The following is a 130,185-nucleotide window of genomic DNA, read 5'->3' on the forward strand; positions in this document are numbered from 1 at the left end:
TTGAAAAGCATACATATTCCTATGGGAAAAAATGTTTTAAATCCCTTGTAATAAGCAAAAGGAAGAAAAAATGTATTTATAACTCTGTTCTCTAATGTGTTAAATAAGTGATTTTTGGCTTAAGCAATAAATAGAATAAAGGTATATATTTTCAAAGATGGAAAAAAATGAATTAGAAATAACTAATTAATAGTGGGTTAACATATTTTTCAGTTCAAGATAAAGAACAAGGCGTAGGGGAAGAAATCCAGAAAATAACAAGATATATTTAAACCCAAATATATCAACTATTGCATTAAATGGTTTGAGATAAACATTCAAAGTAGCTGTCAATACTTTTGGATGGCCCTAAACAACCTTAGCAAGGGATTTAATTTTCATCAAGTGAAGTTTGAGGCCAAATTTTGACTTTCTATTCAAAGAATAAAGTTCTCTAGCAGCCTCAAACACCTACTGTTACTATGTCCAAGCTCACTCTGCTAGCTGCATGACAGGCCAATAAATTGGAGACAAGGTGTTGAGGCAAGGAATATGACTTTATTCAGAATGCAGGCAGACAGAGAAGATGGCAGACTAAAGTCTCAAAATAACCATCTCATTAGGGTTTGGATGCCAGTTACATTTACAGCACAAAGATGGGGAGGAGATGAGGAAGTAAAGTAAAAAGGCCATAACTTTTGCAAATACCCATTGCAATGGCCAGCACTGGGGAGAGGATGTGTTAACTTCTTCTTTCTTGCAGCCATCCACATGTGGAACAGGGTCTGGATGTTTCCCTGAATAAAAGCACTTTGGTTTAGCATTCAGGCAGAGGGGCAGTGTTCCCCAAGGCAGGCAATTATGTATAGGCAATATGCTTTTAGTGAACAAAAGCAGTGGGAAGCAAAGGTTAAAGTAAAAGAAAGAGACTTTTTCTTTTGGCTCTTCCCTGTCACAATTCCCCACTGTCAATGTCCATTCCACAATCTTGTGGAAAAAGGAGTGACAACCGTTGTAATTGTTTCATCATATGGATCTTTCTAGGAGTGCCCACCATCGATGCCAGTGTTCCAAGTGTTGTTTCTTTTGTTCCTCTCTGGAAAGTGTCTCTTTTACACCTATAAACCTAAAAAAATACTCACAACCTAAAAGTTGAGAGTTATGATCTATTCAGCAGGAATTTTGAGGGCTTCAAGCCCAGGAGGAATTTAGTGCTCTTCCATGTGTGGGAAAATGCAAGAGTCTGGGCTCACTGAAATAACTCTCTTGATATGCACCTCAGCTATCTGGCACCTGTACTTTGTGTTCTCATATCCTGAGTCTCTTCAGGGTTCACCAGCTCATGTTAGAGGGCTGTAATCACTGATGACTGATGTGGCAGGGAATCTTCCATGTCTCAGATCCTCTCCTCTTGGTCAGAATTTTGGCCAATATTTGGGAGATATTTAATGATCAAATTTTGTCCCACACACTTAGAGGCTCATCCCAAATCAGGCAAAAATTCTTGATATTCCATTCCTGATGATAGTTTTTTGATTAGACTCTATCGATAATTAAAGAGTCTCTGGGTCCTCTACCTATGATCCAGGAGACATTTTCCCTTGTTGCTGCTTCCCATGCCTAGAATCACACTATTGCAATTATTTTATGTTATAAATGTAATCTGTTTCCTCAAGATGTTTAACCATAGATATTTTGTTGGAAGCCTGGTTACACACTGGGTACTGTAAGAGACAATAATCTTATAAAAGACTGGATGTAATGTAGCTAGTAACATTGACAAAGACATAGCGCAGCAAGGAGACATAGAATATAATTTGGCTTACAAAGATATATCATTCACCAAATTACCATAAGTTGTAATTAGTTTAAGGGGAAGATTTTCCATACACCTGGAAAACACAGATTTAAACAAGTCATTTTTCAGATGGAAACCATAAAAATTATAACCATATTCACCAGTTTACTCAGTGTTATGTAACTAATCCTTCTTGTTAATAGCTTTATGAAGTCATCAGGTTTCCCATTAGGATTCTTCAATTTTTTTACCCAGCTCAGCATGATGGTCTGAAAGTCAGAAACTTGTATTTAGCCAAAGCTCCTTTCTATAAATCTTCTTGAAGAGGAAGTATATTTGCAAAGCCATCAGAGTGAAACCATAACTGTCTATAATCACGAAAGACTTAAGAAGGCATGTTAAAATCTGACTACAATGCAACTGACAAAGTAATGTGGCTACTGCAGTGACATGCAATACTTTCAGATAATAACTAGAATTATGACTGATAGGACATATCAAATTTTAAGAACTCCATATACACTCTAGAATACCTGTATCATTTACCATACAATATAATCTAAGAAGATTTATTACTTATTTGACAACATCTTCCATGTAATTTAACATACCAAGTGAACGTAATTAGTTAATATCTCTCTTTGATGTGTTTCAGGGGCCCTTTGAAGTTAGCTAGAGGTCAAAGAAACTTCGTTATAATTTGATTTGGGATGTTTTGTCAAAAAAATATCAAAAGCGTTTAAAACAGTCAGATAGGATCACAGGTCATTGTAAAGCAACAGTATTCACTTAGCTGAAATAACAATAAAAGATTTCAAAGGCAAATACAGAAGAGAGCACTTAAAACGTACAGAAACTTAAAATTTGCTATCAAAGGCAGTTCAAAATCATAAGAAACCCCGTCTTAACAAAGAGAAAAGCCAAATCAAGTTTTGCACCAGCTTACTTTTAAAATTTACTTACTCAATTAAACTTATCTTAAACTTAGTCAATCCTGACCACGTGCAAAACTCTTTTCCACAAACCTTCAATCACTAAGTTTATTTTAGCACAATTCTTTCAAGTTGTCAAATGTATGGAAAGATTAATTTTAGATAGACATCCCTAAAAATAATTATTTTTAAAATTCACCTAAAGGTCTTATCTCATTTGCATTTTCTTTCCTTAAAATTTCTTCACATCAAGTTATTTTGCTTGCTGACAAATTTGCAACAGATATAACAAGATTTTATTTAGCTTGTATTAAAACTAGGCACAATAGAAGTATTATACATAATGTTGATGACTGACATCAACAAACATTAATACTGAATGTGTCTCAGTTCATGAGAACCTGAAACTCATTTAGCTTAATTTTTCTTATATTTACAATTGTTTGGTTTGTAAGTGCTTGTTTTTCTTTAAGTCAATTAAACATAGCTCATCCACAAATCAATCTCAGCAATGTTATCCAAAGACAAAGAGACATACAAGGACAGAGAGACATCATAGTTTTCATTTCAATATTTCAGCCCTGAGTCAAGTTCAGCAACGTAAAACTCATCAGTTTACAAAAAGAGGTTGAATTAAAATTAAATTTCTGGCAGATGGCACAAATCAAGCCCACTTGTCAGGATGGCTGAATTTTTATAGAAAAGACATTTAGATTTTTTATTTATCCTTGACAAGTCAATTTCTAAATTACTTTACCCTCTTTTCAAAGTTTGCATTTTAAAAAGATGGCAGAGATGAGGGTACCTGAGAAGATCAGATAGGACATTTGCACTGAAAAGGTACAGGCAAGTTTTCCATAGGGTGACTTTGTTTCCCCTTTTTTAATCTCCCCCCCCTTTTCCTTAATATTTACAAGCCTCTTAAGATAAATAGGGAAAGTAATCAATCAACTTGTTCACCACTGTCAAAACTACCTGGGGCTCCTGTGGGGAAATTAGAATCTGATGCCTCAAGTCTAAGGGAGTCCCCTGGCCTCTTTCAAGATGTCAGTGCAAGGGAAATTACCTTGCTACAGAAGTGGCTCCCAGTCCAAACTGGGTGCCCTGTTGGGTCTTAGATGATGATACAAAATAAGCCTCCTGTGCTCCAGAGGTTAACATAGAAATTTCTATTTAATCCCCATGGGTAGGGAAAACAGGAGACAGTGAATACAATGGCAGTGGCAGGGGGGTGGGGGGGTGTGTGTGGGAAGTTGGAGATACTGCCAGTGCAGCCTGCTCTTTTGCAAAACACTTCTAACTGTGAAAGCATATAAGAATTCAGTGAGCCATTCAGGGGACATCACTCTTCTGATCTTAAATATTGGGTCCACACCCTATTATAATAGTACATCATGTCTTTCTCAGTCATAGGCTCACAGCTATTTTTCACCAACTTATCTAATATATACCCCAAAGGGCTCTCATTCGGGATAGATGGAGTATTTCCAATTTTTATAAGTTCCATAACACCAAAATACAAAAGATACAAACAAATTCCAACACAAAATGCCCAAGTTCTAGCATCAATGCACACAAAACAAAGACCAAAACCAACAAGCCAGTTCCTGAAGAGGGTAGACTTACCCTACAAACCACCTAACTAGTTCCCAAATTGGATAGACTTACCCTATGAAACAAATGAACTAGTTCTGAACAAACCAGCTCCAAATCAGGTAGAGTCCAAACAAGAATTCCCCCTCCAACAGTGTACCTCAATCAAACAAATTGGCTTCTCCCATCAAGGAAAAGCCCAAACTGAGAGGGGAATATGTTCCTGGTGTGCACGTCAGAGTGACTCTACAAAATTGAGTCCGTCAGCTTGCAACAGAAAGATAAAAAAAACCAAAATAAGGCCAAGACCAAAACAAATAAATTGGGTAGACTTAGCCTACAAAATGGAGTTTGAGGACTCGCAGAAGTTGGTTGGTTCCTTGCTTCAACTGCCAAGTGCTGGGGTAGCCAGTGCCACTTCAGGGAATTTTGAAGGGAAGATCTTCAGGACAAATGGTCCTGGCAGCTGCAAGGGCCTTGCCCCAATGTTCCCTGAGGGCACACTGCTAGCCAAGAGCAGCAAGGCTCCTGGATGGCTCACCAAATTTGTTACTGAGTCCAAGTTCACTCTGCTTGCAGCATGACAGGCCAATAAAACAGAGATGAAATGTTGAGGCACTGAATATGACTTTATTCAGAAAGCCAGCAGACTGAGAAGAAGGCAGACTAAAGTCTCAAAATAACCATCTTATTGGACTTCAGATGCCAATTTCTCTTATAGCACACAGAGGGGAAGGAGATGAGAAAGTAAAGTAAATTGGCCGTAACTTTTGAAAATATCCCCTGGAATGGCCAGCATTGGGGAGGGGACGTTTGAATTTCATCTTTCTTGCAGCCAACCACAGGTGGAACAAGGTCGGCATGCTTCCCTGAACAATGGCACTTTGGTTTAACATTCAGGCAGAGGGGCAGGGTTCCCTGAGGCAGGCCATTATGTATAGACAGTATCCTTCTACTGAACAAAAGCAGTGGGAAGCAAAGGTTAGAGTAAAAGAAACAGATCCAACATGTAGTCAGATTTGGCTCTGCCTTGTTACACTGTAGATGCAGATACTACAGATATACACCACTGCCGCACAAGGCTTCCTATCCAGTCTCATCTAACCTTGGCAGGCCCAAAGAAAGCAAGGTAATGTAAAATCATCTACCCAAATAACCATCATGGGGTCAGGGAGCACTCCTGCCTATTCTGTGTCCCAGACATTGGAAACTTTGGCTTAAATTACTCAACATAGCTCACAGCTGATCCAGAAACCAAACACAGCAGGCTAAGACCCTCAGGCCCACAGATGCAAGGGCCTGCGCTTGAGGAGTGAAGGGGAAAAAAAATCATTCTTGGGGGCTCACCCCACATGTCAATTATGCACACATCCTGCCAGCTCTGCCTCCTAATGTGTCCCAGGTCATCCTCTCCTCACCATCTCCAAGGACATCATCCTAGGCCAGGCTATCATCATAAGACTCCCAACTACACAGAGAATTGTTCTCTCTCCTACATCAATTCTTCCTCCTAAGTCCCCTCTCCACCCAGAAACCAGAGAGAGATTTAGAAACAGATGATCACACTGTCTTGCTACACCCCTTCCTCAGCATCCCAGAGTAGTAAGAACGAAATCCAAAGGAGATCACCATAAAGAAGTAATCAACAGAAACATCACCAATACTGGGAAAACAGACATCTTGTGTTTCCTGATATGGTACACTGAAAAGGACAAGACAGCACTTCTGTATTATCTTGGACAGAAGCAAAACAGCAACAATAAAAACAAAAATACCACATAATCTCAATCTATTTATATGGATATCTTACTGTATTCAAAGTGAGGGAACTTTCACAAAATAGTTGGCATGCATTCCTTAAAAAACAGCAAGGGAAAACAACTTGAAGGAAATCAGAGCAACTGTCTCACAATAATGGACATTAAAGAGAGATAAGAAATGAATGTATTCTGTGATATTGTGTGTAGTTCTGGACTGGGAAGATTAGGTATAAAGGACCTAAATAGGACACTTCACATCAGTAGGAAGGAAGTTCTCTGCATTGCACTGGTATTCACTAATATACTACAGGTTCTCTATTGCAATAAAGCAAGAAAATGAATATATAACAATTCAAAAAGTGGGAAGAAAGCTGTCCTTATCTCAATTCAATCTTTTCACAACTGTCTATCTTCACCAAAATCCTATTCTGGATACCCTTTTTTGCTCTTTCAACCCATCCCAAACCCCTGTTTTTCCTCCACTGTATCTTGCTCTTTTTCTCCTCTTTCTTTCATAGGAGCATCTCATTCTAATATTCCATAAAATCTAATTACTTAGGTGCAGTTTCCATCATATACAATGTTACTTCCACTAGGAATGACTTCTTTTTATGTCTTGGGCATGAATATATCCCATGTAGTAGAATGTGCCTTACTCACAAGATTGCTGCTCTAAGTATCTGTTGAGACACTGAACAAATATGACAATAGAGATGAGCTCTTCATTTGTATCCCATTAGATACTTTTTCTAACTCAACTCATTCATTATGTCTTCATTCCATTTCACAATTGCTTTGCATAGTATGGTCATTATAACAATATTAATTCTTCCAATCCAAGAGCGTAGAATAACTTTCCATTCCTTTGTATTATCTACAACTTCCTTCTTCAATGTTCTGTAGTTTTCTTTCACCCCTCAGTTAATTTGTTACTAGGTATTTTATTTTTTCTGATGAGACTTGAAATGTTTTGTTTTTTTACTTTCTCTTTGTGACAGTTCATTACTAGTATATAGAAATGCAACAGATGTCTGGATATTTGTACTATATCCTATAGCTTTGATTAATTACTTAATTAGTTCCAAGAGTTTTGAGGTGGACACCTTAGGGTTTTCTAGGTAAACTATCTTGTTATCTGCAAACTGAGTTTTACCTCTTCCTTGCAATTTAGGTGCCTTTTATTTCTTTTTCTTGTCTGATTGCTGTGGCTAGGACTTCCAATACTATGTGAAATAGTGGTGGGAGTGAGCATCCTACTCTTGTTCCTGAATTTAGGAGAATGGCTTTCAGCTTTCCACCACTTAGTATGTTTGCTGCGGGTTTCTCATAAATGGCCTTTATTGAGATATGTTCCCTCTATACCCACCTGGATGACTTTCATCCTGATTGAATGCTAAATTTTTTCAAATGCTTTTTCTGTGTCTATTGAGATGATCATGTGATCTTTATCCTTCCGTTAATGTGGAGTATGTCATTGATTACTTTGCTCTGTCCTGGGACTGGGTCACATCTGCATCCGAAATTCGAGTCTTTCCCTCAATTTTGGCTGTCCCAGATTCACTACCAACCTGTGGCATGGAGTTAGTAGAACCAGAGCATTATCAAGTACATACATGGGATCCTTCATAGGAAAGCCATCAACATTTGTTCGTAATGAAACAATAGTCCTGTCCAGTCCCATGTGATGGGGGGCAGGGTGGTTATAAGCAGGCCTCTTGGGGGTGGGGGGTGGTAACAGGGTATCAAAATGGACAAAGTGTTCTTTGATTCCCCAAAGCTGGATACAGAGTGAAAGAGTATCACTGAGACCAGACTTTTCATGCCTGGAACCAGTCAACCTAGCACTGTTTCCCAAATCCCTGTCAGTTGCTGGGAGTTCAGAAGCAGATGAAACCCATTCTCTCACTCCAAGTTTCCTCTGTGCAAATAGTCCATTTGTTGCACAATGACCACACCAGTTCCTCCCATTCTGTTACCACTGCAAACTCCTCCAAGCCCAGTGGCATCCTCATTGGCTGCATTCATAAGGCTTTTTCTCCACTGTGAACTCTCTGATGATTAAGGAAGCTGCACCTTTGGATAAAAGATTTACCACATTCTTTGCACTCAAAAGGCCTTTCTCCTGTGTGAACTCTCTGATGTTGAATCAAGTGGCACCTCTGGACAAAAGATTTATCACAATTGTTGCACTCATAAAGCATTCCTCCAGTGTGGATTTTCATAAAGGCATTGAGGTGGTGCCTTTGGGTAAATGATTTACCATACTGACTGCAATTATAAGCCGTTTCTGCACTATGAACTCTCTGATGACAATGGAGGCCACACCTAGCTGTAAAAGATTTCCCACATTCCCTGCACTCATAAGGGCTTTTTCCAGCATTAACAGTCTCATGATAATGGAGGCCAGACCTACCAGTAAAAGATTTCCCACATTCACTGCACTCGTAAGGCCTTTCTCCTGTGTGAAGTCTCTGATGTTGAATGAAGTTACACCTTTGGATAAAAGATTTACCACATTCCTTGCATTCATAAGGCCTTTCTCCAGTATGAAATCGCTGATGATTTCGAAGGCCAGACCGAGCAGTAAAAGACTTCCCACATTCTTTACACTCATAAGGCCTTTCGCCAGTGTGAACTCTCTGGTGTATAAGAAGGTGACATCTATGGATAAAGGATTTCCCACAGTCATTGCACGCATAAGGCCTTTCTCCAGTGTGAACTCTCTGATGATATTGGAGGCCAGACCTACCAGTAAAAGATTTCCCACACTCACTGCACTCATAAGGCCTTTCTCCTGTGTGAACTCTTTGATGTTGAATGAAGTTCCACCTTTGGATAAAAGATTTACCGCATTCCTTGCATTCATAAGGCCTTTCTCCAGTATGAACTCTCTTATGCTTAAGGCAATTGGACTTGTTGCTAAAAAATTTTCCACATTCACTGCATTCATAAGTCTTTTCTCCGGTGTGAACTTTCTGGTGCTGAATAAGATTACTTCTCTGGTTGCAGGCTTTCCCATATTTGCTGAACTCACAAATCCCTTCAGTAGTGACGACTTCCTCATCCTGAACAAGTATGTTTACATGGCTGAAGGCTTTCTTGCCTTTTTCCCAGCTCTGATGAATATTTCCGTTGTGAAAAACAGCTTCACACTCATTACTTTTGTTTAATTGCATCCTGGTATTAGCGGTCTGTTGCTGAAGTCCCATGTTGGCCACGAATTCCTTCCCAATCTCACTGTACATAGAGAGAATCCCTGATGCATTGACTGTGAAGCTCTTCAAAAATGTGGGTCTCCACACATCACACTGGAGGGGTTTCTCCCTAATGTGCTGCTTCTGGTGCAGTTGAAGTTTTGCAGTGAAATACAATTGTTTCCTGCATGCCCCACATGTGTATGCTTTCTGTGTCCTATTTGCTCCTTGCTCTTCAGCCAAGTGCAAAATGTCTCTCAAGACTGGGACACACATCTTACAGGGCTGGGCCTTCTCAGGAGATGAACCTGCCCTGGGGTTCCTAATCTGTGAAACTCCCTCCACACATATGTTCTGTTCAGAAGGTGTCTCTTCATCCTTGACTGTGTGCCAAGAATCTGAAAACAAAGAAGTGATGGTGAAATTCATGTTGACATTGTTGGGTGGGAGTCACACCATCACAACTGTATGTCTGACATATGAAAGAACCAATCCACAGGACTGTGCTCAGGAAATGGAGTTGGGGTCAAATTGAGGAAGAAGCTGCTCTGCATTACTGGAACTTAAGTTCACAAAATTGAGGAGGCCTCACCAAGTACAGGACACAAGGAATGGATGTGGCCCAAGGGTGAAAGGCGTGTTCTATAATTCACTCCTCTATCAATGGCTTTCACCAGGACCACATCTGCTGGTGACCTGTGATACTGTGCACAAGTGTATGTCCAGGCCCCAGAAAGTCTGAATGAAACAGGCAGTTGGTATTCATGGAATATTAAAGTACACCCGCCTAATGCCATTAAAACATACCAGCACAATGTCAGAAAGTATGATAGAAAAAACATTCTTAAGACTACATGAAAGAAGTGGCTTCGAGAGGTGGTAAGGAATAAATCCCAGGTTAGAGTCAGAATAAAAATAAGTAGTACTAGAAATGACAAGTTGGCAGAGTGCCAAGAACAGAGAAAAGACAAAAGAAGTGATTTGTGGCCACTGGCATTGGCACTAAAACACTAGTTACAGAAGATATGTTCCTGATATGACTTGAACACAGACCTTATTTCAAGCCCTCTCCCAGCTGCCATTCATCTTGGCCAGACTACCCCTGAGGTTTTTTTGCTGAAACCAGAGTCATGTCCCTCCCATGAATCCCCAATGACTCTCCACTCCAGTTGAATGACTTCATGGGACACAAATGATACAAGTCCTAATGTAAAGTCAGGATGGGTGAATGACCAATACTAAAAGAACTAAACACAAAACAAACAAAAGAATGATAAACAATACAAAAAGAAACTTCAGGGACTTCTCTGGTGGTGCAGTGGTTAAGAATCTCCCTGGCAATGCAGGGGACACAGGTTCAATTCCTGGTCCAGGAAGATTCCATACACCATGGAGCAACTAAGCCTGTGCACAACAACCACTGAGCCTGCACTCTAGAGCCCGAGAGCCATAACTACTGAGCCCATGTGCTGCAACCATGCTCCACAACAGAAGTCACCACACTGAGAAGCCCTCACACAGCAATGAAGAGTAACCCCTGCTCTCCACAACTAGAGAAAGCCCACACACAGCAACAAAGACCCAACACACCAAAAAACAGTAAACAAATAAAGTTCTTTAAAAAGAAAAATCAGTGGAGCCAGAGGGAAGGATGTACAGTGGATGGAGTACAAAGTGTTAGGAATCATCTCCCCACCTGATTTTAAGGGTCAGGGTCTCTTTTCCCACTCTTCATTTTTCTGGTTTTCCCTTTTGGGGAGTGAGATATTTAAGGACTAAAACATTCAAAAGCAGCCATTTATATGGGGAAATTTCAAAAGTCAAAGCACATCCCTGTGAAAGGCAAGTGAAAAGCACTTAAGTTTATACCTCATGTTGATATCTAGGAAAGAGTCACCTAAAAACATCAAAAACAAAGAGAACCCCCCTGCAGCAAACCCTGGATAAAGTAAATACAGGAGGTCCACAGTTACAATATCATAAAATACAAATATTTAATTTTCAGTGACAAAAATTCACTAGGCATACAAAGAAACAGGAATGTATGATACAGTCAAAGGAAAATAACAAATCAACTACAACTGTAACTTATAAACAGATACACAAAGAATAGATGATGAACTAACTATAAAAACTTTAAAAAAAAACTGTGTAAAAGATGTTCAAATACTTTTTAAAAATGGAGGGAAAAAAAGCCTGAACAAAGTGGGAATAACAATAAAGAGATAGAAAATATAAGTAATTTAAAAAAGGAAACTTGGGAGCTGAAAAGTACAACTGCTGAAGTGGAAAAAAAAAAGAAAAGAAAACACTAGAGGGATTCAAAACAGTAAAACATATCATATTTGTGGATTGACATGAATATAAACATCCAAAAAAACTCCAACCAGGATAAACTGTGAGGCCCATACTGTGGCCAATTATACTAAAACTGTTGAAATGCACACACAAAGAATCTTTAAATCAGTGAGAGAAGTGACTCATTCTAGACAAGGGAACCCAATGAGCACATTTCTCATCAGAAATCTGGCCAGAGTCCCTCCCATGAGGAAGTACACAGGAGGCTCCTAGATAGCTTCCTCCACAAGAGGGCAGACAGCAGTATCAAGCAGTATCAGCAGTATTTCGTCTTGCAAAACTGAAAACCACAGCCACAGAAAGATAGAGAAAATGAAAAAGCAGAGGACTTTGTACCAGATGAAGGGACAGGATAAAGCCCCAGAAAAACAACTAAATGAAGAGGAGATAGGCACCCTTACAGAAAAAGAATTCAGAATAATGATAGTGAAGATGATCCAGCACTTTGAAAAAAGACTGGATGCAAAGATCGAAAAGTTTACCAAAGACCTAGAAGAATTAAAGAGCAAACAAACAGAGATATTGAACACAATAACTGAAATGAACAATACACTAGAAGGAACCAATAGCAGATTAACTGAGGCAGAAGGGCAAATAAGTGATCTGGAAGACAGGATGGTGATCATCACTGATGCAGAAAAGAATAAAGAAAAAGGGATGAAAAGAACTGAAGATAGCCTAAGAGACCTTTGGGACAATGTTAAACGCACCAGCATTTGCATTATAGGGATCCCAGAAGGAGACGAGAGAGAGAAAGGACCTGAGAAAATATTGGAAGAGATTATAGTTGAAAACTTCCCTAACATGGGACAGGAAATAGCTACCCAAGTCCAGGAAGCACAGAGAGTCCCAGGCAGGATAAATCCAAGGAGAAACACACCAAGACATATATTAGTCAAGCTGACAAAAATTAAAGACAGAGAAATGCTATTAAAAGCAATAAGGGAAAAACGACAAATAACATACAAGGGAACTCCCATAAGGTTAACAGCTGATTTCTCAGCAGAAACTCTGCAAGCCAGAAGGGAGTGGCATGATATATTTCAAGTGATGAAAGGGAATAACCTAGATACTCTACTCAGCAAGGATCTCATCCAGATTCGATGGAGAAATCAAAAGCTTTACAGACAAGCAACAGCTAAGAGCATTCAGTGCCACCAAACCAGCCCTACAACAAATGCTAAAGGAACTTCTCTAAGCGGGAAACATAAGAGAAGAAAAGGACCTACAAAAACAACAACAAAACAATTAAGAAAATGGTAATAGGAACATACATATTAATAATTACCTTGAATGTAAATGGACTAAATGCACCAACCAGAAGACACGGACTGGCTGAATGGATACAAAAACAAGACCCATATATATGCTGTCTCGAAGAGACCCACTTCAGACCTAGGCACACATACAGACTGAAAGTGAGGGGACAGAAAAAGATATTCCATGCAAATGAAAATCAAAAGAAAGCTGGAGTAGCCATACTCATATCAGATAAAATAGACTTTAAAATAAAAAATGTTACAAGAGACAAGAAACGATATTACATAAAGATCAAGGGATCAATCCAAGAAGAGGAGATAATTATAAATATATAAGAACCCAATATAGGAGCACCTCAATACATAAGGCAAATGCTAACAACTATGAAAGAGGAAATGCAAGGCAGAAATAGAGACACAGGTGTAGAGAACAAACACATGGACACCAAGTGGGGAAAGCAGGGAGGGTTGGGGGGAAATGAATTGGGAGATTGGGATACCAAATTGTACACTCTAAATATATGCTGTTTATTGTCTGTTAACTGTATCTCAATAAAAGTTCTTAAAAAAAAAAAAAAAGAAATCTGGCCAGAAGGCAGCGGGCTGATACATTCAAATAGTTGAAGGAAAAAAAATCTGCCAAACAAGAGTCCTACATCAGGGAAATTTATCCTTCAAACATTAAGGAGAAAAAAAAGGACAAACAAACAAACAAAAACCCCCCAAAACAAAAAACAAACAAACAAAAAACAAAGGAGAAATTAACATATTCCACTGTAAACAAAAGCTAAAAAAGTTTTTTAACACTAGGCCTGCCTTTATCAACTGCTAAAGGGGGTTAAAAAAGTAAACAATAATTGAAAATTATTTGAAGAAATTATGGTCTCTGATAAAGGTAAATCCATAGAAAATTATAAAAGCTAGTGTTATTGCAACTTTATAACAGCACTTTTTTGTTTTTCTACATGAATGCAGAGTAGAATGCATTTTTAAAAAGTCTTAAGTTAAACACATGTAAGTATGTAAATTTGTAAGATGAATACTTGAAAATGGTGGGGATAGAACTGTACAGAAGCAGAGATTTTTTTTGTAATTTTATTGATGGTAAGCTGGTATAAATTGGAATTAGTATGCTGGTAGCTTTAGAATATAAAATGTTATCTCCATGGTAACTACAAATAGTCATATAATATACACAAAGGAAATCAGAAGACAAAACATTTCACTAAAAAATTTTAAATACAAAAGTAGAAAATAAAAAATAAGGGACAACAAGCTCTAAGGCATATAGAAAACAAAGAGCAAAATGACAAAAGTATCTCGTAGCAGTAACTGCTCTAAATGTAAATGGATTAAACTCTCAAAGCAAAAGACAGACTGACAAAATAGATTCTTAAAAATGATCCAACTGTATGCTATTGACAAAAGTCAATTAAGTTGAAAATGAAAGGTTAGAAAAAGATATTTCATGGAAATGGTAACCAAAAGAACACAGCAGTGGATATTATTCATATCAAACAATAAAGATTTTAAGTCTAAAAAGAGTACAAAGAAGGACATTATATTTGAACAAGAGATTCAATATTACAAAATAAGTATATCTATTTACACACTTCATAATAAGTCATCAAAAGATATAAAGAAAAACCTGACAGAATCGAAAGGAGAAACAGACACTTTTACTATAACATAGGGACAGTTCAATGCTCCACTCTCAATAATAGTTAGGAAACAATAGTTTAAATTAGATAAAGATCATACAAACTACCCTCTCTAACTGCAAGAGAATGAAGACAGAGATTGAACACATACGGAAAAGTGAAATATTCACAAATTTGTGGAAATTAAACAACATGCTCTGAAACAACCAATACATCCATGAGAAAAAAAAATGACAAGGGAAATTTGAAAATACTTACAGACTAATGAAAACAAAAATATAGCATACTGAAACTTACAGGATGCATAAAAAGTAGTACTAAGGAGGAAATTTATATCTATAAATGCTTACATTAAAAAAGAAGAAATATCATCAATCAACAACTTACCTTTACAACTTGAGAAACTACAAAAAGAACAAACTAAACAAAGTCTTCTGACAAAGAAAATGATGAAGATTAGGGAAACAAAATAGGCAGAACATTCTGTTCTTAACAAGGCCTGACCTCAGTAGAAACTACTTAATCAGAGCCTAATGTACTGTTGTTATATCAGAGCCTAACAGACCTGGGAAAAAGTAAATACCCAACTCCAATCCCCTTTACCCATTCTGTCTCAACTAAGGGAGGGAAAATTAAATTGAGAAGAATTTGTGAAGTTCAGACACACAAACTCATTAAAGACACACAGACTCATTAAAAGATTGAAAACTATATATAATATTAATGCTAACATCAATAAGCATGCTTCCACTTGGCACATCTTACCAACACATCAATAAAGACCTATTTACAATGGCTCCTTTTAGGTAATACATCATGCCAGTTATCAAGGAAAAATTTAAGGCAAACTAAAAGGCCAAAAAACAAATTTTGAAGGGTCAAAGGAAGCTTCAAAATTAGAATCAGATACCACAAGGAGGGACTTCTTTCCTAGGGGTCCAGTGGTTAAGTCTCCATGCTTCTACTGCAGGGGGCAATGGTTCAATCCCTGGTCAGAGAACTATGATACCAAATGCTGTGCAGTGTGGCCAAAAAAGAAACAAAGAAAAAAAGAAAGAAAAAGATACCACAGGGATGTTGGAATGATCACACTGATACTGTAAAACAATTATGACTAATATCCTAATTAATGCCTAATAAGGGGTACACCAGACAGCAGAGAAGATCAGAAAGGTAATGTAGGCAGAGAGATGAAATTCCTGATAAAGAACCAAAACGAGGGCTTCCTAGGTGGCACAGTGGTTAAGAATCCTCCTGCCAATGCAGGGGACATGGATTTGATCCCTGCTCCAGGAAGATCCCACATGCCACGGAGCAACTAAGCCCATGTGCCACAACTATTGAGCCCATGTGCCACAACTACTGAAGCCCATGCATCTAGAGTCTGTGCTCTGCAACAAGAGAAGCCACAGCAATGAGGAGCCCACGCACTGCAACAAAGAGTAGCCCCACTCGCCACAACTAGAGAAAGCCTGTGTGCAGCAATGAAGACCCCACACAACCAATAAAAAAATTTATTAAAGAAAAAAGGAACTGAAAGAACATGGTAGAGATCAAAAAAGAACAGAAGAGAAATGAAGAATGACTGTGATGGGCTTATTGAGACTGGTCACAGCTCAGGAACGAATCTCTCAGCTTAATGTTCTCTTAGTAGAAACTTCCAAAACTGAAAAGCAAAGAGAAAAAGGAAGGAAGGAAGGAAGGAAGGAAAGAAAGGGAGAGAAAAGAAAGAAAAAAGAATATCTAAAAACAGGGAAACAACTACAAAAGACTTAACATACAGATATGGAAACATCAAAAGGAGAAAAAGAATAAGGAATAGATAAAATGTTTGAAGCAATAATGATGGAGAATTTCCACCAAATTAATGTCAGACACCAATGCACAGATCCAGGAATCTCAGAGAACATCAAGCAGGTTTAATGTCAAAAAATTACACCTAGGAATATCACATTCAAATGCAAGGAAAAAAAATGTTGAAAGAAACCGGAGAAATAAACACTTTAGGCATGGAAAAGCAACAAAAAGAATTACATTTGAATTTTCAGAACTAATGGAGACAAGAAGAGAATGGGGTGAAACCTAAAGTTTGGGGTGGGAGGAGGGTGTTGGCTGACATCAGCCTAGAACTCAGAATGTATTAAAATTACTTTTCTACAGTGATGGTGAAATAAAGGCTTTCTTAAACATACAAATATTGTGGGAATTCATTAAGAGAAGTTCTTCAGAGAGATGGAAAATAACATAAATCAGAAATTTAGGTTTGGGACTTCCCTGGTGGTGCAGTGGTTAGGAATTTGCCCTCCAGTGCAAGGGATGCAGGTTCGATCCCTGGTCAGGGAACTAAGATCCCACATGATGCAGAGCAACTAAGCCCACGCGCTAGAACTTCTAAGCCCGTACACCACAACTAAGATGACTTCATGCTACAACGAATGATCAGAAGCCTGCCCACCACAACAAAGAGCCTGCACACTGCAACAAATGATCCCATGTATCACAACTATGCCCTGGCACAGCAAAATAAATATTTTTTTAAAAAACAAAAACCACACATGATCCCATCAATAGATGGAAAAAAATGATCTGATAAAATCCAAAACCAATTTATGATAAAAATCTCCATCTCCTAGTAAATTCAAAATATACAAAAACTTTAACTTAATGATCCAAATAAAACCCTACAGGTGGCTTCCTAGGTGGCACAGTGGTTGAGAATCTGCCTGCCAATGCAGGAGACACGGGTTTGATCCCTGCTCCAGGAAGATCCCACATGCCGCAGAGCAACTAAGCCTGTGCACCACAACTATTGAGCCTGTGCTTTAGAGCCTGTGAGCCACAACTACTGAGCCCATGTGCTGCAACTACTGAAGCCCATGCGCCTACAGCCTGTGCTCTGCAACAAGGGAAGCCACAGCAATGAGGAGCCCGCGCACCACAATGAAGAAGAGTAGCCCCCACTCACCGCAACTAAAAAGAAAGCTCACACAGCAAAAAAGACCCAACACAGCCAATAAAATAAATAAATAATTAATTAATTAAAAAACAAAACAAAACCCTACAGTTATCATCATACTTACTAGACAAAGACTACAAGCTTTGCAACAAACATAAAGAAGGCAACAGGGACTTCCCTGGTAGTCCAGTAGTTAAGACTTTGCCTTCCAATCCAGGAAATGCAGATTTGATCCATGGTTGGGGAGCTAAGAACCCACATGCCTGGGAAGCTAAGATCCCACATGCTTTGGGGCCAAAAAACCAAAAAACATAAAACAGAAGCAATATTGTAACAAATTCAATAAAGACTGTTAAAATGGGCCACATCAAAAAAACACTTTTTTTAATTAAAAAAAAGACAACAATGAAGTACTATTGTATAGCACAGAGAACTTTATTCAATAACCTACAATAAACCACAATGGGAAAGAATATTTTTAAAATACTGAATGTATCCATGTATAACTGAATCACTCTGCTGTACAGCAGCAATTAATACAACACTGAAAATCTACTATACTTAAAATTAAAAAATAAATACTTAAATAAAATGAATAAATTAAAAAAAAAAGAGGGGCAAGTATAGGCCATCTTACCACTCCTTTTCACCTTTATACTAGAAGTCATACCTAATTCAGTGAGATGAAAAACGTCTGTGAAAGGTACATATATTTTAGAACAATTAATCAATAAATAAGACCAAAAAAAAAAAAAAAGAATTAGAAAAAGAAATCAGCATCTCTTTATTAGATTCCTGTAGACTTATATTAACAATGTAATATCTTTGAATTTCAGTACACCCTTTACTGTGATGTTTTTATAATGATATCAACTAATCTATTCTTTTTTTGATGCAGGGTTAATATACATAAGTCAAACACTTTCCTATATACCATCAATGAACAAGCGAATTTGAAATTAAAAACACAATACCATGTACCTAAGTATCACCACAAAAAAAGGGGGGAGGGGAGTAAAAGAGAGAGAAAGAGAGAGAAAATGAAATACTTAGTTATAAGTCTACCAAGACATGTACAAGACCCACGTGTGGGAAACTATAAAACTCTGATGAAGAAATCAAAGGACTAAATAAATGGAAAGATATTTCACAGACATAAATAGGAAGATCCACTATTCTCAGCTATAGATTCACTGAAATCAAAATCAAAATCCCAGCAAGCTATTATATGGATAAACATATTGACCCTAAAGTTTATATAGAGAGGCAAAGTCCCAGAATAGCTAACACAATTCTGAAAAAAATAAAACTGGCAGACTGACACTACTCAAATACAAGACTTAGTACGTATAGTAACCTAACTAGTGTGTTACTCTTGAAAGCATAGAGAAACTGGTAAATGAACAGTACTGACAGCCCAGAAATAGATACATAAAAATAAACTCTACTGACCTTTGACAAGATGAGCAAGTGCAATGCAATGGAGAAAAGGGAAGTCTTTTTAATGAATGGTACTGGAACAACTGTACATCACATGACAAAAAAATGAATCTAGACACAAACTATACACCCTTCACAAAAGAATAACTCAAAATGGGCCACTGACCTAAATGTTAAATACAAAAGATCTTAAAAATCAGTAAGAAAACAACCCAAATACAAAATGAGCAAAATAACAGACACGTCATAAAAAGAAGATATAAAAATGACAATTTACCACACACAAAGATGCAAGGAAATGCGAATTAAATTCCAAAGAAGATACCATTATACAGCTATAAGAATGGCCCAAATCCAGACACTGACAACACCAAAGGCTGGTAAGGGTGTGGAGCAACAGGATTTTCATTCCTGGCTGGCTGGAATGCTTAGCGGTATAACCCACTTTGAAAGACAGTATGGCAGTTTTCTACAAAACTAAGCATACTCTTACATCATCCAGCAATTGTACTCCTTTGTATTTATACAAAGGAACTGAAAACTTACACTGACACAAAAACCTTCACACAGGTGTTTATAGCAGCTTTAATCATAATGGGCAAAACTTGGAAGCAATTGAGAAGTCCTTCAGTAGATGAATGGCTAAAGGTGATATATCCGGAGAACAAGAACATTATTTGGAGCTCAACTGGAATGAGCTATCAGCTCATAAAAACACATGCAGAAAATTTAATGCATGTTCCAAGGTTAAGAAGCCAAGATGAAAAGACTACATACAGTAGGATGGGACTAATGACATTCAGGAAAAGGGAAAACTATGGAAACTGTAAAAAAAAAATCAGGCACAAAAATAAAAACATAGATCAATGGAACAGGATAGAAAGTCCAAAAAAACCCACACACCTATGGTCAATTAATCTACAACAAAGGAGGCAACACTATACAATGGAGGAAAGACAGTCTCTTCAATAAATGGTGCTGGGAAAACCGGACAGCTATATGTAAAAAGAAATTAGAACACTCTTTAACACCATACACAAAAATAAGCTCAAAATGGATTAAAGACCTAAATGTTAAGACTGGACATTATAAAACTCCTAGAGAAAAACTTAGAACACTCTTAAATAAATCACAGCAGTATTTTTTTCAATCCATCTCCCAGAATAATGGAAATAAAAACAAAAATAAATGGGACCTAATTAAACTAGAAAGCTATTGCACAGCAAAGGAAACCATAAACAAAACAAAAAGACAACCTACAGGATAGGAGAAAATATTTGCAAATGATGCGACCAACAGGGATTAGTTTCCAAATTTTACAAATGGCTCACATGGCTTAATGACATAAAAGCAAATAACCCTATCAAAAAATGGGCAGAAGACCTAAATAGATATTTCTCCAAAGACATACAAATGGCCAAAAGGCACATGAAAAGATATTCAACACCACTAATTATTAGAGAAATGAAAATCAAAACTACAATGAGGTATCACTTCACACCGATCAGAATGGCCATAATCAGAAAATCTACAAACAATAAGTGCTGGAGAGGGTGTGAAAAGAAGGGAACCCTCCACCCCCATTGGTGGGAGTGTAAATTGGTATAGCCACTGTGGAGAATGGTATGGAGGTTTCTTAAAAACTGAAAGTAGAGCTACCATAGATCCTGCAATCCCACTCCTGGGAATATATCCAGAGAAACACATGGTCCAAAAGGATATATGCTCTCCAATGTTCACTGCAGCACTGTTTACAATAGCTAAGACATGGAAGCAACCTAAATGTCCATCAGCAGATGAATGGATAAAGAAGATGTACTACAGGGCTTCCTAGGTGGCACAGTGGTTAAGAACCCACCTGCCAATGCAAGGGACATGGGCTTGATCCCTGCTCCAGGAAGATCTCACATGCGTGGAGCAATTAAGCCCATGTGCTACAACTATTGAGCCTGTGCTTTAGAGCCTGTGAGCCACAACTATTGAGCCCATGTGCCACAACTACTGAAGCCCATGCACCTAGAGCCTGTGCTCCACAACAAGAGAAGCCATGCCAATGAGGAGCCCACATACCACAACAAAGAGTAGCCCCCGCTTGCCGCAACTAGAGAAAGCCCGTGTGCAGCAATGAAGACCCAACACAGCCAATAAGTAAATAAATAATAAATAATTAAAAAAAAAAAAGAGGTAGTACATATATACAATGGAATATCAGCCATAAAAAGTGAATGAAATAATGTCATTTGCAACAACACTGATGGACCTAGAGATTGCCATAACTGAGTGAAGTAAGCCAGACAGAGAAAGACAAATATCATGATATCACTTATATGTGGATTCTTAAAAAAAAAAAAAAAAAAAAACAGATACAAATGAACTTATTTACAAAATAGAAACAGACTCAGAGACTTAGAAAAGAAACTATGATGACCACAGGGGAAAGGTAGTGGTGAGGAATACTTAGGAGTTTGGAATTGACATACACACACAACTATTTTTAAATGGATAACTGGAGTTCCTTGGTGGCACAGTGGTTAACAATCCACCTGCCAATGCAGGGAACACAGGTTCAACCCATGGTCCGGGAAGATCCCACATGCCGTGGACCAACTAAGCCCGTATGCCACAATTACTGAGCCTTCACTCTAGAGCCCACGAACCACAATTACTGAAGCCCAATTGCCTACAGCTGGTGCTCCACAACAAGAGAAGCCACCGCCATGAGAAGCCCACACACCACAACAGAGTAGCCACATTCAGCACAACTAGAAAAAGCCTACACTCCACAACAAACACCCAACACAGACAATCAATCAATCGAAATTCATTTATTTAAAAAACAAAAACAAGAACCTACTATATAGTACAGGGAACACTGCTCAATATTACATAACAATGTAAATGGGAAAAATAATTGAAAAAGAATAGATATATGTATATGCATAACTGACTCACTTTGCTGTATACCTGCAATTAACACATTGTTAATCAACTATACTCCAATATAAAATAAAAGGTTGGAAAAAAAAGAAAAGAAACCATGACATATTGGTGAATACATATCATTTATACATTTATCAAAGCCCATGGAAATACAAACACCACAAGTGAACCCTAACACAAAATTCAGATTTTGAGGGATAATGATGTGTCAATGTAGTCATCAATGTTAACACTTGGTTGGGGGATTGTGATAAAATGCAATTCCTCTCAAAAATCCAATGACATCTTCAAGAAACAGAAAAACTCATCCTAAATTTCATATGGATTCTTAAGAGATTCTATATAGCCAAAGCAATTGTGAAAAACAAATAAGCTGATGAAATCACACCACCTGATCTCAAACTTTACTACAAAGCTACAGCAAGTAAAACAGCATGCTATTGACATACATGCAGATATACACTCCAAAGAAATAGAACAGACACTAGAGAGTCAAAAACTACACTCTCATATATATGATCCAATGATTTTTGACAAGAGGGCCATTGCCAAGCAATAAAGACAGTCTTTACAACGAATGGTGCTGGGAAAACAGGATATCCACATGCACAAGAATGAAGTCAGAACCTTACCTAACATCATATACAAAGTCAATCAAAATACATCAAAGGCCAAAATGTAAGAGCTAAAACTACAAAATTCTTGGGAATTCCCTAGCGGTCCAGTGGTTTGGATGCCGAGCTTCCACTGCAGGGGGTGAGGGTTCGATCCCTGGTAGGGAACTAAAATCATGTAATGGGGTGGGGCCAAAAATGAAAAACAAACAAACAGAAAACTATAAAATTCTTAGAAAACACAAAGGAGAAAAGCTTCAAAATGTTGCATTCAGCCATAATTTCTTGAATATGACAACAAAGGCACAAGCAACAGAAGAAAAAAAGTAGAAAAACAAGACCCCATAACAATGAACTATTGCAGTTGCAAACTTTAACTTACACAATGTTGTGACAATTATAATTCAGCACACCCAGGGAGAAAAGGGAACATCTTCTGTACATCAAACAAAACAGTAGAAGGGCAGCCAAAGACTGGGAGAAAGTATTTCTAAATCAAATATACAACAGGGAATGAATATCCAGAATATATGGATAAAGATTAGAACTCAACAACAACCAAAATATCAACTCAATTAAAAAATGGAAAAATGATTTGAATAGATATTTTTCAAACATACCCAAATGGCCAATAAGGACACCATTAGCAAAATGCAATTAAAATGGTAAAGATATACCACTTCACACCCGTTAGGACAGCTATCATGAAAAGAACAGAAAATAACAGATAGTGGTGTGGACTTAGAGAAATGAGAAAATTGGAAAAGGGTCTTGCAAGAACAGCTCATAGTCTGCTTTAGTAGTAGGCATGTCAGTGACAACAAAAAGAAACGTCAGGTACAGAAATGGAGCAAAACTTGGGTACTATGGATCTGGACCTTCACCTGGCCAAAGAGAGGGCAAGTTAGGAGAGATCTACCAGGCTGATTGCAACACTACTGAACCTGAATCCTCACCTGCAAGACTTTGGGGCTACTGCTGTTCGGCACTAAGGAGTAGGGATGCACTCTGCCTAGCCATAGTAACCACAACACACAACCAAGCAATTGAAGAAGAAAGCACTGCCCAGGGTCCAGATGTGAGGATAGAGCTGCCCTTGGGGAAAAGGAGAAAAGCAAAGCCTAGCTCAGAGGTTGAGGGTGGGTGTGAGGGCCTTACCCAGCATGCATACAAGTGCAAAGTTCTCCAGCATGACATCAAGGTACAGGTGTATCTGAACCTCATCAAGAAGACACCATTCCTTCCAGGAGAAGTACACGGCCACATCCTCAAAGGTCACACTGCCCTGGTATAACAGAAACAAATAAAACCATGAACAGTCTCACCCCTGAACACCCACAATCCATCTTCCCACACATCTCCCCTACTGTCCAACCAGATGGAGCCTCTTCAGACCTGGGGAAAAAAACCTCCCTCCTCAGAACTGAACCTCCCATTGCCTCCAGAATAAATAGCCAGTCATTTCAAGTCTAACTCCAGTTCTTCCCTGTTTATTTTCATCACAAAAAAGGAGACCTGCACATACCTAAACAAACTCAGCCTCACCTCAAAACACTGCCACAGGGACTTCCCTGGCGGTCCAGTGGTTAAGACTCCAAGTTTCCACTGCAGGGGGGACAGGTTCCATCCCTGGTTGGGGAACTAAGGATCCCGCCCACCACGTGGGGTGGCCAAAAATCCCCAAAACTACGGCCACATCCCAATACCCATTTCAGCAGTAATCTTCTACACCTCCTTCCATCGGTGGTGGGAAACTAGAACACCCTCCATAGAACCCGGCCTGCACTCAGGACCCTGAACATGGGGTTTCCTAGGGTCCCAAAACCAAAGGGCAGGGAGAATGGCAGGTGAAGAGCCCAAAAACCCTTCCAAATAAACAGACTGTGTCCGTGAGGAGTCAGAACAAGTGAGGAGACTAGTACAACCTCCATTTACCAAATGTGCTTTTGTAGCCATCGGAATCTATGGGGAAAGGCAGGAGATGGAGGAAAGTGTCCATGGCGGTGCTCCAGGGGATCAGGCCTTCCCTAACACCCTGCCGGTACCAGAGCCAGGTAACCTCAGGCTGACTGGCTAACCTCTCCTCTGGGCCTCCGTCCCCAGTGCTACCTCTTACCAGTTGTGACTTTGGAAAAGCCACAGCTTGCCTCTGCCTCAATATCCTCACCACCACCTTACAGTCTGTGCTTCCACTGAACAGGCTTTGGAGAATTTTCAAAAGCCTAACCAACTTCATGTCCTTCCTGTGCTCAAAACTCTCCACCGCTCCCAGGGCCCCCAAAAGAAACGTAAAACCACTCATGTACCCCTCCAGGTGCAGCCTGCCCTCAAAGCTTGTTCCTCTCAAAAACAGGATGGACTCCAGGTTCCCCGAATGTTTCTGCTTCAGCTGCATCTCCAAGCCTCACTCACAGCACATTATACTGGTGGTCAGAAATAGGGACACCACCTCTGAAGGCCTCACTGTCCTGAACCAGGGGCCTCTCACTCGGAGCGTTCGTATTTGGGTGGGGAAACGGGCAGGGGAGAACTCGGGGCATGCCGCGTTTACCTGAGCTGGGTCCCTCAGCGCAGCCGCCGCCATCATTGCTCCTGGGCGGAGAAAAATGGCGACAGTCAAGGGACCGGGTAGGGCTTTGCACAGATGCACCCAGCAGGCGGCGTCGTCCTCGACCCACAGGGCGTCCCCTAAGCAGTGCCTACAAAGCCTCCGCCTGCACCTTCTTGGCCTGTCAGTTCGCAACCAACACCACACACCCAGAATTCCCGACCAGCTCCATAGACTAGAGAGCAATCAAAATGGGCGCCGGGAAAACTCCGGAAGTTCCTCTCCCGAGGTTCGCCCTCCCGGCAATAACACCTTTCTGAATTTTCATTGGATAAACGTCGCTGCCTTAGTGCAAACTCTTCTGGGTAATGTAGTGAGGAGTACTCAAGGAGTGTCGTCCGACACAAAAAAGTCAAGTAGCACTGCAGAAACACTGTGAAATGAGCCCTAAGGCGGGGAAAGGGCTCCAGTCTTCTTCAGGGAATGGGGAACTTTTGTTGCTTTTTTGTAAATCTCATAGGTAGTAGGTTAGGGGTTCCAATCTTCTTAAGTGGACAGGAAAACTTTGTTGTCTTCTTTTTCTAATTCTCAGAGATAGTAGTTAGGTTTTTTATTTGAGATGTTTCTTATTCCTTGAGGAAGGCCTGTGTTGCTATAGACTTCCCATCTAGAATTGCTGTCGCTTCATCTCACAGATTTTGGAGTGTTGTGTTTCAACTTACATTTGTCTCAAAATATTTTCTGCTTTGCCCTTTGATTTCTTCATATACCCATTGGTTTTATTTAGTACCATGTTGTTTAGACTCCACATATTTGTTCTTTTCCCATTTATCTTATTGTAGTTGATTTCTGCAGAGTTCCCTGGTGGTCTGGTGCTTAGGATTCAGTGCTTTCACTGCCATGACAGGGTTGCATCCCTATTCCAGGAACTGGGATCCCAGAAGTCATGTTGCAGGGCTCAAAATAATAATAATAATAATAATTACTGTAGTTGTGTTTTTGATGGCATATTTTACACCTTTGTGCTTATCCCCTAATTGATGCTTGTAGTACTACTTTCTTCTACATTTTTTAAGAACTTTTTTAAAGCTCTTTATTGGAATATAATTGCTTTACACTGTTGTGCCAGTTTTCGCTATACAACAAAGTGAATCAGCTATATTTATACATATATCCCCATATCCCCTCCCTCAAGAACTTTTATTGAGATATAATTGATATACAGTGAACTGCATATATTTAAAGTGCACAATTTGATATTTTTTTCTTATTAGTAACATATATATGGCAATCCCAATCTCCCAATTCATCCTACATTTTTTAAAAAATCTACTTACCAGCTTATTTAATCGATCTTCATTTGTTACCATATACTTGTTTTTCCTAATTGGATTTTCCCCTTTCCTAAAGATTCTTATTTTCCATATAGAGAAGACCCTTCAACACTTCTATTATGGTAGGATTAGTGTTCATGAATTCTTTGGGGTTTTGCTGGTTTCTCCCTTTCAGCACCTTGAATATATCCTGCCGTTCCCTTCTGGCCCTCAAAGTGTCTCCAGAGAAAACAGCTAATAGCATTATTGGGGTTCCCTAGTTTATGACTTTGTTTTTCTCTTGCTGCATTGAGCATTCTGCCTTTAACTTTTGCCATTTTATTATGATATGTCTTGGTGTGGGTCTCTTTGGCTTTAGCTTGTTTGGAATCCTATGTATCAATACTTCTTGTACCTGGATACCTGTTTTCCTTCTCCAGGTAAAGGAAGTTTTCAGCCATAACGTCTTGAAAAATATTTATGTTCTCATTCTCCCTCTCATTTCCTTCTGAAACACCTATAATTCAAATGTTGGAACACAACATTATCCTAGAGATCTTGTACATTCCTTTCATTATGTTTTTGTTTTTGTTTGTTTGTTTTAGTGCAACAAGTAAAGTGTTTATTAGGAGAAAAAAAGAGTATAGTGCCTGTGGATAGACACAAAGGCGGACTCAGAGAGAGAGTCGTGCCCTTGTGGTAGTTTAGTTCACTTATATGGGGCATTTCTTCCAGGTTTCCTTTGTCCGATCATTTTGATTTGCCTTGTTCTGAGTCCATATTTGGTATATCTCAGGATTCTCCGATATGTGAACATATATCTCTCAGCCAAGATGGATTCTGCCAAAGAGGTCTATGGTAGCCTTGACATCACTCCCCTTTTGACCTCCAAGGAGCTTTCAAGTTGGGAAGGTCTCCTTGAATTCAAGAATGAGAAATATGTGGTCTCTCATCTTCTATCTGATCAGGGCCCAGCCTCCTCTCTCAATTGTCCTGCTACTGATACTTTGGATTTCTGTCCACAGAGAATGAACTCCAGCTGTTTACCCTGGTGGGCCTATCTATCTCCTGTCTCAGTATGAGACCAAAAGCACAGCAACAAAAGCAAAAGTAGATTAATGGGATTACATCGAACCTAAAATATTTGTACATCAAAGGACACGAGTGAAAAGGCAACCTAAGGAATGGTAGAAAATATTTGCAAATCATGTATCTGATATCAGGTGACTATCCAGAATATATAAGGAGCTTTTACAAGTCATCAACAATAAAATAAAATAACCTGATTAAGAATGGGCAAAGGACTTGAATAGACATTTCTCCAAAGATATACAGATGGCCAACAAATACATAAAAAGATGCTCAATGTCTCTAATCACTAAGGAAATTCAAATTCAAACCATAATGAGATGCCACCTCACACCCATTAGGAAGGCTACTATCAAAAAAATAAAATAAAATAAAAATAAAAATAATTTAAAAAAAGAATATGGAGGAATTGGAACCCTTGTGCACTATTGCTAAGATTTTTTTTTCTTTAAGAACTTTTATTGAGATACAATTGACATACAATAAACTGCATATATTTAAAGTGTACAATTTGATTTTTTTTCTTATTAGTAATGTCTATATGGCAATCCTAATCTCCCAATTCATCCCACCCCAACCCCCCCCGCCCCCCTCCCCCCACTTTCCCCACTTGGTGTCCATGTTTATTCTCTACATCTGTGTCTCTACTTCTGCCTTGCAAACCGGTTGATTTGTACCATTTTTCTATATTCTGCATATATGTGTTAATATACGATATTTGGTTTTCTCTTTCTGACTCACTTCACTCTGTATGACAGTCTCTACGTCCATCCATGTCTCTACAAATGTCCCAATTTTGTTCCTTTTTACAGCTGAGTAATATTCCATTGTATATATGTACCACATCTTTATCCATTCATCTGTTGATGGACATTTAGGGTGCTTCCATGTCCTGGCTATTGTAAATAGTGCTGCATTGAACAATGGGGTGCATGTGTCTTTTTTTTTTTTAATATAATTTGGATGTTGGAACACAGTGTTATCTTAGAGATCTTGTACAATCCTTTCATTTTTTTTTAAAAAAAGTCATTTTTCTGTCTGCTTTCCTGATTCTGTGGTTTCCATATTCTATCTTCCAGACCACTTATGCATTTCTCTGTATCTCTTCCTCTGCTGTTCATTCATTCTAGCATGCTTTTTATTTCAGGCAATGATTTTTTTTTTTTTTTTTGGCCACTCCACGCAGCTCAATGGATCTCAGTTCTCCAACCAGGGATTGAACCTGGGCCAGAGAGTCAAAGCCTGGAATGCTAACCATTAGACGAGCAGGGAAATCCCTTAAACTCTTTATTTTTTATTGGGTCTTTTTTTGTTTTGTAGTTCATTGTTAAAATGTCCAGTGTTTAGGTCAATTATTTTTCCTAGTTCAGTTAATATTTTTATTACCAATGTTGCAAATTATTTATGTAACAATGGTTATTTCTGTTTCATTGTTTATTTTTTCAGGGGTTTTCACTTTCTCAATTGAAAGTTGTTCATTGGCAATTTTCATTTTATTTAACTTTCTCCACCTCTATAAACTTAGGTGATACAGTATCCCTTTGGGGTCTTGAAGAGGTGTCCTTCTGAGAGACTGTCACTATGCAGAGTGAGTGTACCCAATGCTTTTGGTTGGGAGAACTGGATTTGATGTGGTGCAAGTTACATCTTTCATCAGGGTGTGCTGGCAATTATCACCATAGTAAGGGCTGAGACTGGAGATTGAGGGACTACAGCCAGCACCGGGTGTGAGATCTGATTTCAAGTTGCAGGAACATAAGCCATGAGGTTCAGGCTGGGGCTGGCTCTGTTCCCATTGTGTGTTTTTCCCTCGCCCCACACTGGGACTTTAGCCACAGGAAGAGAATGCTGAAGCAAGTGGGGTTCATGTGCATACAGAGGTGTGGTATGCTGCCTGTGTAGGCCTCTGTGGCTATGCTCAGATGCAGCCTAGGGTCAAGACTTTTCCTGGGTTGTGGCTGCCCCAGATCCAGTGCTGCACTGTGGCATGGAGTGGGGTGGAGCATTTTCATGGCTTGGACGGGGGCACTGGACTTGGGACCATGCCGAGGTCATCACAGCAAACTCAACAGCCGCTAGAGACCTCTCTGCCCTGCATCGGAAACAAGACTGCTTGCTCTCATAGCTGATCAATATCCACTCTCCCTCACTCCCGCTGTGTTGCGGCACCGGAGAAGGTGGGCCCCTGTGGTTTCTGGGCATGTATGGTGGGGCAGGTGAGCTGTGTGCTGCTTCTGACATACCTGGGGAGTAAGCACCAAGAATGGCTGCCAAAGCCCCACTCCGACTCTGCCCTGGGACCAGGTTGGCTCTGCTTCCAAAGGTCGACTCTTTTCCCTGGTCTTGGCAGTCGCACATCCAGTCCCATGCTCTGGCATGGAGTTAGTGGGGCCAGAGCATTTGCTCTATGCTGGCTTGGCTGTGCTAAGATCCTGGTCACCAGAAACCTACAGCTGCTAATGCAGACCTCTCTCTGCATGGCCTCAGGGATGCGTTTTCTTGCTCACTCCTCCCAAGCAAAGTCCAGGCTCCTCCAGCCTTTCTATCTGTCCAGTAATCCTCCACCCTATCAAGCAGGCTTGTCTCCACAACAGACACGAGGACTGAAACAACCAGTCTGTAACTCGAGTCACTCACTCCCTGGAGAATGAGCTCACTGCTCGGTGATCTCCCTTCCTCTCTGAGTCCCACGTCTCCTGACCCCATTGCTTTACTTTTTTCTTTCTATTTTCTCTTTTTTTGTATCCATAATGTGTTTATTGGGTTTCCCATTCATCTTGATTCCAGGGGCTTTTAGTGCCGCTTCTGTCTGAAGAAGCATCCTTCTGTAAGCCTTGCTTTTCCTCCTGTAGACTGGCAAGAGCAGTCAACACACAAAACTGTTTGTGCATGGCTAAAGATGGTCGTGATTTTATAGCATCTTGGGCCTTTCACATCCATGAAATGGGAATTGGGGCTCTGCACCAGGTGCTTCTTCTTGTGTTTCCTCTTCGCCTCTTCTGGAGAGGGATGGAGAACATGCCTCTTGCAAGGGATCTCCCATTGCTTTTCTTCCCTTCTTGACTGATTATATGTGTGTTTCTTACTGCCTTCGTTGTACAGGAGTCCTCCTGCCAGTTTTCAGTTAGGATTGTTCCAAAGTAAATTTATTTTTGATGTGTCCATGGGGGAACGTGAGCTCCATGCCCTTTTACACTGCCAGCTGGTGATTTTTTCTCAGCTGGTCCATAATGAACAAAACCAAATGAGAAATGAACCTATATTGTTCGGAGGACAAAAGCTCTCTTCCTTGAACAACAGAGACTGACAATGGCTCTCTTTGGTTAAGCTTTAGTCAACTCCTCTGAGCATTCTTTCCCACTGGATATTGGTCTTTTTCCCACCCTGGCAGGGCCTGCTTAGCCCAGTTTTATCAAGAAATCTGCAAAGCCAGGTTAGTAAGAATAACTCCATCGATATCTAATCAAACACCCATTTGCCACCCTTGATATCTGATGTCTACAACAAGATTCTTATTAAGTTGGTTTACCAAGAGCACCCCTTACCCTGTTTTGTTAATTTTCCATCCACTGACTCCTTCACTCTACTCCTTGGCTATATATCCTAAGCAGCCTTTACTGTTATTAATGTTGAACTCAATCTTTCAGTCCTTGGGGATTCAAAGAACACCTTGCCCAACCCTCCACCCCATGCTGACAGATGAGAGTATATTTTACTGGGAGCCAACATTGATGGCTTTCCTGTGAATGACCCCATTTATCCACCAAACATACCTAGCATTCAGAATCTATTATTATTATTCCAACTTGTGAAAGGAGGAATTTGCAGCCCAGACAATTTGAGGGACTTCCACCAGGGTACATACCTCTCAGGCCTTTGATGAGAGTGGTTCCTCTACACTGCACACGTCCGCTAGTATCTCTTCGGGCACTTCGATCAGGCACTCCATCTGCTGTGTCCCAACCATGAACTACACACACCCGACATCTGCATCTCCACCAGGGCCTCCAGCTCCACCGGCCCCAGTGCACGTCTCCTTCCTGCAACCACCCTCCCTCTTGGGAAATTCTTCACAGGGACAGCAGTACCACTCAGCAACCCACAGGGATCTTCAGTTGTCACCTCAGGTGTGACAATGGCCTCCACCACCATATGTAATGATTTGTTTCCAAGATTCTGTCCATCTTCTTCATGAACTCGCTTCAGGACATGCCTGTGTCCAAACTCTCCCAGTCACTATTCCGAGCACTGTGGGGGATCCTGAAGGTCTAATAATGTCCACTGCAGCACTCTCCCAATCCCCAAGTCTCTTCCTCCTAATCCTATGACCCATTATCTAACTGCCCCTCCTACCCACCAGAAAAATATATTTTGCCAAATAATGATTGCTAATCATCAAGAATGTGCCTACATCTCCTTGGGATTCACACTTGATGAACTTAAGTGTAATTGCTAACGGCTGAATGCAGGCTGACACCTCCCATAAAGCCTGTAAAACCCCACCACAAGTCCTTCTGCTTGACAAAGCTGCTCACACTTGTGAATCTCCAGGTTGTAACGAGGTGGTGACCCAGTCCCTGAAATGGACACCATCAATGCATCATCAAACTTGCAGTGATGTGGGAGAGGTTATTCTTTCCAAGCCAGGCTCCACCTATCTCATCACATATTACCCACGAGGACTGGGAGATTGTCTGTGGCTCACACACCAGAATGTTGGGCATCCCTATCACATGCCTGTACTGAAATCTCCCTGGAGTGTTTGTGAATTTTGTAGCCACACCTGCTGCGCTGGGTCAACACCTCCCATTTTATCTCCCAAACAGTTTTTCTCTTCTGTCATCATCCTTTATGTTGTGGTACAGAAGTCTGTAGGTCTAAGTTGCATCAAAGGGTGTTAGCATTCAAACTCTGTCACACTGTGTCCCCAGTTGTGCTGATATGCAGTGATATTTAGAAAATTTTTGTGTGTAATAAAGGTACTGGAGTTATGAAAGGACTCTTTTATTTTAGAAATGCACTCTAAGAAGTTATGTATTCAAAGACCTGATACTTGGGATTATAAATTTCAAACCAGTAAGTAAATCATGATAAACAAACACAAAAAATGTGCATAAATACAACAAATGATGTGAGACAAAGGAAGGGTCCAACACAGTCATTCCATTTATATATACATATGAAAATAGTTATTTCAAAAGTAGAATATGCTCATGCATCAGTAATTTCAATGTTGAGGATAAATTATAAATGGCAGGAGGAAACTGGTTTTGGGGTGTACACAAGTATCACAGTGTTAAAATGTACATTTAAGATACACGTAATTTATTTTCAGTCAACTATACATACATTAAACAATTTTTTTAAAGAAATATACAAAACCTGTTCCTTTATAATCATTGTACTATGGTTTATTAGCAACATTCTCAAAAGTATTCGTGGCTACTGTACCTGTAAGGTAGAAAAAGAATACAATCAGGGGTTCCTGGCAATGTTACCCAACTCCATGTTCAGCGAGATTATGTTGGCAATTTGACATTGGCTACAGTGGGAGTATTTACACCAGAGAAATTGGCAAACCCTACAGACCAGGATTTCACTTACTGTGTATTGTATGTCTGGACCTAAGACTGAGTTAGGATATGGGAGCTCCCTAGTGGCCTAAAATTTAGGATTCTGGGCTTCCAGTGCTGGTGCCTAGGTTCAATCTCTGGTTGGGGAACTGAACTCTCACAAGCTGTGTGGTGTGTGGGGGACACAAAAAGAAAAAAAAGGGAAAAAAAGAGAAAAACAAATACTGTATGCTAACTCATATATACGGAATCTAAAAAAAAAAAAAAGAAAGGTACTGATGAACCCAGTGACAGGGCAAGAATAAGGATGTAGATGCCAAGAATGGACTGGAGGACATGGGGTTGGGGGGCAGGGGGGCAAAGGGGAAGCTGGGACAAAGTGAGAGAGTAGCATAGACATATATACACTACCAACTGTAAAACAGATAGCTAGTGGGATGTTGCTGTATAAAAAAGGGAGATCAACTCGATGATGGGTGATGCCTTAGAGGGCTGGGATGGGGAGGGTGAGAGGGAGTCATGGGAGGGAGGGGATATGGGGATATATGTATAAATACAGCTGATTCACTTTGGTGTACCTCAAAAGCTGGTACAAGAGTGTAAAGCAATTATTTTCCAATAAAGAGCTTGAAAAAAAAAAAAAAACACCAAAGACTGAGGTAGGATATGTTAATAACGCAGATTTATCTTTAACACATATAATGTATGTGGCCATTACATTATGTATAGTACAAAAATTGAGAAAAAACAGAGAACATATTCTTTCACTATGCCATATTACAATTCTATGCAGAAAAGATGTCACTCACATTATTGGTAAATGAGTGAAGTCTCAGATATCTTCATTGTTTCCCTGATATTCAAGTTCTCAAAGAAGGAGGAAATAGACAAAACTCACAAAATAAAAGTAGGCAAGAGACAGAAATAGAAATTTATCAAGACACGCAAGTAAAAACTAGACACATCAAAAAAATTAAAAAATCTTAAAATCAAGAATCTTGAGATAGAATCTTCTGGCAGTCCAGTGGTTAGGGCTCTGAGCTTCCACTGCAGGGGGCATGGATTCAATCCCTGGTTGAGGAACTAAAATCCCACATGCCATGAAGTGCATCCCTTCCCCCCCAAAAGGAAGAACCATGATAGAAATGCAATTAAAATCATAATGGGGGCTTCCCTGGTGGCCCAGTGGTTAGGAATCCACCTGCCAATGCAGGGAACATGCGTTCGAGCCCTGGGTTGGGAGGATCCCATATGCCACAGAGAAACTAAACCCATGGGCCACAACTACGGAGCCTGTGCTCTAAAGCCTGAGAGCCACAACTATTGAGCCCATGTGCCACCACTACTGAAGCCTAGAGTTCGTGCTCCACAAGAGAAGCCACCACAACGAGAAGCCTGTGAACCACAATGAAGAATAGCCCCCACTCTCTGCAACTACAGGAAGCCCGCACACAGCAATGAAGACCCAACACAGCCAATAAGAAATAAAAATAAATTTAAAAATTCATTAAAAAAAAGATTAAAAAAATCATATTGACTTTATACTGGGATTTTACAGTCCTAATTGGAGAGGTCAGTCTGCATTCAGTCTCAACTTTTAAGCTAGGTTGGTTAAGTTTAGCTCACAAAACGGGGCAGGAAAGTTCTTGCTGATTAACAATCATTATTTGGTAACTTACATTTTCTGGGGGGTGGGGGAGAAGTAACAGGACGGGTAAAGGGATTAGGAGGAAGAGCCTTGGGGACCAGGCCATGTGAGGGCCACAGTGCACATTCCTTGTCCTTCAGTGCTCCTCAACACTGCCCAGAACAGTGAACATGTCAACTACATAATGGGGCAACAGGGACATCCTGAAGGGGTTTATGAAAACGAAGGAAGGGACCGTGAAAACGTGTCACTGCATATGGCAGTGGAAGCAGTGTCACATCTGGGGTGACACCAATGATCCTCTCCACGGTGCCTGGTTTGGTACTGCTGTCACTGTAAGGACTTCCCAAAAGTGAGGGTGTTTGCAGGAAAGAGACGTACACTGGGAAAAATGAAGCTGGAGGTCCTGATGGAGAAGCAGATGTCAGGAGTTGGTAGTTCATTGTTGGGACAAAGCAGATGGAGTCCCTGCTCCAAGGAGCAGAAGAGAAGGCAGTGAATGGGTGCAGTGTAGAGCAACCACTCTCATCAAAGGCCTGGCAGTAGTGAGCCCTTATGGAAGTCCCTCAACCTGTCTGAGCTGCACACCCCTTCTTTTACAAACGGGAATAATAATGGACTCTGAGCACTGGTTTGGATGGGTAGATAAATGGAGTCATTCACAGGAAAGAAAGTCATCAATTTTGTTTCCCAGGGAAAAGATAATCCTATCCATCACCATGGGTCTGAGGTATGAGCAGGGATCCTGGGGTGGGGTGCCAAAGTGTCCAGACGGACAAAGTAACTGAGTCCTCAACTGAGGGAAGAGGACTAAAGTGACCAGACTCCCCATGTCCTGAACCAGGCAACCTGGCATTGAATCCAGATTCCTATCTTACTGGGAGGGGTTCACACCAGACAATACATTCTCTCTGTGCTTCAATTTCCTCCCAAGAAAGGCTCCATCTGCTGCACAGTAACTGCAGAGGTTCTTCCCATTCTGTTCCAATGTAAAACTCCTTGAACTTCAGTCCCATCTACATTTTCTACATTCATAAGGCCCTTTCACCAGTGTGAACTCTCTGATGTATAATCAAGTGGCACTTTTTGGTGAAAGATTTACCACATCCCTTGCACTCACAAGGCTTTTCTCCAGTGTGGATTTTCCTATGAATGTGGAGGAGCTGTCTTCGGCTAAAGGATTTCCCACAGTCACTGCACTCATAAGGCCTTTCGCCCGTGTGAACTCTCTGATGACGATGAAGACTTGACCTATCAGTAAAACATCTCTCACATTCACTGCACTTATAAGGCCTTTCTCCAGTGTGAAGTCTGTGATGACGATGAAGGCTTGAGCTACCAGTAAAACATTTCCCACATTCACTGCACTCATAAGGCCTTTCTCCAGTGTGAAGTCTATGATGACGACGAAGGGTCGAGCTACCAGTAAAACATTTCCCACATTCACTGCATTCATAAGGCTTTTCTCCAGTGTGAACTCTCTGATGATAATAGAGACCAGAACTAGTAGTAAAGGATTTCCCACATTCACTGCACTCATAAGGCCTTTCTCCACTGTGAACTCTCTGATGGTACTGTAGGGCAGTCCTTGCAAAAAAAGATTTCCCACATTCACTGCACTCATAAGGCATTTCTCCACTATGAACTCTCTGATGATACTGTAGGCCAGTCCTAGCAGCAAAAGATTTCCCACACTGACTACACTCATAAGGCTTTTCTCCACTGTGAACTCTCTGATGGTAACGAAGGCTCACCCTAGCAGTAAAAGATTTTCCACATTTATTGCATTCATAAGGCTTTTCTCCAGTGTGAACTTTCCTATGAACACTGAGGTGTCCATTTCGGCTAAAGAATTTCCCACATATACTGCACTCAAAAGGCTTTTCTCCACTGTGAACTCTCTGATGATTACAAAGGATCGACCTATTAGTAAAAGATTTCCCACATTCACTGCACTCATAAGGCCTTTCTCCAGTGTGAACTCTCCTATGATAATAGAGACCAGATCTAGTAGCAAAAGATTTCCCACATTCACTGCACTCATAAGGCCTTTCCCCACTGTGAACTCTCTGATGTGTAAGGAAGCTAGACTTGTGGGTAAAAATTTTTCCACATTGGCTGCATTCATAAGGCCTTTCTCCAGTGTGAACTTTCTGGTGCTGAATATGGTTACTTCTTTGGGTGCAGGCTTTCCCACAGTTGCTGCATTCACAAAACCTTTCCCTAGTGAGAACTCTTTCATCCTTAACCAGTATTTCCATGTGGCTGGAGAATTTGTTGCCTTCCCCCGAGCTGTGATTTTTTCCACTAGGAAAAACAGCTTCACAATCCTTACTGTTATTTTGTTTCTTCCTGATATTAATCAACTGTTGCTTAAGTCCCATGTTAGCCATGAAGTTGTTCCCAGTCTCCGTGTAGGTAGAGAGATTCCCTGCTGTGCAGATTGTGCAACTCGTCAAAAATGCGAGTCTCCCCACATCACAGCTGAAGGGTTTCTCTCTAATGTGCTGCTTCTGGTGATCTTGAAGGTTTGCAGTGAAATAGAAGTGTTTCCCACATGCCCCACATGTATATGCTTTCTGCCCCCTATTTGGTCCTTGCTCTTCAGCCAAGTGCAAAATGTCTCTCAAGACTGGGATGCACATCTTACAGGGCTGGGCCATCTCAGGAGACAAACCTGCTCTTGGAGTCCTAATCTGTGACACTCCTTCTCCAGCTATGCTCTGTTCAGAAAGTGTCCTTTCATCCTGGACTCCATGAAAAGAATCTGAAAACAAAGACATGATGGTGAAGTTCACATTGACTTTATTGGGTGGGAGAGACATCAACACAATTGTACATCTAACACCAGAAAGAATCAATGGAATTGTGCTCAGGAAATAGAGTAAGGGTGAAATTGAGAAAGAAGGTGCTCTCACCAAGCACAGGACACAAGGACTGGATGTGGCCCAAGGCAAAAGGCAAGTTCTACATTCACTCCTCTGTCGATGGCTTTTACCAGGACCCCTTCTGTTGGTGACCTATCATACTGCACATAAGTGTATGTCAATCCCCAGAAAATCTGACTGCAACAGGTAGCTGGCATTCAAGAAATATTAAAAGATACATGTATGTTTGAGGACATAAACAACATCAGTAAGTACTAAAGGGAAAATAGTGTGAAGATGACATGAGATAAGTCAGTTAAATAGGTAGTAGAGAATGGATTCTAAGCTAGAGACAGACTAAACATGGGAAATAGGGAATTTTCTGCCAGTCCAGTGGTTAAGACTCAATGCTTCCAATACAGGGAGTGTGGGTTTGATCCCTGCTCAGGGAACTAGGATCCCACATGCCACAGGGTGCAATCAAACAAAAAAACAAAAATGAAAATAGTAGAAACAACAAGTTAGCAGAATGTCAACAATGGAGAAAGGACAAGAGAAGTTGTTGGGGGTCACTGGCAATAGCACTAATACTCTAGTCAAACAAGATACGTTCCAGTAAAGCAATTATACTCCAATAAAAATCTGAAAAAAATTAATTAAAAAAAAGAGATACTTCCAGGTATGACTTCAACACAGACCCTATATCAAGCTCTCTCCCAGCTGCCACTCATTTTACAAGGCTAGCTCTGAGGTCTTTATACTGAGATCAGAGTCATGTCCATCCTGTGAAATCACCAAGGACTCTTCAACCCCAGTTGAACAACTACATCGGACAGAAATGATAGAAGTCCTAACAGTCAGGACAGGTAAGTGGCCAACTTGAGCCCAGAGGAACTCAGTACACAACAGACCAAGAAACAACATTTAAATACCACAAAAAGAATGTCGAGTGGAGCCAGAGGGGGAAGGACATATAGCCGATAAGTACAAACTGTTAAGAAGAATCCATCTCCCACCTAAACAGGAACAATATAACTAATGTAACTCTTTTGCAACTATAGAGACTACTGAAGATTTGCTGTGTCCCACAAAACAAAGTTTGAACAGGCAAAGCTTCAAAACCAGAATCAGATATCACAGGAATGTTGCGATGATCGCACTGGGAATATACAACAATTTTGATTAATATGCTAATTAATGTCTGCTAATGGATAAAGGAGATAGCATATGAAACCAGAAAATTAAGCACAGAGATGGAAAGTAACCAAGAATCAATAAGAAATGCTAGAGATTGAGAATACCATAACAGAAATGAAAAATGACGTGATGGGCTTATTTATAAATTGGACATAGCTGAGGAAAGAATCTCAGCTGGATGTTCTCTTAGGAAAAGCTTCCAAAACTGGAAAGAAAAAAAAGACAAGAAGAAAAAACAAAACAAAACAAAAAAACAATATTCAAGATCGGTGGGACAACTACAAAATGTTGTACAAAGGTTAATGTACACTTATGGAAACATTAAAAGAAAAAGAGATAAAGGAACAGAAACAATATTTGAGGCAATGATGAAGGAGAATTTCCAAGAAATTACTGCCAGACACCAACGAAGAAATCCAGGAAGCTCAGAGAACATCAAGCAGGTTTAATGTGAAAAAACTACACCTTGGAATTTCACATTTAAATGCACAAAAAAGCCCTGAAAGAAGCCATGCGAATAAACACATTACAGATAGAAGAGCAAAAAAAAATAATTACCTTTGAACTCATGCAGACAGGAAGAGAATGAAGTCAAACATTTAAAGTGCTGGGTGTGGGTGTGGAGGGTGACCCTCAGCAACCCAAAATTTGGTATCCAGCAAAAATTACCCTTCAACAGTGATGATGAAATACACATTTTCTTAGATATAGAAAAATTGTGGGAATATATTAAAAGAAGTTCTTTAGAGAGATGAAGGGACTTCCCTGGCGGGTCAGTGGTTACTACCCCATGCTTCCACTGCAAGGGGCACAAACGGGTTTGATCCCTAGTCCAGAAACTAAGATCCCGCATGTGGCACTGAATGGCCAAAAAAAGAGAGAGAGAGATGGAAAATGATATAGATCAGAAACTTGGATTTCATAGAGAAAGGAAGAGCATCAGGTGAAAAAATATTAACATGACTTGATATATGCATACACTGCAATGACTACAACATAACTTTAGTTGACATCAGAGTTACAATTTTCTTTCTTTAGATGAGAACTTTTAAGATTTACTTTCTTAAAAACTTCTAAATATACAATACAGTTTTCTTAACTAAAGTCACTATGCTGTGCATTACATCCCCAGGACTTAATCTTCTTATAACTAGAAATCTGTAACTCCTGACATGCTTCACCCACTTCATCTATCCAACTTTCCCTGTTCTGGCAAACACTAACCTGTTGTCTGCGTCTGAGTTTGGTGTTGTCACTGCTGCTTTTTAGATTTCATGTAATTATAATCATGTAGTACAGTTAAACCTTTAACAACATGGGTTAGAACTGTTTGGGTCCACTCATATAGGGATATTTTTCAATAAATACACAACACTACATGATCTTTAGTTGGATGAATTCAAAAATGGGAAATTTCAGAGTAACAGGACTGACTACATCACTTAAGCATCTGCAGATTTCAGTATACGCAGGGGCTCTTGGAACCAATCCTCTGTGGAAACAGAGGGACAAGTGAATTTGTCTTTCTCTGACTTATTTCACTTAGCATAATGCCCTCAAAATCCAATCATGTTGTTGTAAACAGCAAAATTTCCTCTTTTTTTTTATGGTTGAATAAAACTGAATAACATTCCATATATATTACATGTTTGTTATCCACTCATACATCAAACAACACTTAGGTTGTTTCCATGTGTTGGACATTGTAAATAACGCAGCAATAAACATGAAGTACAAATATCTTTTTGAGATGATGTCACTCCCCTGGATAAATACACAGAGATGGAATTGCTGGACCATATGGTAGTTGCTTTTTTTTTTTAATTTATTTTACTTTTTTATTTATATGGCATTTTTTATTTATATGGCATTGAGTCTTTGTTGCTGCACACGGGCTTTCTCTAGCTGTGGAGAATGGGGACTACTCTTTGTTGAGGTGCACGGGCCTGTCATTGTGGTGGCTTTTCTTGTTACAGAGCATGGGTTCTAGGTGCTCAGGCTTCAGCAGTTGTGGTGTGTGGGCTCAATACTTGTGGTGCACAGGCTTAGCTGCTCTGAGGCACATGGGATCCTCCCAGACCCAGGCTCGAACCCATGTCCCCTGAATTGGCAGGTGAATTCTTAACCACTGCACCACCAGAGAAGCCTTGCTTTTTTAATTTTGCAAGGATTCTTCATACTTTTTTCCACAGTGGTAGAAATAATGCACATCCCCACCAACAGTGCACATGGGGTCCCTCTTCTCCACATCTACACCAACACTTATTTCCTGTCTTTTTCATAACAGACATTATAACAGGTGTGAGGTGGTATCTCACTGTGGTATCAATTTGCAATTCCCTGACAATCAGTGACACTGAGCATCTTTTAATGTAGAAGGTCCCCATTTGCAGATCTTCTTCTCAAAAATGTCTACTTAGATCTAACAGATAACAGTAACTATAAAACAACAGTATAAAGCATGTACTCCACCACTTGCTTTCGAACACACCCACCCATATATGTACGCTTATGTAAAATTAAAATAAAAGACAACAATAATACAATGAAGAAGAAAAAGCAATAAGGATTTTTTTTTAATTACAAGCTATTTAAGCTACCCATGAAGTCATATAGTGTCATTTTAAAGTGGACCTGAATTAGTTGTAAGTACATATTGTAAACTCCATTGCAACTACATAAAAAAAAAAAAGGAACAAGTATAGATTATGATATGCTAACAAAGGAGATCAAAAAACAGGACTGAATTTTATGTTGTCTCTGAGAAACCCACTTTAAATACAAAGATGCATATAGAGAGAGCTCCCTGGTGGCGTAGTGGTAAAGAATCTGCCTTCCAATGCAGTGGACTCAGGTTTGATCCTGGGTCAGGGAACTAGATCCCACATGCATGCCGCAACTAAGAGTTTGCATGCCACAACTAAGGAGCCTGTCAGCCGCAACTAAACACATGCCACAACTAAAGGAGCCAGTGAGCTGCAACTAAGGAGCCTGTGAGGCACAATAAGGAGCCTGCCTGCTGCAACTGAGACTCAGAACAATCAAAATAAATAAAAATTTTAAAAATGCTTAAGAAAAGATGCATATAGATTAAAAGTAAATTGATAGAGAAAAAGAGACAAACACAAATCGGAAGAAAAAAAGAAAAGTAGTAGTAACTACATTAATATCACAGTAGATTTCACATAAGCAAAGTTATCGTGGATAAAGAGAATGACACAATGGTAAAGAGGTCAATATTCCAGGATGCACAACAATCCTTAACAAGCCTGCACCTAGCAACACAATATCAAATATGAGGTAAAACAGACCTAAAAGTAACAATAGATGAATCTGCTATAATAATTGGAGACTTCATTCAATACCCCTCTATAAGAAATGAACAGATCCAGCAAAGAAAAAAACCATGAGGACACTGGTAAACTGAGGATCACCATCATCAATCAACTGGATAAAACAGACACCTATAGATTACCAGGCAACTCCATTCAAAAACAGCAGAATATTCTTCTCAAACTGACACAGGATAGTCACAAGATATGCCACATCCTGGGCCAGAAAAAACACCTTAACAAATTTAAAAGAATAAAAAACAAGCAAGGTCAGTTCTCACAACACAGCTAAATTATACCTGCAACCATTAACAAAAAGATAGCTGGAAAATTGTACAATACTAAGAAATTAAACAATACACTTCCAAATAAAACACGAGTCAAAGAAGAAATCTCAAGATCAGTTTTTAAGTATTTTGAAAGAAATTAACACAGCACTTCTCAAAACATGCAGATGCAGGGGAAGCAGTGTTTATTTGGCAATTTATATCACTGAATGCATAAATTAATTAAAAGATCTAAAATCAGTCATCTGTACTTCTACCTTAGGAAACTAGGAAGAAATGAAATAAAAAGGAAAAAGGGAAGAAATAATTTAAAAATCAGTAGAGAAAAATCAACAAAGCCAAAAGAAAAAAAAAGCTGGTTCTTTAAAATGACCAATAAAATAAAAAAGGTTCTAGTCAGACTAATCATAAAAACAAGACAGGACACAAATTACTAACATCAAAAATAAAAGAGAGGGGCGAAGGGGAAGCTTGGACGAAGAGAGCAGCATAGACATATTTACACTACCAAATGTAAAATAGATAGCTAGTGGGAAGTTGCTGTATAACAAAAGGAGATCAGCTTGATGATGGGTGATGTCCTGGAGGGCCAGGACAGGGAGGATGAGAGGGAGTTTCAGGAGGGAGGGGATATGGGGATATATGTATAAATACAGCTGATTCACTTTGGTGTACCTCAAAAGCTGGTACAAGAGTGTAAAGCAATTATACTCCAATAAAGAGCTTAAAAAAATAAACTAAAAAAAGAGGATAGGGACTTCCCTGGTGGCACACTGATTAAGAATCCACCTGCCAAAGCAGGGAACAGTTTTGATCACTGGGCTGGGAAGATCCCACATGCCGCGGAGCAACTAAGCCCATGTGCCACAACTGTCGAGCCTGTGTTCTAGAGTCCATGAGCCACAACTATTGAGCCTGTGCTCTAGAGCCTGTGAGCCACAACTATTGAGCCCTTGTGCTGCAACTACTGAAGCCCACGCACCTAGAGCCCGTGCTCCACAACAAGAGAAGCTACCGCAATGAGAAGCCCGCACACCACAACGAAAAGTAGCCCCTGCTTGCCACAACTAGAGAAAGCCCGCACACAGCAACAAGGACTCAACACAGCCAATAAATAAATAAATAAACAAATAAACAAGTAAATGACAGTATAGACCAATATCTCTCATGAACACAGATGAAAAATCCTCACAAAATATCAGTAAATTGTTTCAAAAATGGTAGTAAAAGAATTATACACCATGACCAGTTGAGCATGATCCAAGGTATGCAATGCTAATTTAACATTCAAAAATCAATTAACATAACCCATGTCATTAGCAGGTTAAAAACCAATTCATGATCTCATCAACAAATGCAGAAAAAGAATCTGACAAAATCCAACAGCTATTCATGATAAAAATCTCCATCTGGTAGTAACCAAAAAATTGAAGAAAAAAAAAGAAACTTCAACTTGATAAACTAAATAAAACCCTATAGCTACTATCATACTTACTAGAGAAAAACTAGAACTCTCTCACTAAGGTGAAGAAGGCAAGGAGGTTCCCTTTTACAACTCCCTTTCAACTTTATACTGAAAGTCAAAACAAAGGCGATGAGAGAAGATGATATAAAAGGTATACAGATCGGGAAGGAAGGAATAAAACTGTCTTCATTCTCAGATAACCTGACCAGCTATGTTAAAAACCCAAAAAATAGATTTAAAAAAATTCCTGGAACTAATAAGAAATTATAACAAGCTTTCAGGATATAAGGTTAACATACAAAAGTCAATCATGTACTAAATACCATCAATGAACAAGTGAATTTGAAATTAAAAACACAATACCGTGTAAATTAGCAACCTTAAAAAGAGAGAGAGAATGAGAGGAAGAAATCTTAGTTACAAATCTACCAAAACATGTACAAGATCTACATGAGGGAAACTATAAAACTCTGATAGAGAAATCAAGAATTCCCTTACTGTCCAGTGGTTAGGATTTCATGCTTTCACTGCCATGGGCCTGTGTTCGATCCCTAGTTGGGTAACTAAAATCTCTCAAGCCTTGCAATGTGGCCAAAATCAAACAAACAAACAAATGCACACTCTAAGAAAGCAATCAAAGAACTAAATAAATGGCCAGATATTTCCCATTCATAAAGAGGAAGATCCAGTATTGTCAAGATGTCAGTTCTTCCCAACTTCACTTATAGATTCAATGCAATCCAAATCAAAATCCCAGCAAGTTATTTTGTGGATATAAATACACCGATCCTAAAGTTCATATAGAAAGGCAAAAGTTCCAGAATAGTCAACACAATACTGAAGAAGAACAAAGTTGGCAGACTGACACTACTCAACTTTAAGACTTAATATCTAAAGTAATCAAGCCAGTGTGGTATTGTTGAAAGGACAGAGAAATGCTCAATGAACAGTGCTGAGAGCCCAGAAACAGACCCACAGAAATGCACTCAAATGACATTCAACAGATGAGCAAGCCCAATACAATGGAGAAAAGGGAAGTCTTTTTAATCAGTGGACAACTAAACATCACATGCCAAGAAACTGATCTAGACACAAACCTTACACCCTTCATAAAAAATTAACTCAAAATTGATCATACAACTAAATGTTAAATACAAAAAACTCTTAAAACTTAGTAAGAAAACAAAAACCCAAATACTACATGAGCAAAACAATTAATAAGCATCTTATTAAAAGAAGATATATAGGACTTGCTACGTGGCACAGTGGTTAAGAATCTGCCTGCTAATGCAGGGGAAACAGGTTCGATCCTGGGAAGATACCACATGCCATGGAGCAACTAAGCCCCTGTGCCACAACTATTGAGCCCTTGTGCCACAACTACTGAAGCCCACACACCTAGAGCCCATGTTCCGTAACAAGAGAAGCCATCACAATGAGGAGCCCACGCACCACAATGAAGAGTAGCCCCCCTGCTCCACAACTAGAGAAAGACCGTGTACAGCAACAAAGACTCAACACAACCAATAAAAGAATAAATAAATTTATATATAAAAAAAGAATATACACAGATGACAATTTAGCATATACAGAGATGCAAGGAAATGAAAACTAAACTGAAAAGTACACACCATTACATACTTATAATAAGGGCCAAAATCCAAACACTGACAACACCAAATGCTACTAAGGGTGTGAAGCAACAGGAATTTCATTCATTGCTGATAGAAATGTTTAGCAGAGGGCTTCCTAGGTGGCGCAGTGGTTAAGAATCTGCCTGCCGATGCAGAGGTCACGGGTTCGATCCCAGCTCCAGGAAGATCCCACATGCTGCAGAGCAACTAAGCCCATGTGTCCCCCCCAAAAAAAAAAAAAAAAAAAAAAAGGGAAATGTTTAGCAGATGCCAGAGTGGATACCGAGAAATTGGAACCTTGGGAAAGGGTTTTGCAGAAACAGCTCACGGACTGTTTTAGTCATGACCATGTCAGTGACGACACTCTGTTGCACAGTCAGGCACAAAAAAATGTCATGAACAGGAATGAGCAAAACTTGGATACCATGGATTTTGACAGTTGCCCGGTCAGAGAGGGCAAGCAAGAAGAGATCTATCAGACTGAGGGCAGGAATAATGAACCTGAATACTCACCTGAAAACTTTGGAGCTACAGATGTCCGGGCACTAAGGAGTAGGGATACACTCTGCCTAGCCACAGTTAACAAAAGCACACAACCAAGCAATTGAAAAAGAAAGCACTGCCCAGGGTCCAGATGTGAGAAGGACACAGCTGCCCTTATGGGAAAAGGAGAAAGGCAGAGCCTAGCTCACAGGATAAAGGTGGGTGTGAGGGCCTTACCCAGCATGCATACAAGTGCAAAGTTCTCTAGCATGACATCAAGGTACAGGTGTATCTGAACCTCATCAAGAAGACACCATTCCTCCCAGGAGAAGTACACGGCCACATCCTCAAAGGTCACACTGCCCTGGTATAACAGAAACAAATAAAACCATGAACAGTCTCACTCCTAAAAACCCACAATCCATCTTCCCACATATCTCCCCTACTGTCCAACCAGATGGAGCCTCTTGAGACCTGGGGAAGAAAACCTTCCTCTTTTGATCTGCTCCCACTGCCTCCAGAATACACAGGCAGTCATTTCAAGTCTAACTCCTGCTCTTCCCTGTTTATTTCCCTCAGAAAAAAAGGAGACTTCACTTACCTAAACCAGCTCAGCCTCACCTCACAGCACTTCCACATACTGGTGTCAGAATGAGGAGTAACCTTCCACACCTCTTTCCAATGGTGGTGCGAAATGGGAACCCCCTCCATAGAACCCAGCCTCCACTCAGGACCCTGGACATGGGATTCTCCATGGTGCCCAAACCAAAGGGCAGGGAGAATGGCAGGTGAAGAGCCGAAAGACATCTCAAATACAGAGAATGTGTGAGTGGGGGTGAGAACAAGTGAGGGACTGGGACAACCTCCACTTGCCCAAGTGCTTCTGTAGCCCTGGGAACATGTAAGAAAAGGCAGGCAATGGAGGAAAGGCCTTCCCTGACGACCTGCCGGTACCAGAGGCAGGTAACCTCGGGCTGACTAGCAAACCTCTCTGGCTCCATCCTCAGCTGTGACCTTATCAGTTGTGACCTTGGAAAAGTCACAACTTCCCTCTGCCTCAACGAACCTCCCCCCCCCCCCCCCCCAAACACACATTCTGTGCTTCCACTGAACAGGCTTTGCAGTATTTTTAAAAGCCTATATCTCAGATCCTGTCCTTTCTTTCCTCAAAACTCTCCACTGCCCCCAGGGCCCTAAGAAGAAAGGTACAACTACTCATCTACCCCTCCAGGTGCAGCATGGCCTCAAACTTTCTTCTTCATAGAAACAGGATGGACTTCAGGTCCCCAGAATGTTCCTGCTTCCGTTACATCTTCAGGCCTCACCCACAGCACATTAAACTGGGGTCAGAAATAGGGACACACCCCCGAAAGCTTCTGTGTCCTAGACCAGGGGCCTGGGATAAGGCGACGTGAACAGGCGCCCCTCACTCGGGGCGTTCGTATTTCGGTGAGGAAATGGGCAGGAGTGAACCCGGAGCACGCAGCGTTTACCTGTCCCGGGTCTCTCAGCGCAGGCACCGCCATAGGAACTTCCGGGCGGAGTGGAGGGGCAACAGTCGAGCGACCGTGTCCCACTCTGCACGGATACTCCCCGCACGCGGCGATGTCCTCGACCCTCAAAACCGCTCCCCGTTCAGTGCGAACACAGCCTCCTCTTGCGCCTGTTACCCCGACGCCTCGCTCCCAATACTGCACACCACGGCTTCTGACCAGGTCTACAGACTTCACCATAATCAAAATGGCCACCACGAAGAAACCGGAAGTCCCTCCCCAGGAGGTTCGCTCTCCCGGAAATGCCCTCTTATTCAGTTTTCATTGGATGAACGTCGCTGTCCCTTAGCGCAAAATCTTCTGGGTAATGTAGTTCAAGGAAGGAAGCCCACACAGGGAAGTACCCGGGAAAAAGCCCAGCCGTACCTGGAGAAGCGCTGGGAAATGACCTCTAGGGCTGCGGAGTAGCTCCAGCCTTCTTAAGGGGGCGGGGACCCATGGGGGCAGGGATTGTTAATAACATTTAAGAGGCCTTATGCTAGTTATCACTTGTTTGGTCATGATCTCCCCAGACTCCTTGAAGCCATGCAAGTTTAAATCCACTCATAACAAGAAAAAAAAAAAAAAAAAAACCTACATATTAATTTATTGCTCCTGAAATGCATGCAGCCTGAAGAGTTAAAGTCATTTTGCAAGCTTTGGCCAGGGACCAGAAAAAAGTCAGAACCCTGACTGGAAATATGGAGAGGGGATTTTGGACAGGCCTGAAGCATCTGGGCAAGAGGGAGAACACTGCTTCTAGTCCCCCTAGAAAAGGCTCTTCTGCCCACATAGTCAGTGACTGTGTCCAACTCAGTGACAAAAACTGATGGATGATCTGGCCACCCAAGATAGATGTTCTCTTGCTCTTAGTACATTCCCTGCTCCACCAGTCTGATTCACCTATACCCTACTCACATAAATGACCTTCCCTTATTATTATTTGGCTGCACTGCATGGCTTCTGGTATCTTAGCTCCTCGACCAGGGACCAAATCCAGGCCCACAGCAGTGAAAGGGAGAAGTCCTAACCACTGGACTGCCAGGGGATTCCCTGACCTTCTCTCTTAATCGTAAGGCCTAATCAGACCTACTTATCCTGGCCTCAGCTAGTGAATATGCTAATCTTTAGATCATATTTCACTTTGTATTTCTGCATTTCTCTTACTGAAGATGGTTTCATCTGATGTGCAGATGTTATCCACAGGTCTCACTGAAAACAGCAGTTTTGTGTGCAATACAATTTTCTTAATATAGTTGTTACAAAAGTATCAATATTGGTGGATTCCTATCCCAAGATAGACTTTTCTGTTTTGGGGGAAAATATAACTATCAAAAACACAATTGAATAAATGGCTGAACTTAGAAGCACCTGTATATTAGCCAACATTTACTTTCTCCAGATTATTCAGTGCCCATTTATCTGATACAGCTGAGCAGAAGTAGGTAATACATTTATCTTTCTACCAATCCTCTCTGTCTCAAATTAAAATTGGTATCTCCTAGACATGAAAATGATGAGCATGCCAACTTGGAAATAGGGATTATGTTCCTCACTCAGACTGGAGATGGGGTCCTGGGAAACTCCTCCTGCCTTTGTCTTATAAAACTTCACCTTGCTCATTGGATACAAATAGAAATACACTGATCAGACTGTCAACCAACTGGTCTTGGCCAACAACTTGGCTCATTGTTCCAGAGGGATCCCACAATGACAGCTTTTGGATTGAAACATTTCCTTGATGATATTTGGTCTACATTTGACTTGTATTTACAGAGTGGCCAGAGGGGTTTCTCTCAGCACTACCTGCCTTCTGAGTGACTTCCTGGCCATTAAATTTTGCCCCAGAACCTCTTGGTGGATGCACTTGAGAATTGGAGCGCCCCCCCACCCCGCCCCACCCCAGCCAAATGCATTGGCTTCTGTACTTTCCTTTACTGGTTCCTTCAGCTTTTGGTAATATATTCCTATGAACGTGATTGGCCCTGGAAACAGCAAAAATGTAAGTGTGAAAAAAAACTTTAGATACCATTTCTCAGTCACTTCAGACAGAAATCTCGGCTTATTACATGCATTCATATTTTCTTCCCTGGATGTTATTGTTTGGGCTTCATGATCTGGACTAGTGGGTGCATGATATTTGTCCTGCACAGATAAAAGCAGAGAGTTCAATACATTCACAGCAACAGACTCTGCCCCAGATCTCCCCACGAGGCAAGAGTCACATGCACATTCCTTATCCTAGTGAGTTTCTTCATCTCTTTTTACTGTCTCTCCTCCATTTTGAGTCTTTTGTGTTACTGTAATTGTAAACCCAAGCCAGTGGTTGATAGACACGTCTGTGCTCTAGCTCTGTATTTCCCAGCTTTCAGCTCCTTTGTGCTCATCAGCAGTGACACTGGTGTCTCTAAGTTCTTCTATGATTTCTGCTCCAAAAAATTATTTTTCCTTACATTGTTAAACATTTATAAATCTCTCATTTCTGAAGTTGGATCAATTAAAAATTTTTAAAGGAACTTCTGCGATCTACCTTTTCCTAGTTCAGCCACTTGAGAGCGCTGGAACTCAACTTTTTTAAACATTTATTTTTTATTACTGGCTCTGTTGGGTCTTCGTTGCTGTGTGTGGGCTTTCTCTAGTTGCAGGGGCTAGTCTTCATTGCAGTGTGCGTGTTTCTCATTGTGATGGCTTCTCTTGTTGCAGAGCACCAGCTCTAGGGCGTGTGGGCTTCATTAGTTGTAGCACACAGGCTTTAGAGAGCAGGTTCAGTGCTTGTGGCGAATGGGTTTAGTTCCTCTGCAGCATGTGGGACCTTCTCGGACCAGGGATTGAACCCATGTCCCCTGCATTGGCAGGAAGATTCTTTTTTTTTTCCCTCCAATAATACTTGCTTTAATCATTACATAATCTTCTTACAAAGATTATGAAAGATGGTGGTTTTCTTATTACCAGCGAACAAAGGATACCAGGTAATGTGTGAAATTTGAAGTTCCCAACCCATATAACTGATTGCACTGGGGCTAGAATATAATATCTGGACCATGTACAATCTCCCAAAAGTAGAGAAAAGGGAGCAACTTTTTTAGGCTTGGCAAACTGGCTGGCAACCTTTATAAATAAATCTATATGAGTTAAAAGAAAAAGTGATATCTTTCAAATTGATAATACTTTATGTGTTTCTGTGGAAATGAATTGGCCAGAGACAGGAGAATGCATGATTATTTCATGAAAATTATATACTCTATATTTTTTTAGCATTAACTATGTTTTCTTTGTAGTTATCTACATAACCAATAAATACCACCAATCAGTTGGATTTATAAAACTGAGGCACCTGTTATGTGCACCCACTGTACAGTGTTTACAGTGCTCTGAATGTTATATCATTTTATCTTACTTTTTTCAACTTTTAGAACTTTTGAGATATAATTGACACACAATAAACTGCATCTATTTAAAGTGTACAATTTGATATATTTTTATTATTAATATATATATGGCAATCCCAATCTCTCAATTCATCCCATCCCAACCACCCCCCCCCCCATTTCCCCGCTTGGTGTCCATGTTTGTTCTCTACATCTGTCTCTATTTCTGCCTTGCAAACAAGTTGATCTGTACCATTTTTCTAGATTCTGCATATATGCATTACTATACGATTTTCTTTTTCTCTTTCTGACTTACTTCACTCTGTATGACAGTCTGTCTCTAGGTCCATCCCTGTCTCTACAAATATCCCAATTTCATCCCTTTTTACAGCTGAGTAATATTCCATTGTATATATATACCACATCTTCTTTATCCATTTTCCTGTTGACAGACATTTAGGTTGCTTCCATGACCCAGCTATTGTAAATAGTGCTACATTGAACATTGGGGTGCATGTGTCTTTTTGAATTATGGTGCTTTCTGGGTATATGCCCAGTAGTGGGATTGCTGGGTCATATAGTAATTCTATTTTTAGTGTTTCAAGGAACCTCCACAGTGGCTGTATCAATTTACATTCCCAACAGTTCAAGAGTGTTCCCTTTTCTCCACACCCTCTCCAGCATCTGTTGTTGTAGATTTTTCTGATGATGCCCTTTCTAACTGATGTGGGGTGATATCTCATTGTAGTTTTGACTTGCATTTCTCTGATAATTAGTGATGTTGAGCAGCTTTTCATGTGCCTCTTGGCAATCTGTATTTCTTTGGAGAAATGCCTATTTCGGTCTTCTGCCCATTTTTGGGTTGGGTTGTTTTACCGATATTGAGCTGCATGAACTGTTCATATATTTTGGAGATTAATCCTTTGTCTGTTAATTCATTTGCAAATACTTTCTCCCATTCTCAGGGTTGCATTTTCATCTAGTTTATGGTTTCCTTTGCTGTGCAAAAGCTTTTAAGTTTCATTAGATCCCACTTATTTTTGTTTTTATTTCCATTACTCTAGAAGATGTGTCTCATGATTTGTTTGCTTGTTTGTAATCTAGTCATTACTGATGACTAGATCTGAGAGTACAGGTCTTTTACCTCCATAGTTAGGTTTATTCCTAGGTATTTTGTTGTTGTTGTTGCAATGGTGAATGGGATTATTTCCTTAATTCCTTTCTGATCTTTCATTGTTAGTGTATACGAATGCAAGAAATTTCTGTGTTACTTTTTTTTTATTATTTTTTATTTTTTTATTTTTTGGGGGGTACACCAGGTTCAATCATCTGTTTTTATACACATATCCCCTGTGTGTTACTTTTTTATCCTGCAACTTTACCAAACTCATTGATTAGCTCATATAGTTTTCTGGTGGCATCTTTAGGATTTTCTAACTATAGTGTTAAGTCATCTGAAAACAGTGACAATTTTAATTCTTCTTTTCCAACTGGGTGTTGCTTTGGTGGTCAGAGCTCAGTAAAACTTCAATCCACTTGTCTGCTGATGGGTGGAGCTGAGTTCCCACCTTGTTGGTTGTTTGGCCTGAGGCCATCTGGCAGTGGAGCTTATGCACTCTTTGGCAGGGCTAATGGTGGACTCCGGGAGGGCTCACGCCAATGAGCCCTTCCCAGAACCTCCTCCACCAGCATCCCCACCCCCACAGTGAGCCACAGCCACCACCACCCCCACAGGCAGGTGAACTTCCAACACCAGCAGGTAGGTCTGGTTCAGTCTCTTATGGGGTCACTGCTCCTTCCCCTGGGTCCTGTTGCACAAACTATTTTTTGTGTGCCCTCCAAGAGTGGAGTCTTTGTTTCCCCCAGTTCTGTGCAAGTCTTGCAATCAAATCCCTCTGACCGTCAAAGTCTGATTCTCTGGGGATTCCTCCTTCCATTGCCAGACCCCCAGACTGGGAAGCCTGACATTGGGCTCAGAACCCTCACTCCAGTGGGTGGACTTCTGTGGTATAACTTTTCTCCAGTTTGTGAGTTGCCCATCCAGCAGTTCTGGGATTTGATTTTATCATGATTGCACCCTTCCTACTGTCTCATTGTGGCTTCTCCTTTGTCTCTGGATGTGAGGTGTCTTTTTTGGTGAGTTTCAGTGTCTTCCTGTCAATGATTATTCAGCAGTTAGTTGTGATTCTGGTGCTCTTGCAAGAGGGAGTGAGCACACGTCCTTCTATTCCACCATCTTGAGCTCCTCAGCAGGTGGATTCTTAACCATTGCAAAGCACCTGGGACGTCTCTAATCTTTTTTAACTTAGATGACTGTCAGGTGCAAATAATTATAAAATGAGAAGATGATTGGCCGAGGGTTTTTCAACTTTCATTCATTCATTGGGATACAATGGTGAATAAGAACAGATAAATTCCTGCATTTCTAGAGTAAATGAAAATTTTAACTAGTTATACAGAATTTACTTAATCTACTTATACTTCACTAGCTAGTAGTGACTCTTGGGAGTTTTCATTAAGTAAAGTGGAAAGAAACAGAAAATTTGGACATTAAGGTTTGTGTCTTTATGTACTTGTATCTCATATGGTTACTTGAAAAACATTAAAAATTTTTAAAGCATATTCAGATCCATGAGTTCCAGGCAGAGAAAAAAAGCAGCTGTAGAGCACTGCATATAACTTCACACAGTTATCAGGGATTGGAAAATATCCACAATGTTTGGACTGCAGAAAGAGGAGACACATAGTGGGAGGGGAAGCAATAAATATATGTAATGATTGGTGTTGACATATATTATAAAACCAGTCCAGAATTCCAACTTTTGTTCCATGAATACTGACTGGGCCATTATGATGTCTAATTAGATGTGCAACATCAGCAGTTCTACAACTTTTTTAACTGTTCAATTAAGAAACATATGTATTAAAAACATTTTTCACAACTGTTCATTTTATCTAAATGGTATTAACTGGCCCTAAACTAGAAGGCAGGAGGCATTGTAGAAATAAGCAAACCCCTACAAACTTCTACATAGGAGCAAAGACAGAACTCAGGAAGCCACATGAACAAAGTGAGATGGCACTCTACTGAACTGGGCCTGGATGTGTTGGTGCTCGAGGATCTGGAGTAGAGACCACCACTTTGAGGATTTGTGTATGAGCAGCTGGAGGTCAGGACTAGCACTCTTGAAGACTTTGATGGAGAGAAACTTCTGGCCACCTTGTGGAACCTGGGGACATTTTTTAAAACTCTGATGAATTTTTTCCATAATTGATCTTCCTTGTACTGGAGAGCATCAAGGGTTGTGCTGGATCTCATTAGACTGCCCTTCTGCCCTGAGGCTCTCCAAGACCAGTACACAGGATGTCTCCAGCATGTATACCAGGTAGGTCAAATGCCACTTTAAGAATTCTTCTGTGGGTCTCATTATGTGAGATGTTCAAATACCTACAGCTACAGATGCTACAGATACACACCACTGCCCCACAAGTCTTCCTATCCAGTCTCATCTAATCTTGGCAGGCCCAAGGAAAACAAAGCCATGAAAAATTCAACTACCCATGTAACCATCATGGGGTTAGGGAACAGGCCTACCTATTCTGTGTCCCAGAAATTGAATGTAAGAAATTGAGGTAAGACAGGGGTAGGATCCAACAGTCATTCCATTTATACATACATTGGAAAAGAGTCATTACAAAAGTAGAATATGCTCTTGCATCAGTAATTTTAATGTTGAGGATGAATTAAAAATGGCAGGAGGACACTTTTCAGGGGTTTACCCAAGTACCACAAAGGTAAAATGTAGATTTTAAATACATGCAATTTAATGTAAGTAAACCATACATCCATTAAATAACTTTTTAAAACAAATATGCAAAACCTGTCACTTTAAAAATCATTCTATTATGGTTTCTTTGCTATATTCTTAAAATTATTTGCAGCTACTGTACCTGTATGGTGAAAAAAGAATACAGTACTGGCAATGCTTCCCAACTCCATGTTCAGTGACATCATGTTGGCAATTTGATTGACTATGGTGGGAATATTTACACCAGGGAAATTAGTAAACACTACAAACCAGGGCTTCATTTATAGTGCTACTGTCTAGACTTAAGACTGAGGTAGCACATGTTAACAATGCAGATTTATCTAAAACCTGCATAATGTATGTGGTCATTATGTCATTCATAGTAAAAAAAAGGGGGGGGGAACAAGATAACATATTCTTTCAGTACTCTAAATTACAATTCCATGCAGAAGTCACTCACATTATTGGTAAATGAGTGAAATATCACGGATGTATTTCTTGTCTCCCTGATCTCCTACTTGCCAAGGAAAGAGATAATAGCCAAATCATACAAAATAAAGTAGGCAAAAGATAGGAATAGATATTTAACCAAACAAGACACACACATAAAAAATAGACACATGAAAAAGAAAAACAGAAGAATAACAAAACAACTCAACATCAAGAATCCTGAGAGAAATGCAATTTAAATTGATTTTATCATGGAGTTTTACAGTATTCATGGGAGGGGTCAGCCTGCATTCAGTCTTAGCTTATAACCTAGGTTGGTCCAGTGTGGGTCCCAAGACAGGGAGGGCAAGTTCTTGCTAATGAACAATCATCATTTTGGTGAGTTGCATTTTTCTGAAGGAGTGGGAAGAGCAGTGAGGCGATAGATACAGGGTTAGGAAGAGGAGTCTTGGGAACCAGGCCCTGTAAGGGCCACAGTGGACATTCTTAGTCCTTCAGTGTCCTTCACACTGCCCAGAACAGTGAGCAGGTCAACCACATAATGGAGCAACAAGGACATCCTGAAGTAGGTTTCTGAAACAGGTGTACAAGACCTTCTAAACCAATCACTGCATATGGCGGTGACACCAGTGATGCTTTCTGGGGTGCCTAGCTTGGTGTTGCTGTCCCTGTGAAGAACTTATCAAGCAGGAGGGTGTTTGCAGGAAGGAGATGTGTAGTGCAAGAGGTGGAGCTGGAGGCCCTGATAGAGATGCAGGCATCAGGTGTGGGTAGTCCCTGCTCTGAAGGGCAGAAGAGAAGCCAGCAGATGGATGCAGTGTAGAGGAACTACTCTCATCAAAGGCCTGGCAGTAGTGAGCCCTTGTGGAAGTCCCTCAACCTCTCTGGGTTGCACACCCCTTCGTTTACAAATGGGAATATCAACAGACTCTGAGCACTGGTTTGGTTGGGTAGGTAAACGGAGTCATTCACAGGAAAGTAGGTCATCAATGTTGGTTCCCAGAGAAAAAGATACTCCTGTCCATCAGCACAGGGCTGAGTTATGAGCAGGTCTCTTGGGGTGGGGGTGGGAGGGCTGAAGTGACAGGATGGACAAGGTGTTCTTCCAGTCCCTAAACCTAGGGTGGTGAGGAGAAGAGGACTGAAGTAACCAGACTCCCCAGGTCCTGAAGCAGGTGACCTGGCATTGAATCCCAGATCTGTGTCCAGTCCTAGGAGATCACAAACAGATAATACATCCTCTCTGTGCCTCAGTTTCCTCCCTAGAGAGGGGCCATTTGCTGCACAATAACTGCACAGGTTCTTCCCACCCTGTTACCACCTCAAACTCCTCCAACATCAGTGCCATCTATATTTGCTGTATTCATAACACTTTTTACAGTGTGAACTCTCTGATGTTTAATCAAGTGGCACCTTTGGGTGAAAGATTTATCACATTCATTGCACTCATAAGGCCTTTCTCCACTGTGAACTCTCTGATGACGACGAAGGCTCGAGCTACCAGTAAAACATTTCCCACATTCACGGCATTTATAAGGCCTTTCTCCAGTGTGAACTCTCTGATGACCATGAAGGCTCCACCAGGCAGTAAAAGATTTCCCACATTCTCTACACTCATAAGGCCTTTCTCCACTGTGAACTCTCTGATGATACCGGAGTCCACTCCTAGCAACAAAAGATTTCCCACAATCACTGCACTCATAAGGTTTTTCCCCAGTGTGAACTCTCTGATGATGACGAAGACTTGAACCAGAAGTAAAAGATTTCCTGCATTCACGGCACTCAAAAGGCCTTACTCCACTGTGAAGTTTACAGTGATTACAAAGGATTGACTTAGTAGTAAAAGATTTCCCACATTTACTGCACTCATAAGGCTTTTCTCCACTGTGAACATTCTTATGGGCACTGAGGTGTGCCTTTTGGCTAAAGACTTTCCCACATTCATGGCACTCAAAAGGCCTCACTCCACTGTGAAGTCTACGATGAGTCCCAAGGCTCGATCTAGTAGTAAAAGATTTCCTGCATTCAGTGCACTCATAGGGCCTTTCTCCAGTGTGAACTCTCTGATGTACAGAGAAATTGAATTTGGTGGCAAAAAATTTTCCACATTGGCTGCATTGATAAGGCTTTTTTCCAGTGTGTATTCTCTGATGATAACAGAGGCCAGAGCTAGTAGTAAAAGACTTCCCACATTCATTGCACTCATAAGCCTTCTCTCCAGTGTGAACTCTCTGATGTATAGACAAACTGGATTTGCTGCTAAACATTTTTCCACATTGGCTGCATTGATAAGGCTTTTCTCCACTGTGAACTCTCTGATGTTCAATTAAGATGAACTTTTGGATGAAACACTTATTATATTCCTTACGCTCGTAAGGATTTTCTCCTGTGTGGATTTTCCAGTGGGTACTGAGGTGCTTCCTTTGGCTAAAGGATTTCCCACATTCAGTGCACTCATAAATCCTTTTTCCACAGTTAACTCTCTGATGTGCAAGGAAACTAGATTTGCAGGTAAAAATTTTTCTGCAATGGCTGCATTCATAAGGCCTTTCTCTACTATGAACTTTCTGGTGCTGAATAAGGTTACTTCTTTGGATGTAGGTTTTCCCACATTTGCTGAACTCAGAAAACCCTTCCCTAGTAAAGACTCTCTCATTCTGAACAAGTATGTCTGTGTGGCTGGAGGCTTTCTTGCCTTCTCCCCAGGTGTAATGACTAATTCCACTGTGAAAAACAGATTCATACTCCTTATTGTTGTTCAGTTTCTTCCTGGTGTTAGTGGCCTGCTGCTGAACTCCAATGCTGGCCATGAATTTTTTCCCTATCTCCATGCAGGTAGAGAGATTCCCTGATGCCTGAACTATGCAGCTCTTCAAAAATAAGGGTCTCCACATATCACATAGGGAGGGTTTCTTTCTAATGATTTGTTTCTGGTGATCCTGAAGGTTTGCAGTGAAATAGAATTGCTTTCCACATGCCCCACATGTGTATGCTTTCTGTGCCCTATTTGTTCCTTGCTCTTCAGCCAAATGCAAAATGTCTCTTAACAATGGGACACACATCTTACAGGGCTGGGCCTTTTCAAGAGACAAAGCAGCCCTGGGGTTCTTAATCTGTGACATTCCTTCTGCCAATTTGCTCTGTTCAGAAGGTGTCTCTTCATTCTCACCTCGGTGCCAAGAACCTGTAAACAAAGAAGTGATGGTGAAGTTCTTGTCAACTTTGTTGGGAGGAGTGACACCATCACAACTGTACATCTGACACGTGAAAGAATCAGTCCATGACTGTGTTCAGGAAATGGAGTTGGGGTCACACTGAGGAAGCAGCTACTCTCACGAAGTACAGGACATAAGGACTGGATGTGGCCCAAGGGAAAGGCATCTTCTGCAATTCACTCCTCCATCAATGGCTTTTAAAAGAACATATCTAGTGGTGACCTGTAATACTACACAGAAGTGTATGTCCACACCCAGGAAAATCTGAGTATTAACGGGTATCTGGTGTTCAAGAAGTATTAAAGGATACCTGTGTGTTTGAGGACATAAACAATGTCAGTAGGTTTTGTGGAGAAAACGGTATGAAGACTACATGAGGTAAGTGATTTAGAAGGGTAAGGACTTAATTCAAGACTGAAAATGGGAAGTCGTAGAAATGACAAGTTGGCAGAATGTCAATAACAGAGAAATGACAAGAGAAGTAATTTGTAGCCACTGGCAATGGCACTTAAACACTAGTGAAAGAATGGAAGTCATACGTTCTTGGTATGACTTGAATGCAGACCTGATATCAAGCCCTTTCCCACTTGCTATTCATCTTGGTCAGGCTATCTCCAAGCTCTTTTGCTGAGACCGTTCCATGAAGCACCAAGGACTCTCCATCATCCCCAGCTGAATAACTACATGGAACACAAATGATAAGAGTACTAACGGACTCAGGACGGATGAGTAGCCAACACTGGAACAGACGAAATTAGTATACAAGATATTAAATACTACAAAAAAAATTTAAACGATCTTTTAAATACTATAAAAATAACATCCTGAAACTAACACACATTGTTAATCAACTATACTCCAATATAAAATAAAAAGTTAAAAAAACAAAAACAAACAAAAAAACCTCCAATGAAGCCAGAGGAATGCATGTACATGGGATGGAGTACAAAGTGTGTTAGTAATGCATCTCCCCAACTAAACAACAATTGTACTGGCAGAATCTAACTGATCTAACTCTTCTGCAACTATGGAGTCTACTAAAGATTTGTAGTGTCCCACAAAACAAAGTTTGAAGAGATGAAGTTTCAGAATCAGAATCAGATATTACATTGGAAGGATCACATTGGGAATATAAAACAATTATGATAAATATGCAAATTAATGTCTAACAATGGATAAAGCAGACAGCATATGAGACTGGAAGGGCAACATAAGCAGAGAGATGGAAAGTCCAACAAAGGACTGAAAAGAAATGATAGAGAGGGACTTACCTGGTGGTGCAGTGATTAAGAATCCACCTGCTGATGCAGGGGACATGGGTTCGAGCCCTGGGTCAGGAAGATCCCACATGCATGGAGCAACAAAGTCTGTGCGCCACAACTACTGAGCCTGTGCTCTAGAGCCTGTGAGCCACAACTACTGAGCCCACATACCACAACTACTGAAGCCCGCAGGCCTGGAGACCCTGCTCTGAAATGAGAAGCCACTGCAATGAGAAGCCCACGCACCACAACAAAGAGTAGGCCCCACTTGCCACATGCAGCAACGAAGTCCCAATGCAGCCAATAAATTAATTAAAAAAAAAAAAAGAAATGCTAGAGATAAAGTACACTGAAACAGAAATGAAAAAATACTGTGATAGGCTTATTCATCAACTAGACACAGCTGGGAAAATAAATTTTGAGCTTGATGTTCTCTTAGAAGAAACTTCCAAAACTGAAAAACAAACAGAAAAAGGACAAAAATTAAAATGAAAAAACACCAGAATATCCAACACCTGTGGGACAACTACAAAAGGTTTACCACACACATACAGGAATATCTCCATGAGAAACAAAAAAAGAAAAAGAAGAAATACTTGAGGGAATGATGATGGAGAATTTCTACCAAATTAATGTTAGACACCAACCCCACATATCGAGGAAGCTCAGAGAATACCAGATAGGTTTAATGCTAAAGAAACTACACCTGGGGACTTCCCTGGTGGTGCAGTGGTTAAGAGTCAGTCTGCCAATGCAGGGGACATGAGTTCAACCCTTAGTTCAGGAAGATCCCACATCCGATTGAACAACTAAGCCCACGAGCCACAACTACTGAGCCCATGAGCCACAACTACTGAGCTGGTGCAACACAACTACCAAAGCCCATTCACCCTAGAGCCTGTGTGCCACAACTGCTGAGCCTTCGTGCTGCAATTACTGAAGCCCATGCACCTAGAACGCATGCTCCACAACAGAAGCTACTGCACGGAGAAGCCCGCACACCACAACAAAAGAGTAGCCCCCACTCGCCAAAACAAGAGAAAGCTCACACACAGCAATGAAAACCCAACATGGCCTAAAAATAAAAAGAAACTACACCTAGGCATATCACATTCAAATGCAAGAAAAAACAAACTTGAAAGTAGCCAAAGGAATAAATATATATATATTTATATCCTTCAACTTTACCAAATTCATTGATTAGCTGCACTAGTTTTCTGATGGCATCTTTAGGATTTTCTATGTATAGTATCATGTCATCTGCAAACAGTGACAGTTTTACTACTTCTTCCCCAATTTCAATTCCTTTTATTTCCTTTTCTTCTCTGATTGCTGTGGCAGGGACTTCCAAAACTATGTTGAATAGTAGTGGTGTGAGTGGACATCCTTGTCTTGTTCCTGATTTTAGAGGGAGTGCTTTCAGATTTTCACCATTGAGAATGATCTTTGCTGTGGGTTTGTTGAATATGGCCTTTATTATGTTGAGCTAGGTTCCCTTTATGCCCACTTTCTAGACAGCTTATACCATAAATCAGTGTTGAATTTTTTCAAAAGCTTTTTCTGCATCCATTGAAATGATCATAAGGTTTTTATACTTAAATTTGTTAATATGGTATATCACACTGATTTGTATACATTGAAGATTCCTTGCATACCTGGGATAAACCCCACTTCATCATGGTGTATGATCCATTTAATGTGTTGTTGGATTCTGTTTGCTAGTGTTTTGTTGACAATTTCTGCATCTATATTTATCAGTGATATTGGCCTGTAATTTTTTTTTGTAGTATCTTTGTCTGGTTTTGGTATCAGAGTGATGGTAGCCTCGCAGAATGAGTTTGGGAGTGTTCCATCCTCTGCAATTTTTTGGAAGAGTTTGAGAAGGATGGGTGTTAGCTCTTCTCTAAATGTTTGATAGAATTCACTTGTGAAGCCATGTGGTCCTGGACTTTTGTCTGTTGGAAGATTTTTAAGCATGGATTCAATTTCATTACTTGTGATTGGTCTGTCCATTTTTCTATTTCTTCCTGATTCAGTCTCAGAAAGTTATACCTTTCTAAGAATCTGTCCATTTCTTCCAGGTTGTCCATTTTATTGGCATATAGTTCCTTGCAGTAGTCTCTTATGATGCTTTTTATTTCTGCAGTGTCTGTTGTAACTTCTCCTGTTTCATTTCTAATTTTATTGATATGAGTCCTCTCCCTCTTTTTCTTGATGAGTATCACTAAAGATTTGTCAATTTTGTTTATCTTCTCAAAGAATCAACTTTAGTTTTATTGATTTTTGCTATTGTTTTGTTTCTATTTTATTTCTGCTCTGATCTTTATGATTTCTTTCCTTCTACTAACTTTGGGTTTTGTTTATTCTTCTTTCTTTACTTCCCTTAGGTGTAAGGTTAGATTGTTTACTTGGGATTTTTCTTGTTTCTTGATGTAGGATTGTATTGCTAGAAACTTCCCTCTTAGAACTGCTTTTGCTGCATCCAAAAGGTTTTGGATTGTTGTGTTTTCATTGTCATTTGTCTCTAGATATTTTTTGACTTCCTCTGATTTCTTCAGTGATCACTTCATTATTTAGTAGCATACTGTTTAGCCTCCATGTGTTTGTGCTTTTTACAGTTGTCTTCCTGTAACTGATTTCGAATCTCATAGCATCGTGGCTGGAAAAGATGTTTGATAAGATTTCAATTTTCTTGAATTTACCAAGGCTTGATTCGTGACCCAAGATGTGATTCATCCTGGAGAATGTTCCATGTTCACTTGAAAAGAAAGTGTAATCTGCTTTTTTCAGATGGAATGGCCTATAAATAGCAATTAAATCTATCTGGATTATTGTGTCACTTAAAGCTTGTGTTTCCTTATTAATTTTCTGTCTGGATGATCTGAATAAACCTACCTAAGGAGGTAAAAGACTGGTATTCAGAAAGCTAAAAGACACTGATGAAAGAAATCAAGGATGACACAAACAGATGGAGAGAGATAACACATTCCTGAATTGGAAGAATCAATATTGTGAAAATGACTATACTACCCAAAGCAACCTACAGATTCAATGCAATCCCTATCAAATTTTCAATGTCATTTTTTACAGGACTAGAACAAAAAATCCTAAAATTTGTATGGAGACAAAAAAGACCCCAAATAGCCAAAAGAATATTGAGGAAAAAAATGGAGCTGGAGAATCAGACTCCCTGACTTCAGACTATACTACAAAGCTACAGTAATCAAAACAATATGGTACTGGCACAAAAACAGAAACATAGATCAATGGAACAGCATGGAAAGCCCAGAGATAAACCCAAACACCTATGGTCAACTAACCTATGACAAAGAAGGCAAGAATATACAGTGGAGAAAAGACAGCCTCTTCAAATAAGTGGTACTGGGAAAACTGCATAGCTACATGTAAAAGAGTGAAATCAGAACATTCTGTAACACCATACACAAAAATAAACTCAAAATGGATTAAAGACCTAAATGTAAGCCCAGACATAAAACTCACAGAGGAAAACATAGGAAGAATATTCTTTGATATAAAATACAGCAAGATCTTTTTTGACCCACCTCCTAGAGTAATGCAAATAAAAACAAAAATAAACAAGTGGGAATTAATGAAACTTTTAAAAAGCTTTTGCACAGCAAAGGAAACTATAAACATGACAAAAGGACAACCCTCAGAATGGGAGAAAATATTTGCAAACCAATCAACAAAAGATTAATCTCCAAAACATATAAACAGTTCATCCAGCTCAATATAAAAGGAAAAAAATCCAATCAAAAAATGGGCAGAAGATATAAACAGACATTTCTTCAAAGAAGACATACAGAAGGTCAAGAGGCACATGAAAAGCTGCTCAACGTCACTAATTATTAGAGAAATGCAAATCAAAACTACAATGAGGTAGTATCTCACACTGGTTAGAACGGGCACCATCAGAAAATCTACAAACAAAAGATGCCAGAGACGATGTGGAGAATGCACTGTTAGTGGGAATGTAAATTGATACAGCCACTATGGAGAGCAGTATGTAGGTTCCTTGAAAAACTAAAAATAGAATTACCATATGACCCAGCAATCCCACTACTGGGCATATACCCAGAGAACACCATAATTCAAAAAGACACATGCACCCCAATGTTCACTGCAGCACTATTTACAATAGCCAGGTCATGGAAGCAACCTAAATGTCCATCAACAGATGAATGGATAAAGAAAATGTGGTACATATATATACAATGGAATATTACTCAGCTGTAAAAAGGAATGAAATTGGGTCATTTGTAGAAACATGCATGGACTTAAGAGTCTGTTATGCAGAGTGGAGTCAGAAAAAGAGAAAGAAATACCGTATATTAATGCACATATGCAGAATCTACAAAAATGGTACAGATCAACTGGTTTGCAAGGCAGAAATAGAGACACAGATCTAGAGAACAAATATACGGATGCCGAGGGGGGAAAGGGAGGAGCGGTTGAGGTGGGATGAGTTGGGAGATGGGGATTGCCATATGTACATTACTAATAAGAAAAAAATATCAAATTGTACACTTTAAATAGATGCAGTTTATTGTATGTCAATTATATCTGAATAAAATTCTTTTTTAAAAAAGGAATAAACACTTCACTGGACCAAAACAATTACATTTGAACCCTCCTCAGAACTCAGGCAAATAAGAACTGAATGGAGTGAAATAGTTAAAGTGTGCAACGTAAGGGGGGACACCACCAACCTAGAATTTGGTATCAAGCAACATTACTCTTCAACAGTGATGATGAAATAAAGACTTTCATAGACACAGAAAATTTGTGGGAATATATTAAAAGAAGTTCTTTAGAGACATGAAAAACTTCAGTTTCACAGAGAGAGGAATAGCTCTTCAGAGAATAAAAATGTTTCATTGATATATAACTGCCAATGGAATACTGTATTTCTGGAAGCTGTACAACATGATTTGACATATGTAAACACTGCAATGATTACCAAGATAAGTTTAATTAATATACATAGTTAAGGTTTTTTTCCTGTGATGAGAACTTTTAAGATCTACTCTTTTAGAAATGTCTAAATATACATTACAGTCTGGTGAACTACAATCACTATGCTGTACATTATATTCCCAGGACTTATTCATCTTATAACTATAAGTGTGTAACTCCTGACACCCTTCAACCATTTCACCTATCTGCCCCCCTGCCTTCTCCCACTCTGGCAATCACTAATCTTTGTCTGTACCTGACTTTCATGTTATTCTTGTTGTTGTTTTAAAGATTCAACATGTAAGTATCAATATAAACATGTAGTACAGTTAAACCTGAAACAACATGGGTTAGAACTGCTTGACTCCTCTTGTACATGGATATTTTTCAATAAATTCACACAGAACTAAGTGATCTGTAGTTAGGTAAATCCACAAGTGTGAAAACTTCAGAATCAGAAGTCTTGCCATGGAATTTCACCATCTCAGTCTACAGTACACGCAGGGCCTCCTGGAACCAATCCTCTGGGGAAACTGAGGGAGAACTGTATTTGTCCTCTCTTATTTCACTTGGCATAATGCCCTCAGAGTCCATCAATTCTGTTGCAAATAGCAATACTGCCTTCTTTGTTTATGGTTGAATAATATGGAATAATATTCCACATATAACACGTTTATTATCCAACAATCAATCAATGGACACTTAGGTTGTTTCCGTTTCTTGGATAGTGTAAATGCTGCTGCAATAAACATGGGGGTACAGATACCTTTTTGAAATGATGATTTCACTCCCTGTGGATAAACACACAGAGGTGGAACTGCTGGATCATATTGTACTTCCTCATTTAATGTTGTAAGGATTCTCCATACTCTTTTCCATAGTGGCCACAACAATGTACGTTCCCACCAACAGTGCACAAGGGGTCCCATTTCTCCACATTTTCACCAATAATTATTGTTTGTCTTTTTCATAGCAGACATTATAACAAGTATGAGGTGTTATCTCACTGTCGTTTTGATTTCCATTTCCCCAACCAGTAGTAATGTTGAGCATCTTTTCATGTAGGAGTTTCCAATTGAATGTCTTCCTAGGAAAAATGTCTTTTCAGATAATAGTTTGTTCAAAAGAACTACAGCAATAGTGTATTCCATTATACGTTTTTAAACCCACCCATTTATGTATGCTTATCACTGAACCACAATGAACGAAAGAATGCAATTAGGATTTATTACTTTTAAATTTTAATTTAATTTCTTTTTGGCCTACCTGCATGGCATCGGGATGCTCCCTGACTAGTAAGTGAACCCAGTCCAAGGCAGTAAAAGTCCAGGTTCCTAACCACTAGGCAACCATGGAACCCCAAAGAGGATTTTTAAAAATTATAATGTAGGAATTCCCTGGTAGTCCAATTGTTAGGACCCTGTGCTTTCACTGCCAGGGGCTCAGGTTTGATCCGTGGTGGGGAACTATGATCCCACAAGCCTCAAAGAGAATAACAAAGCAAAACAACAACAACAACAAAAATACATCTACATATCTGGTATTCAAACTACCCATGAATTCATATAGTTTTTGTTTTTCTGTTTTTGTTTTTTAAGACTGATTGATTGATTGATTTTCAGTTGTGTTGGGTCTTCGTTGCTGCACATGCACTATCTCCAGTTGTGGCAAATGGGGTCTACTCATGATTGCGGTGCCTTCTCTTGTTACAGAGCACAGGCCTAGGCATGCAGGCTTCAGTAGTTGCGGTGTGTGGGCTCAGTAGTTGTGGCTCCCAAGTTCTAGAGCACTGGCTCAGTAGGTGTGGTGCTTGGGCTTAGTTGTTCCACAGCATATGGGAAGCCCCATATAGTGTTATATGGAAGTGGACTTCAATCAACTTTTAATACAAAGTGCAAACTCTAGCAAAACTACATTAAAAAAATGAAAAGAAGCAAATATAGCTGATTTGCTTAAAAAGGAGAGGAAATAAAATCATACGAAATGCTCAACTAAAACCACAAAAAGAAGGGGGAAACACTAACACAGGAACAAGGAACAAGGGCAACGGTATAAAATGGTAGCAAAAATGTTAGGTTTGTTCTATTAGTTACATTTATCCAACTCCATCAATATTACTAAAGATGGATAGTCTCAACGCACCAATTTAAAAAGAGATTATGAGAGTGGATCCAGAAACAGGACTCTACTATATGTTGTCTCAGAGAAAATCACTTTAAATAAAAACATGCATATAGATTAAAGTAAATGAATAGAGAAAGAGAGTCTAACACAAATTTTTTAAAAAGTGGTATTGACTCTATTGACATCTAACCAGATCTCAAGTAAGCAAAGTTATCATGAAAAAAGACAATGACACAATGATAAAGCTGTCAATTCTCTCAGATCATCAAGCAACTGGATATACGGGCACCTAAAGACTACTTAGTCTACTCCATTCAACAGTAACAAAAAGATAGCTGGAAATAAATCACAAAATACTGAGAAATTAAACATTACATTACCAAATAAAACATGGGTCAAAAAAGAAATCTCAACGTGAAATTTTAAGAATCTTGAAATAAATACAACACCTGTCAAAATATGTGGATACGGTGAAAGCAGTGCGTAGAGGGCAATTTATAGCCTTTATTGCATATATGAGAAAAGAAGAAAGATCTAAAATCAGTCATCTGTGCTTTTAACTCAGGAAAGTAGAAAAGCAGAAAATTAAATCCAAAGAAAGAAGAAAAGAAATAATTAAAATATCAACAATGCCAAACAAAGTTGCTTCTTTAAAATGATCAATAAAATCAAAAAGTTTCTAGTCAGGCTAATCATGAAAAAAAGACAGGACACAAATTACTACCATCAAAAATAAAAGATGATAACATCACTACAGATGGACAGATGAACATTAAAAGGATAATAATGAACTATATGAGAATCTCCAAGACCATAAATTTGATAATCTAAAGGAAATGGATCAATTTCTTGAAAGACAGTCTACCAAAACCCACACAAGAAGAAACAGACAGGGCTTCCCTGGTGGCACAATGGTTAAGAATCCAACTGCCAATGCAGGGGACACAGATTCGATCCCTTGGCCAGGAAGATCCCACATGCCATGGAGAAACTAAGCCCGTGAGCCACAACTACTGAGCCCGAGTCCCACAACTACTGAAGCCTGCACATCTAGAGCCTGTGCTCCACAAGAGAAGCCACCGCACTGAGAAAAAGCCCATGCACCGCAAAGACAAGTAGCCTCTGCTAACTGCTACTAAAGCAACAAAGACCCAACAAAGCCAAAAAAAATAAAAATTAAAAAACAATTAAAATTAAAGTTAAAAAAAAGAAGAAATGACAATCTGAATAGCTCTACATCTATTAATGCAATTGAACCAATAAGAAATAACTTTCCAAAACAGAATGCAATGCCACTGCTTAACTGGTCAAATATGACAAACGTTTCAGAAAGATATTATACATTTCTCTACAACTGATTTCAGAAGACAGAAACAGAGGGACTGCTTCCTTGCAGAGAACTACAGAGGACACTGACTTGGAGTAACAATCCTGAGAGTGCATGACCAGCTACATGGCTGCAAGCAGTTCTGAAAGCAGAACTAGTCTCAAGGAAAACCGATTGAGATAAAGTAGTCATATAGCCCGATGGCTCCAGGCTCCAGCTCCAAGTTAAAGATTAACTATCTCACCTAGTAGTCATAAAAAACAAGGTGCTCTGCTTTTTTCTCCAATTGAAGCATATACCTTGTGATGTCCATTATCGTGATTTATAATCCAGAATGCTAGAATGCTTTTTCTCAATAAATACGCTATGGGAATCAGAGCTTGGGACTCTTGACTGGCTTGGTCCTGAGTCCCCTGACCCCATGCTTTCCTATACCCTTGTGTGAATTTTCTTAATTCCACCGTGCCACACACATTCAGGTTCGTTTGTGTGGATGAGATCTCCACACTTCCTAACTAATTCTGTGAGGACAGCATTACTCTAAAACCAAGCCAAGGACAATACAAGAAAAGTATAGACCAATATCTCTCAAGAACATAGATGCAAAAATCCTCACAAATTATCACTAAATTGACCCAAAATCCATATAAAAAGAATTATACACGATGACCAAGTGGGACTGATGCAATGTACGAAAGGCTTATTTCAAAAATTATTACAAGGCTACAATAAGCAAAACATCATGCTACTAGCACAAAGATATATACTCCAATAGAACAGAATAGAGATCAAAGAGTCTAAAAATCAACCCTGGTATATATGATCCAATAATTATTGACAAGAAGACCATTACCATTCAATAGTGCTGGGAAAACAGGATACCCACATGAACGAGAATGAAGTTCAACCCTTACCTAACACCATATACAAAAATTCAAACAAAATATACTAAAGGACAAAATGTAACAGCTAAAACTACAAAATTCTTAGTATAAAAAAAAAAAGAGAGAGCGAAAACTTCAAAATGTTGGTTTCAGCCATGATTTCTTACCTATGATAACAAAGGCAAAAGCAACAAAAGAAAAAATAGACAAACTGGACTTCATAAAAATTAACAATTTCCATTTTATACCTTTAACTTATACCATATTATGTGTCAACTGTACCTCAAGAAAGCTGGGGGGAAAAAGAAAAAAACTGAAAAACTTTTGTATATCACCACAATGATCATTAAAGCACTATTTACGATAGCTAGGACATGGAAGCAACTTAAATGCCCATCAACAAATGAATGGATGAAGAAGATGTAGCACATATAAGCAATGGAATATTATTCAGCCTTAAAAAGGAACAAAACTGAGTTATTTGTAGTGAGGTGGATGGACCTAGAGTCTGTCATACAGAGTGAAGTAAGTCAGAAAGAGAAAAACAAATACTATATGCTAATGCATATATATAGAATTTTTTAAAAAGGCACTGATGAGCCTAGTGGCAGGGCAAGAATACAGATGCAGAGGTAGAGAACAGACTTGAGGACACAGCGGAGCTGGGGAGTGGGGAAGCTGGGAGTAGGGAGATGCTTTCCCTAGCCATAGTAACCACAGCACACAACCAAGCAATTGAAGAAGACAGCAGTATCCAGGGTCCAGATGTGAGAAGGACACAGCTGCCCTTATGGGAAAAGGAGAAAGGCAGAGCCTAGCTCAGTGGATAAGGGTGGGTGTGAGGGCCTTACCCAGCATGCATACAAGTGCAAAGTTCTCCAGCATGACATCAAGGTACAGGTGTATCTGAACCTCATCAAGAAGACACCATTCCTCCCAGGAGAAGTACACGGCCACATCCTCAAAGGTCACACTGCCCTGGTATAACAGGGACAAATAAAACATGAACAGTCCCACTCCTGAAAACCCACAATCCATCTTCCCACACATTTCCCCAGCTGCCCAACCAGGTGGAGCTACTTGAGACCTGGGGAGGAAAACCTCTCTCTTCTGATCAGAACCTCCCATTGCCTCCAGATCACACAGGCAGGCATTGCAAGCCTAACTCCTGCTCTTCCTGGCTTATTCCTACCAGAAAAAAAGGAGACCTGCACTGACCTAAACCAGCTCAACCTCACCTCAAAGCACTTACATGTACTGATATCGGTTCCAGGAGTAACCTTCCACGCCCCCTCCATAGAATCCTAAGTACACTCAGGACCCCAGGCATGCAGTTCTCCAAGGTCCCCAAACCAAAAAGCTGTCAGAATGGCAGATGAAGAGCCCCAAGACACCTCAAATATACAGAATCTGTGCGTGTGAGTTGGAACAAGTGAGGGAGTGGGACAACCTCCATTTACCAAAAGTGCTTTTGCAACCCTGGGAATCTGTGGGCACAAGCAGGCCAGGCAGTGCTCCAGGGGCTCAGGCCTTCCCTAGACCCCTGCTGGTACCAAAGCCAGGTAAACTCGGACTGACTGGCTAACCTCTGGGCCTCTGTCCCAGTGCTACCTCTTACCAGTTGTGACCTTGCAAAAGTTACAACTTCTCTCTGCCTCAATGGTCTCATCACCCCCCACAGTCTCTCCACTGAACAGGCTTTGGAGAGTTTGTTTGTTTGTTTTTTAATTAATTAATTTATTTATTTTATTGGCTGTGTTGGGTCTTCATTGCTGCACACAGGCTTTCTGTAGTTGCGGTGAGCGGGCACTACCCTTCGTTGTGGTGCGCAGGCTTCTCATTGCGGTGGCCTCTCTTGTAGAGCACAGGCTCCAGGAGCGTGGGCTTCAGTAGTTGCGGCACATGGGCTCAGCAGTTGTGGCTCACGGGCTCTAGAGCACAGGCTCAATAGTTGTGGCACAGGGGCTTAGTTGCTTTGTGGCATGTGGTATCTTCCTGGGGCAGGGATCAAACCCACTTCCCCTGCACTGGCAGGCGGATTCTTACCCACTGCGCCACCTAGAAAGTCCTGGAGAGTTTTTTAAAGCCTGATTCATATTGTGTGCTTCCTTTGCTCAAAGCTCTCCACAGCTCCCATGTACCAAAGAAGAAAGATATGAGATTTTCCTGGTGGCACAGTGGTTAAGAATCCGCCTCCCAATACAGGGGACATGAGTTTGATCCCTGGTCTGGGAAGATCCCACATGCCACGGAGCAACTAAGCCCGTGCGCCACAACTACTGAGCCCACGTGCCTCAACCACTGAAACCCGCGTGCCTAGAGCCTGTGCTCTGCAACAGGAAAAGCCACAGCATTGAGAAACCCACGAACAGCAATGAAGACCCAACGCAAACAAAAATAAATTAAAAAGGAAAAAAAGAAGGTCTAACTACTAATCAACCCCACCAGATGCAGCCTGGCCTCAACCTTTCTTCCTCGCATAAACAAGATGAACTGCAGGTTCCCCTGGATGTTCCTACGTCAGTTGTATTTCCAAGGGTCACCCACACCACATTACAGTGGTGGTCAGAAACAGGAAAACCAGTTCCGAAGGCTTCACTATACTACACCAGGGGCCTGCGATAAAGCGACATGAGAAGGCGTCTCTAACTCGGGGCGTTAGGATTTCGGCGGGAAAACGGGAAGGGGAGAACCCGAGGAAAGCTGCGTTTACCTGAGGTGGGTCCCTTTCCGCAGCCGCCGCCATCGGAACGTCTGGGCAGGGCGGAGGCGAAAGTCCAGGGACTGGGCTGGAGTCTGCACGGTTACTACTCGGGGGCGATAGTGTCTTAGAAGTTAAGACGCTCCTCTGTGCACTGCGCACAGAGCCTCCTCTTACGCCTCTTGGCCTGTCGCCTCGCTCCCAACACGAGACGCGGAAGGTAATGGGCTGCTCTACAGACAGCAATCAAAATCTCCGCCAAAAAGCCGCCGGAAGTCCCTCAGCCGAATGTTCCCCTCCCGGAAATTCCCCATTTCAGGATTTTCAATGAATGCACCTCGCCTTGGCGCAAGTTCTTCTGGGTAATGTAGTGCCAAGGCCTCAAGCAGTGGTGGCTCAAGCTAGAAGCACCACGAAAAAAGTCAAGCAGCATCGCGAGGAGTGCTGGGAAATCAACTACGCGGGTCAGGGAGGGGGCTGGGGGGGTGGTCCATGGAGGAATGGGAGGATACTTAAGAGCAGTTAAGTCTTTAATGCTACTGATGACTGAAGTGTTTGGACATGGCCTCAGACTCCTTTAAGCCGACCCAAGTTGACATCCACTGGTAACTAGAAGTAAATAAACATTATCCTATTGCTTCTGAACAACATGCAGCCTGAAGTGTAAAACTAATTTTGGGGAAATCCCTGGTGGTCCAGTGATTAGGACTTCTCGTGTTCACTAACAAGGGTGCGGGGAAGCGGGCGCGGCAGCGGGGAGGTGGGGTTTCCATCGCTAGTCCGGGAACTAAGATCCAGCAAGCCCTTTGGCCCAACGGGCATCTTAAATTCATTTTTGTATGCTTTGGTCAGGGACAAGAAGCAAGTCAGACTGGACCCTGGTTGGGAATCTGGAAAGGAGGTACTGGGCAGGACTAGCACAGGAGAACAATAGGGAAAGCACTGCTTTGGGGCCACCAGTAAAGGCTGTCTTGGCTATATAACTCTGATTGTGCCCAACTCCCTGAGAAACACTGATGTATAAATCAGGCCACCGAAAATGGCTATACTCTTGTTCTTTGTACATGCCCTGCGCCACAATTCTGATTCACCTGCACCCTACTCACATGACTGACATTCCCTCCTAAACATAAGTCCTGACCAGTCAATGACCACCGTCTGGCCCTGACCCCAGCTAGTGATTGTTCTCATCTTTAGGTCATAATTTCTTCACATGGATACTTCATCAAACAAGCTGTGAGTAGCATGCTCCTCTGATAATTTCCCAGAGAACTGATGAGCCAAGTTCACGTCAATTCCCTCTAATGCTGGTAAACTTCCTCTGCTCCCCAGTAGAAAAGACTGCTCCCAAATCCTGCAAGCTGTGTCTGGACCATGATGGAGTGTCTCTCGTAGACCTTGCTCGGAATGAGTAAGATCCCCAAACCTTTAAACCACTGATGCCTCTGTCCTTGGCTCTGGGCCCTTTCTCTGGTCTTGAGGGTAGGCAATTATTTATATATCATCCTGCCTCTGGGACAAGACCCCTTACTCTTACAGCTCAGCAGTGTCTCCAGGCTCCACCACTCCTGCCTTCCTGTGGCACCGCTCCACAGGGAGGAAGCAGGGCCAGTGTGGTACTTCTGCATGTATGGTGGGGTGCGTAACCTCTGCCCAAGCAGCTATCCTCAGAAATGTGGGCTGCTTCTCATGCATCCCTGGAGGAAATGCCAACAATGGCCACTGCAGCCCCACCTGGGCTCTGCCCTGGGACCGGGTTGCCTCTCCATCCATAAATCGAGTCTTTCCCTGCTCTTGACTGCCTCAGATCCAGTGACATGCTGGAGAATGGAGTCAGTGGAGCCAGAGCATTTCTTCTACTCTGGCTGGGGTGTGCAGTGAACGAGGTCACTGGAAACCGGGTGCTGCCAAAGCAGACCTCTCTCTGCCTAGCCCCAGGGCCAAGTGGGGGCAAGAACACTCCTTCCAAACAGAGTGCAGGCTCCTCCAACCTTTCTACCTGTCCCACTGGTCCTCCAAACAGTAAAGGAGGCTTGCCTCCACCACACAGAGCCTAAGACTGTGAAACCCAGTCTGTGGCTCAGACTTCTCACTGCCCAGGGTGGGTATCTGCCCATGCAACCTCCCTTGTCCTCTGAGTCCCACATCTCCTGACCCCATTGCTTTTCCTTTCCTGCCCAATCACATGTGTATGTTTCTTACAATGCTGGTCATACAAAAATCCTCCTGCCAGTTTCCAGTTAGTTCATCCTTTGTTTTTATTTTTTTGTTTGTTTGTTTTTGGCTGCATCAGGTCTTAGTTGCAGCACACCAGCTTAGTTGTCCTGCAGCATGCGGGATCTTAGTTCCACGATCAGATATCATACCCACATGCCCTGCACTGGAAGGCAGATACTTTGGACTACCAGGTAAGTCCCCAGTTAGTTCATTTTGATTTCCTCTCAGCTAGTCCTTAAGGAACAAAAGCAAACAAATGAGAAAAAAAAATCTGTGTTGTTCAGAGCAAAACAGGTCTCTTCCTTCGTTGAACAACAGGAACTGACAAACTCTCTCTCTGCCTAATCTTTACTCATATTCCTCTGAGCTCTCTTCCCCACTGTCCCTGGTCTCTGCCACATCCTTGCAGGGATCACTTAGCTCAGTTTCAGAAAGAATTCTGCAAAGATAAGTTATGCAAGAATTAACCAACCATTGATACCCGATCATCTGATCAAACCCTCAATTCCTACCCCTGATATCTGATGTCTCTTGTCTTTCTTCAGCAAGATTCTTATTGAGTCAATTAAGCAAGAACCCTCCTTACCCTTTATGTTTCCCATCAATAATTTTCCATCCACTGAACCCTTCTCTCTGCTCCTCGGCCATAAATACTCAGTTGCCTTTACTGTGTTTAATGTTGAACTCAATTTTTCTCCCATATTGTAATACTCTTGACACCTATCACAGTGGTACTGAATAAAGAATGTCTCACCATTTTAATGTATCAGAATAATATTTTCCTTAACACTGTTAAATTCATTCAGTTAAACCTGAACCTACTTCTATAGACAACGACAGAGGATGGGAGGATCGTTACCCACCTCCCAAATGAGGAACCCAGGGGGCCACCTGGGCACTGAGTGACTTGAATGACACATGTATCCTCTCCGGTCCCTTAAATCCATGGAAGGAATTGCTAATACTACCATCTAAGGACTAAGGAAATGTAGAACAAGGGCTGAGAGGGAACTTCCTCAAGGTCACAACCCCAGAGTGTGCTCAGAGAGAATCCACACAGAACTCTCTGGACTCTGCAGCCTCCGCTCCATCTTATGGCTTGCTCCAAGGACAACGGATGGTGTCAGGGGGTTTTCAGAAGTCCCATTTCCTTGGCTTGGAAATGAGGGAAGGGACTGAGGGTGTATTTTGTTTTGTTTTGTTTTTTGGGGTATTCAGGGCTGGCCCAGGTGGTATGTAGGACCATATTTTCCCGACTTCGGATCAAATGTGTGCCCCCTGCAGTCAAAGCACGGTGCTGCGTGTGGGCTTTCTCTAGTTGTGGCGAGTGGGGCTATTCTTCGTTACAGCGCATGTGGTGTCTTCTGTTGTGAAACACAGGCTCTAGGCGCGAGGGCTTCAGTACTTGCAGCTCACAGGCTCTACAGTGCAGGCTCAATAATTGTGGAACACAGCCTTAGTTCCTCAAGTTGCTCTGCGGCATATGGGATTTTCCCTGGATTGCCATGCGGATTCTTAACAACTGTGCAACCAGGAAAGACCCAGGAATAGAAATTTAACCAGACAGGACACACAGGTAAAAAATAGGACACATGAGAAACAAAAATTCAACATCAAGAATCCTGAGAAAGGGAATTCCATGGTGGTCCAGTAGTTAGGACTCCAGGCTTCCACAGCAGGGGGCATGGGTTAGATTTCTGATCAGGTGAACTAAGATCACGCATGCTGCATGGCACACCCTAACCCTATCCCCCCCCCAAAAAAAACTGAAATAAATGTAACAAAAATCATAATGGAAAAAAATTATAATGATTTTTTTATAGCAGGGTTTCACAGTCTTAAGTGGGAGGGGTCAGCCTGCATTCAGCCTTGGCTTTTAAGGTAGGTTGACCAAGTGTGGGTCCCAAGGGGCAGGGGAAGGGCAAATTCTTGCTAATTAACAATCATCACTTTGGTGAATTACATTTTCCTGGAGGGGTGGAGGAGCAGTGAGGCGATGGATCAAGGGGTTAGGAAGAGGAGCCTTGGGGACCAGGCCATTTGGGCCACAATCGACATTCTTAGTCATTTGGTGCCCCTCACAAAGCCCAGAACAGCGAGCAGCTCCACCACATAAGAGGGCAGCAGGGACATCCTGAGGCAGGCTTATGAAAAAGATTGACAGGACCGTGGAAATGAATCACTGCATATGGCAGTGGCGCCAATGTCAAATCTGGGGTGACACCAATGACACAGTCCAGAGGGCCTGGCTTAGCACTGCTGTCCATGTGAAGAACATCCCAAGTGGCAGGGTGTTTGCTGGAGATGTGCACTGATGAAAAAGCAGGAGCCTGGTGGAGACGCAGATGTCAGGTGTGGGTAGTTCATGGTCAGGACACACCAAATGGAGCCCCTGCTCTGAGGGTCTGAAAAGCCAGTGGATGGATGCAGTGCACAGCAACCACTCTCATCAAAGGCCTGGCAGTAGTGAGCCCATATGGAAGTCCCTCTACCTCTCTGGGCTGTGCATGCCTTCTTGCACAAACGGCTATAATAGTAACTGAATCACAGCCTCGGTTTGGTTGGGTAGATAAATGGAGTCATTCACAGGAAAGTCATCAATGTTGGTTCCCAGAGAAAAGATACTCCTGTCCATCAGCGTGGGGCTGGGGTATGAGCAGCGCTCATTGGGGGGAGAGGGGGAGCAAAAGTGTCAGTATGGACAAGGGGTTCTTTCAGTCCCCAAACTGGAGGAGCGAAGGGGCAGGGAGGGAGGTGGGTGAAGCAGGGAAGGAGTGAAGTGACCAGACTCCCCATATCCTGAACCAGGCAAACTGGCATTGAATCCCAGATCCCTGTCCATTGCTGGGAGATCACAAACAGATGATACATCCTCTCTATGCCTTAGTTTCCTCTCTGAAAATGGTCCATTTGCTGCACAGGTTCTTCTCACCCTCTTACCACCTCAAACTCCTTCAACATCACAGTTGACCATAATCTTGATATTCATAAGGTCCCTTCCCCAGTGTGAACTCTCTGATGTTTAATCAAGTGGCACCTCTGGGTGAATGAATTACCACATTCCTTGCACTCATAAGGCTTTTCTCCAGTGTGGATTTTCCTATGGATGCGGAGGAGCTGTCTTTGCTTAAAGGCTTTCCCACATTCATTGCACTCATAAGGCCTTTCTCCAGTGTGAACTCTGTGATGATCATAGAGAGAGGATCGACTAGTAAAAGACTGCCCACATTCACTGCACTCATAAGGCCTTTCTCCACTGTGAGCTCTCTGATGACGAAGAAGGCTCGAGCTACCAGTAAAAGATTTCCCACATTCACTGCACTTATAAGGCCTTTCTCCAGTGTGAATTTTCTGATGATCATGAAGGCCAGACCTAACAGTAAAAGATTTCCCACATTCACTGCACTCATAAGGCCTTTCTCCAGTGTGAACTCTCTGATGATACCGGAGGCCACTCCTAGCAACAAAAGACTTCCCACATTCACTGCACTCATAGGGCCTTTCTCCAGTATGAACCCTCTGATGATGATAGAGGTTAGTCTTAGCAGTAAAACATTTCCCACATTCACTGCACTTATAAGGCCTTTCTCCAGTGTGGACTTTCTGATGATCATGAAGGCTCGACCTAGCAGTAAAAGATTTCCCACATTCACTGCACTTATAAGGCTTTTCTCCACTGTGAACTCTCTGATGATACCAGAGGCCACTCCTAGCAACAAAAGATTTCCCACATTCACTGCACTTATAAGGCCTTTCTCCACTGTGAACTCTCTGATGACACTGGAGGTTCAGCCTAGGAGTTAAAGATTTCTCACATTTATTGTACTCATAAGCCTGTCCTCCAGTGTGAAATTTCCTATGGGCATTGAGGTGTGCCTTTTGGCTAAAGAATTTACCACATTCACTGCACTCAAAAGGTCTTATTCCACTGTGAACCCTCCAATGATTATAAAGGTTCGACCTACTCGTAAAAGATTTCCCACATTTATTGCACTCATAAGGTCTTTCTCCAGTATGAACATTCATGTGGGCACTGAGTTGTTCGTTTCGCCTAAAGAATTTCCCACATTCACTGCACTTGTAAGGCTTTTCTCCATTGTGAACTCTCTGATGAGCAAGGAAATTAGATTTGCGGGTAAAAAATTTTCCACATTGGCTGCATTGATAAGGTTTTTCTCCAGTGTGAACTCTCTGATGTTCAATTAAGATGCACTTTTGGATGAAAGATTTATTACATTCTTTGCATTCATAAGGCTTTTCTCCACTGTGGATTTTCCTATGTGCTCTGAGGTACCTCCTTTGGCTAAAGGGCTTCCCACATTCACTGCAGTCATAAAGCGTTCCTCCACAGTTAACTCTCTGATGTGAAAGGAAACCGCATTTGTGACTAAAACATTTTCCACAACGGCTACATTCATAAGGCCTTTCTCCAGTGGGAACTTGCTCATGTTGAATAAGTTTAGCTCTTCGGGTGAAGGCTTTCTCACATTTTCTGAACTCACTAGAGAAGACTCTCACATCCTCAACAAGTACATCTGTGTGGCTGGAGGCCTTCTTGCCTTCTCCCCAGGTGTGATGACCTTGTCCACTGTGAAAAACAGCTTCACACTCCTTACTGTTGTTCAGTTTCTTCCTGGTATTAGTGGCCTGTGGCTGAAATCCCATGTTGGCCACGAAGTCGTGCCCAATCTCCATGCAGGTGGAGAGATTCCCTGTTGTGTGGATTGTGCAGCTCTTCGAAAAAGAGGGTCTCCACATATCGTATCGTAAGGGATTCTCTCTAACATGCTGCTTCTGGTGATCTTGAAGGTTTGCAGTGAAATAGAAGTGTTTTCCACATGCCCCACATGTGTATGCTTTCTGCCCCCTATTTGTTCCTTGCTCTTCAGCCAAGTGCAAGATGTCTCTCAAGACCGGGATGCACATCTTACAGGGCTGGGTCTTCTCAGGAGACAAACCTGCTTTTGCAGTCCTAATCTGTGACACTCCTTCTGCAGATCTGCTCTGTTCAGAAGATGTCTCTTCATCTTCGACTCCACGAAAAGAACCTGCAAACACAGAAGTGATGGAGTTCATGTTGACTTTATTGGGGGGAGTGAGGCCATCACAATTCTACATTTGACACAAGAAAGAACCATTCCACAAGACTGTGTTCACGAAATGAAGTCAGGTCAACTTGAGAAGCGGCTGCTCTCACCAAGTACAGGACACAAGGACTGCATGTGGCCCAAGGTGAAAGGCATCTTCTAAAATTCACTCCTCTCTCAATGGCTTTTACCAGGACCACATCTCCTGGTGACCTGTGATACTGTACAGAAGTGCATGTCCAGGCCTCAGAAAATCTGACTGCAACAGGTCACTGGCATTCAAGAAATATTAAAGGATCCCTTATGTTGAAGACACAAACAGCATCAGTAGGTACTACAGGAAAAACAGTGTGAAGACCACATGAGATAAGTGGTTTAGAGAGGTGGTAGGGAATGAGTCCCAGGTTGCAGTCATAATAACATTGGGAAGAGGTAGAAATGACAAGTTGGCAGAATGTCAAGAATGCAGAAAGATGAGAGAAGTGATTTGTAGCCACTGGCAATGGCACTAAAACACTAGTCAAAAGGAAGTCATACCTCCTGACAGGACTTGAACACAGGCCTGATATCAAGGCCTCTCCCAGCTGCCGTTCATCTTAATCAGGCTACCTCTGAGCCTTTTTGCTGAGACCAGAGTCATGTCCATCCCGGGAAGTCCCAAGGACTCTCCATCCCGATTTGACCAATGACATGGGATACAAATGATACAAGTCCTAATGGAGTCAGGATGGGTGAATAGCCAACACTGGCCAAGAGGAACTCAGTACACAATACACGATATGGAAATGTTACATAAAGAACGTCCAATGGAGGGACCTTCCTGGTGGTCCAGTGGTTAAGGCTCTTTGTTTCTAATACAAGGGGTGCAGGTTCAATTCTTGGTTGAGCATGCCAGGTGGCGCAGCCAGGGGTAAAAAATCAAAAAAGAAAAAAAGAGAATGTCAGGTGCAGCCAGAGGGAAGCATGTTCAGTGGATGGAGTGTAAACTGTTAGGAATGTATCTCCCCACCTAAAGAACTATTACAATGGGAGAATCTAATTAATCTCTTTTGCAACCATGGAGTCTTCTGAAAATCGGCAGTGTCCCACAAAACACAGTTTGAAAAGATAAAGCTTCCAAATCAAAACCAGATATCACAGGGATGTTTCAATGATCACACTAGGAATATAAATAATTATGATTAATATGCTAATTAACGTCTACTAAGGGATAAAGCAAACAGCACATAACACCAGAAGGGAAATGTAACCTGAGAGAGAAAAATTCTAACAGAAGACCAAAAAGAAATGCTAAAGATCAAGTACAGCAGGACAGAAATGAAGAATGATTGCGATGGGCTTATTAATACCCAAATTCAGCTGAGGAAAGAATCTTTGAGCTTCGCGTTCTCTTACCAGAAACTTCCAAAATTGAAAAGTGAACTGAAAAAGGACAAAATAAATAAATAAATAACAAAACACACAAAATGAATATATAAGATCTGTGGGACAACTATAAAAGGTTTAAAACACATGTATGTAAGCATCTCAAACAGAAAGAAAAAAAGAAACAGAAGAAACATTACTTGAGGCAATAATGATGGAGAATTTCTAACAAAATTATGTCAGACACCAACCAACAGATTCAGGAAGCTCAGGGAATATCAGGCAGATTTAACGCCAAAAAAATGACATCTTAGGCATATCACATTCAAATGCAGAAAAAAATATTAAAAGAAGCTAGAGGAATGAACACCTTTCCCAAAAGAAGGCATGAAAACAATTACATTTGAATTCTCCTCAGAACTCAGGGAAATAAAAAGAACGAATTGAGTAAAATATTTAAAATGGGAAGGGACAGAGGACATCACCAACATAGAGTTTGGTATCCAGCAACATTAATCTTCAACACTGATGATGAAATAAGGACTTTCTCAGACACAGAAAAACTGTTAGACTATATTAAAAGAAGTTCTTCAGGGACTTCCCTGGTAGTGCAGTGCTTAAGAATTCACCTGCCAATGCAGGGGACATGAGTTCGACCCCCAGTCCAGGAAGATCCCACATGTCGTGGAGCAAATAAACCCAGGAGCCACAACTACTGAGCTGGCGTGCTGCAACTTCTGAAGCCTGTGCACCTAGAGCCTGTGCTCTGCAACAAGAGAAGCCACCACAATGAGAAGCCCACACACTGTAACGAAGAGTAGCCCCAGTTTGCCACAATTAGAGAAAGCCTGCATGCAGCAAAAAGACCCAATGTAAACAAAAATTAAAAATTAAAATTGAAAATAAATACACAGGGCTTCCTAGATGGTGCAGTGTTTAGGAGTCTACCTGCCAATGCTGGGGACACGGGTTCAGTCCCTGCTCCGGGGAGATCCCACATGCCATGGAGCACTGGGCCCGTGTGCCACGGCTGTTGGGCCTGCGCTTTGGAATCCGTGAGTCACGGCTGTTGAGCCCGTGTGCTGCAACTGCTGAGGCCCGCGTGCCTATAGCCCATGCTCCACAACGAGAGAGGCCGCGGCAGTGAGAAGCCCACGCACCACAATGAAGAATAGCTCCCACTCACTGCAACTGAAAAAGAAAGCCTGCGCACAGCAAAAAAGACCCAACACAGCCAATAAAATTAATTAATTAAAATAAATAAGTACACAAGATCATGATATCATAAAAAAAAAAAGTTCTTCAGAGAAGAAAAATGACAGATCAGAAATTTGGGTTTCATAGAGAAAGGAAGAGAATCAGAGAATGTAAAACTTTCCTTGACATAAAACTGACATGTGACATCATATTTCTTTAAGATGTACAATATGATTTGATATATGTGTACAATGCAATGACTACCACCATAAGTTTAACATACAAAGTTACTTTTTTTTCCTTGTGATGAGAACTTCTAAGATCTACTCTTCTGGAAGCTTCTAAACATTCAATACAGTCTAGTAAACTAGAGTCACTATGCTGTGCACTACATCCCCAGGACTTACTTATCTTATAACTAGACGTCTGTAACTCCTGACACCCTTCACTCATTTCATCTACCCACCTTGCCCAACTCTGGCAATCACTAATCCTTTGTCTGTATCTGAGTTTTGTGGTGGTGGCGGTGGTGGTGTTTAAAGATTTAATATGTAAGTCCACTCAAGTAGTACAGTTAAACCTGTAAAAACAGGGGTTACAACTGCTTGGGTCCACTTGTACATCGATATTTTTCAATAGATACAAATGGGATCACATGCTCTGTAGTTGGATGAGTCCACAAATGGGAAAACTTCAGAATTAAAGGGCTGACTACAGGACTTCAGCATCTACAGATTTCAGTATATGCAGGAGCTCCTGGAACCAATCCTCTGTGGAAACAGTGGGACAAGTGGATTTGTCTTTCTCTAATTTCATTTAGCATAATGTCCTCAAGATCTGTCCATGTTGTTGTATATGGCAAGGTTTTTTTTTTCATGATTTTGAATAATATGCCATATATACCACGTTTCTTATCTACTCATTGGTCAAGGGACACTTAGGTTGTTTCTATCTCTTGAATATTGTAAATAATGCTGCAATAAACATAAGGTACAAATATATTTGAGATGATTTCATTCCCTGTGGATAAATACACACATATGGAATTGCTGAACCATACGGAAGTTCCTTTTTTAATTTTCTAAGGATTCTCCATTCTGTTTTCCATAGTGGTTGCATCAATGTACATTCCCACCAACAGTGCACAAGGGGTCCCTTTTCTCCACAACTTCACGAACACTTATTGTGTCTTTTGCATAACAGACACTGTAATGTGTGAGGTAGTATCTTATTGTGATTTTTTTAAATTTAGTTTTTATTCATTTTTGGCTGTGTTGGGTCTTCATTGCTGTGCGCGGGCTTTCTCTAGCTGTGGCAAATGGGGGCTACTCTTTTTTTGTGGTGCATGTGCTTCTAACTGTGGTGGCTTCTCTTGTTGCGGAGCACAGGCTCTAGGCAATCAGGCTTCATTAGCTGCAACACGCGGGCTCAGTAGCTGTTGCATGGGGGCCACAGAGCATGCGGGCTTCAGTTGTTGTGGCTCATGGGCTGTAGATTGCAGGCTCAGTAATTGTGGTGCATGGGCTTAATTGCTCCATGGCATGTGGGATCTTCCTGAATCAGGGATTGAATCTGTGTCCCCTGCACTGGCAGGCGGATTCTTAACCACTGAGCCACCAGGGAAGTCCTCATTGTGGTTTTGATTTGTATTTCCTGACCAGTGGTGATATTGAACATCTTATCATGTAAGTGCTTCACAAATGCATGTCTTCTAAAGAACAACAGCAATTGTATACTCTGTTATACATTTTTAAACACATCCATTTATGTATGCTTACATAAAATTAAAACAAATGAGAACAATAATACAATGGACAGAAAGGAATTGGGATTTTTTTAAATTATAAGGTATTCAAACTACCAAGAAAGCCATACACTGTTATATGAAAGTGGATTTCAATCAGATGTAAATGCAGAATGCAAACTCTAGCACAACTACATAAAAAAAAGAAAGAAAAAATGAAAAGAAAGAAAGAAAGAAAGAAAGAAAGAAAGAAAGAAAGAAAGAAAGAAAGAAAGCGAAAGAAAGAAAGGAAGGAAGGAAGGAAGGTATGTAGAAAGGAAGAAAGGAAGAAAGAAAGAAAGAAAGAAAGAAAGGAAGAAAGAAACAAGTATACCTGATATGCTAACAAGGAGAGAAAATGCAATCATACAAAATGCTCGATTAAAACAAAATGAAGAGTGAAAGCCTAACATAGAAACAAAGAATAAAAGCAATGCTAGAAAGTTGTAAGAAATACATTACATATTTATTGAAGTATATCAATATATTAAACATTGACAGTCTCAATGCACCAATGAAAAGAGAGATTATCAGAGTGAATCCAGAAACAGGAGTCAACTATATGCTCTCTCCAAGAAACCCACTTTATTTTTTATTCTTTTTTTTAATCTTTGAGTATAATTGCTTTACAATGTTTTCTTAGTTTCTGCTGCACAACAAAGTGAATCAGCTGTATGTATACATATATCCCTATATCCCCTCCTTCTTGAGCCTCTCATCTACACTCCCTATCCCACCCCTCTAGATGGTCACAAAGCATCAAGCTGACCTCCCTGGGCTATGCAGCAGCTTCCCACTAGCCACTCACTTTACATTTGGTAGTATATACATGTCAATGCTACTCTCTCACTTCATCCCACCTTCCCCTCCCCCACCATGACCTCAAGTCTGTTCTCTACCTCTGCATCTTTATTCCTGCCCTACCCCTAGGTTCATCAGTAGTTTTTTTTAAGATTCCATTCATTTGCGTTAGCATACATTATTTATTTTTCTCTTTCTGACTTGCTTCACTCTGTGTGACAGATTCTAGGTCCACCCACCTCATTACAAATAACTTAATTTCATTCCTTTTTATGCCCAAGTAATATTCCATCTTATTTATATGCCACATCATCTTTATTGATTCACCTTTCAATTGACAGTTAGCTTGCTTACATGTCTTGGCTATTGTAAATAGCACTGCAATGAACATTGTGCTACATGTATCTTTTTGAATTATGGTTTTCTCAGGGTATATGCCCAGCAGTGGGATTGCTCAGTCTTATGGTAGTTCTATTTTTAGCTTTTTAATGAACCTCCATACTGTTCTCCATAGTATCTGTATCAGTTTATTGCACACAGGCTTTCTCTAGTTGCTGAGAGTGGGGGCTACTATTCATTTAGGTGTGCGGGCTCCTCATTGCGGTGGTTTCTCCTATTGCACAGCATGAGCTCTAGGGGCGTGGGCTTCAGTAGTTGTGGCTCGAGGGCTTAGTTGCTCCACTGCACATGGGAATCTTCCCAGCTAAGGGATTGAACTCTTGTCCCTTGCATTGGCAGGCAGATTCTTAATCACTGCACCACCAGGAAAGTCCAGAAACCCACTTTAAATACAAACATGAGGGACTTCCCTGGTGGCAGAGTGCTTAAGAATCCACCTGCCAATGCATGGGTCATGGGTTCAATCCCTGGTTCAGTAAGATCCCCACATGTGGCAAAGCAACTAAGCCCATGCACCACAACTACTGAGATGGCACTCCAGAGCCTGAGAGGCACAACTACTGAAGCCCAGAGACCATGCTCCACAACAAGAGAAGCTACCACAATTCGAAGCCCATGCATATGAAAAGCCCACGCACTGCAAAGAATAGTAGCCCCCGTTTGCCACAACTATAGAAGCCTGTGCACAGCAACAAAAAGCCAATGCAGCCAGCAAATTAAATAAATAAATTTAAAAAAAATACAAACATGAGGGAATTCCCTGGCAGTCCAGTGGTTAGGACTCAGAGTTTCCACTGCTTTAGCCCGGGCTCAATCCCTGGTCAGGGAACTAGGACACTGTAAACTATGGTGCAGCCCACCCAAAACAAACAAACAAAAAACCAATCAACAGATGCAGGAGGAAAAAGGGATCTGGCAAAATCCAACACCCATTGATGATCAAAATCTCTATCTCCTAGTAATCTAAAAATAGAAAAAAAAACTTTAACTTGATAATCTAAATAAAACCCTACTAGCTATCACCATATATACTAAAGAAAAACTAGAAACTTTCCCACTAAGATAAAGAAGGCAAGGATGTTCCCTCTTACAACTCCCTTTTGACTTTATAGTATAAGCCATAACGCAACGAGAGGAGAATGTTATATAAAAGTTATACTGATCAGGAAAAAAAGAATAAAACTGCCTTCATTCTCAGATGATATAACCAGCTATGTAAAAACCAAAATATACACCAAAAAAAAAAAAAAAATCTGTAACCAGGAAGCAATTATAGCAAGATTTCAGGATACAAGGATAACATACAAAAGTCAATCACTTTCCTATACACCAGAAATAAACAAGTGAAGTTTGAAATTAACAACACAAGACCATGCACATTCATATCCCCCAGACAAATGAGGAGAGAAAGAAACAAATATTTAGTTATAAATCTACTAAGACATGTACAAGATCTACATGTGGGAAACTATAAAACTATGATGAAGAAATCAAATAAGTAAATGGAACTAAATAAATGGAAAGATATTTCACATTCATAAATAGGAAGACCCACTACTGTCAAGATGTCAGTTATCAATTTCACCTATAGTTTCAATGCAATCCAAATCAAAATCCCAGCAAGTTACTACGTGGATATAAATAAGCTGATCCTAAAGTTCATACAGAGAGGCAAAAGTCCCAGAATAGCCAGCAGCATACTGAAGAACAACAAAGGTTGAAGACTGACACTACTTCAAGACTTAGGATATTAAACAAAAACAAAAACAAAAACAAAAACAAAAGAAAGGAAGAAAGAAAGAAAAACAAGACTTAGTATCTAAAATAATCAAATCTGGGAATTCCCTGGTGGTCCCTCTGTTAGGATTCCACACTTTCATTGCTGAGGGCCCAGGGTTCAATCCCTGGCTGGGGAACTAAGATTCTACAAGCCACATGGCATGAGGAAAAAATAATAATCAAAAAAAATAATCAAGCCAGTGTGGTATTGTTGAAAGGATAGAGAAACTGATCAATGAACAGTATTGACAGCCCAGAAACAGATCCACAGAAAAACACTCAATTGACCTTTGACAGACAAGCAAGTGCAATAAAACTGAGAAAAAGTTAATCTTTTGAATAAATAGTACTGAGACAACAAAACTTCACATGCCAAGAAATGAATTCTAGACACAAACCTTACATGCTTCACAAAAAATTAACTCAAAATGTATCCTGTACCTAAAAGTTAAGTACAAAAAACTTTTAAAATTCAGTAACAGACACTTCATTAAAAGAAGATATACAGAGACTTCCCTGGTGACTCAGCGCTTAAGAATTCGCCTGCCACTGCAGGGGACACAGGTTCAATCCCTGGTCTGGGAAGTTCCCACATGCCACAGAGCAACTAAACCTGTGCACCACAACTACTGAGCCTGCACTCTAGAGCCCTTGAGCCACAACTATTGAGCCTATGCACCACAACTACTGAAGTCCATGTGCCTAGACCCTATGCTTTGCAACAAGAGAAGCCACTGTAATGAGAAACCCATGCACCGCAACAAAGAGTAGCCCCCAATCACCACAACTAGAGAAAGCCCATCTGCAGCAACAAACACCCAATGGAGCCAAAAATAAATAAATAAAAATTACTTTTTAAAAAAGAAGACATACAGATGACAATTTACCATATACAAAGATGCAAGGAAATGCAAATGAAACTTTAAAGCAGATACCAATACATACATATAAGAATGGACAAAATCCAAACACTGACAACATCAAATGCTGGTATGTTTGTTGAGCAACAAGAATTTGATTCATTGCTGACCGGAATGCTTAATGGTAGAGTCCACGTGAAAGAGAGTTTGGGAGTTTGTTACTAAACATTTTCTTATATCATCCAGCAATTGTACTCCAAGGTATTTGTACAAAGGAGTTCAAAACGTATATCCACACAAACAAATATCTTCACACAGATATTTATAGCAGCTTTATTCATAACTACCAAAAATTGGAAGTAATCAAGAAGTCCTTTAGTAGGTGAGTAGATAAACATGAGACACCCAGCGAACAGAAACATTATTTACAGCTAAACTGCAATGAGCTATCGAGTCATGAAAAAAGCATGCAGAAAACTTAAGTGCATGTTACTACATGAAAGAAGCCAAGATGAAAATGCTACATACTCTATGACTCCCAAGATATGACCTTCTCAAAAAGGGGGAATTAATGAGACAGTAAAAAAGTAATCAGGGGATACCAAACAGTACGGGGGAAGAAGGGATGAACAGGTGAAGCACAGAGAATTTTTAACTGAAAATTGAACACATTCTGTATGATACCATAATGCTGAATACATATCATTGTACATTTATCAAGGCCCCCATAGAATGTACAAACCTAAGAGTGAACCCTAATGCAAACTTCAGATTTTGAGTGAATGATGTGTTCATACAGGTTCATCAATTTTAATACTAAGATGGGGGATTTTTAATTCAATGCAATCCCTATCAAAAACAACGATGTCTTCAAGAAATAGAAAAACTCAGACTCAAATTCACATAGACTCTCAAGGGATTCGATACAGCCAAAGCAACTGTGAAAAAGAACAAAATTGGAGGACTCACAACACATGAGTTCAAACTTTCTTACAAAGCTACAGTAAGCAAAACAGTGTGCTACTGGCTTAAAGACAGATATATATGGAATACAACAGATGCTAGAGAGTCTAAAAATCAACTCTCAAATATATGATGCAATAATTACTAACAAGAGGACAATTACCATTCAATAAGTACAGCCTTTTCAACAAATGCTTCTGAGAAAACTGGATACCCACATGCACAAAAATGAAATGAGAACCTAAGCTAACAACATACACAAAAATTCACTCAAAATATATCAAACGCCTAAACATAAGAGCTAACACTAACAAATTTTAGAAAAAAAACAGAAAAGCTTTAAAACGTTGGATTCAGCCATGATTTCTTGCCTTTGACAACAGAGACAAAAGCAACAAAACATAGACAAACTGGACCTCATAAAAATGAACAATTTCAGTTGCAAACTTTAATTTACAAAATCTTATGTGTCAATTATATCTCAAGAAAGCTGGGGGAGAAAAAGAAAAAAGTGAAAAACTTTTGTACATCAAAGGATACTATAAACATAATAGAAAAGAAACCATAAATTGCAAGAGAACATTTCCAAAACATGTATACAAAAAGGAATGAATATCCAGAATCTATGAATAAATCTGTAATTCAACAACAACCAAAAAACCAAAATAATTAATAATCAAAAAGGACTTGAACAGATATTTTTCTAAAGATATACAAAATGGCCAATAAGCACACCATTAGGGATGTACTCGAAATGGGAAAGATTTACCACTTCACACCCATTAGGACAGCTATGATCAAAAGAACAGAAAATAACACAGATTTCCCTCGTGGTACACTGGTTAAGACTGTGCGTTGCTACTGCAGGAGGTGTGGGTTGGATTCTTGGTCATTACTTGTCAGGAACTAAGATCCTGCATGCCCCTTGGCGAGGCCAGAACAAAACAAAGCAAAAGTTCAGAAAATAACAGATGCTGGGATTTCTCGAGTGGCGCAGTGGTTAAGACTCCAGGCTCCCAATGCAGGGAACTAGATTCCACATGCTGCAACTAAGAGTTCACATGCCACAACTAAGGAGCCCACTGCCAGAACTAAGACCCTGAGCAACAAAAATAAATAAATATTAAAAAAAAAAAAGAAAATAACAGATTCTGCGTGGATATAGAGAAATTGGAACCTTCAAAAAAGGTCTTGCAGGAACACCTCATGGTCTGTTGTAGCAGTAACATGTCAATGACAACACTGTCCCACAATCAGCACACAAAAAAATGTCAAGTACAGGAATCAAGCAAAACTTCGGTACCATTCATTTGGACAGTCACTTGGCCAAAGAGAGGGCAAACAAGGAGGGATCTACCAGGGGGAGGGGAAGACTACTGACCCTAACAGCCTCCCAAGGCAACAGAAATAAAATCAAAAGTAAACAAATGGGATCTAATTGTAGAGAACCACAGAGAACACAGAGGACAATGACTTGGAGTAACAATCCAGAAAGCGCATGACCAGCTACATGGTTGCAAGCAGTTCTGAAAGCAGAACTAGTCTCAAAGGAAAACAGATTGAGATAGAGCAGTCATGTAGACCAGACGGCTCCAGGTTCCAGCTCCAAGTTAAAGATTAACTATCTCTCCTAGTAGTCATAAAAAACAAGGTGTTCTGCTTTTTTCTCTAATTGAAGCATATGCCTTGTGATGTCCATTATCGTGATTCATAATCCAGAATGCCAGAATGCTTTTGATCTTTCTTAATAAATATGTTATGGGAATCAAAGCTCAGGACTCTTGACTTGCTTGGTCTTGAGTCCCCTGATTCCATGCTTTCCTATACTCTCGTGTGAATTTTCTTAATTCCACAGTGCCACTCACATTCAGGTTCGTTCGTGTGGATGAGATCTCCGCACCTAATCAAACGTATAAGCTTTGGCACAGCAAAGGGAATCCTAAGCAAAATGAAAAGATAACCTATTTCCGAATAATGTGATGGAAAATTGCTTAATTTTCAACTTATATAAGCAACTATACAACTCAATAACAAGAAAACAAACAACTCGGAAGACCTCTACAAAGCAAATACACAGATGGGCAATAGGCACATGAAAAGATGCTCATCAACACTAATTATCAGAGAAATGCAAATCAAAACTATTCAATACAATGAGGTACCACCTCACACCAGTCAGAATGGCCATCAATAGAAAGTCTACAAATAACAAATGTTGCAGAGAAAGTGGAGAAAAAGGAAATCTCTTACACTCTTGGTAGGAAGGCAAATTGGTACAGCCACTATGGAGAACCCGATGTAGGTTACTCAAAAAATGAAAAACGGAGTTACCATATGATCCAGCAATCCAACTCCTGAGCATATATCCAAAGAAAACCATGGTTTGAAAGGACACACGCATACCAATGATCACTGCAGCACTGTTTACAACAGCCAAGACATGGAAGCAACCTTAACAGATGAATGTATAAAGACGATGAAGTGCTTCCATATACCATGGAACAATATAAATGAAATAATGCCATTTGCAGCAAGATGGATGGACCTAGAGACTGTCATATTGAGTGCAGTCACAAGGAGAAAAACAAATATTCTATCATATCTCTTACATGTGGAACCAAAAAAAAACTTAATACATATAAACTTATTTACAAAACAGAAACAGACTCACCTACTTAGAGAATGAACTTGTGGTTGCCAGGGGTAAGGGGGCAGGCGATGGATAGTTAGGGACTTTAGAATTGACATGTGCACACTGCTGTATTTAAAATTGATAACCAGCAGGGATCTACTGTACAGCAAAAACTAAAACAAAATTTTAAATCAAAAATACTTCAATAACATTAAAAACAAATGACAAAAACAGACTAATGACCCTGAATACTTAGCTGCAACTTGGGGGCTCCTGGTGTTTGGGCAATAAGAAGAAGGCATGCACTCTGCCTAGCCATAGGAACCACAGCACACAACCAAGCAATTGAAAAAGAAAGCACTGCCCAGGGTCCAGATGTGAGAAGGACACAGCTGCCCTTATGGGAAAAGGAGAAAGGCAGAGCCTAGCTCAGAGGATAAGGGTGAGTGTGAGGGCCTTACCCAGCATGCATACAAGTGCAAAGTTCTCCAGCATGACATCAAGGTACAGGTGTATCTGAACCTCATCAAGAAGACACCATTCCTCCCAGGAGAAGTACACGGCCACATCCTCAAAGGTCACACTGCCCTGGTATAACAGGGACAAATAAAACCATGAACAGTCCCACTCCTGAAAACCCACAATCCATCTTCCCACACATTTCCCCGGCTGCCCAACCAGGTGGAGCTACTTGAGACCTGGGGAAGAAAACCTCCCTCCTCTGATCAGAACCACCCCATTGCCTCCAGATCACACAGGCAGGCACTGCAAGCCTAACTCCTGCTCTTCCCGGCTTATTCCCACCAGAAAAAAAGGAGAACTGCACTGACCTAAACCAGCTCAGCCTCACCTCAAAGCACTTCCACATACTGGTATGGGTTCCAGGAGTAACCTTCCATACTCCCTCCAGAGAACCGACCTGCACTCAGTGCCCCGAACCTGGGGTCCTCCAAGGTCCCCAAACCAAAAACCTGTCAGAATGGCAGGTGAAGAGCCCTAAGGCACCTCAAATACGGAGAGTGTGTGCGTGAGGGGTGAGAACAACTGAGGAACTGGGACAACCTCCATTTACCAAAAGTGCTCCTGCAGCCCTGGGAATCTGTGGGAACAAGCAGGCCATGGAAAAAGGGACCATGACGGTGCTTCAGGGGCTCAGCCTCTCCCTGACGCCCTGCCGGTACCGGAGCCGGGCAACCCCGGGCTGAGTGGCTAATCTCTCCTTCAGGCCTCCGTCCCCAGTGCTACCTCTTACCAGTTGTGACCTTGGAGAAGCCACAACTTGCCTGTACCTTGAAGTCCTCATCACCCACCTACTACAGTCTTTTCTTCCACTGAACAGGCTTTGGAGAATTTTTTAAAGCCTAACTCAGATCCTCTCCTTCCTTTGCTCAAAACTCTCTACCGATCCCAGAGCCGTAAGAAGAAAGGTACAATCTCTCATCTAGCCTTCCAGGTGCAGCCTGGCCTCAAACTTTGTTCCTCGCAGAACCAAGACGGAGCCCACGTCCCCTCAATGTTCCTGCTTCATTTGCATCTCCAAGCCTCACGCACACCACATTACACCGGTGGTCAGAAATAGGGACACCACCCCTGAAGGCCTCGCTGTCCTGGACTAGACGTGACCAGGCGCCTCTCACGCGCGGCCTTCGTCCTTCCGTGGGGAAACCGGCAGGGGAGAACCCGGGGCACGCAGCCTTTACCTGAGGTGGGTCCATCAGCGCAGCCGCCTCCATCGGAGACTTTGCGCGCCGCGGCGCAGCGACAGTCCAGCGACCGGGTCGGACTCTCGGCACGGGCAACTCCCCGCAGGCGGCGGTGTCCCCCATCCTAAGACCCGACCCTGTGCGGTGCGCACAAAGCCTCCACTTCCGCCTCCTGGGCCCCTCACCTCCCTCCCAACACCGCAAACCGGGAACTCTCACCAAGTCCACAGTCTCAACAACAATCAAAATGTCCGCCACGGAGAGACACCAGAATTCCCACTCCCGGATGTTCGCCCTCTCGGAAATGCACCCACTTCTGGAGTTTCATTGGATGAATGTCACCTTAGCGCGCGTCCTTCTGGGTAATGTAGTGCCAAGGCCTCAAGCAATGGCGCCCACGCTGGAAGCACCAGGAAAAAAGCTAACCAGCACGGCGAGGAGAGCTGGGAAATCAACTGCGGGAGAGGGAAGGCGGCAGAGGAGGGGGCATCCGTGAGGGAATAGGGGATTTCTTTAATGCTGCTGATTACTGAAGTGTTTGGACATAACCTCAGACTCCTTGAAGCCAACCCAAGTTGACACTCACTGGTAACTGGAAGTAAATAAACATTCTCTAAATAAATAAATAAATAAACAAACAAACAAATAAATAAAATAAACATTCTCCTATTGCTCTTGAAATGCATGCAGCCTGAAGTGCTGAAGTCATTTTCTAAACTATGGTCAGGGACAAGAAAAAGGTCAACAGACCCTAACTGGGAATATGGAACGTAGATATTGGGCAGGCCTGATGCAGCTGAACAAGAAGGAAAGCACTACTTTTGGTCCCGACAGGACAGGCTCTCCTGCCTGCATGGTCAGTGATTGTGCCCAACTCAGTGAGAAACACTGATGGATGATCAGGTCACCCAAAATTGCCATATTCTTATTCTTTGTACAGTCAGATTCACCTGCACCCCACCCACATGACTGACATTCTGTCTTAAACATAAAGCCTAATCAGTCAATGACTACCTTCTTGCCCTGGCTCCAGCTAGTGATTGTTCTAATCTTTAGATCATAATTTCTTCACATGGATACTTTATCAAACAGGCAGTGAGTAGCATGCTCCTCTGATAATTTCCCTGAGAACTGATGAGCCAACCTCACCTCAATTCCCTCTAAAGCTGGTAACCTCCCTCTGCTCCCCAGTGAAAAAAGACTGCTGCCACATCCTGCCTGCTGTGTCTGGACCACGGTGGGGGTGTCTCTCCAGGATCTTGCTCTGGATGACTAGGATTCCCAAACCTTTAAACCATTGATGCCTCTGTCCTTGGCTCTGGGCTCTTTCTTTGGTCTTGAGGCTAGGCAATTATTGATATATCATCCTGCCTCTGGGACAAGACCCCTTACTCTCACAGCTCAGCAGTGTCCCCAGCCTCTGCCACTCGTGCCCTGCTGTGGCACCGCTCCACAGGAAGGAAGCAGGGCCAGTGTGGTTCTTCTGCACGTATGGTGGGGTGGGTAAGCTGTGTCCAAGCAGCTATCTTCAGAAATATTGGCTGCTTTTCATGCACCCCTGAAGATAGTGCCAACAAGGGCCACCGCAGCCCCACCTGATCTCTGCCCTGGGACCGGGTTGCCTCTCCATCCATAAATCGAGTCTTTCCCTGGTCTTGACTGCCCCAGATCCAGCGACATGCTGGAGCATGGAATTAGTAGAGCCAGAGCCTTTCTTCTTCTCTGGCTGGTATGTGGAGTGAACCAGGTCACTAAAAACTGGCAGCTGCTAAAGCAGATCTCTCTCTGCCCAGCCCCAGGGCCAGGTGGGAGCATGCACACTCCTTCCAAACAGAGTCGAGAGTCCTCCAACTTTTCTACCTGTCCCACCGGTCCTCCAACCAGTCAAGGAGGCTTGCCTCCATGACATAAATCCTAGGACTGGGACACCCCGTCTGTGGCTCAACCAGCTCACTGCCCAGGCTGGGTGTCTGCCCATTCAATCTCCCTTCCCCTCTGATTCCCACATCTCGACCCCAGTGCTTTTCTTCACTCCTGCCCAATTACATGTGTGTGTTTCTTACTGACTTGGTTGTACATGGGTCCTTCTGCCCTTTTCCAGGTAGTTCATCTTGATTTCCCCTCAGCTTAAGGAAGAAAAGCAAAGAAATGAGAAAAAAACACCCTGTGTTATTCAGAGGAAGGTCTCTTCCTTCTTTGAACAACAGGAACTGACAAACTCTCTCTTTGCTTAATCTTTACTCATATTCCTCCTAGCTCTCTTCCCCACTGTCCTTGGCCTTTGCCACATCCTTGCAGGGATCACTTAGCTCAGTTTCAGAAAGAATCCTGCAAAAGTAATTAGGTAAGAATTAAAAATAAATAAATAAATAAATAAATAACAACAAAACAAAGAATAATCCAACCATTGATACCCAATCATCTGATCAAACCCTCAGTTCCTACTCCTGGTATCTGATGTCTCTGGTCTTTCTTCAGCAAGATTCTTATTAAGTCAATTAAGCAAGAACCCTCCTTACCCTTTATGTTTCCCATCAATAATTTTCCATCCACTGAACCCTTCTCTCTGCTCCTCAGCTATAAATCCTCAGTTGCCTTTACTGTGTTTAATGTTGAACTCAATTTTTCTCCCATATTGTAGTACTCTTGACACCTATCACAGTGGTACTGAATAATGTCTCACCATTTTAACGTGTCAAAATAATATTTTCCTTAACACTGTTAAATTCATTTAGTTAAACCTGAACCTACTTCTATAGACAAAGACAGAGGATGGGAGGATCTTTACCCACCTCCCAAAAGAGGAGCCTAGAGGGCCACCTGGGCACTGAGTGACTTGAATGACACATGTACCCTCCCCAGTCCTTTAAATCCATGGAAGGAATTGCTAATACTACCATCCAAGGACTAAGGAAATGTAGAACAAGGGCTGAGAGGGAACTTCCTCAAGGTCACAACTCCAGAGTGTGCTCAGAGAGAATCCATACAGAACTTTCTGGACTCTGTAAGCCACCACTCCTTCTTATAGCTTGCTACAAGAACAATGGATGGTGTCAGGAGTCCCATATCCTTGGCTTGGAAAAGAGGGAGTGGACTGAGGGTGTGGTTATTTGGTTTTGTTTTTTGGGGGTTTTTTTTGGCTGTGCCACACAGTATGTGGGATCATAGTTTCCCAACCACAGATCAAACCTGTGCCCCATGCAGTGGAAACTCAGAGTCAACCACAGGACAACCAAAGAAGTCCCTGAGGGTGTTTAGATGGAGCAGGAAATAGAAAGATCGTGGAGCACACTGGGGGTGGACGAGTGTGAGGTAATAAGAAGGTAGGAGGATGCAGGTGCAATAATCGTGCAGCAAATGGACCATTTCTAGGGAGGAAACAGGCACAGAGAGTGGTGTCGTCTAGTCATGATCTCCCAGAAACATACAGGGATCTAGGATTCAATGCCAGTGGCCTGGTTTGGGTTATGGGCAGTCTGATCACTGCAGTCTGTTTCCCTCCCCATCCAGCTTTGGAGACTCAAAGAACACCTTTTCCATCTGGACACCCTCTGTCTCCCTCCCTGCAACAGCCCTACTCATACCCAAGCCCCATGCTAATGAACACAACTAACTTCTGATTGGGAACCCACATTGATGGCTTTCATGTGAATGACACCGTTTACCTACCCAAACTGCCCAGTGCTTAGACTCTATTATTACTTTTCCAATTTGTGAAAGGAGGGGTCTGCACCTCAGAGAGGTTGAGGAGCTTCCACAAAGGCACACAGCTGCCAGCCCTCTGATGAGAGTGCTTCCTCTACACTGCACAGGTGCACTAGCTTCTTTTCTGCATCTCCCTGCATGGACACCATCAGCTGTGTCGCGACCACGAACTACACACACCCCACGTCTGCATCTCCACCAGGGCCTCTAGCTCCACCACCCCCAGTGCACATCTCCTTCCTGCAAACACCCTCCCTCTTGGGACGTTCTTCACAGGGAGAGCAGTACCACCCAGCAACCCACAAGGATCTTCAGTTGTCACCTCAGGTGTGACACTGGCCACCACATGCAGTGATCTGTTTCCAAGATTCTGTCCATCTTCTTCATGAACTCGCTTCAGGATGTGCCTGTGTCCAAACTCTCCCAGTCACTATTTCGAGCACTGTGAGGGACCTTGAAGGTCTAATAATGTCCACTGCGGCACTACCCCAGTCCGCAAGTCTCTTCCTCCTAATCCTATGACCCATTATCTAACTGCTCCACTTACCCACCAGAAAAATATATGTCACCAAATAATGATTGTTAATCAAGAACATGCCCACATCTCCTTGGGATTCATGCTTGACAAACTTAAGTGTAAATGCTAAGGGCTGAATGCAGGCTGACACGTCCCATAAAGCCTGTAAAACCCCACCGCAAGTCCTTCTGCTTGACAAAGCTGAGGTGTGAATCTCCAGGTAGTAACAAGGTGGTGACCCAGTTCCTGAACTGAACACCATCAATGCATCATCAAACTTGCAGTGATGTGGGAGAGGTTGTGCTTTCCAAGCCAGTCTGCACCCACCTTATCACACGGATCCACAAGAAATGTGTGTGTGCTTCACATACCAGAATGTTGGGAATCCCTATCACATGCTTGTCCCAAAATCTCCCTGGAGTGTTCGTGTATTTGTGTGGCCACACCTGCTGTGCTGGGTCAGCACCTCCCATTTTATTTGTCCAACAGGGATTCAATTCTGTCACACATCCTTTGAGCAATGGTTTGTAGGTCCAGGAAACAAAGGGTGTTAGCATTCAAAATCTGTCACACTGTGTCCCCAGTTCTGCTGATATGCACTGATACCTTGAATACTTTTGTGTGTGATAAGTTTACTGGAGTTACAAAATGGCTCTTTTATTCTGGAAATGCATTCTAAGTTATGTATTCAAAGACATGATATCTGGGATTATAAATTTAAAAACTACTAAGTAAATCATGATACACAAACACAAAAAAAGTGCATAAATACGATAAATGATGTAAGATACAGGAAGGGTCCAACACAGTCACTCCTTTTATACATACACTTGAAAATAGTGATTACAAAAGTAGAATATGCTTATGTATTAGTAATTTTTTTTTTATCCAACCTTACCTTTCTGGAATAAACCCTACTGGTCATAGTGTATAATGCTTTTAAACATTGCTGGATGTTATTTGCCAATATTCTATTGAGGATTATCCTATCTATGCTGATGAGAGATATTGGTCTTTTTCATTTTACGTTTTCTGTACTAATATAAACTAAAAGTATAATTACTGTTACATGAAAGTCTGGTAATCATTTAGCTTTTTTTTTTCTCGTGGCCGGCATTGGGCCTTTATTGCTGAATGCGGGCTTTCTCTAGTTGTGGCAAGTGGGGGCTATTCTGAATTGTGGTATGTGGGCTTCTCAATGCAGTGTCTTCTCTTGTTGTGGTGCACAGGCTCGAGGCTCAGACTTCAGTAGTTGTAGCCCACAAGCTTAGTTGCTCCTCAGCATGTGGGATCTTCACAAACCAGAGATTGAAACTACATCCTCTGTATGGCCCAGTGGATTCTTAACCACTGCCCCACCAAGGAAGTCCCTGTATCAGTAATTTTAATGTTGAGGATGAATTAAAAATGGCAGGAGGAAACTAGTTTCAGAGCTGTACAGAAGTATTTCAAAATGTACATTTTAAATACATAAAATGTAAGTCAAATATACATCCAGTACATGATTTCTAAACCAAAGATGCAAAACCTATCACTTAATAATCATTCTACTATGGCTTATTAGCTACATTCTTAAAGTCATTTGCAGGTACTGTACCTCTAATGGGGGAAAAAGAATACAATGGTAGGCTCCTGGCAAAGCTACCCAACTCCATGGTCAGTGACATTATGTTGGCAATTTGACACTGGCTATAGTGGGAATATTTACACCACAGAAACTGGCAAGCACTAAAAACCAGGGATTAATTTACTGTGTAACTGAATGTCTGGGCTCAAGACAAAGGTAGCATATGTTAATAATGCAGATTATTCTAGAATGTGTATAATGTATGTGGGCATTACATTATGTATAATATAAAACTGAGAAAAAGTTGAGAACATATTCTTTAAATATTTCAAAATATAATCACAATCAGAAAAGAAGTCACTCACATTATTAGTGAATGAGTGAAATCTAACTCATGTATTTGTTGTGTCCCTGCTATCCTATTCATCAAAAAAAGAAAAAATAGCCATATCTCACAAAATGAAAGCAGGCAAAAGATAGGAATAGAAATTTAACCAGACAGGACACACAGGTAAAAAACAGGACACATGAGAAACAAAAATTAACATCAAGAATCCTAAGAAAGGGAATTCCATGGTAGTCCAATGGCTAGGACTCCAGCCTCCCACAACAGGGGGCATGGGTTAGATTTCTGATCAGGTGAACTAAGATCACGCATGCTGCATGGCACACCCTAACCCTACCCCACCCCCCCCAAAAATCTGAGAGATGTAATTAAAATCATAATGGAAAAAAAAACATAATGATTTTTTTATACCAGGGTTTCACAGTCTTAAGTGGGAGGGGTCAGCCTGAATTCAGCCTTGGCTTTTAAGGTAGGTTGACCAAGTGTGGGTCCCAAGAGGCAGGGGGAGGGCAAATTCTTGCTAATTAACAATCATCACTTTGGTGAATTACATTTTCCTGGAGGGGTGGAAGAGCAGTGAGGCGATGGATCAAGGGGCTAGGAGGAGGAGCCTTGGGAACCAGGCCATGTAGGGCCACAATCGACATTCTTAGTCATTTGGTGCCCCTCACAAAGCCCAGAACAGCAAGCAGCTCCACCACATAAGAGGGCAGCAGGGACATCCTGAGGCAGGCTTATGAAAAAGATTGAAAGGACCGTGGAAACGAATCACTGCATATGGCAGTGGTGCCAATGTCAAATCTGGGGTGACACGAATGACCCAGTCCAGAGGGCCTGGCTTAGTGCTGCTGTCCATGTGAAGAACAGCTCAAGTGGCAGGGTGTTTGCTGGAGATGTGCACTGGCGAAAAAGCAGGAGAGCATGGTGGAGACGCAGATGTCAGGTGTGGGTAGTTCATGGTCAGGACACACCAAATGGAGCCCCTGCTCTGAGGGTCTGAAAAGCCAATGGATGGATGCAGTGCACAGCAACCACTCTCATCAAAGGCCTGGCAGTAGTGAGCCCATATGGAAGTCCCTCTACCTCTCTGGGCTGCACATGCCTTCTTGCACAAACGGCTATAGTAATAACTGAATCACAGCCTCGGTTTTGTTGGGTAGATAAATGGAGTCATTCACAGGAAAGTCATCAATGTTGGTTCCCAGAGAAAAGATATTATTGTCCATCAGCATGGGGCTGGCGTATGAGCAGGGCTCACTGGGGGGAGGGGGATAACTATCAGGATGGATGGGGTGGGGTTGGGCAGGGTGAAGCAGGGAAAGAGTGAAGTGACCAGACTCCCCATATCCTGAACCAGGCAAACTGGCATTGAATCCCAGATCCCTGTCCATTGCTGGGAGATGACAAATAGATGATACAGCCTCTCTGTGCCTGTTTCCTCTCTGGAAGTGGTCCATTTGCTGCACAGGTTCTTCTCACCCTCTTACCACCTCAAACTCCTTCAATGTCACAGTAGGCCATATTCTTGATATTCATAAGGTCCCTTCTCCAGTGTGAACTCTCTGATGTTTCATCAAGTGGCACCTTTGGGTGAAAGATTTACAACATTCCTTGCACTCAAAATGCTTTTCTCCAGTGTGGATTTTCCTATGGATGCGGAGGAGCTGTCTTTGCTTAAAGGCTTTCCCACATTCATTGCACTCATAAGGCCTTTCTCCAGTGTGAACTCTGTGATGATCATAGAGAGAGGATCGACTAGTAAAAGACTGCCCACATTCACTGCATTCATAAGGCCTTTCTCCAGTATGAACCCTCTGATGACGAAGAAGACTCGAGCTACCAGTAAAACATTTCCCACATTCACTGCACTTATAAGGCCTTTCTCCAGTGTGAACTCTCTGATGATCAAGAAGGGTCGACCTAGCAGTAAAGGATTTCCCACATTCACTGCACTTATAAGGCCTTTCTCCACTGTGAACTTTCTGATGATACCGGAGGCCACTCCTAGCAACAAAAGATTTCCCACATTCACTGCACTTATAAGGCCTTTCTCCACTGTGAACTCTCTGATGACACTGGAGGTTCAGCCTAGGAGTTAAAGATTTCTCACATTTATTGTATTCATAAACTTGTTCTCCAGTGTGAAATTTCTTATGGGCATCAAGGTGTGCCTTTTGGCTAAAGAATTTACCACATTCACTGCATTCAAAAGGCCTTACTCCACTGTGAACTCTCCAATGATTGCAAAGGTTCGACCTACTGGTAAAAGATTTCCCACATTTATTGCACTCATAAGGCTTTTCTCCAGTATGAACATTCATGTGGGCACTGAGTTGTTCGTTTCGGCTAAAGAATTTACCACATTCACTGCACTCAAAAGGTCTTTCTCCACTGTGAATTCTCTGATGATTACAAAGGATTGACCAAGTAGTGAAAGATTTCCCACATTCAGTGCACTCATAAGGCCTTTCTCCAGTGTGAACTCTCAGATGATAATACAGCCCAGAGCTAGTAGTAAAACATTTCCCACATTCAGTACACTCATAAAGCTCTTCTCCAGTGTGAACTCTCTGATGAGCAAGGAAATTAGATTTGCGGGTAAAAAATTTTCCACATTGGCTGCATTGATAAGGTTTTTCTCCAGTGTGAACTCTCTGATGTTCAATTAAGATGCACTTTTGGATGAAAGATTTATTACATTCTTTGCATTCATAAGGCTTTTCTCCACTGTGGATTTTCCTATGTGCTCTGAGGTACTTCCTTTGCTTAAAGGATTTCCCACATTCACTGCAGTCATAAAGAGTTCCTCCACAGTTAACTCTCTGATGTGAAAGGAAACTGGATTTGTGGCTAAAACATTTTCCACAACGGCTACATTCATAAGGCCTTTCTCCAGTGGGAACTTGCTCATGCTGAATAAGTTTAGCTCTTCGGGTGAAGGCTTTCTCACATTTTCTGAACTCACTAGAGAAGACTCTCACATCCTCAACAAGTACATCTGTGTGGCTGGAGGCCTTCTTGCCTTCTCCCCAGGTGTGATGACCTTGTCCACTGTGAAAAACAGCTTCACACTCCTTACTGTTGTTCAGTTTCTTCCTGGTATTAGTGGCCTGTGGCTGAAATCCCATGTTGGCCACGAAGTCGTGCCCAATCTCCATGCAGGTGGAGAGATTCCCTGTTGTGTGGATTGTGCGGCTCTTCGAAAAAGAGGGTCTCCACATATCGTATCGTAAGGGATTCTCTCTAACATGCTGCTTCTGGTGATCTTGAAGGTTTGCAGTGAAATAGAAGTGTTTCCCACATGCCCCACATGTGTATGCTTTCTGCCCCCTATTTGTTCCTTGCTCTTCAGCCAAGTGCAAGATGTCTCTCAAGACCGGGATGCACATCTTACAGGGCTGGGTCTTCTCAGGAGACAAACCTGCTTTTGCAGTCCTAATCTGTGACACTCCTTCTGCAGATCTGCTCTGTTCAGAAGATGTCTCTTCATCTTCGACTCCACGAAAAGAACCTGCAAACACAGAAGTGATGGAGTTCATGTTGACTTTATTGGGGGGAGTGAGGCCATCACAATTCTACATTTGACACAAGAAAGAACCATTCCACAAGACTGTGTTCAGGAAATGAAGTCAGGTCAACTTGAGAAGCGGCTGCTCTCACCAAGTACAGGACACAAGGACTGCATGTGGCCCAAGGTGAAAGGCGTCTTCTAAAATTCACTCCTCTCTCAATGGCTTTTACCAGGACCACATCTCCTGGTGACCTGTGATACTGTACAGAAGTGTATGTCCAGGCCTCAGAAAATCTGACTGCAACAGGTCACTGGCATTCAAGAAATATTAAAGGATCCCTTATGTTGAAGACACAAACAGCATCAGTAGGTACTACAGGAAAAACAGTGTGAAGACCACATGAGATAAGTGGTTTAGAGAGGTGGTAGGGAATGAATCCCAGGTTGCAGTCATAATAACATTGGGAAGAGGTAGAAATGACAAGTTGGCAGAATGTCAAGAATGCAGAAAGATGAGAGAAGTGATTTGTAGCCACTGGCAATGGCACTAAAACACTAGTCTAAAGGAAGTCATACCTCCTGACAGGACTTGAACACAGGCCTGGTATCAAGGCCTCTCCCAGCTGCCGTTCATCTTAATCAGGCTACCTCTGAGCCTTTTTGCTGAGACCAGAGTCATGTCCATCCCGGGAAGTCCCAAGGACTCTCCATTCCGATTTGACCAATGACATGGGATACAAATGATACAAGTCCTAAGGGAGTCAGGATGGGTGAATAGCCAACACTGGCCAAGAGGAACTCAGTACACAATACACGATATGGAAATGTTACATAAAGAACGTCCAATGGAGGGACCTTCCTGGTGGTCCAGTGGTTAAGGCTCTTTGTTTCTAATACAAGGGGTGCAGGTTCAATTCTTGGTTGAGCATGCCAGGTGGCGCAGCCAGGGGTAAAAAATCAAAAAAGAAAAAAAGAGAATGTCAGGTGCAGCCAGAGGGAAGCATGTTCAGTGGATGGAGTGTAAACTGTTAGGAATGTATCTCCCCACCTAAAGAACTATTACAATGGGAGAATCTAATTAATCTCTTTTGCAACCATGGAGTCTTCTGAAAATCAGCAGTGTCCCACAAAACACAGTTTGAAAAGATAAAGCTTCCAAATCAAAACCAGATATCACAGGGATGTTTCAATGATCACACTAGGAATATAAATAATTATGATTAATATGCTAATTAACGTCTACTAAGGGATAAAGCAAACAGCACATAACACCAGAAGGGAAATGTAACCTGAGAGAAAAATTCTAACAGAAGACCAAAAAGAAATGCTAAAGACCAAGTACAGCAGGACAGAAATGAAGAATGATTGCGATGGGCTTATTAATACCCAAATTCAGCTGAGGAAAGAATCTTTGAGCTTCATGTTCTCTTACCAGAAACTTTCAAAATTGAAATATGAACTAAAAAGGAAAAAATAAGGAAAAAATAAAATTGAATACCTAAGATCTGTAGGACACCTACAAAAGGTTTAACACACATATAGGGAAACATCTCAAACAGAAAGAAAAAAAGAAACAGAAGAAATATTTGAAGCATACTGATGGAGAATTTCTAACAAAATAATTTCAGACACCAACCAACAGATCCAGGAAGCTCAAGGGACATCAGGCAGGTTTAATGCCAAAAAAGCTACATATTAGGCATATCACATTCAGTTGCAGGGAAAAAAATATACTACAAGAAGCTAGAAGAATCAACACCTTTCCCAACAGGAGCCATAACAACAATTACATTTGAATTCTTCTTAGAACCCAGGGAAATAACAGCTGAATGGAGTAAAATATTTAACGTAGGGAGGGGGAAGGGACACCACCAACCTAGAATTTGGTATCCAGCAACATTAATCTTCAACACTGATGATGAAATAAAAGACGTTCTCAGACACAGAAAAACTGTGGGACTATATTGAAAGAAATTTTTCACAGTGATGATAGATCACAAATTTGGGTTTCAAGGAGAAAGGAAGAGCATCAGAGAATATAAATCTTTCATTGACATAAAACCAACATGGGGCATTGTATTTCTTACAGATGTACAACATGATTTTATATATGTTTATACTGCAATGACTACCACAGTAGTTTAGTTAACATAGATAGCTACAATTTTTTTTCCTGTGATAAGAACTTTTAAGATCTCCTCTGTTGCCAACTTCTAAATATACAATACCAAATTAAATCTATTGTTAAACATACACGATGACATTATGGATATTTTTATTTGAGATTAAGAAAGCTGTACTTAGGAACACATTTACTTCTGACTCAAAAAAGACATAGGGACTCAGGCAGCAAGCACTTTACAAGGACAGAATGACCAATCACAACAATGGTGCTGGCTCCCCCTTTGGAATTCCGTCTCCAGAAGCAGGGGTGGAAGTAGAAAGGTACAGTTGTGTTGTTTTGTTTTTCAGAGGTGTAAGAAGGAATGAATATGGCTGGTTTTCTCTTAAGTGGTTATCTGGTTACTGATAGCAAACCTTTCAAAGTTAGGTGTGTTTATTTACTTCAGTTCTGAGGCCAATTATCAGGGGCTTCAAGTCTCAGGTGGTATTTCAACCCTTAGCAGTGTAGATGGATTTTTGAGGCCCCCCCACCTTCTTTTACCCTTTCCCATCCCTCCTTCCTGTTCTATGTAAATGAAGTTGGGAAAAGAGCCCTGTGTGAACTTCAGCTGTACTTGCAGCTGTGTGTGCATTTGGGGTCTTGCTGTAGAGAAGTGTTATGTTCCGGTTCTGTTTGGATTTGGCTGCTTTACACATACACAGTGTAGGAATGAAGAAGGACAGGAAGGCAGGGTTTGAATGCAGTGGGGGGCGAGAGTGTCTTCAGATAAGGTCTACAGGCAGCTTTGTGTGAAACTGGGTCCCCTAGAGCCAGATTGGAGCCATGAAAGAAAGTGAAGAGATTCATTAGCGCCCTATTTACATGAGTAATTTACACTATTCAGTCTAGCTATTGTGACTTTATCGATAATCCTCAGAAATAGAAAAAGGAGACAAGAAAATCAAGTTATCTAAAGCATATAACTTGGGCAATTTTAGTATTTTGTTTTGTGATTACAAAAATATGTGATGAAAAAATTCAAATAATAAAGAAATGAATCAACTTTTAAAAAAAATAAATATTCAATACCGTTTTGTTAACTAGAGTCACTATGCTGTGCACTACATCCCCAGGTCTCACTCATCTTTACAACTAGAAGTCTGTAACTCCTGACACCCTTCACTCAATTCATCTACCCACCTTGGCCCATTCTGGCAATCAATAACTCTTTGTCTGTATCTGAGTATGGTGGTGGTGGTGGTGGTGGTGTTTTACAGATTCAACATGTAAGTATACTCATGTAGTACAGTTAAATCTGGAACAACATGGGCTTCAACTGCTTGAGTCCACTTTTACATCAATGTTTTTCAATAAATACACACAATTTCACATGATTTATAGTTGGATGAACCCACAAATGGGAAAACTTCAGAATTAGAGAGCTGACTATGGGACTTCAGCATTCACAGACTTCAGTATATGCAGGGGCTCCTGGAATCAATCCTCTGTGGAAACAGTGGGACAAATGGATTTGTCTTTCTCTAATTTCACTTAGTATAATGCCCTCAAGGTCCATCCATGATGTTGCAAATGGCAAATTTCCATCTTTTTCTATGGTTGTATAATATTGAATAATATGCCATATTTATACCACATGTTTGTTATACACTCAGCCATCAATGGACACTTAGATTGTTTCTATCTCCTGAATATCATAAATAATGCTGCAGTAAACATGAGGTACAGATATCTTTTTGAGATGATGATTTCACTCTCTGTGGATAAATACACAGAGATGAAATTGCTGGACCGTATGTAACTTCCTTTTTCAATTTTGTAGGGATTCTCCATACTGTTTTCCATAGTGGTTGCACTAATGTACATTCCCATCAACAGGGCACAAGGGGTCCCCTTTCAACACAACTTCACCAGCACTTATTTTTTGTCTTTTTTTATAACAGACATTGTAACACGTGTGAGGTGGTATCTCGTGGTTTTGATTTGCATTTCCTGACCATTAGTGATATTGAGCATCTTTTGCTTCCCAAAGGCATGTCTTCTAAAGAACAGTAGCAATTGTATACTCCATTATGCGGTTATAAACACACCCATTTATGTTTGCTTAAGTAAAATCAAGACGAATGAGAACAACAATACAATGAAGGAGAGAAAGCAATTAGGATTTATTTTAATTATAAGGTATTCAAACTACCAGGAAATCAAACAGTGTTATATGAAAGTGGACTTCAATCAGATGTAAATACAGAATGCAAACTCTAGCAGAACTACATAAAAAAAAAAGAAAGAAAGAAACAAGTATATCTGATATGCTAACAAAGAAGAAAAATGCAATCCCTCAAAATGCTCAATTAAAACAACAAAGAGAACAGTGGAAGATGAACATAGGCACAAAGAACAAGGGCAATGGTAGAAAATGGTAATGAATAGGTGAGATATTTATCCTGTATCAATATATTAAACATTGAAAGGCTCAGTAAACCAATGAAAACAGAGATTATCAAAGTGAACCCAGAAACAGGAGTTAACTATATGTTCTCTCCAAAAAAGCCACTTTAAATACAAACATGGGGGAATTCCCTGGCAGTCCAGTGCTTAGGACTCAGTGCTTTCACTGCTTTAATCCAAGTTCAATCTCTGGTCAGGGAACTAGGACACTGCAAGCTGTGGCGTGGCCACAAAGAAAAGAAAAAAAAAAATCCACCAATGCATAAGCTCATCAACGGATGAGGGGAAAGAGGGGGAAGATCTGGCAAAATCACACACCCCTTCATGATCAAAATCTCCATCTCCTAGTAATCTAAAAAGAGAAGAGAAGTGGAGAAAAATTCTGAAACTAGGAAGCAGTTACAGCAAGGTTTCAGGATATAAGGATAATATGCAAAACTCAATGACTTTCCTATACACCAGCAATAAACAAGTGAAAATTAAAATTAAAAACACAATACCATCTACATTAATACCCCTCTGAACAAATGGGGAGAGAAACAAAGAAATACTCAGTGACAAATCTAACTTACTACCAAGAGCTGTATAAGAGCTATGTCAGGGAAACTACAAAACTCTGATGGAAAAACAAAAACAAAAACAAAGAACTGGATGTCCCTCGTAGTCCAGTAGTCAAGAATCTGCCTGCAAATGCAGGGGACATAGGTTCGATCCCCAGTTGGGGAAGAGCCTACATGCCTCAGAGCAACTGAGCCTGTGCACCACAACTACTGAGCCCGCATGCTGCAACTACTAAAGCCCACACACCTAGAGTCCCTGCTCCCCAACAAGAGAAGCCACTGTCATGAGAAGCCTGTGCATCAAAACAAAGTACAGCCCACACTCGCTGCAACTGGAAAAAGCCTGCACAGCAAGGAAGAACCAGAGCAGCCAAATAAATAAATAAATAAAGTAAATAAATAACAAATCAAAGAACTAAATAAATGGAACTAAATAAATGAAAAGATATTCCATGTTCTTAAATAGGAAGACCCACTACTGTCAAGCTGTCAGTTCTTCCCAATTTCACCTATATATTCAATGAAATCCAAGTCAAAACCTCAGGAAGTTATTTTATGGATATAAATAAATTGATCCTAAAGCTTATACTGAGAGACAAAGGTCCCAGAATAGCCAACACCTTACTGAAGAAGAACAAAGGTGGCCAACTGACACTACTCAACTTCAAAACTTAATATCTTTAAAAAAAAGGGGAGTGGGGGGTGGGGAGACTTCCCTGGTGGTGCAGCGGTTAAGAATCTGCCTGCCAATTAAGGGACATAAGTTCAATCCCTGGTCCGGGAAGATCCCACCTGCCACATATGTGGGTCAATGAAGCCCGTGCACAACAACTACTAAGCCCGTGCTCTACAGCCCATGAGCTATAACTACTGAAGCCCAGTCGCCTAGAGCCTGTGCTCTGCAACAAGAAAAGCCACCCCAATGAGAAGCCCATGCACCACAAAGAAGAGTAGCTCCTGCTCACCGAAACTACAGACAGCCCGCATATAGCAACAAAGACTGCAGCAATGAAGACACAATGCAGCCAAAAATAAAAATAAAATGAATAAAATAAAACAAAGGAAAGACAAAAAGGGAAACAAAAATTAGTAAAGTAATCAAGCCTGACAGGATAAACCCAAAGAGAAACACTCCAAGACATATAGTAGTCAAACTGACAAAAATTAAAGACAGAGAAAAGTTATTAAAAGCAACAAGGGAAAAACAACAAATAACATACAAGGGAACTCCCATAAGATTAACAGCTGATTTCTCAGAAGAAACTCTGCAAGCCAGAAGGAAGTGGCATGATATATTTCAAGTGATGAAAGGGAAGAATCTACAACCAAGAATACTCTACCCAGCAAGGATCTCATTCAGATTTGATGGAGAAATCAAAAGCTTTACAGACAAGCAACAGCTAAGAGAATTCAGCACCACCAAACCAGCCCTACAAAAAATACTAAAGGAACTTCTCTAAGCTGGAAACATAAGAGAAGAAAAGGACCTACAAAAACAAAAACAAAACAACTAAGAAAATCGTAATAGGAAAACACATATCAATAATTACCTTGAACATAAAGGCACTAAACGCACCAACCAAAAGACATAGACTGGCTGAATTAATACAAAAACAAAACCCATATATATGCTGTCTCAAAGAGACCCACTTCAGACCTAGGGACACATACAGACTGAAAGTGAGGGGATGGAAAAAGATATTCCATGCAAATGGAAATCAAAAGAAAGCTGGAGTAGCCATACTCATATCAGATAAAATAGAGTTTAAAATAAAAAAATGTTACAAGAGACAAGAAAGGACACCACATAAAGATCAAGGGATCAATCCAAGAAGAGGTAACAATTATAAATATATATGCACCCAATATAGAACCACCTCAATACATAAAGCAAATGCTAACAACTATGAAAGAGGAAACTGACAGGAATACAATAATAGTGGGGGACTTTAACACCCCACTTACACCAATGGACAGATCATCCACACAGAAAATTAATAAGGAAACACAAGCTTTAAGTGACACAATAAATCAGCTTGAATTAATAGATATCTATAGGACATTACATCCAAAAACAGCAGATTACACGTTCTTCTCAAGTGCACATGGAACATTCTCCAGGATAGATCACATTTTGGGTCATAAATCAAGCGTAGGTAAATTCAAGAAAGTTGAAATTGTATCAAGCATCTTTTCCGACCACAATACTATAAGATTAGAAGTCAATTAGTGTATACAAGAGTGTAAAGCAATTATATTTCAATAAAGAGCTTAAAATAAAAAAGCAATTACTGGAAAAAAACTGTAAAAAACACAAACACATGGAGGTTAAACAATACACTACTAAGTAACCAAAAGATTACTGAAGAAATCAAAGAGGAAATCAAAAAATACCTAGAGACAAATGACAATGAAAACACAATGATCCAAAAGATCATTGCAGCAAAGGTAGTTCTAAGAGAGAAGTTCATAGCAATACAATCCTACTTCAAGAATCAAGAAAAATCCCAAATAAACAATCTAAACTTACACCTAAAGACACTAGAGAAAGAAGAGCAAACAAAACCCAAAGTTAGTAGATGGAGAGAAATCATAAACATCAGAGCAGAAATAAATGAAATAGAAACAAAGGAAACAATAGCAAAAATCAATAAAACTAAAAGCTGGTTCTTTGAGAAGATAAATAAAATTGACAAACTTCGAGCAAAACTCTGGGGCTTCCTAGGTGGCGCAGTGGTTGAGAATCTGCCTGCCAATGCAGGGGACATGGGTTCGATCCCTGCTCCAGGAAGATCCCCCATGCCACGGAGCAACTAAGCCCATGCACCACAACTATTGAGCCTGTGCTTTAGAGACTGTGAGCCACAACTATTGAGCCCATGTGCTGCAACTACTGAAGCCCACATGCTTAGAGCCCATGCTCCACAAAAAGAGAAGCCATGGCAATGAGGACCCTGTGCACCATAATTAAGAGTAGCCCCCACTCACCACAACTAAAAGAAAGCCGCGCACAGCAAAAAGACCCAACACAGCCAATAAAATAAATAAATAAATTTATTTATTTATTTATTTAAAAAAAAAAAAACCTCTACCAAAACTCATCAAGAAAAAGAGGGAGAGGACTCAAATCAATAAAATTATAAATGAAACAGAAGTTACAACAGAAACTGCAGAAATAAAAAGCACCATAAGAGACTACTACAAGCAACTATATGCCAATAAAATGGACAACCTGGATGAAATGGATAGATTCTTAGAAAGGTATAACCTTCCAAGACTGAATCAGAAAGAAATAGAAAATATGAATAGACCAATCACAAGTCATGAAATTGAAACTGTGATTAAAAATCTCCCAACAAACAAAAATCCAGGACCAGATGGATTCACAGGTGAATTTTATCAAACATTTAGAGAAGAGCTAACACCCATCCTTCTCAAACTCTTCCAAAAAATTGCAAAGGAAGGAACACTCCCAAACTCATTCTACAAGGGCACCATCACCCTGATACCAAAACCAAAGATACTACAAAAAAAGAAAACTACAGACCAATATCACTGATGAATTTTGATGCAAAAATTCTCAAAAAATACTAGCCAACAGAATCCAACAACACAATAAAAGGATCATACACCATGATCAAGTAGGGTTTATCCCTAGAATGCAAGGATTCTTCAACATACGCAAATCAATCAATGTGATACACCATATTAACAAAGTGAAGGATAAAAACTATATGATCATCTCAATACATGCAGAAAAAGCTTCTGACAAAATTCAACATCCATGATAAAAACTCTCTAGAAGGTGGGCATAGAGGGAACCTACCTCAACATAATAAAGGTCATATACGACAAACCCACAGCAAACATCTTTCTCAATGGTGAAAAACTGAAAGCATTCCTTCTAAGATCAGGAACAAGACAAGGGTGGTGAGAGTGGACATCCTTGTCCAAAACTATTCAATATAGTTTTGGAAGTCCTTGCCACAGCAATCAGAGAAGAAAAATAAAAGGAATCCAAATTGGATAAGAAGAAGTAAAACTGTCACTGTTTGTAGATGACATGATACTATACATAGAAAATCCTAAAGATGCCACCAGAAAACTACTTGAGCTAATCAATGAATTTGGTAAAGTTGCAGGATACAAAATTAACACACAGAAATCTCCTGCATTTCTATACACTAACAATGAAAGGTCAGAAAGAGAAATTAAGGAAACAATCCCATTTACCATTGCAACAAAAAGAATAAAATACCTAGAAATAAACCTAGCCAAGGAGGTAAAAGACCTGTACTCAGAAAACTATAAGACACTCGTGAAAGATATCAAAGATGACACAAACAGATGGAGGGACATACCATGTTCTTGGATTGGAAGAATCAACATTGTGAAAATGACTATACTACCCAAAGCAATTTACAGATATGATGCAATCCCGATCAAATTACCAATGGCATTTTTCACAGAACTAGAACCAGAAATTTTACAATTTGTATGGAAACGCAAAAGACCCCAAATAACCAAAGCAATCTTGAGAAGGAAAGATGGAGTTGATGGAATCAGGCTTCCTGACTTCAGGCTACACTACAAGGCTACAGTGATCAAGACAGTATGGTACTGAAACAAAAACAGAAATATAGATCAATGGAACAGGATAGAAAGCCCAGAGATAAACTATGGTCAACTAATCTATGACAAAGGAGGCAAGGATATACAATGGAGAAAAGGCAGCCTCTTCAATAAGTGGTGCTGGAAAAACTGGACAGCTACATGTAAATGAATGAAATTAGAACGCACCTTAACACCATACACAAAAAGAAACTCCAAATGGACTAAAGACCTAAATGTAAGGCCAGACACTATAAAACTCCTAGAGGAAAACATAGGAAGAACACTCTTCGACGTAAATAATAGCAAGATCTTTTTTGATCCACCCCCTAGAGTAATGGAAATAAAAACAAAAATAAATAAGTGGGACCTAATGAAACTTCAGAGCTTCTGCACAGCAAAGGAATCTATAAGCAAGACTAAAAGACAACCCTCAAAATGGGAGAAAATATTTGCAAACAAATCAGCAGACAAAGGATTTATCTCTGAAATACATAAACAGTTCATCCAGCTCAATAACAAAAAAACAAATAACCCAATCAAAAAAAAGGCAGAAGACCTAAATAGGCATTTCTACAAGGAAGACATACAGATGGCCAAGAGGCACATGAAAAGCTGCTCAACATCACTAATTATTAGAGAAATGTGAATCAAAACGACAATGAGGTATCACCTCACACCGGTTAGAATGGGCATCATCAGAAAATCTACAAACAGTAAATGCTGGAGAGGGTGTGGAGAAAAGGGAACACTCTTGCACTGTTGGTGGGAATGTAAATTGATACAGCCAGTATGGAGAACAGTATGGAGGTTCCTTGCAAAACTAGAGTTACCACATGACCCAGCAATCCCACTACTGGGCATATACCCAGAGAACACCATAATTCAAAAAGACATATGCACCCCAGTGTTCACTGCAGCACTATTTACAATAGCCAGGGCATGGAAGCAACCTAAAAGTCCATCAACAGATGAATGGATAAAAAAGATGTGGTACATATATACAATGGAATATTACTCAGCTGTAAAAAGCAATGAAACTGGGACATCTGTAGAGACATGGATGAACCTAGAGACTGTCATACACAGTGAAGTGAGTCAGAAAGAGAAAAACAAATATCATATATTAACACATATATGTGGACTATAGAAAAATGGTATAAATCATCCAGTTTGCAAGGCAGAAATAGAGACACAGATGTAGAGAAGAAACATATGGACACCAAGTGGGGAAAGTAGGGAGGGTTGGGGGGGAATGAATTGGGAGATTAGGATACCAAATTGTACACTCTAAATATACGCAGTTTATTGTAAAAAATAAAAAATTGAAAACAAATATATATCAAACGCCCAAACATAAGAGCTAAAACTATCAAATTCATGGAAAAAACAAACACGAAAAGCTTCAAAATGTTGGATTCAGCCATGATTTCTTGCCTTTGACTACAAAGACAAGAACAAAAAAACAAAAAATAGACAAACTGGACCTCATAAAAATGAATAATTTTGGTTGCATACCTTTAACTTAAAAACCTTATGTATCAATTATACCTCCAGAAAGTTGGGATGGAGGGGGGAGGAAAAAAATGAAAACCTTCCATGCATCAAAGGACACTATAGGATTTCCCAGGTGGCATAGTGGTTAAGAATCCGCCTGCCAATGCAAGGAACACGGGTTCGATCTCTGGTCTCGGAAGATTCCCACGTGCCATGGAGCAACGAAGCCCATGCACCACAACTACAGAGCCTGTGCTCTAGAACCCGTGAGCCAGAACTATTGAGCTCACATGCCACAACTACTGAAGCCCACGTGCCTAGAACCCGTGCTCCGCAATGAGATGCCACTGCAATGATAAGACCGCACATAGCAATGAAGAGTAGCCAAAACTAGAGAAGGACCATGCACACAGCAACGAAGACCCAATGCAGCCAACAAATAAATAAATAAATTTATTTAAGAAAAAGAAAGGACACTATAAACACAGTAGAAAAGAAATCACAGATTGGGAGAAAACATTTCCAAAACACGTATACAAAAAGGGATTAATATCCCGAATCTATGCATAAACCTGTAACTCAACAACAACCAATAAACCAACCTGATTAATAAATGGAAAAAGCACTTGAACAGATATTTTTCTAAAGATATACAAATGGCCAATTAGCACAGCATTAGGGATATAATAGAAATGGGAAAGATATACCACTTTACACCCATTAGGACGGCTATGATCAAAAGAACAGAAAATAAGACAGACTTCCCTGGCAGTCCAGTGGTAAGACTGCATGCTCCCACTGCAGGAGGCGCGGGTTCGATACCTGGTCATCACTTCTCAGGGAATTAAGATCCTGCATGCCCCTCAGCAAGGCCAAAACAAAACATAAGAACAGAAGATAACAGATGCTGGCATGAAAATGAAGAAATTGGAACATTGAAAAAGGGTCTTGCAGGGCCTTCCTAGGTTGAGCAGTGGTTAAGAACCTGCCTGCCAACGCAGGGGACACAGGTTCGATCCCTGCTCCACGAAGACCCCATAAGCCTTGGAGCAACTAAGCCCATGTGCCACAATTATTGAGCTTGCACTCTAAAGTCCATGAACCACAACTACTGAACCTGCACTCTAAAGCCCATGCACCACAACTATTGAACCTGCACGCTAAAGCCCATGAGCCACAACTATTGAGCCTGTGTGCTGCAACTACTGAAGCCCACACGCCTAGAGCCCGTGCTCTGCAACAAGAGAAGCCACAGCAATCAGGAGCCCACGCACCAACGAAGAGTAGCCCCTGCTTGCCACAGAGAAAGCCCGTGAGCAGCAACAAAGACCCAATGCAGCCAATAAATAAACAAATAAATAAGTAAATTTATTTATTTACTTATTTATTTAAAAAACAAAAAGAAAAAGGGTCTTGCAAAAATATTTCATGGTCTGTTTTAGTAGTGACCATGTCAGTGACAACAATGTCACACAGCCAGGGACAAAAATATGTCAGGTTTAAGAATGGAGGAAAACTTGAGAACCATTCATTTGGACAGTCACTTGTCCAAAGAGAAGGAAAACGAGGGATTGATCAGGTGGAGGGGAAGACTACTGACCCTAACAGTCTACCAAGGCAACAGAAATAAAAGCAAAAATAAACAAATGAGACCTAATCAAACTTACAAGCTTTTGCACAGCAAAGGAAACCATAAACAAAACAAAAAGATAACCTATTTGCAAACAATGTGACTCATAAAGATTTAATTTCCAAAATATTAAACAGCTATAAAACTCAATAACAAAAAAAAACCCAGAAGACCTAAATAAACATTTCTCCAAATCAAAAACACACATGGCCAATAGGTTCATGAAAAGATGCTCAATATCCTAATTATTAGAGAAATTCAGATCAAAACTACCATGAGGTACCATGTCACACCAATCAGAATGGCCATTATAAAAAAGTTTGCAGGCTTCTTAGGTGGCGCAGTGGTTGAGAATCTGCCTGCCAATGCAGGAGACATGGGTTCAATCCCTGCTCCAGGAAGATCCCACATGCCACGGAGAAACTAAGTCCGTGTGCCACAACTACTGAGCCTGCACTTCAGAGCCCGTGAGCCACAAATACTGAGCTCATGTGCTGCAACTACTAAAGCCCACGCGCCTAGAGCCTGAGCTCCGCAACAAGAGAAGCCACAGCAATGACGAGCCCGCGCACCACAATGAAGAGTAGCCCCCATTCACCGCAACTAAAGAAACCCCGCGTGCAGCAACAAAGACCCAACACAGCCAATAAAATTAATTAATTAATTAATTAATTACTTTAAAAAAAAACAAAAAAGTTTGCAAGGGACTTCCCTGGTGGTCTAGTGGTAAAGACTCTGCACTCCCAATGCAGGGGGGCTGGGTTCTATTCCTGGTCAGTGAACTAGACCCACATCCATGCCGCAACTAAGAGTTCGCAAGCAACAACTAAAAGGCCCACATGCCGCAACTAAGGGGCAAGTGAGCCCCAACTAAGCAGTCCGAGAATCGCAACTTAAGGAGCCCACCTGCCGCAGCTAAGCCTCGACACAACCAAATAAATAAATACTTTTTTTTATTTATTATTTTTTTTGAGGTACACCAAGTTCAATCATCTGTATTTATACACATATTCCCATATTCCCTCCCTTCCTCGACTCCCCCCCACCCTCCCCGTCCCAGTCCTCTAAGGCATCTTCCATCCTCGAGTTGAACTCCCTTTGTTATACAGCAACTTCCCACTGGCTATCTATTTTACAGTTGGTAGTATGTCTATGCTACTCTCTCACTTGGTCTCAGCTTCCCCTCCACCCCCCACCCCCCAAACCTTGAGTTCTCCAGTCCATTCTCTGTATCTGCGTCCTTGTTCTTGTCTTGTCACTGAGTTCATCAGTACCATTTTTTGATTCCGTATATGTGAGTTAGCATACAACATTTGTCTTTCTCTTTCTGACTTACTTCACTCTGTATGACAGACTCTAGGTCTATCCACCTCATTACATATAGCTCCATCTCATTCCTTTTTATAGCTGAGTAATATTCCATTGTATATATATGCCACATCTTCTTTATCCGTTCCTTTGTTGATGGGCATTTAGGTTGCTTCCATGTCCTGGCTATTGTAAATAGTGCTGCAATAAACATGATGGTACATGTTTCTTTTCGGATTATGGTTTTCTTTGGGTATATGCCCAGTAGTGGGATTACTGGATCATATGGTAGTTCTATTTGCAGTTTTTTAAGGAACCTCCAAACATTTTTCCATAGTGGCTATACCAACTTACATTCCCACCAACAGTGCAGGAGAGTTCCTTTTTCCCCACACCCTCTCCAACATTTGTTGTTTCCAGATTTTGTGATGATGGCCATTCTGACTGGTGTGAGGTGATACCTCATTGTGGCTTTGACTTGCATTTCTCTGATGATGAGTGATGTTGAGCATCTTTTCATGTGTCTGTTGGCCATCTGTATGTCTTCTTTGGAGAAATGTCTGTTTAGGTCTTCCACCCATTTGTGGATTGGGTTATTTGCTTCTTTGGTATTAAGCTGCATGAGCTGCTTGTATATTTTGTCCGTTGTTTCACAGGCAACTATTTTTTCCCATTCTGAGGGTTGCCTTCTAGTCTTTTTTTATGGTTTTTTCACTGTGCAAAAGCTTTTAAGTTTCATTAGGTCCCATTTGTTTATTCTTGATTTTATTTCCATTAATAAATACTTTTGTAAAAAGTCTACAAATGACAAACACTGGAAAGGGTGTGAAGAAAAAGGAAACCTCTTACACTCTTGGTAGGAATGCAAATTGGTACAGCCACTATGGAGAACACCATGCAGGTTCCTCAAAAAATGAAAAACACAGTTACCATGTTATCCAGCAATGCCATTCCTAGGCACATATCCAAAGAAAACCAGTCTGAAAGGATACATGCACCCCAATGTTCACTGCAGCACTGTTTACAATAGCCAAGACATAGAAGTAACCTAAATGTCCATCAACAGATGAATGAATAAAGAAGATGTGGTGCTTATATACCATGTAATATTACTCAGCCATTAAAGCAAATGAAATAATGCCATTTGCAGCAACATGGATGGACCTAGAGATTATTATGCAGAGTCAACTGAAGTTAAGTCACAAAGAGAAAAACAAATACCATATGATGTTGCTTTTTTGCGGAATCTAAAAAAAAAAAAAAAAACTGATACATATAAACTTATTTACAAAACAGAAACAGACTCACCTACTTAGAGAATGAACTTGTGGTTGCCAGCGGTAAGGGGGCAGGCGATGGATAGTTAGGGACTTTAGAATTGACATGTGCACACTGCTGTATTTAAAATTGATAACCAGCAGGGATCTACTGTACAGCAAAAACTAAAACAAAATTTTAAATCAAAAATACTTCAATAACATTAAAAACAAATGACAAAAACAGACTAATGACCCTGAATACTTAGCTGCAACTTGGGGGCTCCTGGTGTTTGGGCAATAAGAAGAAGGCATGCACTCTGCCTAGCCATAGGAACCACAGCACACAACCAAGCAATTGAAAAAGAAAGCACTGCCCAGGGTCCAGATGTGAGAAGGACACAGCTGCCCTTATGGGAAAAGGAGAAAGGCAGAGCCTAGCTCAGAGGATAAGGGTGAGTGTGAGGGCCTTACCCAGCATGCATACAAGTGCAAAGTTCTCCAGCATGACATCAAGGTACAGGTGTATCTGAACCTCATCAAGAAGACACCATTCCTCCCAGGAGAAGTACACGGCCACATCCTCAAAGGTCACACTGCCCTGGTATAACAGGGACAAATAAAACCATGAACAGTCCCACTCCTGAAAACCCACAATCCATCTTCCCACACATTTCCCCGGCTGCCCAACCAGGTGGAGCTACTTGAGACCTGGGGAAGAAAACCTCCCTCCTCTGATCAGAACCACCCCATTGCCTCCAGATCACACAGGCAGGCACTGCAAGCCTAACTCCTGCTCTTCCCGGCTTATTCCCACCAGAAAAAAAGGAGAACTGCACTGACCTAAACCAGCTCAGCCTCACCTCAAAGCACTTCCACATACTGGTATGGGTTCCAGGAGTAACCTTCCATACTCCCTCCAGAGAACCGACCTGCACTCAGTGCCCCGAACCTGGGGTCCTCCAAGGTCCCCAAACCAAAAACCTGTCAGAATGGCAGGTGAAGAGCCCTAAGGCACCTCAAATACGGAGAGTGTGTGCGTGAGGGGTGAGAACAACTGAGGAACTGGGACAACCTCCATTTACCAAAAGTGCTCCTGCAGCCCTGGGAATCTGTGGGAACAAGCAGGCCATGGAAAAAGGGACCATGACGGTGCTTCAGGGGCTCAGCCTCTCCCTGACGCCCTGCCGGTACCGGAGCCGGGCAACCCCGGGCTGAGTGGCTAATCTCTCCTTCAGGCCTCCGTCCCCAGTGCTACCTCTTACCAGTTGTGACCTTGGAGAAGCCACAACTTGCCTGTACCTTGAAGTCCTCATCACCCACCTACTACAGTCTTTTCTTCCACTGAACAGGCTTTGGAGAATTTTTTAAAGCCTAACTCAGATCCTCTCCTTCCTTTGCTCAAAACTCTCTACCGATCCCAGAGCCGTAAGAAGAAAGGTACAATCTCTCATCTAGCCTTCCAGGTGCAGCCTGGCCTCAAACTTTGTTCCTCGCAGAACCAAGACGGAGCCCACGTCCCCTCAATGTTCCTGCTTCATTTGCATCTCCAAGCCTCACGCACACCACATTACACCGGTGGTCAGAAATAGGGACACCACCCCTGAAGGCCTCGCTGTCCTGGACTAGACGTGACCAGGCGCCTCTCACGCGCGGCCTTCGTCCTTCCGTGGGGAAACCGGCAGGGGAGAACCCGGGGCACGCAGCCTTTACCTGAGGTGGGTCCATCAGCGCAGCCGCCTCCATCGGAGACTTTGCGCGCCGCGGCGCAGCGACAGTCCAGCGACCGGGTCGGACTCTCGGCACGGGCAACTCCCCGCAGGCGGCGGTGTCCCCCATCCTAAGACCCGACCCTGTGCGGTGCGCACAAAGCCTCCACTTCCGCCTCCTGGGCCCCTCACCTCCCTCCCAACACCGCAAACCGGGAACTCTCACCAAGTCCACAGTCTCAACAACAATCAAAATGTCCGCCACGGAGAGACACCAGAATTCCCACTCCCGGATGTTCGCCCTCTCGGAAATGCACCCACTTCTGGAGTTTCATTGGATGAATGTCACCTTAGCGCGCGTCCTTCTGGGTAATGTAGTGCCAAGGCCTCAAGCAATGGCGCCCACGCTGGAAGCACCAGGAAAAAAGCTAACCAGCACGGCGAGGAGAGCTGGGAAATCAACTGCGGGAGAGGGAAGGCGGCAGAGGAGGGGGCATCCGTGAGGGAATAGGGGATTTCTTTAATGCTGCTGATTACTGAAGTGTTTGGACATAACCTCAGACTCCTTGAAGCCAACCCAAGTTGACACTCACTGGTAACTGGAAGTAAATAAACATTCTCTAAATAAATAAATAAATAAACAAACAAACAAATAAATAAAATAAACATTCTCCTATTGCTCTTGAAATGCATGCAGCCTGAAGTGCTGAAGTCATTTTCTAAACTATGGTCAGGGACAAGAAAAAGGTCAACAGACCCTAACTGGGAATATGGAACGTAGATATTGGGCAGGCCTGATGCAGCTGAACAAGAAGGAAAGCACTACTTTTGGTCCCGACAGGACAGGCTCTCCTGCCTGCATGGTCAGTGATTGTGCCCAACTCAGTGAGAAACACTGATGGATGATCAGGTCACCCAAAATTGCCATATTCTTATTCTTTGTACAGTCAGATTCACCTGCACCCCACCCACATGACTGACATTCTGTCTTAAACATAAAGCCTAATCAGTCAATGACTACCTTCTTGCCCTGGCTCCAGCTAGTGATTGTTCTAATCTTTAGATCATAATTTCTTCACATGGATACTTTATCAAACAGGCAGTGAGTAGCATGCTCCTCTGATAATTTCCCTGAGAACTGATGAGCCAACCTCACCTCAATTCCCTCTAAAGCTGGTAACCTCCCTCTGCTCCCCAGTGAAAAAAGACTGCTGCCACATCCTGCCTGCTGTGTCTGGACCACGGTGGGGGTGTCTCTCCAGGATCTTGCTCTGGATGACTAGGATTCCCAAACCTTTAAACCATTGATGCCTCTGTCCTTGGCTCTGGGCTCTTTCTTTGGTCTTGAGGCTAGGCAATTATTGATATATCATCCTGCCTCTGGGACAAGACCCCTTACTCTCACAGCTCAGCAGTGTCCCCAGCCTCTGCCACTCGTGCCCTGCTGTGGCACCGCTCCACAGGAAGGAAGCAGGGCCAGTGTGGTTCTTCTGCACGTATGGTGGGGTGGGTAAGCTGTGTCCAAGCAGCTATCTTCAGAAATATTGGCTGCTTTTCATGCACCCCTGAAGATAGTGCCAACAAGGGCCACCGCAGCCCCACCTGATCTCTGCCCTGGGACCGGGTTGCCTCTCCATCCATAAATCGAGTCTTTCCCTGGTCTTGACTGCCCCAGATCCAGCGACATGCTGGAGCATGGAATTAGTAGAGCCAGAGCCTTTCTTCTTCTCTGGCTGGTATGTGGAGTGAACCAGGTCACTAAAAACTGGCAGCTGCTAAAGCAGATCTCTCTCTGCCCAGCCCCAGGGCCAGGTGGGAGCATGCACACTCCTTCCAAACAGAGTCGAGAGTCCTCCAACTTTTCTACCTGTCCCACCGGTCCTCCAACCAGTCAAGGAGGCTTGCCTCCACGACATAAATCCTAGGACTGGGACACCCCGTCTGTGGCTCAACCAGCTCACTGCCCAGGCTGGGTGTCTGCCCATTCAATCTCCCATCCCCTCTGATTCCCACATCTCGACCCCAGTGCTTTTCTTCCCTACTTGCCTAATTACATGTGCAATCAGGTTTCTTTTTTATGAGTCCTTCTGCCAGTATCCACTTAGTTTTCAGTGACAACTGTTCCAACATAGATTTTTTTTTTTAGATGTATTTTTGATGTGCTCATGAGGGGGAAGTGAGCCCATGCCCTCTTACTCTGCCACTTAGATTTCTTCTCAGCTGGTGGAAAATCTTTTACTGCTAGGTCTGGCCTCTGTGATCATCAGTTTTCACGCTGGAGAAAGGGCTCATTAATGCAGTGAATGTGGAAAATTTTTTACCTACAAATTAGTTTCCCTTGCACATCAGAGAGTTCACATTGGAGAAAGGCCTTATGAGTGTAGTGAATGCGGGCAATCCTTTAGTTGAAGCCAGTACCTCAGTACCCATAGGAAAATCCACACTGGAGAAAAGCCTTATGAGTGTAAGGAATGTGATAAATCTTTTAAACAAGGATTCAACTTTGTTCAACATCAGAGAGTTCACGCTGAAGAAAGGGCCTCATGAATGCAGCGAATGAGGACGGCACTGGGGGTTGGAGGAGTTTTGGGTGGTAACAGCATGGGACGACACAAGTGCAGTCACCAAGCAGCAACTGGACCATTTCTAGGGAGGAATCTGAGGCACAGAGAGGGTGTATCTTCTAATCGTTATTTCCCAGCAATGGACAGGTATTTGGGATTCAATGTCATGTTGCCTGTTTCAGGAAAGGGGAAGTCTGGTCACTGTAATCTTCTTTCCCTTCCAACCCAGCTTTGGAGACTCAAAGAACTCCTAGTCCACCTTCTGTCCTCCCTCCTCAAGAGTCCTGTTCATATGCTGCATTGTTTTTCTACTGGGAAGCAACATTGATGGCTTTCCTGTGAATGATCCCATTTATCTACCTGATAATGCTCTGGTCCTGCTACCTCCATGCCAAAGCATTACACTGGGTTTAGAGCAGGCAAGACTGGAGAGAAGACTTGACCTCATGATGCAGAGGCCATTGGATCACAGGGCAGAGCCCGGGTGGGGCTATGTTGGCCACTGTTGGCACTTACTCCACCAGTACATCAAAAGCAGCCCAGATTTCTGAGGGTAGCTGCTTGGCCACAGATCACCTACCCAGCCATATATGCAGAGGAACCACACAGGGCCTTCCTCCTCTGCTGTTGAGTGGTGCCAAAACAAAGCAGGAGTGCTGGAGAGGGGAGACACTGATCAGCTGTGAGAGACCAAGGGTCTTGTCCCCTAGGCAGGACAGAGAGAAGTCTGCTCTGGCTGCTGCTGAGTTTACTGTGATTGCCTCACCATGTGCCCCAGCCCAGTGCACCCCTGCCAAAGCCAAGCAAATGTGCCATGGAGCAGTCTGTGACATAACTCATAGCAATATTTTTTTTAGACTTGTCTCCTAAGGCAAAAGAAATAAAAGCACAGAATTCCCTGGTGGTCCAGTGGCTAGGGCTCCGCGCTCTCACTGCCAAGGGCCCAGGTTTGATCCCTGGTCAGGGAACTAAAATCCCACAAGCTATGTGGTGTGGCCAAAAAATAAAAAAAAATAGATAAAAGCAAAAATGAGCAAATGGGACCTAAACTTAAAAACTTTTCCACAGCAAACAGAACCATTGACAAAACAAAACAAAAAAATCTATGTAATGACATTAAATATTTGCAAATGATGACAGAGAAGGTGTTAATATCCAAAATATATAAACAGCTCATGCTACTCAATATCAAAAAACAAATAATCTCATCAAAAATGTGCAGAAGGGCTCACTCCTTCCTGCAAGAGCACCAGAATTACAACTAACTCCTGAACAATCATTGACAGAAAGACACTGGAACTCACCAAAAAAGACCCCTCACATCCAGAGACAAAGGAGAAGCCTCAATGAGATGGTGGGAGGGGCGCAATTGCGTTAAAATCAAATCCCATAAATGCTGGGTGGGTGACTCACAAACTGGAGAACAGTTATACTGCAGAAGTGCACCTGCTAAAGTGAGGGTCCTGAGCCCCACATCAGGCTTCCCAACCTGGGAGTCTAGCAATGGGAGGAGGAATCCACAGAGAATCAGACTCTGAAAGCCAGCGGGATTTGATTGCAGGACCTCCACAGGACTTGTGGAAACAGAGATTCTGCTCTTGGAGGGCACACACAAAAATGTGCTCACCAGGACCCAGGGGGAAGGAGCAGTGACCCCATAGGAGACTGGACCAGACCTACCTGCTGGTGTTGGAGGGTTGCCTGCAGAGGTGGGCGGGCAGCTGTGGCTCACCCTGGAGGAGACAGGGGCACTGGCAGCAGGGGTTTCGGGAAGTGCTTATTGCTGTGAGCCCTCCCAGAGTCCACCATTAGCCCCACCAAAGAGCCTGTGGGCTCCAGCACTAGGTGGCCTCAGGCCAAACAACCAACAAGGTGTGAACACAGCCCCACCCATTAGCAGACAAGCAGATTAAAGTTTTACTGAGCTCCGCCCACCAAATTGGATTAAAGCTTTACTGAGCTCCACCCACCCAGCCCTACCCACCATCAGTCCCTCCCATCAGGAAGCACACTGGAGGGTCCTAGATAGCTTCCTCCACAAGAGGGCAGACAGCAGTATCAAGCAGTATCAGCAGTATTTCGTCTTGTGGAACTGAAAACCACAGCCACAGAAAGATAGAGAAAATGAAAAAGCAGAGGACTTTGTACCAGATGAAGGGACAGGATAAAGCCCCAGAAAAACAACTAAATGAAGAGGAGATAGGCACCCTTACAGAAAAAGAATTCAGAATAATGATAGTGAAGATGATCCAGGACTTTGAAAAAAGACTGGATGCAAAGATCCAAAAGTTTACCAAAGACCTAGAAGAATTAAAGAGCAAACAAACAGAGATATGCAACACAATAATGGAAATGAAAAATACATTGGAAGGAACCAATAGCAGATTAACTGAGGCAGAAGGGCAAATAAGTGACCTGGAAGACAGAATGGTGATCATCACTGATGCAGAAAAGAATAAAGAAAAAAGAATGAAAAGAACTGAAGACAGCCTAAGATACCTCTGGGACAATGTTAAATGCACCAACATTCGCATTATAGGGGTCCCAGAAGGAGACGAGAGAGAGAAAGGACCTGAGAAAATATTGGAAGAGATTATAGTTGAAAACTTCCCTAACATGGGAAAGGAAATAGCTACCCAAGTCCAGGAAGCACAGAGAGTCCAAGGCAGGATAAATCCAAGGAGAAACACACCAAGACATATATTAGTCAAGTTGACAAAAATTAAAGACAGAGAAATGTTATTAAAACCAATAAGGGAAAAATGACAAATAACATACAAGGGAACTCCCATAAGGTTAACAGCTGATTTCTCAGCAGAAACTCTGCAAGCCAGAAGGGAGTGGCATGATATATTTCAAGTGATGAAAGGGAAGAACCTACAACCAAGAATATTCTACCCAGCAAGGATCTCATTCAGATTCAACAGAGAAATCAAAAGCTTTACAGACAAGCAACAGCTAAGAGAATTCAGCACCACCAAACCAGCCCTACAACAAATGCTAAAGGAACTTCTCTAAGCGGGAAACATAAGAGAAGAAAAGGACCTACAAAAACAACAACAAAACAATTAAGAAAATGGTAATAGGAACATACATATCGACAATTACCTTGAATGTAAATGGACTAAATGCACCAACCAGAAGACACAGACTGGCTGAATGGATACAAAAACAAGACCCATATATATGCTGTCTCGAAGAGACCCACTTCAGACCTAGGCACACATACAGACTGAAAGTGAGGGGATGGAAAAAGATATTCCATGCAAATGAAAATCAAAAGAAAGCTGGAGTAGCCATACTCATATCAGATAAAATAGAGTTTAAAATAAAAAATGTTACAAGAGACAAGAAAGGACATTACATAAAGATCAAGGGATCCATCCAAGAAGAGGAGATAACAATTATAAATAGATATGCACCCAATATAGGAGCACCTCAATACATAAGGCAAATGCTAACAACGATGAAAGAGGAAATGCAAGGCATAAATAGAGACACAGGTGTAGAGAACAAACACATGGACACCAAGTGGGGAAAGTGGGGAGGGTTGGGGGGAATGAATTGGGAGATTGGGACACCAAATTGTACACTCTAAATATATGCTGTTTATTGTCTGTTAACTGTATCTCAATAAAAGTTCTTTAAAAAAAAATGTGCATAAGACCTGAATAAACATCCCAAAGAAGACATACAAATGGCTAACAGGCAAACGAAAAGATGTTCAACATTACTAATTATTAGAGAAATCCAATCAAAACAACTATGAGATATCACTTTATACCTGTCAGAATGGCTGTCAGCAAAGAGTCTAAAAATAAAAGATGTTGGAGATGATGTGGAAAAATAGGGGACCCTCCTACACTGTTGGTGGAAATGTAAATTGGTGCAGCCAAGGGAAGACAATTTGGAGGTTCCTCAGAAAACTATAATTAGCACTACCATATGCTGCAGCAATTCCACTCCTAGGTATATCTCTGCAAAATATGAAAATACTACTCCAAAAAGATACACGCACCCCAAAGTTCACAGCAGCATTATTTACAACAGCCATTATATGGAAGCAAACCAAATGCCCATCAATAGAATGGATAAAGAAGATGTGGGGGGGTGCATATAAATATATATAAAATCAAACATTACTCAGCCATAAAAAGTGAAATTCCGCCATTTGCAGCAGCTTGGATTGACCTAGAGACTATTGTGCCTGGTGAAATAAGTCACACAGGGAAAGACAAATACTGCATGATATCACTTATGTGGAATTTAAAAACAATACAAATGAATGCAAATGCAAAATAGAAACAAACTCACAGGCACGGAAAACAAACTAGTGGTTACTAAAGGAGAGACGGAAGGGTGGTGGGGCAAATTAGGTGGCAAATTAGGCATATGGGATTAAGAGATACCAACTACTATGTATAAAATAGATAAACAACAGCTTATATTATATAGGACAAGGAATTATAGCCATTATCATGTAATAGCTTTTAATGGAGTGTAATCTGTAAAAATACCGAATCACTATGCGGTACATCTGAAACTAGAATAATATTGTAAATCAACTATACTTCAATTAAAAACTAAAAAATTTCAAAATTAAAAATAAATTTAAAAAGAGCAGGTGAGTTTTCTGTGGAGAATTGATAAAAGACAATATTTTCCAGATGCTACAAACCTCCAGACATTTAATTAAGGGAATTTCTATGAAAAGTGGTTTTGTATTATTTGAGATGGTCAGTCAGGTGTGGCCACAAGAAAAGACAGAGGAAAATAAATTTATTTTGCTCAGAGGTCCTAGAGGCACATGGGAAAGTCACAAGGGTGGTCATGAGACACAAGCCAGGAGTGAGGGGAGTGTTTAGGCACAGTCTCTGTTGAGGTTCTATGGGAAAGGCCTGGCAGGGCAGGAAAAACAGCTTAGGATTGCCTGGTCTGAATAACTTTGGTGGACTTTGTGCTATAGGGGTGATCTCTAGTTACTTGGTACCTGGTGATGGGATGATGAAGGAAGAGAAACATTTCCTCCTGGGGTGTTTGGCCATATGGAGGAGATTTGGCTCCAAATTGCTTAGTTTGCTTACCCCAGGAGTATGGCGCATTTGAGTATCACATGAGAAGCTAGTATATTTTGCTAGATGAGAAAGAGACAGTTACTTGGTTGCTTAACCACAGGTGCCATGTACTTTGGCCATGACCACTCTGGCCATTGATATGGGCATGGGGACTAGAACGGAAATGCCAATCAGGGCTTGTTGCAGTGCACTCTGGCAGCTCTTATAAACCAGTGGCCTACCTGAGATGAATTCTCTTCATCTGACAAACATTCTTGGATTGGGGGCAGAGAGGGTTAGAAAGTGATCATATCCCTGTGGTGCAAACAAGCATACAGTAACAACATTTTATCCCCCAGCTTCATGTTTCTTTCCGTTATACTTAACGAAAACTTTTCCAGGACACCCCTACTAGGTAATGAAGCATAAATAGATTAATTTCCGTGTAACTTGTTAAATTTTCACTCAGCTCTAGGAAGGCTGCGATATACTTGATCACCATTTTATCCCAGATTTTAGCAGAATACATTGCACGTGATAATCACCTATCTTAAAAAGAAAAGAGGGAGTTCCCTGGTGATCCAGTGGGTAGGGCTCCACATTCCCAATTCAGGGGGCCTAGGGTTTGATCCCTGGTCTGGGAACTACATCCAGCATGCATGCTGCAACTAAGAGTCCACGTGCCGCATGCCATAACTAAGACCTGGCACAGCCTAGATAGGTAGGTAGGAAGATAGGTGGGCACACAGATAGACACATAGATTATAGATAGATAGATAGATAGATAGATAGATAGATAGATAGATAGATAGATAGATAGATAGATGATAGATACATACATACATACACAAGAAAAAAACAAAGCTTTCCTTATTAAAAATAAAAAATGAACAGAAAATTAATAATTGATCCAAATGCCAAAATAAGAGAAACCTTATAGTTGTTTAACAAGAGTAGGAAAAACTTTTGTTTCTTTTTGGTGCAGAAATCAAAGAACTTAGAGACACAGGAGTCATTGCTGATAAGCACGAAGGGGCTGCAAGCTGGGAAAGATGAAGCCAGTAGCACAGAGGTGTCCATCAGCCCCTGTCCTTGATTTACAATCACAGCAACACAAAGATTCAAAATGGAAGAGCAACAGTAAAAACAGATGATGAAGCTCACCAGGATCAGGATGGTGTGTGTGTCTCTGGCCTTGTGGGAAGGCCTGGGGAAATTCTGTTGCTGTGAATGTGTTGGACTCACTGCTTGTGCCTGTGCAGGACAAAGATCATGTACCCCCTAGTCCAGATCATGAAGCCCAAACTAATATCCAGGGGAGAAAATATTAATGCATGTAATCAGCCAAGATATCTATCTGACATGACTGAGGAACAGTATACAAAATTTTTTGTATGGAGCCCTCCAGAGATCTCCATCACATGTACTGGTGGCATTACTGTAAATAAAGTATGTGATCTCCCATTGTTGTTTACTCAGTTGATCCCAAGTGTATGCCCAGGTAGCCAAGGGTCCAGGAGAGGGGGGCTGTCCTTCAGCACTGTGGCATCTGGCAGAAGACTGAGGACAGGGAAGGCCACATCTTCCTGCAGGTGGGATACACCAGAGCTCCAAGAATGGCTCCATCATGTATCAAGGACTTGATGGTCACGCTGAGTTTATGGGGTGTTGTTTTCAGGACCCAAGAAATAATGGGTAACTGGGTGCAGAGTGTCACAGGTTCAGGTCCTGTGAAAGCCTTCCTTTCCAAGAGAGTTCACTAAACACCCAGCAGTTGTTGCTCTCATGGCATGGCATGTGAAACTGAGATACGCAGCAGTTTGCACCAGGAGCCCCTGGGCTACTTACTGCCATCCTGGGCCCAGAGACTCTAGGAAGCATAGGAGGAGGGGACCAGAGCTTCCACCAAGGAGTCTCCAGGAGGCACAAAAAGAAGTGCCTGTTAGGGACTTCCCTGGTGGTCCAGTGGTTAAGACTCCACCTCCCAATGCAGGGGGCATGGGTTTGATCCCAGGTCAGGGAACTAAGATCCCACATACTACATGGTGTGGACCAAAAAAAAAAAAAAAAGTGCCTGTTGTATGGCTGGCCATCTGAACTGACTCTAGGGCTTTTTGTTGTAAAGGCCCTAAAGTGGGCTGATTTTTGGGTGACTGCATAAACAGGCCTTAGTAGTCAATGGAGAATATGTTGTCTGGAAGCCACAGAGATCCAATAGGTTTGGCCTGTCTGACTGATGGAAGCTGTCAAAATCAGAAGTTGCCCTCTGACAACATCAGCAATAGCAGAGCCCTTAGGCACCCTGGATAAAGCTAATAAGTTCTCTGGGGTGGCATGAGGCTGAAATGTGTGGGGCAGTAGCCTATATGCTCTCTGCAATCACGACCATAAATGTATCTCCTGCACCAGTGTCTAGCAAATCCCCTCACAAGGGGATGTCAACAACGTAGCGGAATATTTGGGACAGCTGGATCCAATTTAAGTTCTTGTCAGTTGAGGTTGTATGTGATGGCTGAACCTCTGAGGTATTCCACAGGCAACTAAGTAAAGGTGTATAGTATTGAGTACCTGTGTAGGTGAAGAGGCTGTTGAAATAGGCACTGAGTAGAACACATGTAAGAGGAAAACATTGGCCTGTGAAGATTGAATGGCACGTTCATTTGAATTACGTGAGGTATAGGGGTCGCAACGGATGGGACCAGGTTATCAGTAATTCACCATGAGATGCCATTCCTCCTAGGACACTTAATATCTATGGTAGTGTCTCAGATGTAAACAAAATTGGTTACTTCTCATTTCAAGTTAATAAACCTGATTTGTAATGTTAAACATATTTTTTGATATGTTTTCAAAATGATTTCTGGTCTTTTTATTTTCTCACTTGATTGATTAAATTGTGTTATTTTTTGCCGACTACATCCCTTTGTTATTTTGTGTTTTAATTTATTTGGAATTATATGTCATGTAAATACATACAAGGATAAATTTAACAAAACGCTTTCCTCCCCACCTGTATTTTAAGTCTGAAAGGAAACACATTTATGGCCATAGATCCTTCCGGAGACATCTGGATTTACTTACGTACAGTACAATCTGTCCTCACCCCATCAATCTGAATTCCTGGCTGTTTGATTCATTCCTACAGTGCTCTTTTAGCCCCTGCCAGACCCCTGCAGACATCTGCGTGATTGTAGATCCAGAGACGTGCTCTTCAAGGTCCAACCCTGGACTTAGCTGGCAGTCCAGTGGTTAAGACTCCACACTCCCAATGCAGGGGGCACAGCTTCAACCCCTAGTTGAGGAACAGAGATCCCATGTGCCGCACGGTGCAACCAAAAAAAAAAAGAAAAAGAAAAAAAAGGTCCAATCCTGGATCTCTGAATGATAGACAGCTATCTTCTTACCAAAACATTAGCGCTAATTGA

General features: G+C 41.3%; 6 protein-coding genes across 10 annotated transcripts; all 6 read right to left on the minus strand.

Moving 5' to 3' along the window:
* Positions 1–285: 285 nt before the first annotated feature.
* Positions 286–25,279, minus strand: LOC130842942 (zinc finger protein 211-like). Its single transcript, XM_057719525.1, is given in 4 exon segments — positions 286–8,094; positions 8,096–9,654; positions 23,643–23,769; positions 25,036–25,279. Coding segments are annotated over 4 exon segments (1,746 nt in total). The 5' UTR covers positions 25,072–25,279; the 3' UTR covers positions 286–8,070.
* Positions 25,280–29,934: 4,655 nt separating this feature from the next.
* LOC130842960 (40S ribosomal protein S27-like) lies at positions 29,935–30,697 on the minus strand. Its single transcript, XM_057719541.1, has one exon. The coding sequence runs from the start codon at positions 30,372–30,374 to the stop codon at positions 30,228–30,230; it is 147 nt and encodes a 48-aa protein (XP_057575524.1). The 5' UTR covers positions 30,375–30,697; the 3' UTR covers positions 29,935–30,227.
* Positions 30,698–32,441: 1,744 nt separating this feature from the next.
* LOC130842936 (zinc finger protein 211-like) lies at positions 32,442–47,659 on the minus strand. Its single transcript, XM_057719514.1, has 3 exons — positions 47,414–47,659; positions 46,158–46,284; positions 32,442–37,422 (listed from the first exon to the last, which is right to left on the minus strand). Exons 1-3 carry the CDS (start codon positions 47,651–47,653, stop codon positions 35,687–35,689), a joined length of 2,103 nt encoding a protein of 700 aa, XP_057575497.1. The 5' UTR covers positions 47,654–47,659; the 3' UTR covers positions 32,442–35,686.
* Positions 47,660–54,648: 6,989 nt separating this feature from the next.
* LOC130842938 (zinc finger protein 211-like) lies at positions 54,649–92,490 on the minus strand. Of its 5 annotated transcripts, XM_057719515.1 has the most exons (4): positions 92,353–92,434; positions 91,114–91,235; positions 69,720–69,846; positions 54,649–58,263 (listed from the first exon to the last, which is right to left on the minus strand). In XM_057719515.1, the coding sequence occupies exons 2-4, from the start codon at positions 91,219–91,221 to the stop codon at positions 56,402–56,404; spliced, it is 2,097 nt and encodes a 698-aa protein (XP_057575498.1). In that variant the 5' UTR covers positions 91,222–91,235; positions 92,353–92,434; the 3' UTR covers positions 54,649–56,401. The 5 variants fall into 5 exon arrangements, 4 of the variants coding, with proteins under 4 accessions (XP_057575498.1, XP_057575499.1, XP_057575500.1 ...); XM_057719516.1 differs by lacking the exons at positions 91,114–91,235; positions 92,353–92,434 and adding an exon at positions 71,582–71,820; XM_057719518.1 differs by lacking the exons at positions 54,649–58,263; positions 91,114–91,235; positions 92,353–92,434 and adding exons at positions 59,826–60,010; positions 71,582–71,820.
* A 7,532-nt stretch (positions 92,491–100,022) lies between these two features.
* LOC130843049 (zinc finger protein OZF-like) lies at positions 100,023–102,029 on the minus strand. Its single transcript, XM_057719712.1, has 3 exons — positions 100,974–102,029; positions 100,411–100,892; positions 100,023–100,137 (listed from the first exon to the last, which is right to left on the minus strand). The coding sequence occupies exons 1-3, from the start codon at positions 102,027–102,029 to the stop codon at positions 100,023–100,025; spliced, it is 1,653 nt and encodes a 550-aa protein (XP_057575695.1).
* A 3,567-nt stretch (positions 102,030–105,596) lies between these two features.
* On the minus strand, positions 105,597–119,392 carry LOC130842957 (zinc finger protein 211-like). Its single transcript, XM_057719540.1, has 3 exons — positions 119,147–119,392; positions 117,908–118,034; positions 105,597–105,610 (listed from the first exon to the last, which is right to left on the minus strand). Exons 1-3 carry the CDS (start codon positions 119,270–119,272, stop codon positions 105,603–105,605), a joined length of 261 nt encoding a protein of 86 aa, XP_057575523.1. The 5' UTR covers positions 119,273–119,392; the 3' UTR covers positions 105,597–105,602.
* Between the last annotated feature and the right edge of the window lie 10,793 nt (positions 119,393–130,185).

The sequence above is a fragment of the Hippopotamus amphibius genome, unplaced genomic scaffold, assembly GCF_030028045.1.
Source record: "Hippopotamus amphibius kiboko isolate mHipAmp2 unplaced genomic scaffold, mHipAmp2.hap2 H_1, whole genome shotgun sequence".
NCBI lineage: Eukaryota > Metazoa > Chordata > Mammalia > Artiodactyla > Hippopotamidae > Hippopotamus > Hippopotamus amphibius.

What these genes read in the sequence shown, in the direction of transcription:
- LOC130842960 (XM_057719541.1), bottom strand. Translation starts at nt 30,374, where the DNA reads ATGGATGTGAAAGGCCCAAGATGCTATAAAATCACGACCATCTTTAGC.
- LOC130842957 (XM_057719540.1), bottom strand. Translation starts at nt 119,272, where the DNA reads ATGGGGGACACCGCCGCCTGCGGGGAGTTGCCCGTGCCGAGAGTCCGA. An exon ending in CGCTGATGGACCCACCTCAG is followed by an intron (nt 118,035 to 119,146) that starts GTAAAGGCTGCG and finishes CTGTTATACCAG; the next exon opens with GGCAGTGTGACCTTTGAGGA.
- LOC130842936 (XM_057719514.1), bottom strand. Translation starts at nt 47,653, where the DNA reads ATGGTGAAGTCTGTAGACCTGGTCAGAAGCCGTGGTGTGCAGTATTGG. An exon ending in CGCTGAGAGACCCGGGACAG is followed by an intron (nt 46,285 to 47,413) that starts GTAAACGCTGCG and finishes CTGTTATACCAG; the next exon opens with GGCAGTGTGACCTTTGAGGA. An exon ending in TGCACTTGTATGCATGCTGG is followed by an intron (nt 37,423 to 46,157) that starts GTAAGGCCCTCA and finishes CTTTGTTTTCAG; the next exon opens with ATTCTTTTCATGGAGTCCAG.
- LOC130843049 (XM_057719712.1), bottom strand. Translation starts at nt 102,029, where the DNA reads ATGAACTCCATCACTTCTGTGTTTGCAGGTTCTTTTCGTGGAGTCGAA. An exon ending in GGCTGTATTATCATCTGAGA is followed by an intron (nt 100,893 to 100,973) that starts GTTCACACTGGA and finishes TGTAATCATCAG; the next exon opens with AGAATTCACAGTGGAGAAAG. An exon ending in GGGAAATCCTTTACTGCTAG is followed by an intron (nt 100,138 to 100,410) that starts GTCGACCCTTCT and finishes CCGCATCCATAG; the next exon opens with GAAAATCCACACTGGAGAAA.
- LOC130842938 (XM_057719515.1), bottom strand. Translation starts at nt 91,221, where the DNA reads ATGTGGCCGTGTACTTCTCCTGGGAGGAATGGTGTCTTCTTGATGAGG. An exon ending in TGCACTTGTATGCATGCTGG is followed by an intron (nt 69,847 to 91,113) that starts GTAAGGCCCTCA and finishes CTGTTATACCAG; the next exon opens with GGCAGTGTGACCTTTGAGGA. An exon ending in TGCACTTGTATGCATGCTGG is followed by an intron (nt 58,264 to 69,719) that starts GTAAGGCCCTCA and finishes CTTTGTTTACAG; the next exon opens with GTTCTTGGCACCGAGGTGAG.